At 35.6% G+C, this 105,559-nt stretch overlaps 1 long non-coding RNA gene across 1 annotated transcript; it reads right to left on the bottom strand.

The window, feature by feature from the left end:
• Positions 1–17,777: 17,777 nt before the first annotated feature.
• LOC131381755 (uncharacterized) lies at positions 17,778–81,956 on the bottom strand. Its single transcript, XR_009210674.1, has 3 exons — positions 81,925–81,956; positions 30,314–30,375; positions 17,778–17,842 (listed from the first exon to the last, which is right to left on the bottom strand). It is a non-coding gene; the product is annotated as an uncharacterized LOC131381755 (long non-coding RNA).
• Positions 81,957–105,559: the final 23,603 nt, after the last annotated feature.

The raw sequence follows: 105,559 nt of genomic DNA, 5'->3' as shown, positions 1-105,559 counted from the left end.
CTCCAGAAAACAAAGTCTAGGGAAAAACTGAATGTGATCTCTTTGTGCAGCTTGCTACATTAGATTATGTTTATATATTTTTGATTGAACAAATTAGCATAAGTAGATATCTTCACACAAAACAATTTGATGCACCTGCAATCAAACATTAAACAGGATTCAGCTCCCAAAAGTGCAGATGATTTGAAGTATGCTCTATTATATTCATATTTTATGAGCACTTTATAGATGAACTCAAAGCAGTCATATAGACCACGAATCGCACCTTCACATTTAGAAATGCAAAAGATAGTCACATATTGTTATGTTGAAAATGTCATGAAGCAATTTAGAAACACTCAGTTAATTAACATAATGGATTTTTTTTCAATTTGAATTAATATAACTCTTTAGTTTTTGAATAGCTTTGCTGTTATCATTTATACAATAGTCTGATGAAGTGGATGAGGTGTTATTAACTAGAAATAATGAGAAAATGCAAATTTAAACTTATTAAATTTCTCTTAGCTCAGCATTAAGATGAATGTTTAATGTTCCTAATGCTTAATGTCTTATTCAAGCCATTTTACTACAGTCTCAATTTGTGAATATATTCATAAATGGTGGTTGTACAGAGTTGTACAGTGTTGCTACTAAGTTATGAGATCTGTTCAAAGACAAATAAATATTGATTTCAATGTTTCAGAGCTTTTAAGACTAAAATTTTTTGGAGTTAAACGATATACTTTAACAAGCAAAATTTTTTAATTTTTAATTCAGTTTTCAATTTTTGGTCAATTCCATATTAACAAATATCTCCTACATTAATTCAAAGGATTAAAAATATTTTTCAAGTTCTTTAAAAATAATTTTTGCTTACTTTAACAATTTGGTCTTTGGTCCTGAAACAGTAAATAATTGAGTAAGTGGCTATAGAAAATATAATGGGTAGGTAAAGGAAAAATGATTTACTTCTTGCACTAGAAAAGAAAAAACTTTTATGAAATAGCACATAAGTCTGTCTGGACAGTGACTATTTAAGTCTATCATCAGAATATTTCCAGTGCCATTGATCTAAAAATTAGAGATCTAGCTTTATTTGTGAACTTTGACTTAATTTTTAGCAAATGTGTTATATTTTATTCATAAAGTTTATCTGAGAGTTACATACAGTAAGAAATACAGTAAAATTAGTTTTGTCAAAGTCCACTCTTGGTCTTCCAAAAAGATATCATCTCTGGTTGTCAAGCATCCTCTTATACCTTGTGTTCAACTAAATATTAGTTCAAGCTGACACTAAGGCCAGAGACATATATTGGGCAGAAAAGTAAAAGGGATTTTGTAATAGATTCTTATTAAAAATAAAAGGGATTTTTATAGATTGTGAAAAATAAATATTAGCTCATTACAACTGAGATTTACAGACTTTGGGGATGGTTGATACACTTGAATGGAATAAACTCTGAATATCCAATGCAATTCATGCATCTTCTATGGCATCTGAGATGTATGATGCAGAGAAAATATCTTTGTGCTTTTGTACAGTTACTGATGTTTTAAATTAAAATTAAATTAAAATTTTACTGAAATTTTGGATATTGGACTAAAAGCAAACCCTAGAAATAATTTACAACTGTAGAGATAGTGAGAACTCAAAAGAAAAGTACCAACTCTAGAGTTGTGTATTTACATTTCAAATGGGTAATGAGGCTTAGGACTTTGGAAACATCTATAGGCTGCAAAATTAAAGACATTAGGATTATTGGGCCCTTTGATTTATTTATATTTCAAAAGATGAAAATGAGAATGCAGTATCCTTTTCATCCCATCTCTGAGAAGTAAAGGTTTATCTACTTTTTTTAATAGTAGAAAATTGAAACAGTTGTGTCTTTCTTCTACATAAATAACAAATATCCAGGTTTTTTTTTTTAAACATTTCTTTATGTATAGAGCACTTGACCTAATTTTATAATATCTCCCCAGGGGTAAGAATTGTGATGTGGGGAACCAAATGATTAATAATCGGTTTTAAATGAATAGTGATAATCTGTCTCTGATTCAGAAACCTTGAATATTCATTCATGACAAAATTAACAAATATGAAAATCTAAGTAAAATCTAATCCTAGATAAACATATTTCACATACAGTACAATCCATCAATGTAGACATTTCCTATGAGCAAAACTCTAGCTGGAGTTGAGATCAGAAGGAAAATATTAAACCTCTTATTCCTATAAAAATAGCAAATATATGTAATTTATAATATTACTACTTGGCCAATATTACTTTCTTCTCTGTTGCCACAATGCCCTGTACTATAATATTTATTACATCCTATAGTTACTTGTGTGACATTATAATATTTTGACATTAATTAATATTTATTTTCACTCTGGTCATTCGTTTTGACCATATGGCTCTTCCCCATTAAATTATATTCTGACATCTGTGTCCTCAATGTCAAGTAAGAATGCTGAGTGAAACAAAAATAGGGTTCAATTTTTTAAAAAGTGTTTTGTGTTCAAAAATCTTGGTATTGCATATTAAACTCTAAGGCTCTAAGGATCTAAGACCTTATGATCTTTTAGAGTTTTAGTTGAAAACCATAGACAACAGATTTATAGACTATTTAGGAGGGAGCCACATTTCTGATTCTTTCCTCTCTTTATCCAAATAAACAAAGAAAATTATTTCTGGGACAAAAATGAGAATTGGTAGAGAAAGAAAAACTTACAATTTTCTCTGTCCTTAAAAGAGATTCCCTCAATGGAATGGATTTGGATCAATGAAACTCCAGATAGGTGAAGAGCACTGACAACAGAGAACGCTTGTGCTTTGCTTTCTTGATCATAACTGAGAAGGCACCCAGGCTCACAGGGTTGTGGTGAATGCGTAGTCATGCATAGTGTCCAGGCAGATTCATCAGATAGGTTCACAGAGTCTCTGCTATGGTCTGAATGTGTCCCCCTAAATTCATTTGTTACAGCTTGATGAAACTTGATGAAAGTATTAAGAGATCAGGAGTTTAGGAGGTGATTAAACTGTGAGAGTGGAGCACTCATAGATGAGAGTAGGGCCCTTATAAAGGAGCTTCTGTTCTTCTGCCATATGAAGACTCAGTGTTTGTCCCATTGTTGCTGTTTCATCCCTTCTGCCATGTGAGGACACAGCAACAAGGTGCCATCCTGGAAGCAGAAACATTGGGCCCTCACCAGACACTGAACCTGCCAGTGCCCTGATCTTGGCCTTTCCAGCCTTCAGAAGTGTAAGAAATACATTTCTGTTCTTTAAAAGTTGCCCAGGTAGTGGTATTTCCTTATAGCAGCACAAACAGACTAAGAAAGTCTCCATCCATTCTAGGGAGGTCACAGGAATAGCAGCATGTTGCAGAGAAGGAACAGCATCTCACACAAAGAGCCAATGGGGCCAAGAGTCCTTGATGAGGGTCAAAGTAGATAAAATAGCAATTTGTCTCTACCAATCATCAAGACCACATGGAACAAGATGTCTCACCAAGTGACAAAGTGGACAGATGCCAGTCAAGGACCCCTACATGACACCATGGCACTACATAAATATCTCATCCTCTTGCCACTGATTTAAAAACTATCCAAGGAAAAGACAAGGGAAAACTACACAGGAGATTACCCCGAATCAGCTAAAGTTAACAGAATTGGCTGAGGTTTAATTTCTGCCCCCTAGTATAATGGAGTTCAAGCTAGAAAGTAAACTGAATAACAGATAAACTGATAAAAGCTATTATTATTATTATTATTATTATTATTATTATTGTATGCTGAGCTATTGGCTGAATAACAGACTACTAAATTTACATGATTATACGTATTCCCCATGAGACTACATTCTCGTCCCAAAAAAGAGCAGTCAATGTCTATTATTCTTGCCTTTCCCTCCCCTGAATCTACTCGTTAAATGAATAAGGCAGTGGTGAGGAAAGAGTGAAAACTGATAAATTAACTGGTATGGTAGGTACTATGCATTTATGTATAACATCTCTTTTTTGTCATAATCTATAAGACATAGGTTTGTTTTGTCTTCACATTTCCCAAAATATGTAATATTAACCTGAACCTCTGTCTTGCAATTTTTGCTTAAAATTCTTAATGAAAACAATATCACAAGATGCTTTAGTTTTCTTTTCAGGCAAGTATTTCTAGAGTCAACATTGTTCAGTTCCCTTATTCACTTTGGTAAAAATATAAAAAGAAATTCAGAAAATTGTATTTTCTATGATACTTCCTTACTGTTTCAAGTTTAAGTTAGAAGCAGGGGACTTTTTAAAAGTTCTTTCAGCTACAATGTGCCAATTCTTTAGCCTATTACAGGAGGAGATTTCTCTTGTGCCTCGTTAGTAAGTAGCAAGGACTCTCCAAATGAGAATATCGTGACTGCTCATTAAATGAGGTGTATTTTGTGTGGGCGTGTGGAGAAAAGGGAAGTTCACATACATGCACATAATAAAGATATAGGGTGCATGACAACAGAATTCTTTGAAAAAATACAAGAAAAATAAATGACTTTGAAACAATAAGTCATTTTACAAATACAATATCAATTTCCATATATGGTTGGGCACGGTGACTCACGCCCGTAATCTCAGCACTTTTGGGAGGCCAAGGCAGGTGGATCACCTGCAGTCAGGAGTTTGAGACCAGCCTGGCAAACATGGTGAAACCCTGTCTCTACTAAAAATACAAAAATTAGCCGGGTGTGGTAGCGCATGTCTGTAATCCCAGCTACTCAGGAGGCTGAGGCACGAGAATCACTTGAACCTGGGAGGCGGAGGTTGCAGTGAGCTGAGATCGTGCTACCGCACTCCAGCCTGGGCAACAAGAGTGAAGATCCTTCTAAAAAAAAAAAAAAATTCCATATACAGCACAGTAGAACATGTTGCAATTTTGTTGAATGCATTACTTCCACACTAACAATATTTCTTAATTGACAGAAATTTTCATCAGAACTAAAAATGGAGCTAGAAAAAAACACCATGAAATCAATGTGAAAAATTATTTTGCTGTTTGGAATTAAAATTAGCCATTTCTGACTCATTATAGCTAAAAAGTAAGAGTGTGAATATCAATTGATTGCAAATCAGTAAGGCAAAAATGGTTTATTTAAATCAGTATCATTGAATCAATCAAAGTTAATCACATCTCAACCAATATGAAAGAGCAGCACCAGAAATGGCCCATTGTAAAGAAGGGCAAATTCGGAATCCTCCTAACTCACTCAAGATCAAATCATGTCAAATGGCTTTTATCCCTAATACTGCAATTTTAGGGTCTGATTAAAGGACCAAGTAAAAAAAGCGTTAGTGACGCAGAGAAGTGACACCTAATTCACTGAGTAACTCAACTACAACAAGGCATTATCTCCAGATCATCGGTGCTGCAAGCATTTGCCCTTGGGATAGCACAAAGGTCAAATCTTCTTTTGACAATGTGTACAGCAGAGGATTCCTTAATGAGAAATACTATTTTGCTCTGAGTGAAGAAGAAAGTAATGTATGCTATTAAAAAGACATTTTTAAAATGGACATTTAGATTATATTTTAAAATCTATATTTTATAAATAGTGGATTGCCAATCTAGCCCCAACCTCCTTTCCAGGATTATATACCTAGGCTGATCCTAGTTCTTCCTAAACACACTTTACCTTATTGGTTCATTTTTGTTCCTTTTATCATATCTGGCCTTTTCATACACCACCTAAATATCATGTTTAACACCTGTTCCAGATGTTTGTTGAAGGCCAACTTTCAGCTCCTCAAATGCCAATTCTTCCAGAAAGCCTCCTTAGAAAACGAGTTTAGCTTCAAAAGAACTCTCTTCTTCTGTGACGACCAGTTGGTATCACTTTAACAGTATTTATCATATACATAATGTATAGCAATTGAGGGCTGCATCTTATCTCCCACAATAGATAGTAATCTATTAGAAAACAAGGGTGAACTCTTAATTTCCTTTGTTTAACCTATGATGCCTAGGCAGAGGACGTACATAGTTGAATAGTAATGTTGATGTTACTAATTGATCTGTGAGCATCATTACAATCTAATTCACTTTCAAATTATTGGACCTTTAATTACTCTCTCTAAATTTAGCTGTAGGAGAAATCCAGTTGGGACAGTAAATTGTGAGGCACAAACCTGGAGAATGGTAGGATGGTCCTAAATTTGTTCGGTATATGTCTTAGTTGATTTCTGCTTCTATGACAAAATACTACAGCCTGAGTAGTTTATAAATAAGAGAAATCTATTTCTCACCATCCTGGAGGCTGGGAAGTCCAAGATCATGGCACCGGCAGATCTGATGTTTGGTGAGGGTTTGCATCTACTTGCTGCATCCTCACATGGGCAAAATGAATGATTTCTGTGTCCTCATATGGCAGAGGACATAGAAGGACAAAAGAGACAAACGTGCCCTTGCACCTCTTCCATAAGGTCACTAATCCAGTTTATGAGGCTCTGCCCTTATGAGTTAATCATCTTTAAAGTCCCCACCTCTTCAGACTATCACATTGGTAATTAAGTTGCAACCCAAAAATTGTGAAAGTACACAGACCTTCTAACCACAGCAGAGGTTTAGAGGCTAGTTTGTGCTGTGTCCAAGTAATTGAAATGGCTTCCAGGGGGATCTGGATTGCAATATTGCCTTTGCTGGCAATTAGCTGTATAATAATTGACAAGTTCCATATCACTGACAGTATCCCAAATTTTAATTTTCACATGAAATCACTAATTTATCATTTTCATATACAAGATGCCATACTAGGTCTTTTAAATTAAAAGAATAATAAGGCACTATCCTTCAGCTAAAGCAGCTTGAAGAGTAATAAATGTATAACTATATACATCAATAATCACCATCAAGTAAGTTAAGAGCATTGACATTAGGTCTTAATTAACTAGTGAAAAGTGCATGAGAACAGAGGGAAGAGAGTGATTTGCCTAAAAGGAGGGTTAGTGAAGGTTTTACAGAGATGTTATGTACTAGTTCTGGATTCTTTTCTGACAGAGAAAAATGTGTAGTGGTAACACTGTCTATGCAATGGGAATAGCACCTACAAATCCACAATGGTAGGAAACTGCCTGGGCTAATCAGGGACTGCATGTTGTCTGGAATTGTTTGAACCATAGGTATGAAGGGGAAAGATCAGAAATAGGGCCATAGGAACTCAATGAGTTTCCTGCATCTTGCTGAGAAGTTCAGACACTTTCTTTTAGATCATTAACTTTCAAATGGTACTTCTTGGAGTCTTAATGATCTTCGAAGGATCTCCAGGGCCACTGATAATTCAAGGATGTGAGCCAGGGCAAAAGGAACTTAGAAGTGAAACTGAGAGGGATGTAGGTTTTTACTTAAACCATTTTCACTTTTCTTTTACCTGTCTTTATTTTGGGGTTCTGCATAAAAATTGAATTTGACCACCAATCTTATTTTTAAAAGTATAAAGGATAAAAAAGTTCTGTTATAAAATATAAGGAATAATAGATGGAGCGCACACACGAATGAGATTGGACGTGTCCTACAGAAAGTGGCTCGGAAGGCAGTGATGGATTCTACAGAAACTGAAGTGATTTTAAAACAAAGACGTTGCTGGGCACGGTGGCTCACGCCTGTAATCCCAGCACTTTGGGAGGCTAAGGGCGGATTGCCTGAGGTCAGGGGTTCAAGACCAGTCTGGCCAACATGGTGAAACCCTGTCTCTACTAAAAATACAAAAAAATTAGCCGGGCGTGCTGGCATGCGCTTGTAATCCCAGCTACTCGCGAGGCTGAGGCAAGGGAATTGCTTGAACCAGAGAGGTGGAGGTTGCAGTGAGCTGAGATCGCACCACCGCACTCCTAGAAGAGAACTTTGACTGACATTATCTTGAAACATCAGAGTTCCTAATAATTTCAATCATCTAAAGAGAAAGAGTCATGGGCTTTATCTTATTCTGGGTGACAGAGCGAAACTCCATCTCAGAAAAAAACCAAAAAACCCAAAGGGGTTGGGATGAATACTCACTATTCTCTGACATGGTCTACTCTGTGCTCAGAGACTCAAAGTGATTTTCAGCATTTGTTTTTCCTCTTTTTGGCCATTTTCACATGCCATTAATTCCTCCCCACTGCTGTTAATGTCCTTGTCTCTGCAGTGTGGCTGTCTAATTGTTGCACCTGGAAAGTGCTTCAAAGAGTGGCCGGTACTCCGGCTAATTCTTACCCACCAGCCTACATTGGCTTATTCTCTAGGGGACTCTAGGTCTTGCAACATTGATATGAAAAAGTTGCCAGGATTCTTCCGTATAGAACCCCTTTTTGTACAGGTTTCTGTGGCTCTAAGTGAATCTCCAGCCTGCAGATAGAAAGCAATTGTGTAATTGATCCTGTAGAGAACCCTTTGGGGTCTCAAAATCTCTACTCAATATTTTCTTAGTTCTCACTGTAGGAACATTTGAATGCTCATACATTTGAATGCTAAAAATTTTGGCAGCATATTGAAGGAATACAACTTCACAGGATGAGTCATCAATCATTATTACATAATTACTACTTAACTATAGCAATGTCTTGCAAAAACTCTAAAAGCATCCACAGACTGCCTGGATCTAAACTTAGTCTTCACTATTCACTAGCTGAGTAATTTTGGTCAAGGTCCACGACTTTTTACACTTTCGGCATTCTTTGAAATTTATATGAGATAATCTATGTAACATACTTTGTACGATGCCCAGTACAATTCGATGTTCAATAAAAATTAGCTACTTTATTATCATTTTCAGATTCTCACATCATTATTATTTTCTTAACCCAACAATTCGCATTTTTTTACCGTTTGAATATAATGGTTTTCTGCTCATATTTTCTCCCTTGCATATTCATGAGGAAAAGTCTTTATGAAGTCCGTAACACACAAACTTAATTCTTATTCATTGCCAGCGACCTTGCCTTACACAATGCTTCATGGCCTACACAGCTAGTTTTCTGTTTGATGACATTCCATATGCATGTATGCTTAGTGTGTTAAGACTACCTTTTATATGTCAGCTAAAATTAGGAGGCAAACCAACAAAGTTTTATACAATATCACATATTATGACAGTGGGAGAAGCATACTGGGCTACGCTATAAAAGCTCTGAATAAAAGTAATAGCAAGGGTTGTTGATAAGCATTGCAGTGACATTTAGGAAACTGGAATTCTATCTTAACTTTCAGTTTTCTGATTTGTATAAAGAGTGGGCTTAAGATACTTAACAACTGTAAGTGTTAGTCCAGTCACAGGCCAATGAGAAGAAGAAAACAGAGATCACAACATATGTTGGCATGTACTATGTGCAGGGTACCCTCTGATAGTGAATATTCATTTAATTCTTAGATCAATTCTGTGAGGTATTTCTTATTCCAAGTTTATCCATCTGACAAATAGATCTGAGGCAAAGAGGGAAAATAAAGAGTGAAGACAATTCAGAGTTAAAAATAACTTTCACAGAAAAAGTAATAGAATTAAAATTTAAAAACTCACCCAATAATGAGTTCCAAATTTATATAATCATATTAAATTACATTGTAAATAAACTGGATATCTCATCAATAAAGTTGTATTACTGACTTTTATCTACACATGATAAAAGTAGACAAGCGCCTGGCACAGCATTTACAATATAGTCACTCAGTGAGTGTTGAAAGAATGAATGAACCTATGACTAACTCTATTGAACTTGGTACTTTTTTGTTATTTCATTATTTTAGGTGAACAGATGGATAAAGAAGGAATTGGCAGGAAGGCAAGTTAGAGTCTCAAGATTACTGAAAATCTCAGTAACAAACTAAGGCCAAAGAGGGAGGAAAGGAGAACCATTTTATGCCTAAATCCATGTGTTCTTGATTATTGGAATGCAGCCATGGTTTTGCTTTCCAAGGCAAAAATGTGTGTATGTAAAAGCTGAATCCAACTTGAATAAGGTTTTTAATAATGTGCTAGCATAAGGCATTATCCAGGCTCAGCATTCAGTCATGGCTTCTGACTATTGATTTATCAGATCAAAGTAATTGTTGACACTTATTTCATAGAGCAAAACACCTCCATCATGAACTTGTAGAAGCATGTGAGCTACAAATGATTATAATTTCTGACTTACCAGCATTAGTTAGTATTGAATGCCACTCTTTAGTCCCTAACAAGGTTAGATAAATTTCAGAAAAAGGTTGCTAGAGATCAAGGAACAACAGATATCAATAAACTTTAACAATCAATGTATAAATGTTGCTATGATCTGAATGTTGATGTCCCCTGCCCCAAATTCATAGGTTCAAATCCTAACCTGCAACGTGATATTAGGAGGTGGGGCCTTTAGAAAGTGATTAGATAGGGGGCAAAGCCCTCATGAATAGGATCAGGGTCCTTATAAGAAGCTGGAGAGAGCTTGCTTGCCTCTTCTGTCATGTGAGGTAAGAGGAAGAAGATGGCATTCTATGAGGAAGCGAACTGCTGGTGCTTTGGTCTTGGACTTTCCAGCCTCCTGACCGTGAGAAATAAATTTCTGTTATTTATAAGCCCCCTTGTCTATGACATTTTGCTGTAGCCTCACAAACAGACTAAGACAAATGGTTAAGTTGAAAAAAAAATACCCTACTCTGAGACTCAGACTTAAGAGTGACAAAATAAGAAATAGATGGATTTTTTAGATGGCAGCATGAGGAAATAAATAAATAAACAGATAAATATAAAATCCTGAGTTTAAATTCCAGTTCCATCATTTCCTAGCTGTGTGACATTGAATAAGTCATTTGTTATTAATTTCCCCAACTCCAAGATAGGAATGGTAATACCTACATCAAAATGTCATTGTAGGAATTAAATAAATTAAAATATAGTTAAAGCACTTACAATAAAAGCATGTTACAGAAAATAATGGTTGCTGTTATTTCTATTTTTCTAATTATTATAAAAATTCTGTCCAGTTAGTATTACCCACTGCTTTGTGGATCAAGTATAAGCACTGATTCTGGGAGTAGAGTGTCATGTTGATTTATAATTAAATACAGCTAGTTTTCAACTACCCTGGGATTGAGATACAAGTTCCAGGTTTGGAGGACTTTTTGATTCTCATTCTATTCCAGAAAGCCTCTTTAAAAAGGTTAATTTCTCCTTTATATTCCACAGAAAGGTAGTCAGATAACAGAGATGAAACAGATGTCAAACCAATCCTTTATTAATTAATTACATAATTAATTTTAAAAATAAGCTTATTTTTTGAGCAGTTATATTAATAGGCTCACAGCAAAATTGAGCAGAAAACACAGATTTCCCATATAGCACTTGCCTTTACACATGCATAGCTTCTTCCATTATCAACATCCCATAATAGAGTAGCACATATTTTATAATTGATAAACCTACATTGATATGGCTTTATCACTGAAATCCACCATTTACATTAGAGTTCACTGTTGGTGTTGTACCTTCTATGAGTTTTGACATTAGAGTTCACTCTTTGGTTCTACCTTCTATAAGTTTTTTAGGACAGTGTCCTAAAAACCCTCTGTATTTGGCCTATTCGTCCCTCCTTCTCTCCAGCCCCTGGCAATCACTGATCTTTTTCATTGTCTACACAGTTCTGCCTTTTCCAGAATGTCATGTAGTTGGAATCATGTAGAATAGAGCTTTTTCAGAATAATATCCCATTATCAGCATGTACCACAATTTATTTATCCACTCACCTATTGAAGGGCATACCTGTTGCTTCCAAGTATTGGCAATGAATAAAGCTGCTCTATAAACATCATGTGCAGGTTATTGCATGGACATGTTTTCAACTCCTTTAGATAAGTACCAAGGAGTGTTATTGATTGCTGGATTGCATGGTAAAAGTATATTTAGTTTGGAAACAAATTGCCAAGCTGACTTTCTGTGTTGCTGCACCAGTGTTCATTCCCACCAGCAATGAATGAGAGTTCCTGAAGTTGCTCCATATTCTCATTAGCATTGGTGTTAACCAGTGTTTTGGATATTGGCCATTCTAATCGGTTGTAGTGGTAGTTTATTGCTGTTTAATTATTTACAATTCTCTAATGATACATAGTGTTGAGCATCTTTTCATGTGCTTATTTGACATCTGTGTATCTTCTTTGGTGAAGTGGTTGTTCAGGTCTTTTTCCCATTTTTAAATCATGTTGTTTGTTTTCTTATTGTTGAACTTTAAGAGTTCTTTGTATATTTTGGATAATAGTTCTTTACCAAATGTCTTTTGCAAATGTTTTCTACTAGTCTGTGGCTTGTCTTCTCATTCTCTTAATCTTTTGTTAAATTTTAATAGCTCTAATAGTGTTGGCAGAGGTAAAACACTGGTACTAAGAACTCAGGAGTTTATTAAGCAGAATGAACTTTAATTTGGAGATTGTTTTCACAAATGCATTTAAAATACCAATTTTTTCAGGAATTGCCTCTCTCCCCCCCCCAAAAAAATTCTGCTAAACATTTTGATGAAGAGGAAAATCTAGTCAGCTGCATTCTGGCTCAATTAACTTTATCACCATTCATAAAATACTTATTTTATGAAAGACATTCTATTTAGCCATTTAGGATTTAAATCTTCTTAGTCACATACATGAATAAAACCTGAATGGGTATAGAATTGCTGGATCACAAATTTTTCTTTCAGTACTCTTCAGAGTTTAATACTTTCCTTCTTGAATTTAGCATTAATGAAAATCATGCAATTAACCATATTATTACATCATTTTTATCTGCCTGGATGAAGGGATATTTATCCCTTAAATAACAACACAAGACAAGATGTAGGATGGATTTAGACACTAATCTCTTCCATTGATTTTGCTTTGTGAATGGTAAGAAATTTTGATCAGTAGTCTAGGATATTTTGATTTTAATAGTTGCTACTTTTTCACTTGTTCTGTTTTTTCTCTTCAGGAATGCCCATCATACCTATATCTTTTTTTTCTCCACTCTTATCATAATTCTTATAGTTTTCTTCTTTATTTTTGCCTCAATGTGATATGCATCACTGACTTGGATTTCTAGATGCCATTTTGTTTTTTACCACCACTGCAAGTTTTACTTCTTGATGGATATTTCATTTTATTTCATTATTTTATTTTTCTGTTTAAGTTTTCTCCTCCCATCTCTGTCTGTTCCTCTTTCTTTTAATCTTCTAACTGTTAGTTTGGAGTCCAAGTTTACTTTAAATGTTTTCCAAAATTTTGCTTGTTTTTAAATAATATATACTTTAAAACTATGTCTTTTCTTTTGCATAGTTGAGACCACACTTCCTTAAGATATTGCTAGTCAATTATTTGCAGACCTAAGCAAGATTATGTCCATTTTAAAATTCTTGTCAGAAAGACCTACCTTATCCAATGTTTGGATATAGGGTAAACAGAGTGCTCTAGAGCCCTTCACTATCAATTTAAGTTCAAGCAGAATCCATCTCTCCACACCCACCTTTGAATCTTGGATCTTCATAAACGCCCATTTCTGAGCCAAATCACCAATGCAGACCAGTCTCTCTACTTAGGATCTAAACCATACCAGAAAATTCCATGAAGACTCTTTTTCATCTCTCTACATGTGCAACCTCATAAACCATTTTAGACAAGATTGGGCAGGGCGGTATGCCCGTAGAACTCATAAACCACTTTAAAGTAAATAAAGAATTCTAAATGGCAGTTATAAGATGCTAACTGTTGTTGTTGGATCAGTTATTTAACCTATTGAAATCCCAATTTTCTTCTTTCTAAAATGGGGATAATAATTTTTATGCTAGGGGCTGGTTAAGTGATTTAAGTGAGTTCATATTTGTAAAGCATTTATCCAGAGTCTGGTACAGAATATGCACTCAAAATTCATTCACTATCACACATATTATTTTATAATATTTAGTTTTGCAACTTACAGAAAGATCATGGACTTCAATACATGCTCCCTCTTGAATTTTATGATTATAAAAATATCTACATTATATCTTGTTAAATATAGCTATAATGAACATTCTTGCTGCATCTATTTCACATGATAAGCTACCACTGATGGAAAAATGGATAATGCAAATGATATTGGTACAATAAAATTAGAGAGTACAAAATCAAGTTAAAATACATAAAGTTATTCAGAAGAACTTAAAAACATAATTTAATATATTAGTTTCAGATCATGATTTTACATATAAATTAAGGACAAGAAAAATTGTGCCTGGATCCATATTCAGTGAAAAAGGTCCATTGCATAGATCAAGTCTGATGTAGTGTATTTCACATCCAAGATGACATATAATAGTATTTTGAAGTCCCATTACTTGTTAGGCTGTAAGTCATAGATACATTTACTCTGCAGTGAAAGAAATGTGTTTTTAATGGCATGTTGAATTAATTCATAGTGTTGGTTGATTTAGCGGTATGACTAAATATGTTTGTGTATCATCCCAATTTTATGGGCTAAGTCTGCCCATAAATTTAAACTTCAATGGCTTTCCTAGAGATTTAATATGCTTCTTTGCTAGAGCAGATACTTGGAGAATACATAATAAAAGTCCACGCTCTAGTTTCTCATAACTATGTGAAGAGCACTGTGCTAGAACACTTTTACTACATTCTATGACAAAAAATCATGGGGAAGTAAGGCTTATAATCTATTTTTAATTCAATTTCAGTTGTGATTTCAAGCTACCTGATACATATCAGCAAAAATTGTAGGATGTCTGTCTCTTCAAAAAAAAAAAAAAAAAAAGAAAAAATAGTTAAACTCAACATATGACATAAATAAATGGAGAACTATTTTGATGACCTCCGAGTAGACAACTTCAGAATCCTTTTCTGCTTGCTTCACCCAGAAAGCCCAGAGAGAGCTATGCAGAGGAGTTGAAATACAAATTCGTGTTTCTTAATTGAAAATGGGGCAAAGAAAATCACAGAATGCCATTTCCCACTATGATTCTATGTCTCTGGAGTAATTTCAGCTAACATTTATTCAATATCTATTAAAAAATATAATTTACTTACTCTTTAATAATACAAACTCTTTTATCTTTTTTCTTCTTATTAAAAAAACATAAAAAGATCATATGTCATTGGTAGACATTAAAATATATTAGTCTTATTTATTTCTTTAGGTAGTTTCTAAAGTTTTCCAATTTTACTGGTGGTGATTTGATTTATTCTTTTAAGTCAATTCATGCTAGTTTAATTCATTTAGTAATTCTCACAAATTTTTAACCTATTAAACTTTTGGGCAGGCATTCACTTTTCATTATCAAATTTTCCTGATTCTTTCTAGCACAAAAAACTTAAAAGAAGATTCAATTTACTTATGACCTGATGAATTGCAACTCAGGGCTGAAATATATATGCTGTTTGATACATCAGCTCCAAATCGTACCAATTATGTTATAAACTATATACAAACAGAAATGGCACCTTGGCAGTCTCATTTTTCTGTTGTTTGTTTGTTTGTTACTGGTAATATTGCCTACCTGGAAGGCAGGGAGCCCTCTCTAACCCTTCTCCATAGGATTTGTAGTGCATATTCTCTTTTTGTTTGAGCGTGTAGTGAGCCACTCAAATGTCCTTTGGCATGGCTGCAGGACATGCTTTTAATTCTTTTTTCAAAAGAAAACAGACAAATAAAAAAACAAATAAATGTAGGGTTTAACATAAGTAGAATATCTCAACGAAAAGAATTTCTTACACTAATTGAATGGCAATATACAATTGGGAGATATGATATCCTTTGAGTTTTAGGGTCAATATGAGAAGAGGAATGGAAGAGGACCTCAAACACAATGGTGTGGAGGACAGTGATTCTAAGGTAACCAACAGCGGTGATGGTACCAGTAATGAAGGACGAATAACAACTGTAGCTACCTAGAGGAAACATTTTAAAAAATCACAACAAAAAAAAGAACATGCAATTGTATTCTAAGTAACAAAGCTAGGTGAGAGGTAAGAGTCAAAAAATGAGATTGTCATTCAAATCCTTGACTGTCTTTAAATTTTGAGTATTCTATGATGAAAGATGACTAACATGAGTGTATATTAATACACAATTATACGCATACCAATTTACCATATTCCCCATGAATATAAAGATCCCTAAAAAATCTAAGCAAATATAATTCAGCAATGTATATAAAAAATATATACCATTGGCCGGGCACGTTGGCTCACACCTGTAATCCCAGCAGTTTGGGAGGCCGAGGCGGGTGGATCACCAGAGGTCAGGAGTGCGAGACCAGCCTGGCCAACATAGTGAAACCCCGTCTGTACTAAAAATACAAAAATTAGCCTGGCATAGTCCCAGCTACTCGGGAGGCTGAGGCAGAAGAATGGCGTGAACACCGGAGGCGAAGCTTGTAGTGAGCCAAGATCGTGCCACTGTGCTCCAGCCTGGGTGACAGAGTAAGACTCCGTCTCATTTAAAAAAAAAAAAAAAAATTAGCTGGGCATGATGGCAGGCACCTGTAATCCCAGATACTTGAGAGGCTGAGGCAGGAGAATTGCTTGAACCCAGAAGGCAGAGATTGCAGTGAGTCGAGATCACGCCATTGCACTCCAGCTTGAGTGACAAGAGTAAGACTCTGTCACACACACACACACACTATATATATATTAGTTTATATATATTAGTTAAATATGATTAATATATTTATATTTATTAATATATAATATATATGATTAATATATTTATTAATATATATAATATATTTATTAATATATTTTTTAATATATATATAATATATATGATTAATATATATAATATATTTATTAATATATAATATATGATGATTAATATATTTTTATATATGATTAATATCTAATATATTTATTTATTTATATATATGATTTATATATTTATATTTATTAATATATATAATATATATGATTGATATTTTATATGATTTTATATTTATGTTTATTATTATATATAATATATATGAGTTAATATATATTATATATTAGTTAACATATAATATATTAGTTGATATATATTATTTAATATATTAATATATTAATTATTTAATATATTTATATTAAATAATTATTATATATAATATATTAATATATTTAATATATTAATTACTTTATATATTATATATTAGTCAATATATAATATATATTAGTTTATATATATTATATATTAGTTAATATATAATATATATTAGTTTATGTATATTATATATTAGTTAATATATATAATATATTAGTTAATATATAATATATTAGTATATATTATATATATTAGTTTATATATATTTTATATATATATATATATATTAGCTAAATGGAGTTTATTCCAGGGATGCAAGCCTGGATTAATATTTGAAAATTTATCACTGTAGTTCACTATATTAATGGTTAAGAAGAAAATATTACTACTGATCTGATGCATGATAATTATATATGATCATATCAATGAATGCAGAAAAAAGATCTGAGAAATTTTACCACTCATTCATTTAATTATGACCTGAGGAAAAAAACCTTAATGACAATATCACAATATAATCATAATTATAATACGATTATATTTGCAAAGGACTATTATCCAGAAAATATAAAGAACTTATTCATGTTAACAGTAAAAATTAAATAATACAATTAGAAAATGGAAAGAAGACATGACCAGACAATTTATTGAAGAGGATATACAGATATCAAATAAGCAAACGTAAAGGTGTTTCATATCATTAGAAAAGTGAAAAATCAAACCAGTGAGTTCTCACTATACACATATCAGTTTGACTAAAATAAGAAATAGTGACAGAAGCAAATGGTGGTCAGGATCTGGAGAAACTGGATCACTCATGCATTGCTGGTAGGAATGTAAATGGTACAGCTCCTCTGGAAAACAGTTGGCAATTTCTTAATAAACTAAACATATGACTACCATATGATTTAGCAATTATGCTCTTGCGAATTTATCCCAGAAAAATTAAGACTTATGTTCATGCAAAAACCTGTATGCATATGTTTAGCTTTATGCAACCCAGATGTCCTTGAGCAGGTGAAAGTTTGAAAACACAGTAGTATATCCATATGGAATACTTACTCAGCAGAAAAAGAAAGAAACAAACTATTTGATACAGTCAACAACTTGGATGAGTCTCCAAAGAATTATGCTGAGTGAAAAATGCCAATATCGAAAGGTTACATACTGCACGAGTCAATTTATATAACTTTCTTAAAATGACAATATACAGGAATAAAAACATATTAGTGACTTTCCGGGGTTAATAATGGAAAAGGGGTGTGGGAGGGAAGTGGTTGTGGTTATAAAAAGGTCACTGGAAGAATACTTGTGGTGATGAGACTGTTCTGTATCTTGACTACATTAGTATCAATGTCAGTATCCTGGTTGTGATATTATACTACAGTTTTGCAGGATGCTACCACTGGGAGAATCTAGGCATAGGGTACATAGTATCTCTCTGTATGATTTATTACAACTTCGTGTAAATATGTAATCACTTCCAAATGAAAAGCTTAATTTTAAAAAGCTTACCAGTTACTAGTTGCATGCCAGGAATATATTTTATGCATAATTTATTTCTTTTAAAGATGATTTTGGCATTAACATTTTTATATAGTTTGGAAAACTTTAGAGCCCTTACATAAATTAGAAGCTTTGAAATTGTGCTTGTGAAAATATTCCTCCTCCTTTTTTTTCCACCCACCAAGAAAATGTGATGATAGTTTGAGAATGGAGTACAGACAATATCCCAATTTTGTATCCTTTTGTTTTATGTATAAATATAAAATTAAGGTGTTGCAAACCAACTTAAGAGAGTTTGGCCTTCACAACACTTATGTTATTTTTGGCAGATAATGACAAACCCCCAAAGATGTTTAAGGAAAGATTAGCTTCTTCCCCCAAACCTCATTCCAGGTATAAGAGCAAGGTGCAAGAGCAAATGCATCAATCACTAAGCCATTTAATACACAAAATGCATCAATCACAAAGCCATTTATTACACATTTTATTGGTAAGCAAACATTCAACCTGGTCATTCAACTGTCCTGTGAGTTCAATGAAGTCTTAACATACACGCAATCTCTCTCTCCCTTTCTCTCTCTGTGTTTTCCTTTTTAGGTCTTCTAATGATGGATTATATAGAATTGCTCAACTGGGGCAAACCCAATAACATTCCACAGGCAGGATTTTAAATTCCTTAATTAGTATTCATGCTATTAAAAAGCCTCCTAAACCAATGCTGGTCATAGACCCAATTAAGGTTCAAACCTCCTTAAAAATCCAGATTACAGCCCTCACTGTTTTTAAAAATGATATGTTTATTAAAGGGTTTGTAGTATCTCCATACTATCTTAGTTAATCTACCTATCTTGAATACTTTTAATTTTACTAATGTAATTTTTAATTTCAGTATGTCGATTAGCTAAATGTCAGTTGCAGATCAAGAGACATATAGAAGAATTTATAGTTGCTGCTTCTAAAAGGTCACATATTACAGATATTTTTCCATAGGATACTTATTGATGTCAACAAATATAAAGGAAGGAGAAACGATACTCTTAACATGCAAATATGTACTTATATAAATTCCATATTTTAATGAGGAAAAGGATCTATATGAGATGTTCTGGAAAATATCATTTTATTGATGTCAGTAGAAAATAGCATATTTTATATTCAAATTATGAAATATTAAGAGGAACAAAAGGGGTAGATAAGGGATTGGAATGCATGAAGTCAGAAATCAGTGATTCAGATTTGGTGCTGGGGGAAGGAATCCTTTCAAAACAAAGAGATTCTTAAATACAGTGACAAAGACAAAGAATCCAGAATGTTAGGATTGGGGAAAAACAGGAAACAAAGGTTAAGAATAGTAGATTTAAGGCTGTACAAAGTCACTGCAAACTTTCTAAAGCAAGAGTCCAGAGGGACAGCCACTTGAGGAATGGTGGATGTAGTTACAAAGATAGTCCTTATTTATAGGCGCTGAAAAAAGTTAAATCTAGGACTACAAAAAATACTCAATTTGAGACTTGAAAGGTACAAAATAATGATGTTGGCCTTGTACCAGGCGTTGGAAGCAATAAGCCCTCTTGGAAAAAAAGGCTGTAATTCTGAGAGCCAAATATTAGCAATTTAATGGGTAAATAAGAAAACGAGCCTTCTGGAAGGGTGTATGTAATTAACATCATCTGTACATAATCGGTTTTCTTAAACTTTGCCCATTTCTATTTAGTTCAGTAACTCTCCGAAGTTGCTAACTAATATTCCTTTGAACCAGATGATATTACGTAAGTGAAAAAGTTGACTTGGGGTACTTAGCTTAACAGGTGTGGTTTTGGCAGTGTAATCTCTTCCACTTTTATAATGAAGTGATGACAATAAAAAGTTCACCTTAGACTCACCAGGATGAAACATGACATTTTTGTCTTATAATGTGGCTTCCTGAATGTTGCTTGTATGAAGTATTATGACACTAAATTTTTGAACATGCTTTTGTTGCACTGACAATAGACAGGGAAGATATGCTCTCCTATTGTCTTAGTCGGTGTGTACTTCTATAAAAATACCACAGAATAAGTAATTTATAAATGACAGAAATTTATGTATCTCAGATCTGGAGGCCATGAGTTTAAGATAAAGGCCCTAGTTGGTTGGTGTCTGATGAGGGCCTGGTCTCTGCTTCTAAGATGGTGCCTTATTGCTGCATCCTCTGGAGGGATGGAATGCTGTGTCCTTACATGGCTGAAAAGACAGAAGGGGTGGAAAACGGTGAGCTCCATCCACCAAGCCCTTTTATAAGAGGACCTTATTCATTCATGAGGGCAGACCAATGTCTCTTAATACAGTTGTACTGGGGGTTAAGTTTCAATATGAATTTTGCACAGAACCAATACATTCCAATTACAGCGCCTATTTTTATGAGCATGCTCTCAGTCTACCTGGAGCTTTCAGGCAACCAGCTCTAACTTGACACCCAAAGCATCTGTCCTATTGACTTGAGCAAGAGGAGATCTCTAAATACCCTGGAGTCACTTGGTGTCCAGATAAATATGCCTTCCCTGGACCTGCACTGGAGTTAAGTGCTTGGCCTGCTTCTGCTTTTAATTTTAGTCATGCTGTACAATTCCATCACGAGGAATCTTGGAATCTCATGTTTCCCTAGCCTCCTCTAGCTCAGCCAGCAGCTAGTACAGTTATGGACAGCAGCCATTTGGTATCTATTTATTTGAAGTAGACACAGATATTTCCCCTTAAAAAGCATTCTAGGAAGTTGCACATAGGCCTGCTAGATCTCCTCCCTATGCCAGGCCTGGACAGCTTGCCTAAACATTCAAAGGAAAGATTTGAATGACAGCATTTAAGTAGGCCTCTGTTTAGTCCAGGGGATTTTCCCTTTAGGTTTTTATCTTTTTACACAGGTTTAAGTAGGTTAGAGAAATATCTCCAAAAACTATCAGAAAAAATAATAGCTTTAATAATGTGCTAATAGATGTTATGCAAAAAAGTGTTCCATTGTTGAATAACTGGAAAACTCTAGATAAAACAACTTTACTGAAAGATTGTCAGAAACTGAGATTGTGAACCTCAAAGAGGAGACTATTCTATATGTGCCACCTGTTACATACTTGAATGACTATAAAATATTTTTGGTGGGAGAGGCTCATAGGACTATAGTTCTGAGGAACACATTTTGAGAAAATCAAAGTAAGAATATTGTTGTAATGATGCCATGATATGTGTTGGAGCTTTCTTTTGTGTGGCTACAGATCCTCTAATCTTGGCAAGCAATAATGTTAGGGCATGCCATTGTTAAGAAAAGCAGTTTGATCATCAAACAATCTATCTCAAATAATGTTGAACAAAATTAAATTCCAACATTGTAAGTCATTCTTCCCACCTTCATGAATCACAGATTCTAATAGGAGAAAGATATAAACAAATTATGGTATAAGATGATAGTGATGTGTGAATAATAAGATGGCTAAAAGAATGGAGTAACTATATGTGTCTGGAACAACAATGAAAACATTTTGGAAGGCTGCAAGAGGGAGTGGAGTTTGTGGGATAATAAATATTCAGTTTTGAACATGTTATGCCTGAAGATGCTCATACATCATTCAAGTGGAGATGTAGAGAAGACAGCAGTATTAATGGGTCTGTAGTTCAGAGAAGAATCAGACACAGAATAAATTAGAAAGCACTTATATGGCTTTAAAGCCTTCAGACTGAATGAGATTACCAATAGAGCAAATGCATTCCAAAAAGGGATATGTCCAAGTACTTTAGCTCTTCAGTATTGAGCAGTTAAGAAAATGAGGCAAGAGCAAAGGAGAACATGAAGGAGCAGCTAGTGACATTGCAGTAAAACTGAGACAAGATGGCATGTTAGGATTCAATCAAAGAAGAAATATTTATGATTATTTACCCTGCTGTGCATTCTAATCCAACTATCTTTGGCGATTTCTGCCAATATTGCCCATGTAGGCCATAGGTACCTGTATCTGTTCCTAATCTGGAGGTCAGAATGGAGTTCTTATAATTCTCAATTATCTTCAGAGATAACAGATAAAGCAACACAGGTGCTTTATCTGCTATCTCTGCTGCAATTATTTGTCTGCCACAATCACTTATCTCCTTTTCCAAAATCCTAAAAGTTTTGAAAACCAAAAAGAGATTTGCCATTCATTTGGTAATAACTTCATCTGTCCTTTACTCTTTTGGCAGCAAAGCCTGTTTGAAATGATATGAGACAATTTATAATCTTCATTTCCTGCTTAACGGAGATAGTCATACATTTTGCTTCCAAAAAATATTTCTGGATTTGATTTTGGCATTGCTATCTCAGACCGTTCAGCAGGTACCACGTGTCTTTGATGTATGAACCTTATTATTTTTTTCCAAACCTGAAAATTTTACATTCTGAATGACATCTGATTTCAGGGGTATTAGAAAAGTAATTGCCATTTTCTATAAAATTATTCTAGCTCTGTACACATTTCATATAAAACAATATAGTCTTCCTGGAAATACATTAAGATTGTAAGAGGCTGCTGGGTAATAAAATAATTCCATTTCCCACCCTCACCTGGATTTAATCTACTTTCTCTAGGAAGAATAATTTTATAATTGCGAACCCAGAGAAAAAATTTCTTAACTTACAAGGATATTTCCTGACTTTTCTGGCTCCCAGAAGATCGTTTGGAAAAAAACATCAAACCTTATCCATAATTTGTGTGAAGTCATGTTTGATCAACCTTCTGCATCATTTTTTCAATAGATATTTTGAACCTACTCTATATTAGAACTGGAGGGAAAAAGATTTTCCTGATCCCAATCTGGATGCCTTAATTTACACTTCCTCCTCCATGGGTGTAGGAAAAAATATAGGGCTCCTGAGAGAAAATCCTGACAGACGAGTAAGACTTTTGGAAGCAGGTTCATTGGTGCAACAGTATAGAGCTTAAGGGCACTACGTCTGTGTAAATGTAGGGCATTTCTTGGTCACCAATGACCCAAAGCTGCTCTATAGCCTCCTGTTAAGATGGAGGGTGCCTACGATTTATTACTTAAATGAATGAATAATTTTTTTATTTTAAAAAGTCTATTTGGGGAAGAAATTGCGTTTAAATTATTTAGTATTTTATATATATCAAGACATTTGTCAAGGGTCTTTGCCCATAATGCTGAATGAAAGTATTAAATGATGCATGGTTATGAAAATGCCAGAAAATTAAAGCCAGGAGACTTGTATTCTCATTTCAACCTTGTCACTAGCACTGTGAACTACAGCATTCTCATTCTAAATGTCATCCTTTACAAAACAAGAATAAAACCATTCTTTGCTTCTGCACAAAGTAATTAGAAAATGTACACGATAAGATACAGATAAAAGGAGTGAAAGTATAAAACAATGCAAAAATAAAATCACAAAACAATTTTTATTAGAATTAAGCAAGAAGTTGGATATGTTTGATATATTTCTATATTCTTTTAATGCATGAATTCTAATATAAATAAAAGGCCTTGCTTTATAGAAGGCTAGAGACAAAGCAGAAAAGCTTTTTCCCCCAGATGGATAGCAGAGCAGTAGACCACTGGAGACGACAGTCTAAAGGTCATATCTCTTTTGATGGAGATGGCAGCAGCCTGGGCAATGCATTGACACCACACAGCAAAGCAGGAAAGACAGCAGAGGGGTGACAAGAGCAGTGATCCTGGAGAAAAGGACCGCAGCGCAGCAGGAAGCACCTCTAATTCTATGAAACATTCTCAATGCCCATCTCTGACCCAGCAATTTTAAGAGAGAAAGTGATTTTACCTAGGATCTTCTACTGGGAGAGTTTAAAGTCTCTTCATTTAATTAATTTATCTGAGTATCACTGAGGATTCTCAGGAGTATATGAGATAAAGAATATTAGAAGTTAGGGGGATCTTTTAGTCAAATTGAGTTTTAGATTGTAAATTTATAGAGTTGTACTCAACAATTGGCAGGGTCTGTGACACCCCAGTTATGCTGTAATCCGTAACAAACTGATAAGCAATTTTGGATTCTAATCTTTTATACATGCATTTTCTCCCTTTCTTTTATGAAAATAATGTGTTCTTATGTATTTTTCATTTACATTTCTAACAATTGTAAACTCAATAGCAAGGAACATGGATGTATTTAACTTTCCATCCAAATTGCTCATAATAATGCTGACTCATAATATAACGAAATATTTTTCTGATAGATAAGGCAACGAATTAACTAGTTCTGTATTTGAAATGATGAAAACCAAGTGACTTTAATAAACTCTTTTGTGTGTAAAAAAACACTGACCTAGTTATTACATGGCTGTGATAAACTCTTAGGATTTTGGTTATTTGTTTACTAATTATGTGACCTTTAGCAATTCATTGAACCTCTAGATCATCTTCAATTGTCCATGTAGAGTAAAAAAAACGCAAGCTGGACTAGATATTTTCTAAAATTCTTTTATACCATGAACATTATTTGTTTGTATTTTAAAACCAAATAAGCCTCTGTTAAGATGGATGTGTGTTTGTGTGTGTGTTTATGTGTAGATGTATGATATTGATGTGATAAAATGAAGAGTGCAGGAAAAAATCTCTGACCAAATGCTGGGATGTTAGTCTAATCAAAAACTAAATTTCCTACTAGTGCTGTCTCTCTTTTAAGTCTCTCCTTTTGTTGTTTTCAAGATAGCATTGGGTGTTTTCATGGTGGCAGGAAGAATCCTGGAACCACATTTAAGTCTCTTGTGTGGTTGAATGACTTTGGTCTCTACTGCCAAAGTTGGTCATCCCTCAATTAGCTTCTGAGACTTCCTTGCTTTGACACTGTACTTACTCAACCCATTGGTTTATTGTGTCATTTCTAAATGTATTATTAGGCATATGAGAATGCATTACATCATATGTAGGTTGTAGGGAATCTAGGACACTCTCTCAGCCACTGTGAAGCTAACACAGGATGGACACCAGGGGGACTGTGGCATCATGCTGAGTTAATAAGTTTTCCAAAGGTTTAGCAACTTTCCCAGGATATGGGAAATAAAGCAAGGAGCAAGCCTGGAAGTTTTATTTTTTATTTTTATTTTTTTTCACCTCAAAACACACATGCATTAGTTTTTTACATTAAACCTATTTGGCTATGTCTACTATTCTCTCCCATCAGGTTGACCACCAGGTGAGGTTGACACTAGGGACACCCACATCTGACATTTTGTTCTGCCAATTTTTACTCTTCTTTTCAACAATAGAAGAGCTTTCAATCATGAATTATTGTCGCATAGGATCTTCATTTACATTATCTTCCTTACCCATCCGTATAGTTGAAGTAAATATATAAATTAGTCTTGAAAATGGAATAATATTGCAAGTAAAAAGAAGGGCAAATGCTAAACTGGATGAATGACTGAACAAAATTTTGGCTGAAATCGACGTCCTTGTCATCACACTACCTATGGTGAGATTGTATGATTAAGGTAAACTATGTTTGACTAATATTAAAGAGGAACTTTTAGAGTTTAGAAGACTTCTTTCTTAAGAAAGTATGACTTTCAAAAGTATTGTTTTGCTAGAGACTCTATGAGGTCAGCTTTCAGGCACCACAATAAGCAATGATGACTTCAGTCTGGGCAGGAGCCACTTTTCCCTGAAGCAACACTCACCTTTGGTAGTACTGATTGGGTGCCAGTGGGGGTGATAATTATGAGACTGCCATCATAGAAATATCAGAAGGCCTTCATTTGATACTTTAGAATATTTTTCCTTTACATTCAAAAAGAGTCTAGGGTAAAAGGCAAGATTTAAAAGTAAATTGTATCAATTTTATGGACTGAGAGATTGACCTGTAGTAGATCTTTCTTTTTCTACTTCATTTACTACTTACATTACAACTTTATCATAATCATTTTGAAACTTTAAAAAATGAAAATGATGCATTTAATTGCACATGTACAGCGAGTTAATTGTGCTCTAAGTAACGATGAAACCTTAATACTAGAGGTGGTGTACAAAAATATTTTACTCGTGCAAAATGAGGGGTTCTGTTATTTTAATATTAAAGAAAGTAGATGGCCAAATTGTTAATTGCTAACCCGTGTTATACTCAGAATTCATGTTTTTGAGAAATGTATTACCAAGAAGTTTTATTTTCTTTCTAATATTAGCAGCAAGAACAATCTGGAATGTAGAATTATAGAGAACACAATTATTTTTCAGTTGCATACACGAAAAGCCTCTAGAGCCCCCAGTAGAAGGAAATGCCATAGGTCATTTTAACAATGCTATTTATAGCTATCTAGGTGAGTAAGTTACCAGAGGATGTGACAGGACATTTTAGTTTTCATTACGTAGTTTTCTCATTTATAAGGTTATGTCATTAGTTTCTAGATGTATGTAGACTGTGTAGGAAGAATATAAAAGGGTTGAAATGAATGGACTCTAAATTCTGACGTGTCTAAAATGTACTTTAGGATGGGTGAATGGCAAAGGTAGAGGGAAATGGAGGTCAAATGAATAATTAAATAGGGCTTTGATGGTTAACAGTATCTAGGTTATTACAATTTTGTTAAGCATTTGGAGTTGGGGAGGATTAAAAAACATTAATGGAAAAATCAAAAGGTACAATTAAAAGCAGTTCAAAGCCCAAGATTATTTTTTTAGAGCAAGCAAACTAGACTTTCAAAACGTCAAAATAATTTTAAATTAGGAAAAAAAAAGTGTTAAAGGAAGAGAATAGGAAGCGAGCAGTCATCTGGAAGGTACCCTGACAAGCAAAAGATAGGTATATCCAGCTTCCATTTGGACATCTACCAGAAGGGGTACAAGTTTTGTATGATGAACATGCATTGTTACTCATTTAAACAGGCTAAGGCTAAGAAAACCCAGAGAAACAAAAACGTTCGGGATGGGGATGTGGATTGGGGTGTGTTAAGTTAAAAATTTCAGCCGGGCGCGGTGGCTCACACCTGTAATCCCAGCACTTTGGGAGGCTGAGGTGGGTGGATCAAGGGGTCAGGAGTTCAAGACCAGCCTAGCCAAGATGGTGAAACCCCATCTCTACTAAAAATACAAAAAATTAGCCCAGCGCAGTGGCAGGCGCCTGTAATCCCAGCTACTTGGGAGGCTGAGGCAGGAGAACTGACTCGGAGGGTGGAGGTTGCAGTGAGCTGAGATCACGCCACTGCATTCCAGCCTGGGTGACAGAGACTCCGTCTCAAAAAAAAAAAAAAAAAAAAAAAAAATTCATGAGTTAAAATGGAAGGAAGCTTTGGCAAAATCAAATACAAAATTAGATTCTTAATTGCCAGCTTCCTCTATCAAACTGAGGAAAAGATAGATTATACCATTAACATAAAAAATAGGCACAAGATGCATACACAAAAAATCTCATCCACTTAGAAATGAAGCATTTTGATATAAAGCCCCAGTAGAACTAATTCTTGTCTCCTGTGCAATTATAAAGCCACTTTCTAAAGAAAATTTGAATCATAAAACAAAATTACATTCACTATTAATAAATAAGAAAAAGAAACAATGTTTATTTTTAAGTTTAATAAGACATTTCAAATTTGCACGAAGGCAGGTTCACCCAGACAGTTTCCACATAAATCTGGTGACAAATTTTCAGACCTGATAAAATGTTTATGAACCTTTCTTCATTACTGTGAAATGTACAAGGCTTAACTGTTTTCTTTTTAATCAGCAAAGTTAGAACAAGATATTTATCTACTTCTTCAGCATTTCAGTGTCATCAGAAGGTAATAAAAGACAGAAAATGAAAATAAGAAAATGGAAAATAAAATTTACCATGAAATAGCAACACAGGCAAAATGTATACTTAATTTGGATTGTGTATGCCAAGTGATTTGTGTTTGTAACAGCGCTATGTGACTTGTGAAGACAGATTGTCAATAGTAGAATGGAAAATAACTAAATTCAAATGTTTCCCAAGGAGTTAGAGATAAGATATATGGTACATTAAATTAACTGCTGCATATAAAGAAGAATTGATGCACATAAAGCTGGAAACCAAATGATGCTACTTGACAAGGTCATTGACTAGATCTATGCAGATAGTACTCTGCATAACTTTACAGGATACCACTTAGGCCTCTTTATCCAGGTACTACAAAATAGTAGACTGTTAACTTTTTATTTCATAATTGTATTGGCTGAGCTAAATAGGTTAAATTCAAGATAGCTTAACCCCAAGTTGTCAGCTGGTTATTTAAGTATTCCAGGGCTTTAGTTGAATTCAGGATGAAGTTTCCTCACATTACTTCACTTTTCATCTCTTGCCACAATATCCTAACCTCAGCTTCTGATGTGGCGGATAAGATGACCCCTCCACTCTCTCCAATCACAATTGCCATGCCCCCACCTGGTGTCTGGAGCACATACTCAGTGCATGGGAATCATCCCATTTCCAGCTTTCCACAAATTGAAACTAGTGTTGACTTTAAGGAAACAGAAGGTAGGTAAAATGATATGGGAGAATAGTAAGTTAAGCAAAAACTACTGCCAATTCCAGATCTGTCTTGGGATCTCTTACTGTACCAGTTCTTTGGTTTATATCTATGTCACTTAGGGAAGATCACAGTATCCCTCCCATCCCTTAACATCTGAAACCACTTAGAGTCTGGAAGGTTTCCTTTCTCTTCTCTATCTCCCATTTCCACCAAGACCCATAGAGCAAGTTTACCCTCCAGCTTTTAAAAAAGCTTGCCAACTCAAGGTCTTAGTTGTCTAGGATGAATGACAGCAGGAACATCAAATCTCTTAGGGAACAATATCAGCAACCTAACTTATAAGGATGTGCTCTGGCCCCAGAGCTCCTAAAGAAAATTTTAAAATATTACAACGTAAGCACAGTGTGAAATATATCAGCCTTATTCATAGTCTCTTAATGTAGGTTTATGTGTTTATAATCACCTGTTTGTTTTTTAATCACCATATTTGTTAATGCAAAATTGTACAAAAGAACAGTCACTTTTATTATCTTTGGGTAGATTTGTACCTCTACTCTACTGAGTACATTATGGTGAATAATATTAACTGGAAAAAATAAAAGGCCAGTTGTCCAAGTTAAGTCCCATTAGTTCAGGAGTCTATGAAGACCTAGAGGCTTAAATATCCTATTTCAACGTCATGAAGTTTAGGGAGAAAAATTATGTAGGCACAGGAAATAGAAAATAGAAGAAAACTCAATTTGCTCTTTGGGTACAAAAATCACACATATTTTTTCTATGCTTTATCAATTATCTAGAAGAGATTCACTTTCTAGCTGAAACAACAATTTATGAATCTCCCATCATAAATGTTAATTTCCAAAATAATACCTTCAACACTTGGCACTCACTAAACATCTGTTAAATGCAAATGCAGTATATTTTTAAAGTAATGACTGTTAATGACCACATCTACTAAGTATCTATTTAACTGAAGGAACATAATGTGGGTTGTGGGGAAATATGATTTGATTTATTTCATGATTATAATATGAAATATTACTTTCATGCAAGGATTAAAGAAATATTTCTGAATTTACTATTTTTGTTTTTAGTTTATTCTAATCTCTATCGTTAATGACTTCTTTATATTCACTTTGAGAGCTTGCACCATTAGACAATTAAGTGTCTTCATTGAATAAAGATGGTAGTTGCATACAGGAAAGAGAAGCTTTTGTAGCTCTTTTGTTACCGTATAGGAAAATCTGGCTCCATCCACAAGGCCTGCTTTATGGCTCTTCCGGGTTGTGGCAGCAATTTTTTCATAGCTCTTTATTAGAAATGATTGCATTGAGCTCTTTGTAGTTAAGTACTTACCTTCTTTGTTTTTGTAGCATCCAGGGTGAAGATAATATGTCGATGATGTTCAATGAATGCTTCTAGGAAAGTAAGAATAAGTGAATAAATGGTTGAATGGATAAAACCTTAATGAGGCAAAAAAAGATGCATTCAATTTTCAAGGAACAAGAGGTTAAGGTACAAAATTCTTTAACGTTTAACCTTTTATTCTTCCATTCCCCAGCACCACCAACCTATTTACAATGATTTAAAATTATGTTGTAATATTGTGATGAAACATTAGTTTCATCTTTTATCCTATGAGAAAATGTGTCTATGGAGTAACAAAGGCTTCTGAGGGAATGGACTGAACTGATAGCTTTTACAAGAAAAACATATAGATTTTTTCCTATAGTAGGCATCAAGGACTTGGCAGAACTAATATAAAAAGAAAAAATGAGTTTGAGCTTCTGTTTCTGTTTGTGAAATCCATATTTTATATTACAGTGATTGCCAGGAGAATTCAGAAAGGCTGAGATGTATTAAAAAATAATACATGTAACCTTCAGAAGAGTCCTTCTCTAAGAATCTTTTCTTCCACCCAAAGATATTATTAACTGTAGAGTTAATCTGAAATTGCAGAGATTTCAGTAAGAAAGATCATTGTCAACATTTCCATTGCAGAAATAATGTTTTATTTATCCAGATTTAATCACAACATTTTAAAGCCATATGATACATGAAAAGTAAGGATGGAGATTGGGTGGAGATTTGCTCTTTGAATATAATTTAGAGACCCCATTAGGGTAGATTTTGCCATACATGTCCCCAATCATATATATTGCATACCAGGCCCTTAATGCAATAAAATTCCTGAATGTTAATCATTATTATGTAGGTAACAAGACAATTCTTGTTATAAGTGATATAAATAAGATATATCACTTGATATTGAATGTAAAATTTCTGGAGTGGTTGAAAGAGAAAATCCTGCAAAGTGAAAATGGCCATATGTAAATTGACGTTTAAAGGACTTGTGACCTCATCTGCCAAACCAGGACTTTAGCCCCGTGATGATACTGGGAATGCCCATATGGCAGGGTCTCAATGCATGCTGGGCATCTATGGTTTTCTTCTCACTTTGTTTTCTTGGTAAGGATCTTAGTTTCCTGCTGTTACCGTAACTACCCAGTGATAGAGCCAGCTGCTACTAATAAAAATCCCTCTTCAACCCATTAGGTATATGTTCTCCTAGACCTAAGTTTCCCCAAAGATAGGCTGTGTCTAGTATAAATAAAGAGAATATCTTCTCCTTAAGCTTTTTATTGTTTTAATTTAAAAAATTATTATAGTGGACATACAATAATTATACATATTTGTGGAGTACAGTGTGATATTTTGTTACATGTATACAATATGTAAAATCAAATCAGAGTATTTAGCATATCTATTGGCTCATAGATTTATTTCTTTGTGGTGAGAATATTCAAAATTCTCTCTTCTAGCTATTTTGAAATATACAATATAATATTGTTAACCCTAGTCAACCTACTCTGCAATAGAACACCAAACTTATTTTTCCTATCTGTAATGCTGTACTCATTGACCAATCTCTCCCTATTCTCTCATCTCTCCTGCTCTCCCCAGGTCCCAGTAGCTACTATTCTACTCCCTACTACTATGAGATCAACTTTTAGATACCACATATGAATGAGATCATCCAGTTTTGCTTTTTGTGCCTGGCTTATTTCACCTACCCTAATGTCCTTCAGGTTCACCCATGTTGCCACAAATGACAGGATTTCATTGTTTTCTATGGATGAATAGTATTCCATTGTATGAATATACCACATTTTCTTTATTCATTCATCTATTGATGGATACTTAACTTGATTCCATTTCTTGTCTATTGTGAAGAGTGTGGCAATAAACATGAGAGTGTAGATATCTCTTCAGCATACTGATTGCATTTCCTTTGGATATGAACCCAGTTGTGGGATTGCTAGAATATATGGTAGCTCTATTTATATATTTTGTGGAATCTACATACTGTTTTCCATATGGCTAGACTAATTTATGTTCCCACCTGTGTATAAGTCCCTCTTTCTCCACATTCTTGCCAACATTTGTTATTTTATATGTTTTTGATAATAGCCATTCTATCAGGCTTGGGGTGATTTTTTTCTCTAAAGTTTTGATTTGTATTTTACTACTGATTAATACTGCTGAACATTTCTTAAGTCAGGCGCAGTGGCTCACGCCTGTAATCCCAGCACTTTGGGAGGCTGAGGAGGGTGGATCACGAGGTCAAGAGATGGAGACCATCCTGGCCAACACGGTGAAACCCCGTCTCTACTAAAAATACAAAAATTAACTGGGTGTGGGGACGCGCGCCTGTAGTCCCAGCTACTCAGGACGCTGAGGCAGGAGAATCGCTTGAACCAGGGAGGTGGAAGTTGCAGTGAGCTGAGATGGCGCCACTGCACTCTAGCATGGTGACAGAGCAAGACTCCGTCTCAAATAAATAAATAAATAAATAAATTAAATAAATAAAGCTGGACATTTCTTCATATACCTTATGGCCATTTGTAAGTCTCCTATTGAGAAATGTCTATTCAGGTCTTTTATCCATTTTTAAATTGGATTATTATTATTTTTTTTTTCCTGTTGAGTTTCTTATTATGAAGATTAACCCTTTGTCAGATACATAGTTTATAGTTTTTTTTACCATTTTGTAAGTTGTCTTTTTACTCTATTGGTTATTTCCTTTGCTGTGCAAAAGCTTTTGGGTTTGATATAATTCTATTTCTCTACATTTGCTTTCATCGCTTGTGCTTTTATCTCATCCAAAATTCCTTGCCCAGACCAATAGGATAAAGTGTTTCCTCTATGTTTTCTTCTAATACTTGCATCATTTCAGGTCTTACATTTATATCTTTAATTCATTTTGAGTTGTCTTTTTTTTTTTTTTTTTGAGATGGAATCTTGCTCCATCGCCCAGGCTGGAGTGCAGTGGCGTGATCTTGGCTTCCTGCAGCCTCCACCTCCCAGGTTCCAGTGATTCTCCTGCCTCAGCCTCCTGGGTAGCTGGGATTACAGGCATGCAACAATATGCCTGGCTAATTTTTGTATTTTCAGTAGAGACGGGGTTTCACCATGTTAACCAGGCTGGTCTCAAACACCTGACCTCAGGTGATCTGCCACCTTCAGCCTCCCAAGGTGCTAGGATTACAGGCATGAGCCATGGTGCCTGGTCGAGTTGATTTTTTTAATATGATAAGAGATAAAAATCTAGCTTTATTCTTCTGATTCTTCTGCATGTGGATATCCAGCTTTCCCAACATGATTTATAGAAGAGATTGTCCTTTCTCCATTGTGCATGCTTGGCAACTTTGTCAAAAATCAGTTAGCTATAAGAGCATGGATTTATTTCTGTGTTCTCTATTCTCTTCCTTTGATCTATTTGTCTATTTTTATTGCTACTACCATGCTATTCTGTTTATTATTGCTTTGTAGTATATTTTGAAGTCAGGAAGTGTAATGCATCAAGCTTTGGTCTTTTTGCTCAAGATTGCTTTGGCTATTTGAAGTCTTTTGTGGTTCCATATAAATTTTAGTATTGTACTTTTTTATTTCTGTGGAAGAATATCATTGTTATTTTGATACTGCTTACACCAAATCTGCAGATCAATTTAGACATTTTAACAATATGAATTCTTCCAATCTATGAGCAAAATTGCCCTGTTTGCAGCTGACATGATCATGTGTATAGAAAACCCTAAATATTTCACTAAAAAAACTCTCGGAACTAATAATCAAATTCAGTAAAGTTTTAAGATACAAAATAAACATACAAAAAGCTATAGCATTTCTATACATGAATAGAAAACTATCTGAAAAATAAAAGAGCCTCATTTATAATAGCTACAAAAAATACTTAGAAATAAATTTAATCAAGCAGGTAAAAGATCTCTACACTGAAAACTATACCATTGATGAAAGAAATTGAAGAAGACACAAAGAAATGGAAATATATTCTATATTCAATCTCTCTTAAATTTAGCCTTTGTCACAAAGACATAAAAGTAATGCTGCTTATGACTCACAATTGAACTTTCAGTGAATCACATTTAATGAAAGGAGTTTCTCCATGTTCTTGCTATGGGTGGGTCTCCTTTAGGTCTCAGGCTCAGTTAAGAGGCTTATCAGAGTTCTAACCTCTAAGACATACATTCTGTAGTACTATGTATTTCTCTCCACCTTCTTTCAACCTTATTTTTCTTCCTTACTGTATGGTCAGTCATTCATCAGGGCCTAGAGTTATGCTATGTTAGTTATGCTATGTTTTCCAGTGCCCACAGTAAGGTTTAGGTTTCACTTTGAAACTTTTGCTATTAATATTTACATATTGACCTAGTAAATATGGTCTGGTCTGTTTAATAGGAAACTAACATTTAGGCTGGGATTGGCTGGGAGAAATGAGTATATCAGACCTAGGGTACTATTATGATATAGTTATTTCCTCAAATTTTTGTCCAAAAATATAATTTTCTCTGTTTTCCAGATAGAAGCCTTCTGATTGAATGTACATAGATCTGTATCAGTAAACCCAAGAAATAAAAGTATTATGCTTAATTGTTAATGTGTCAAGTGCTTATTCTTTCATATATTTAATGTGTTTTTCCTAATTTTATTAATAAACTATAGAAGATCTTGTCAAAATAAAAATAAATTTACTAGTCTGTGAAAAGAAAGGCCCAGGCCACATGCTTTGAGTGTTTTCCAGACCTCTCCTAAGGGGTCCTGAGTCCTCTAGTCTCTATTCTATTATGCATTAATTTTGTGGCCATTGTTGATCACACAATTGTTTTGACTCAGTGGCTTCATGTGTAAAACGAAGATACTCATGCAGTATAACCTGACCTGAATGATTATTAGAAATGTCTAAGATCATCACAGATAAACATAAGGTGTTACATAAATCTGAGATTTTGAATACGTCTCATTTTCCTAGGCAAGAAAGGACATTTTAAGACACTTATTGTTGTATATGCTTGTATATATGTAAAATGGGTTAATAGTAAAGAGACCCTAGAGTCATTGAAAGGCTTAGATGAGTTAGAACATAGACAGTGCTGAGAACAGTATTTAGTGCCCAGTACATGGTCAACAAACATTAGCTGTAATTACCAGGCCACATGTTTCACTCTGCGACCCCGCCCCAAGACAAGAGTTGACTGACTGAGATGTGGACATCTGAATAATGTGGACCATTCAAATCTCCATCTCTTTCTGTCTCTCTGTCTTTCCCTCTTTCTTTTGAATGTTCATATGCATATGGATGTGCTCACAAATTTCAACTTAGAGGAAGGGGAAAAGACGATGCTACGAATTGGGAGCTAACTTATGTCAGTAAAGGCCCAGTTGGAAGTTTCAGAAGTTCTGCTGTTGAGGTCTTGGGAGCTCCTATCACAATATCATCACAGTTTAATTTTTTCCTTGGCTTTAATGGTATTCCCCCAGCATGATTCAAATAAATTCTCAGTTTTGGGGATTGTGTGTTAGTTAGCTCGGTGAAACTGCTGTCCTTTGCAATTAAAAGAAACAATGCATACAGATTGTATGTGCTATTTAACTGATTCAGTAATTACTCTTTATAGTTTGGTGTACAAGATATAGTCATAGGGCAGTACTTTTACCTCATGAGCTACTAATTAGTTCCATTTGGAATACTTCAAAATACTTTTGAAATTGTCCAAGTTAGAAACATGTTCTAACAGTCATATTAATGAATATGGGGAAATACTTGTGTTCTAGAAAACCAGGCCAAGTGACATTTGTGAAATGTAGGAAAGAAACAAATAAGGGACCAGATCATAGATTTCTTCACTCATTATAAAGGCAATTTGATTAAATCTTCATAATTAGTAATTATTTTGTAAAATATCAAAATTGATTTCTAAATTGTAAAGTTTGAATTTGGAATTATGTTTTTGCATGGAAATTTAGATTTTTTCCAGGACATAAGTGGCTATTTATAATTTTAACTAAAATTATTCATAAATTATTTTTATGAGTTATTTTGTATATTTTTTGCAGACATTTTCATTTTTGTCAAGTAGGATAATCGTGTCAAGTTGAAGTACTTAAAAATAAAGAAATAAACTCTATTGTGGGTTAAGGAGACATTTTCTTCTCAGTGGCTGCATGTCTAGTTATTCTTTTTATAAAATACTCAAAACAAGGATTATGTGTGATTTCATCTGTGCCAATTCTAAATAGAAATATCATTATAAATCTAATGTCCTTTCATTCTAATCACATTTGAAAGTTTTTAGAACAGCTTCATTTGTTTGTAGAAATACAAGGAAAAAATCCATCCCCCCATTCTTTCAAATGCATAGTATTGACAAATTAAAAAAAAAAAAAAACTTTTGAAAAGGATACAAAATGAAACAAAGGGAATATCAGATGATTTCTCTAAATGAAAGGAAGGATGACTGATTCTGGTAGTCTTTGTCCTCCAAAGATACACTTCTTATTACTTAGTTCAACTATATTTATGAATTGTCTGCCAAAATCCAGGTGCTGGGCTTGGCACTGGAGATTAGGGGAGGAAAGAAAAGGATCAGTGTCTGCTTTTACGGCTTCTAGAAGAGATTTTAGGACAGCAAAGATCATTGTTGACATTGCCAGAAATGTTTGCTGAGAACATCAAGAATTGGTATCTAAGGTTCTATATAAAGGGATAAAACTAAAGAGACAAAATCTCAAATATAAAAGATAAAATATCGCAAGTTGGCACCATTGAAAGTAGGAGGAAATTCTCCTAAATCCCAAACACTTTAAGCAAGACTGCTTTCTGGCTAAATACTATAGTGGCATTCGTAATAATTCCAAGTCATCACTTTTAAAAAATGGCTCTAAGTCATTATCCAGCAACTCTATTTCCTTGGCGAACATTTGTGTAACTAATATGTATCGAGTGACTATCGAATGCCAGAAACTGGTCTAGCAATGAGAATTAGCAATAAACTAGACAGATGAAATCTATGTTCATGGAATAAATGTTCTAATGCTTGTAGAATGTATATAAAGCTTATTTAAGAAGAAAAAAATAGAGTTTAATATAACTGTTATCATGAGAACCTGGAATTTTGTGTTGGTTATTTAAACATTTGCTATTAATTTTCTCCCCCAAATATTGAAAATATGCCCAATTTCTTTTAAGAACATCTTAGCACAGATTGTTAGTGGCTTAAATAACTTAAAATGAATTTTAGAACCAAATTTACACACAATATTTGAAGAGACATGTTTTATGATAGCAATGAAACATTTTGTTTGAAACATTCTTGTAAATATAGGTAAGAAAAAGAAAAGTATTTTGAAGATTTACTCCTTTAACCAATCCAATCTTATTTCTAAAATACTGCCCTCCACAATTGTCTGCATAGATTTATTCTTTGACAAAATTACATATTACTAGTCCTTAAAAATTATGTGCCTTCTAATTATATTAGATTTTCCAATCCCTGGAGTCAAGGCGGTGAGTACTACCAGAAGTGTCTGTCACATTTCTCCCTCCCTCTCAATCACAGTAACAGACTGTGAAGTCCAGTGTAAGTGTTTTGAACTCAAGTAACCAAGAGAGGAGATGTGCTCTTTGATACTACAGACAAGGCAGCAATAGGGCCATGCAAGAAGAGTGTTAAAAGGTGTTTCGTGAATAATGAAATCCCCCTGGAAACAATATCAGATGAACTAAGGGACTATGTAAATCAACTTTCACCTGATGTGCATTGCCTTATTTTTAATTACCTCCTTCTGTAGGATATCATGTGTATGGAATGTTTTCAGAAAGCTAAAGGAAGCAATGTCCTTGTATCTGAGAGTTGTGAAGGTTGTGGGTCCTGTGCAGAGTGGTGGTGAAAATACATCCCAAGTGGCTTTACAGATTTCCAGTTTTCTAACACTTTAATAAGATGTCAGACATCAAACAACTACATGGCCTTCATTCTAGATACCCTGAGAGGTGGAGAGTACAAGACCATGAGACATTTAGCATTCTAGGAGTCCTAGAAGCTTTGCAAGCACATCCAAAGTTACTAGGTATGGAAATCTCTCATTTGTAGTTGGCAGAGTCCATTTGGACAAACATGGCACATGTTCTGTAGGTTACCTACAGCATAACCTACTGCTGCTGTGGGTTATATTTTGGGGAAATTCTTGAAATGAATGATGAATCATTTCTGACTCCTCCCGAAAATAAACTGAAAATTTCTATGAGATCCAGAATAAAAACTTCATGTTTAGTCAGGGTAAATATTCCTGAAATTCTTTATAGTTCAACCCTCAGACACCTCAATTTGGAGTAGTTAAAAGTTACTAAACCACAGCTGTTTAAAAGCTTTCTGTGCATGAGCTTAAGATCTTTCATCATGAGGAAATGTAAAGGACCCTTAAATTCCTGAAAATACATATTTTTAGTAACATATTTAGCCTCTTCCTGAAACTAGGAACACCTAGAAATGGTTCCAGTTCCTTTCATTGTAGGTCTCATCTGATGTGTAATTGGAGACAGTTAAAGAACATATGATTTTAGAAATTTGTGCAGTATTCTTTGGAGAGTTTGCAAAAAGGCTCTTGAAAAAGATCTTAGTTCTTCACCCTCACTGCCCTGTTGCTTACATAAAGTTTGAATCCAGGATTCCTGAACCAACAATTTTGTCTTTTTTTTTCATTAAGATGTCAGAGTTGAAGTTCTACCAGTGTGAAACCCACCGTCTGGGATATGTAGATGAGTTAGCTGCAGAGCAGAATGGCTCATGCAGATCTGGTAAAGTATGGTTTGACTGATGTGGTAGAATATCCCGGTATCATCATCATTATAGGAATAAAGGTAATCAATGAAGTTTTTTCCTGTATCAAATATCTGTAATTTATAACTGTCTCATCTATATAAACCATACAATTGGATCTCAGACCACTCGAGATGGAATTGATTGGTTAATATCAGCCTAGTTCAGTGCCATATACTGAAGCCTGATTCCTTCGGCCAGTTTATTGAATTGTTGCCTGGTTGGAGTTTATTTTACTGGACTACATTGTTTTGTCAACTACTCAAGGGCTATACTTGAGTTTGCTTCAGTGCAGGCATAGGAATTTGGGTTTCCTTAGCCCTTGTTAGCAAATAGATCTCCAACAGTAACAATGATAATAATGCCCAGAATAACAATGCCAACATCCCAAGACAATAATATCTCAAAGATAACTCAGACGAGGACAATGACTTTCAGCAAGACCTGCAACCAGTGCAGCAGCAGTTTGCAGCTGACACATTGAATGAGATGGAAGACAAGTGCAAGAAGATGGAAAGGTGGCGGCTGAGAGTGGAAGTAATACTTCAGCTAATAGGCAGTTATTTTTGTGAACACTAATGAGAAATAAGCAAGACCCAGTTGTCTTCAGTATGGAGTAAAACCAACACCAGTTACTGTTCATTATTCAGAGTGATGATGAAAAAGACAATCTAGAACTTCAAGAAGTCTGGACTCTTAAGAAGGGTGCTTGTCAATTACTCTGAGCTTAAATTACAAATCAGAGAGTCAGTGTAGTCCAGAGAATTGTCAGAGGTTGCCAAAACAAAGTCACACCATGCCATGAAGCCGAAGTAGATGGCAGATAATCCCATTAGTATCAATGATCCTGTGATAAAGGGTGACCATGTGCAGGTATTTGTATTAAAATCCAAAAATCTTGTTGAAATAATTATGACAAACTATGAAGTCACAGATCTAGTGCTGAGAAACTGTTCCAAGATGATGTTCATTCATATTATCAGGCACAAATTACTGAAACATCTAAAAATCGAAAATGCACCAATTGTAAATTAATTTGACTATGTACAATACAAAAAACTAAACATGGATTAGACATTAGACTAGATACTAAGGATGCCTCCTGAAAGAAATCATATCATATACCTATGCCCAATGTAGCAGGTAAACGCACTACCTTTGGAGCAGAAGTTATTCAGTGGTCTCTACCCCTGTCTATCATATCTGTATTATCCATGAATTCAGTAACCCTCCCAATATCTGGAACAAAGAGTGGATTTGCAGCTGAATAGACACAATAGAAAACATCAATCAAGCATTTGTTAAGTATGAACACTTCCATGAAGCCACTTAAAATGAAGATCACTTCCCTTTCAGTGCTCCTGAGTACCCCTGGGGATGAAAAATATATACTTAGAAAGTGCTGTGGTTGGAGCTTCCTGGCTGGGGTCACTATAGCTGCAGAGTCCAACAGCTTTGCCTAATATGAATTTGAAAATAATGAAACGAACACCGTCCACGCTCCTTGAAGGAAACTATCTGTAGATTTTTGTATTAAAATAATAGGAGAAGAAATTCCTAAGACCCAGCCCATGAAAATGGTCATGAGCAAGTGGTGGCAATTTGCATCCAATATTGTGTTAATGCGGAGCCAATTGAAATGACTACATTTGATTGGTTCTTTCTGCTTTCCAGCAATTCTGGCAGAAAGCGCATGCCAGCCAGGGTTATCCAGCAGCCAGAGTACAGTAAATCCTCACTTACTGTCTTGATAAGTTCTTGGAAACTGTAACTTTAATCAAAATGAAGTGCAATGAAGCAAATTTTACCATAGACTAATTGATGTAAACAAGAGTTAAGTTCCTACAGCATATTTCTGGTCACAAAAACATCACCAGCTTCTAAATGAAGAGGAAAACACTTCTAATATTAAATATTAGAGTAAGTGTGTGCTATACAGACATTTAAGACAGAGTAATAAAAACAAGCAAGGTAATTATTGTACCTGCTTACTCCAGTTTATAGTTGCAGGTGGCTGGAGTCTCTCTCTACAGCTCAGGGTACAAAGTGGGAATTTACCCTGGACAAGATGCCATCTTATCACAGGGTGCACTCACACACACACATTCACTCAGACAGGGACCACTGAGACACACTAATCAGTGTAACATGTACAGCTTTGAGATGTAGGAGGAAACTAGAGTACTCAGAGAAAACCCTCCAGACATGGGAAGAATGTGCACACCACACAGACAGTGGCCTCAATGGTAATCGATTTATTTAGGTTTATCATCAATGTTCTAAGGAAGCAACACTCAACAAAACAGTGTTATTTGAGGATCTGCTGTGTTCCACAGGGACTCGAGTCATGCAGCTTGGAGGTCCTGCCTCAGTTTGTTATACAGAAGATGCATAAGGAGCATTGAAATTGTATGCAAAGGTTTATATATAGAGGAAATAAAATGACATTTCCTAAAGGAATAACCTTATACCATATGTTTATACCATTTAATTTAAAAATTGATTTTAATGAAGGCAGATAATTTGAAAGATTGCTCATATTTTCTGACGGTTGATAAAATGCCATTTTTTGAATGAGTCTGCATTTACTCTGTTCTTAATAAGCATTCCATTAAATCTATATATTTTTCTTATAGAGTGAAGCTCAGTAAATCTGATGAAGAGTGAAAGATAAATAAATCATTAAATTTGACAATCCCTATAGACATATAGAGGATTGGATATATTCTTCTTAGCAACTGTTTAGGCTTTTTGATGTTTTCAAAGATGATATAAGTGGAAGGGACAATGCTTGAGACATAGAAGAATATTTCATCATTTTCACCTTACAGCACAGAAGCTATTTGTCAATGACTCTATACTATGTACCCTGAAGCATGACCTCCAGTGACAATCAGTGTCTATTGCCAGAAAGCAGATTTGAAATATGGTTGAAAGCAGAACAGCAGAGATGTTCAGGGTTTAATCTCTTGTGTCCTCTGAATGCAGAAACTTTGTTTTGAATATTCTTTAGCTGTGAGACCTACTTTCCATAGTCTCCTGCCCATATGATTCCAATTGTGCAACCTGCATTTTATAAGCATGCTTCAAAAATATGCGTTAAACATTTGGTTAGATATTCAATATGACTTTTATTTAATTATTAGAAGTATCTACCCATCTTTATGGACTGAATTGCATCTCCCCAAAATTTGTATGGTAAAGTCATAACTCCCATTATCTCTGAATGTGACCGTATCTGGAGATAAGATCTTTAAATAAGTAATGAAATTAAAATGAAGTTACTAGGAATATGACTAATGACCTAATATGACAAATACCCTTATAAGAAGAGGAAATGGGGACACAGCATGTATAGAGGTAAGACTATGAGAAGACACTAGGACAAGATGGCCTTCTATAAGTCAAGGAAAAAGGCCACAGAAGAGAGCAACACTGCCCAAAGCTTATGGACTTCTAGTGCCCAGAATGGTGAAAATAGAAATTTCTATTGTTTAAGCCATTCAGTTAATTATACTTCAGTGTGGCAGCCCTAGCAAACAAATACATCATCTTTATTCTATTTTATCCAGTCTGAGAGTTGGGTTTTTTCCTCTGGTCATGACTGTGATCTCATCTTCTCCTGTCTCCACCTAGAACATTGCTAATCAGTTATACCTTCATTCCTCTGTCTTCACTTTCTCTCTACTTACATGTTCCTCTCAATTTGCTTAACTTTTCTGCCACCATCTTTTGACTCTATCTTTACTTTCTTTATTATCTCCACTCTTCAGAATAGTAATCTGTACTGAGTAAAACCACTCTTATCACCCATCTACCAGTCAACCCGGTGGAGTCAGGATTATACAATAGCCCTCTATTTATAATAATTTATTCTTGTTAAGGTCTCCAATGATCTAATGGATAAATCCAGTGGTTACTTTTTAGTCATTAATTTATTTTATCTTCTTGAATTTTAGCATGATCTCCTTAAAATTCTCCAGTGGTTACCATATTTTCTTTTCACTGTTTAATCAAGTAATCTATTCTCTTCCGGAAGCCCATCACCTTTGAAGTGTTGGTATCATCTGTGTATCTCTCTTTGGCCATCTTCTCTACTTTCTTAATACTGTATTCTTAGGCAGTCTCAGCCATTCTAATGACTTTATTGATGGCCTGATCACCAAGATGTTAATGATCTAGAACCAGAAATACCATTTGACCCAGCAATCCCATTACTGAGTATATACCCAAAGGATTATAAATCATTCTACTACAAAGACACATGCACAAGTATGTTTATTGCAGCACTATTCACAATAGCAAAGACTTGGAACCAACCCAAATGCCCATCAATGACAGACTGGATAAAGAAAATGTGGCACATATACACCATGGAATGCTATGCAGCCACAAAAAATGGATGAGTTCATGTCCTTTGCAGGGACATGGATGGAGCTGGAAACCATCATTCTCAGCAAACTAACACAGGAACAGAAAACCAAACACCACATGTTCTCACTCATGAGTGGGAGTTGAACAAAGAGAACATATGGACACAGGGAGGGGGACATCACACTCCAGGGCCTGTCGGGGGCTGGGGGGCCAGGGGAGGGATAGCATTAGGAGAAATACCTAATGTAGATGATGGGTTGATGGGTGCAGCAAGCCACCATGGCACGTGTATACACATAAACCTGCACATTCTGCACACGTATCCCAATACTTAAAGTATAATAATAATAAAAAAAGAAATTTTAAGAGATCTGAATTTTTTTTGTTTTTGTTTATTTTTTTGCTGACGAGGAATCAGACATTCTGAACATTGTGGATAATAAATGCTTATCTTCTCAATTTCAGAACATGTTAGAAAAAGTAGAGAAGATTAAAAAACATTTTAAATAATTACATGGAGCAAACATGAATTAATGTTTCTAATTTCATTTGTTACTGCTATTACAGTAAGAAAGACCATAGTGTAGCAGTACAACATAATTCTACTAAAAGGTCAAAGTCTTCCCTTTTAAAGTTTGTAGTATGTGTTTGCTCAAATATATATTTGGTATCAGCTTAATATAAATTAAATACTTTTCAGTTTGATCCTATTTGTAGTATATTAACTATATTTCTCTAGCAGTTGGAGGAATTGTTCCTCTTTCTAAGGAAATTCTACAGTTAATAAACCATGAAACTGTGAGTTGTTTAAGTACTAATAAGCTCACTAAACAGGGTTTTATGAACAGCTGTCATCTACGTTGTGCCAGATGATACCAAGTAACTTTCTGAGGAATACATTTTTTTATGTAATGAGGCTTAATATATTAAATTACAATTCAGAATGTACAATTATTATTTTTCCCATCCCCTGGACAGTACCCTACATCACTACATCACTACATAGCCCCCTGAGGTGGCGGGGGGCGGGGGGTGGTATGAGGAAAACATTTACACAGAAGGAAACATTTGAAGACAATTTTTTAATAAACAGAATTACTTGAAGCATGCACATTAGAATTAAGTGGAACAAGGTCCCATAATTATATCTAGAACATACTCACTCTTTCAACTAATGAAAGCCATTCTGATGAGGTTTCAGATGGAAATGAGGAACATATTGAAAACTTAAGGAAAGGTCATTCTTGTTATAAATTGTCAAAGAACTTGGCTGAATTGTGTTTATGTCATAACATTTTATGAAAAGAATAACTTGTGAGAGACAGAATACTTGCCTGAAGAGACTTCTTCTTTTTTTTTTTTTGAGACAGTCTCGCTCTGTCGGCCAGGCTGGAGTGCAGTGGCACGATCTTGGCTCACTGCAACCTGTGCCTCCCAGGCTCAAGCAATACTCCTCCCTCAGCCTCCCAAGTAGCTGGGATTACAGGAGTGTGCCACCACATCCGGCTAGTAGAGACGGGGTTTCACCATGTTGGCCAGGCTGGTCTGGAACTCCTGACCTCAGGTAATCTGCCCGCCTTGGCCTCCCAAAGTGTTGGGATTACAGGCGTGAGCCACCGAGCCTGGCCTGGTTGAAGAAACTTGTTAGCAAACTATTGAAGGTGCAGTTTGGCTTCTCTTGAATGCTAACAGTAAAGTATGAGAAGAGACAAAAACACTTAAAGATGGATTTCTTAATCAAAAGGGAAAGGAGGAAAATATCACCTTTATCAATGAGAAAGGCTATATTGGAGAACATTCCTTCACATCTGTGATAGAAGTGGATTCAACACCACATGTCAGTCTAAGGACAACTTTCCCCTCAGTCTCAGGCAGCATTAAACAATGGATGCCATTTATGTGGAAGCTGGTTGCTATGAAAGTTATGTTGGCTGGACACGGTGGCTTAGGACTTTAATTCTAGCACTTTGGGAGGCCGAGGTGGGTGGATTGCCTGAGCTCAGGAGTTCGACACCAGCCTGGGCAACATGGTGAAACCCTGTTTCTACTAAAATACTAAAAATTAGCCAGGCGCGGTGGCACTCGCCTGTAGTCCCAGCTACTGGGGAGGCTGGGGCAGGAGAACCACTTGAACCCGGGAGGTGGAGGCTGCAGTGAGCCATGAGCCAAGATGGTGCCACTGCACTCTAGCCTGGGCAACAGAGCAAGACCCCGTCTCAAAAAAAGAAAAAAAAAAAGTTATGGAGATCCTGACAACACCACTATGTTCAGAAAAATATAAATTTAAACACTTCATTAAATAAGGTGTTCTACTCTTGATAATAACTCTGATGTTGATCAGTACAAAGAGTAAAACTGGTGAGTTTTGGCCTCTAGAATTTGTCTAGTTTTTCTAAGATTTGTAATGTATTAATGTGAAGTTATCTCACTATTCTTTTATCTTTAAAATCTTTCTTATATCTATATTTGTATCCTCTGGTAAACTTCTAATATGGATGATTTGTGTATTTTTTTCCATCTTCTTTATCAATCTCTTCAAATATTATCTGTTTTATTAATACTTTTTAAGAATTCTATTCTGGTTTATCAATCCTATTTTATCTTTTTTTTGTTTTCATGTATGTTTTTAATTTATTGCCTTTTGCTTCTACTTTCTATGAGTTAATTCTTTTTTGCCTTTCTAATTTCTTTAATTAGATAGTTGTTTCATTGTTTGTAACTTTTCTTCTCTTTCAATGTAAATCTTCAAGACTAAATTCCCTTAAGAGTGCCATAGCCACTTCATCCTCCACGTTTTGCTGTAGTATTTTTATTATAATTTGTTTCTACACATTTTAAATTTCCATTGTGATTTCTTCTTTGATCATAGATATATTTATGTGTGTTATATAATTTTCTAATATATAAGGATTTTAGTTTATCCTTGTGTTTTTTTTTTTCTAACTTAACTGCATTTTGTTTAGAAAATGTTTCATTAGGCACTTTTAAGGTACTTTAAAGCAGTGGTCCCCAACCTTTTTGGAATCAGGGACTGGTTTCATGGAAGACACTGGTTTCATGGAGAAAGACACCTCCACTTTCCATGGACTTGGGAGTAGATAATTTTGGGATGCTTCAAATGCACTGCATTTATTGTGGACTGTATTTCTATTATTATTATATTGTCATAGATAATGAAATAATTATACAACACAACATAACGTAGAATCAGTGTGAGCCCTGAGCTTGATTTCCTGCAACTAGACAGCCCCATTTGAGGGTGATGGGAGACAGTGGCAGATCATCAGGCATTAGATTTTTTTTTTTTTTTTTTTTTTTTGAGATAGAGTTTTGCTCTTGTTGCCCAGGTTGGAGTGCAGTGGTCCAATCTCGCCTCACCACAACCTCCGCCTCCCGGGTTCAAGCGATTCTCCTGCCTCAGCCTCCTGAGTAGCTGGAATTACAGGCATATGCCACCATGCCCAGCTAATTTTGCATTTTTAGTAGACGGGGTTTCTCCATGTTGGTCAGGTTGGCCTTGACCTCCCCATCTCAGGTGATCTGCCTGTCTCACCCTCCCAAACTGTTGGGATTACAGGCATGAGCCATAGCACCCAGCCAGGCATTAGGTTCTCATATGGAGCATGCAACCTAGATCCCTCACATGTGCAGTTCACAACAGGGTTCTTGTTCCTATGAGGGTCTAATGCTGCCATTGATCTGACAGGAGGCAGAATTCAGGTGGTATGTGAGCAATGGGGAGTGGCCATAAATACAGATAAGCTTCACTTCCTCTCCCACCGTTCACCTCCTTCTGTGAGGGTTCCTAATAGGCCACAGACTGGCAATGGTCCATGGCCCAGGGGTTGGGGACCCCTGCTTTAAAGTTTGAGATTCCATTCATAGACTACTATAAGATCACATTTTATAAATCTTGTATATATACACTTGAGAACAATGTGCATTCTTAATCCTTGAGTGCAGGGTTCTACATATGCCTATTAAATCAACCTTGTGAATTGTATTGTTCAAATATAGCATGCCTTAACCAACTTTTTATCTGGTTTCCTACTTAACAAAAATAAAAAGATAAGTTTTGAAATTCCTCATGATAATAGATGTTTTGTCAATTTCTGCTATTAGATTTAACAATTTTGACTTTCTATATTTTAAGGCTATTTTGTTTTGAACATGCAAATTTAAAATTTGCATTTCTTCCTCCTCATTTAATCTATTGATATACAGTACTTTGTTTCCAAAATAATATTTCTTTTGTTTTAAATACTTTTTTTATTTTATTAACATAGTACAGGTACTTTTCTTGTGATGTTTTCAACCTTTCATATCTGTATGGTTTAGGTGCATTTCTTATGAATCAATATAATTGACCTGGTTTTCCATCTAACATTATAATAATACCTAGCTGATAGCTAGTGAATATACCAAACCTACATTTGTTTTGTTATTGCTCCTATATTTGTAACTGATGTCTTCAGTCTTTCCTTGTGCTTTCTACTTGACCTGTTGTCAAATGGAGTCTTCATCTTTTTGGCTATTTGACTTTTCTAAAATAATGTTTTGTTTTATTGTTTGTTTCCTTATTAAACCAGCATTCGGTATTTATTTCTTTTAGTAACCCCCATATTTGTTTTCCATTTTTCTATATAAATAATGTTTGTTATATTTTTTGTTTATTAATTTCTGTATTCATTATTTCTTCTTGCATCCTAAACATTTGCTCTGGGATAATTATTCTTTTAAAATATTATATGTTAGAATCTAGTTGAATTCTAAACTAGAACCTGCAGTCTGCAGGTGACAAAATCAAGTTTTCTGTATGTGAAATATACCTTTTTTCACTCTCATTCTTGAAAGGTAATTGTTGTGAACACGCAATTCTAGACTGACAGTTTTTCCTCCACCTTCCTAGCATTTTGACAATATAATTTCTTTGTCTTTTTTTCCTGTTGTTTCTATGAAGAAGTCTACTGTTGGACTAATTGTAATTTAGCTCTCATCCTCTTACACCTCATTATTGACCAATCGCATTTCTTCTCATTGGTTAAAAAGACTTCAGAGTTTAGAAGTGCATTAAAAGCTTTTTCTCTTTTATCTAGTAACTATATGTCATCAGGGGCCTTTCAAAGTATCTAGTTTTGTCTGTTTTAGAACTATGACATCCTTTAGCTTTTGTTTTTCAAGCAGCAGACTGACTGTGTTCAGAAACCTGAGGCAGTTACTTCAATATCTCTCCACATTAGTTTCCCTGTTTTTGAAAATGAGGGCAATAATTGCAATACCTCAAGAACAATTAGATTGTTTCATAAGTTGAATGAGCTAACAAATCTACAGGAGTTAAAACTGTGACTGGAACACTGTAGACACTCAGTAAGTCAATGGTGGGGTGGTTGTGGTGGTAGTAGTACTTCCTGATGATATAGTAGTAGTTACTAAAGGGACATAAGTCTTCTACTATAGCACTAATGCAACTTTTAATATAATTTTAAATTACTGAAGACAAAATATTATTAATCCTGATACTACTAAATCCTTTGCTTTTCATGATGAAAAAGTGGTATTAGTTTGTCTTCCCAATGAGGGTTAAAACACATTGACAGTAGACTTTGTCTCTTATCTTTTATTTGTATTTTCTCTGTGGCTTACACAGTGCATAGTGAATAGTGGATTCTAATTACAGCTTGTATTAGTTCATTTTCACATTATAAAGAGTTTCCTGAGACTGGATAATTTACAAAGGAAAGAGGTTTAATTGACTCACAGTTACATATAGCTGGAAAGGCCTCAGGAAACTTACACTTATGGTGGAAGGGGAAACAGGTACATCTTACGTGGTGACAAGTGAGACAGAGAGTGAATGTGTGTAGGAGGAACTGTCAAATGCTTATAAAACCATCAGATCTCATGATAACTCACTCACTATCAAGAGAACAGCACAGGGAAAATCACCCCCATCACCCAGTCACCTCCCACCAGGTCCTGCCCTCAATATATAGAGATTATGGGGATTACAATTTAAGATGAGATTTGGGTAGGAACACAAAGCCTAACCACATCACAGCTTTACAAATTTTTCAACACTTTTGATTATCTAGCTTTATGGCAACAAGTACTCTCCTTGTCCTATTTTGAGAATTCATTTCATTCTATATTATCTTTTTTGTTGTCAAACTCATTTCCTTCAATAATGAACTTAATGTTTATCTTGCCTGTTGGGTTTTTAAGAAAATGAAAACTAAATGCTTTCTTTGTCAACACTAGAAATGCTGGTTATAAAGCAAGATTGTGTAAAATTTAAGTGCAGTAAGAGAAATAAGAGATAGAGTAAGAACATCAGGTTAATTTGTTTCTCAAAGCAAAATTTTTAAAATTTCTTTTTGGATGTATCTGTGGAGGTATTTTGTATCCATCAAGCCAACTCTAGTGTGCTGATATTATTTTGTGGTCTTTATTCTGAATGAACTGAAAGCCTGAAAGCCTAGATGGTGAGTGAGATAAATAGAAGGTGATAGAAATTTTCAGAAATAAAGACCTGATTATCCCTTCCCCTATAAACACAGAATTTATTATGTGATTCAATCATCACTTGTTCCCTTTTGAAATGATGACTATTAAATATTTCTTATTCTTCCAATTTTGATGTTTATATTTAGCATTTTAATACAGATATGACACAACACTACTTTTCTGTGACCCATCTAATGGAATGGTGCCTGTGAAGCATACAAAATTCAATTTTTATGGCTCTTTTCCTTCCTATATATGATAAATGGAAGAGTGCAAAGCTACTTGCTATAAGTTAAGTCTAATTTTTTTCTCTCCTGTATATATTATGTCAAAATCTATGCTATTTTGCCAGTGACAGCTAATGTTAGTTACGTCTTCTCTTAGGTTTCCCAAGTTCTGAAAACAGTGCACAACCAGAAAAGCCATTTACTTCCTTCAGCAAAATGGTTGGGAATCTTTCAGTTACTCTATTCTCAACTGTATAAAATTTGTTTCTATCATTTCAGGAAAATCATATTGCTCAACAGTCAGAAATAAGGAACAGTTTTGAGGTAAAAAGAAATGTTTTCATGTTCTGCATTCTTTAAAAATTTTTTCTTTCTGTAAAATAGGAAAAGCACATAGAAATCTTAAATGCTCCCAATGGTCAAATTATTTTTTAACAGCATACTATTTATTTATATTGTCATGGTTGAAATTATAAGAGTAAGGCACAATTTCTATTTCTGGTATAGTTTTCCATTCACTCTACACAGTAACTATTATATTTAAATATAAAGATCTTCCAGAGTTTATGTGGCTCAAGTTTTATTTTATTTAAATGCATTCCTAAACTTGTCAAGATTACTCAGTGTGGTCATGTTGCTATAGAGTATAAGTATTATGTGTAGTCAGTATTTACAAGGTATTTATTTTAGTTATTTCTTGACTAACTTCAGGGTTGGGAATAATAATGAAATATCATTATCTATTCTAAACAAATTAATGCTACTTGAGCTGAACATGACAAATTTTCTAATTCAAGTAAGTTATCCTCTTTCAAAGCCCTGAGCCCAGGTAGCTTTTACTTTAATTTTATGGGTGAATTTGCAGTCTAATTAATTTTCTAGTATCTTTTAAAAGAGGTCTGTGGCCAGGTAATGACAAGGACAGATTTCTCTTCCACTGTGTTCCATGGATACCAGGATATAGATGACTCTATCAACAAATGCAGCTTGGCAATAGAGTATCTTGAATCAATCCTAACAGTGACTCATCCTTCTTGACATCTTCTTCAATGGCAATCCCGCCTGCGAGAAGAAGCTCTTGCTTTTTTCTGAATACTGATACATGTGGTCAGAGTGTTAGAGAAGGAAGGATGGTCTAGAAGCAATAAAACAAAATTCTAGTCTCACTCTTACTGCAATTCCAAAAAAGAAATTGTATTTTAGCAATAGTAAAGCCTGTGAAATCTCTACCACATTATAATTTTTCCCTCACTTTTAGAGCCATATTTTACCTTGCTATGTGACCAAGAGATTTTTTTAACCCTAAGTCTAATCTTTAGATTTATATTTCATTTTCATTTTATTTCTATAACTCATACTTTCAGAGGCAAGGCTCCTTCAGTGTAATTGATATGCCTGTCTTACAAGTGCTTAATGTTAGGGGAATAAGTTTCCCATTCCTTTTCAAACATACCCAGTGATAATAACACTCAAAACTAATGTTCAAATACAGCTTTAAAATGTATCTTAAGCAATAAAAATATTTGTTCATGCAACCAACAAAGATTATTTTCTCCACTAATCTAGTTGAATTTGTATATATTTAATAGGAAACGCAGAACTATCATGTGACCAAAGACTGAGTTAGTTTCTCTCACATAGTTTCTTTCATTTTGGGTTACTTCCTCTATATTTCAGAAAAAAAGTACGAGGCTTTGGGTAGTTAGAGGACGCAAGTTTGTGTTGCTAGAAAATACGGGGCAAAACTGTGAGCCCCAAAATGCTGACTCCATATTTAATGCCATTTTTATTAAGTCCCATTAGCAATAAAAAATAATATTAATGATATTTATGAAGTACTCATTCTGAAATTGTATATGTGCAGGACACTAGAGGTTTATTTCATTTAATCTTAACAACACTATGACATACATATTAGAATTATTCCCACTCTACAGATGAAGAGATTAAAATAAAGGATAAAATAATAAAAATGGCATTGCTTCCTGAGCTAGAATATATTCAAGTGGCGAGCTCCAGAGTGCCCACAGCTAACCACTTAGCTGTACTGTTCCCAAACACTTCACTTGAAAAAGAAAGGAAGTACCATGTAGAACTTCCTCGTATCATAAGTATTTTGCACCCAATTGTACATTACATTCCTCAAATAATTCACAGAATCACTCATCAAAGATAAGTTCTATCTTTCAGGAGCTTCATGTGCACATGTAAATTCAAATCTACCTTTGAATCCACACAATTTTTTTTTTAAAGTAAGAATGCTAGTGTCTTAGTCCATCCAGGATGCACTATGAACTAGGTGGCTTATGAACAACAGAAACTCTTTTCCCAGAGTTCTGAAGCCTGGGAAGTTCAAAGTCAAAGTGCTGGTAGAGGCGATGTCTGGTGAGGACTGTATTCTAGGCTGCAGACTGACAACTTTTCATTGCATTCTCACACGGCAGAAAGATGGTGAGAGACCTCTCTGGGGTTCCTTTTATGAGAGCATGAATCTCACTCATGAGAGCCTCACCCTCATGACTTTATCATCTTTCAAAGGCCCCTACCTCCTAATACCATAATATTGGTGAATGTTTTAATATGTGGATTTCAGAGAGTGGTGGAGAGAAACATTCAGATTGTAGCAGGTAGTAAAGACAATGGGAAGAAGACAGAAGACAGAGATAAATGAAGAACAAGCTCAACCCCTCTTATTCCCAGACCAAACTCAGGGTCCGGCTGCTCTTTCTTGTGGCCCAATAACTGGATGCAGATGAACTGGGGAGGAAGAGAGTTTTTATTTCTGTAACCATTTACAGGGAGAAGGCCTGAAAATTATTGCCAGGCCAACTCAAAATTACAAAGTTTCCCAGAGCTTATATAACCTTCTAAGCTGTATGTCTATGTGTAAGTGTGGATTCACCTAAAGACATATGTGATTAACTTCTTTTAATCTATGGCTAAGGTCTGAGTCCTGAAGACCTTCCTCTGGAGCCTCAGTAAACTTACTTAATCTAAATGGTCCCAGGTGCTGGGGTGATTATCTTGTCTCCTGCTAAATCACTGAGGTTTGGGGAGTTCTTTCAGGCTTCCAACAAACTTGTTTATGGAGGCCTGGGGAGTTTCTTCAGACCCAAAATAAAACTTGTTTAATCCTAAATGGGTCCTGTTAAGAATTCCTTCTTTATTTTGTCATGCTTTAAGGCCCAGGAAAAGCTGAGGCAAAACTCTTGGTGGGCTCTTTGTTACATTCCAGCCTTTGTATAAGGGCACTGGCTTTTAGTATTTAACTTAACCACTCAGTACTGAAACAGTTGTTATGGAGGCCTGTGTTAATGACACCTGGCCTGCCATACTCTCTTTTCTTTCACAGTGAGTTGAACCAAGATGATGACTTAGAAAGCTATGTGGGAAATCCCAACATGCTTATGAACATGCTGTTAAAAATGTTTCCTTTTTGGGATTTGAACTTCAAAATCCTGATTAAACTTTTTAGCTTACTTCCTAAAGGCCAGTGTGCCGCAAGGCTTTGTAGAGGTTGTATTTTAACAAAGTCTAAGATGGGCTAGGGAGATAACCAGGATGAAAGGAAAAATGAAGCTTTGCTCTCTTTCCTTTTTCTTAGTTGGGGACAGTAATTTTGTAAGAAAAGACATGTTTGAAAGATGAATGAGTCGTTTTGCAGCTGATATTGGCAAGAACATTTAGCTTCCTGTGACCACATAGCAATGTTCTTAAAACAGGTTTTGATGTTCAGAGATGAAAGCACCTAACATAGAAAGAGGCATGAATATTCTTGAAAAAAGCTCATATTAACACTAAATATGTTATGAGGATTATTTTACAAATGATCAAGGCTGCAGTTCCCACTTACCATATTTCAGTTCATTCCCTGCCAGCATTCTTTGAATTAATTGATACTATCATATTTTATCAGTTCTAAGACACTTGAGTTTTCCACATATTACCATCTCGAAAATAGAAATGCATTTTATCATGTGATTGTAAATTGGCAGTGTTTTTTTTTTCCTTCCTTTTTCAGGGAAACAAAATAATGAAGTCTCATAATCAGTGCTATCTTCAGATTAATGACATTCTCTATTCAGGAGGTAAAAGGAGACAGTGCTGTTTTTTTTTGTTATTTCTATAAACACAATAACTTATATTGTATGATTCAGAGGGCACTAAACAACTGATTGTAATCTCTGATTATCACACATGGTGCCTGACATTCCAAGACTAGTAACCGATTCTTTAAGTAAATATTGTTTGTTCCTAAAGCTTTAACTCTGAATACTATCTCGTTTGGCAATACTTTGGACTAATCTCTAGGATCCAGAAATCCATGGTTATAATTCACAACTTCATAAACCTAAAATTGTGTGTGTTAACACTTTCGTATGTGCATGTGTATATAGTAGATACTTTTAATTCCCTGCCCATATCCTCTTGGCATTAATTTTCACACACACCTGATTGTTTACATGAAAAACTGCAAATTTTTTGACGGTTTTTTAATATTATGTGTGCACATTTTACTTGCACCTAAAACAAGCCACAAGTGCTTGGGAGATAATGATCATAGAAGCAATTTGAAAATTATGGAAGGGGCATTGGTAGGTAAATATTTCCATTTCTCTGCTCTTGGTTGGGATACCTCTGAGGAATATCGTATACTATCTCCAGATTTCCTCAGTAGGATTGAGTTCTGATTGTCCGCAATGATAGCTGGCTTTATCATGAAATTTTATTGGCTTATTTTCTTTACCTCTCTTATTTCCACACTCCCGTGCCAAATTAACTATTTGCTCTTGAATCCTAATAGTTTATACACATGTTGTGTCTCTGTGTGTCTGTGTGTGTGCATGTATATTTTTTAGAGAAAATGTGCAGTTTAATCAAATATGTTTGACTAAGAACAATTGTCTTATTATGAATTTGTTAGCTCTTTTAAAAATAGGATCTGATTCTGAAAAGAGAACTGTGAAAGAATTAGCACAGCATGCTCCTTGTATGCCTCCATGGAACCTTGGAACCACAATTTACCTTTGACCAACCTCTGGTACTCTGGGCCTCAGAAGACTCTTTATGTTGATGATTGATGATTCTGTTGTATACACCTGGAGAATAGACTATGCCATGTGAGCTTCTCAAGCTTAACATCAAGATTGATGATGTGTACCTAGTTTTATTGTTGGGGTCCTGAGTTGTTGTTACCATGGCTGGTTGTGCAGCAGGATGTGTCTACACGAAGAGCCTACATAAAAGCCTTCTCTTGGTAGATTCTCCTTTTATATGTCCTTGTAGTTCACATCAAAAGAAAAGCACATCCTATACAATGAGGACTAGGAATCCTGTATTTGTCCGCTCTAAACTCTGCCTAATGCATACCTTCCTGTTGTTCTTGCTCTGTACCCTTTTGTTCTAATGAAACTTGGCTATGAGTACAACCTCTGTTGCATCTTGTGAGTCCTAGAGAGTAAACCTACTTGAGAATATTCTTGAGACCTCTGAAACAAGCACCAAGTAAATTTTGATAGGAATACAGAGAGCAGAAATGTTTACTCCTTGGACACTTTCTAGGGAAAGGCATGCCAAATTGACGGTTTCACATTTGGGGTAGATGGAGGAAATCTAGAAGGCTGGTGAGTAATTCTGGGCTATTGAATTCTCTCCAAAGAAAAGCCTGTAGAAGACTGTTATACACAACTTCACTGCCTGCACAAATCCTGCTTAAGATTCACATTTAGAATAAAGAGCAAAGAAAAGTGTCTCTTGTTATTCAATTATAGAAGAGATTGGTTACCTCCTTTGTCATCAACATTTGGAAGACTCGTCACTAGAGAAAGTGTTCATCAATCTGTTTAGCCTCTAAACCTCAACTTTTAATATGGAAGTCAGAAATGGCAGGAATCTCTGCTGTTCTTATTTGGGAAATAGGAAGTTGCAGTAAGTTTGGACAGAATTTAAATAGAGTGATGCAAACTAATAAAAGGACGTACTAAGTCGAGGCCTACCTTGCAGCAGAATTGGCAGACAAGAAAGCCACATGCTCAACAGTATAAAAAGCATGTAATTCAGATGATGTCTTTTAACCTCCTCAGTATTTAAAGGCCCTAATAGAGGACTTTTTGCAGGTCAAATAAACTGGATAAATAATATTAGGCTGGTGCAAAAGTAATTGCAGTTTTTGCTATCACATAATGTCAAGAAACACAATTACTTTTGCACCAATCTAATACAACAACTACATACTAATATATAAGAGCAAGTCTGCTATACTGGGTTTCTACATGAAATCATTTTGAAATAAACTTTATTTTTCTATTTTCCTAGAGCTTACTAAACTTGTGGAGTACAGAATCATGAATTTGGATCCACCATCTTATTTTCAAGTCAGTGTCTGCCACAAGAACAGTAGGAAATACTTGAGCAAGATAACATTTACTTTGTTGAAATCACTAATGGCTCTTCTTCAGACAAAAAAAAAAAAAAAAAAAAAAACCCTTGATGGCAAGTGCTATACATAGTGACAGTTCACCTCATTTTACTACTCCTCTGTTTCCTAAAATATAATTCTCAGAAGATTCAAATTACACTTGTCAGAATTTGTTCACCATATTGACAAAAGTAAAAACAAAAAGAAAATAACAAAAGGATTAATTTACTTTAAAAGAAAAGGCAGATTACAGTAGTCCTCGCTTATCCACAGTTTTGCTTTCTGTGGTTTCAGTTATCCAAGGTCAACCACTGTCTAGAAATATAACACACAATAAAACATTTTGAGAGTGCAAGTGAGAGGGAGAGGGAGGGAGAACATTCGCCTAACTTGTATTGCTGTATATTGTTATAATTGTTCCATTTGTGAATGGAAAATTAATCTTGGGGCCCCCAAATCACTAAGCTAAAGGGAAAAGTCAAGCTGGGAACTGCTTAAGGTGAACCCGTCTCCCATTCTATTCAAAGTCACCCCTTTGCTCACTGAGATAAATGCATATATGATTTCTTTTTTTTTTTTTTCTTTTTGGAGAGGCTAATCAGGAACTCAAAAGAATGCAACCGTTTGTCTTTTATTCACCTATGACCTGGAAACCCCCTCCCCACTTCGAAAGTTGTCCTCCCTTTCCAGACTGAACCAATGTTCATCTTTCATATGTTGATTGATGGCTCATGTCTCCCTAGAAAGTGTAAAACCAAACTGTGCTCTGACCACCTTGGGCACACGTCATCGGGACCTCCTGAGGCTGTGTAACCAACACGCATTCTCAACCTTGGCAAAATAAACTTTCTAAATTAACTGAGACCTTCTCAGATTTTCTGGGTTCATACATTTTATTATTAGTTATCGTTTCTGATCTCTTATGATGCCTAATTTATAAATTAAACTTTTTCATAACTGTGTATGTATAAGAAAAAAACAGTACATACAAGATATTATACTATCTGCAGTTTCAGGCATTTATTGGGGGTCTTGGAATGTATACCCCACCAATAAAGGGGGACTACTCTACTGCAAAGTATGCTGTCACTTTAAAGTTTATTACAATGTGATGTTACTATAACCATCTGTCTAAAAAATGCTTTCCAGGGCTGAATCTCTATACTTATTTGAAGTCATATCTAAACAATTCAAGTTAGAGTATACTATAATATGGTTCTACTTATTAAGAGTTAGATTAAGATTTAAATGCAAATTTGTGTTATGTGTCACAAATTCTATGTTATCTACAGCCACCAGTTAAGTCAAATGTCTTTTAATGTGCATTTAATTATATTCTTATAAATCCAGCAGTTTCTAAGCCCTTGAGACGTTGTGTGTACAATTTAAGTAAATTGCTGCTAGATGGAAGTCTTGCAAATTTGGGGACATGAGACCAGACAGAATATTTCAAAGTTTATTTTTAAATTCATATACTATTGAATTTATTACTAATGAAAATGAACTCATAAACATTTATTATCAAGATATTACATTGTAATTCATAATAATCACCTTACGACTTAATCTTCTCCCACTCCCACCCCAGAAAACTACCACCCAATGTTAAGTCCCTTGAAAAAAGAAGGTATCCTTTATTCATCTCTGTACATTCAATTCCTAGTACATTGTTTGGGTCATGTTGGGTAATCAATGAATGTTTGATAAACCAAATGCAAAAAGTTTTGTTTAAGGTGAGTTTGTTTGATTTGGATAGTTATTTATTTTTAAACTATTTTTTACTTTTGATTTAAAATAATAAATATTTTAACATTATAGAAATGAATAAAAAAGAAAAAACCTCCTAGGATTTTGCCATGTAACTGAAACTTCTGCCTCGTGTCCTATTTTATAGGTATCGTGTGGACTTCACTATACATTTATTAACTTCTTTTGGTAAACTCAATCCCCACTGATAGCAATGAGGATTTAGGAGCCCCATCAAGGCACTGAGTGAGTAAGCGATCCAAGTTTATTTGCAAAATAATCTTACTGGGAAGTAAGAACCTCTGTAACCCTCAGGGTAAGTAATTGTTCTTATGCAGCAATAGTCCCCCAGGAAAAACAGGTTAGACAATATTGATCTATACACTTTAGTCCCTTTTTGCTACCTAAAATCAAGTCATCAAGAGGTACAACAACATTTGAGGGCTTCCCCAGATTGGCAGGCTCAGCATGATTATCTTTATTTGTAACTCAAGACTCTCCCCTTCTGACCTCCTCCCTCTGTATTCACTGTGTAAATTCCTTCCTAACTTATTTGCAGAACTCCCACCAAGGCAGGGCTAGTTATACCATATGTTGCTCCTCCCCGATAATTGTTGACTTCATTTCCTAAGGACTGTTCTCATTAAAATATTGTGAACATGAATATTTCATATAATTATCATGAAAAAGAAACTCTTTTTAAAGGGTGGTATTAATTCAATTTAGACTTTGTTGGGTCATTTATCTACTTGACCATTCCTCAGTTGTATCTTTGCCTTAGCTCGAGCTATTTCAAGTATGAAAATGTAATATCATGCTCCTTCTTTGATTTTCTCTTTTTTTAATTGAGGCAAGAACATTTAACATGAGAACCACTTTACAAATTTTTAAGAGCACAATATAGCACTGTTAACAACAGGCACTGGGTTGTACAGAGATCTCCAGAAGTTATTCATTTTGCACAACTAAAACATTATACTGATTAAACAACTCCTCTCCCCAATGCTCCTGTTAACCACCATTCCTTTTCTGTTTCTATGAATTGATTAATTTTATAGTGCTAAATGCCTACATCAAAAAGTTAGAAAGATTGCAAATTAACAACCTAACATCACACCAAAAGGAACTACAAAAAAAAAAAGCAAACCAACTCCAAAACTAACAGAAGAAAAGAAATAACCAAAATCACAGCTAAACTGAATGAAATTGAGATTTAAAAATTTATACAGGCCGGGTGCAGTGGCTCACGCCTGTAATCCCAGCACTTTGGGAGGCCGAGGCGGGTGGATCACGAGGTCAGGAGATCGAGACCTTCCTGGCTAACACAGTGAAACCCCGTCTCTACTAAAAATACAAAAAATTAGCCAGGCATGGTGGTGTGCACCTGTAGTCCCAGCTACTCAGGAGGCTGGGGCAGGAGAATGGTGTGAGCCCAGGAGGCAGAGTTTGCAGAGTGAGCCAAGATCATGCCACTGCACTCCAGCCTGGGCAACAGAGCGAGACTCTGTCTCAAAAAAAAAAAAAAAAAAAGAAAAGAAAAAAAAATTTATACAAAAGATCAACAAAATCAAAAGTTAGTTAATTGAAATAATAAATCAGATTGATAGACCAGTAGTTAGAATAATAAAGAAAAAAAAGAGAGAAGATCCAAATAAACACAAGCAGAAATGACAAAGGTAACATTACCATTGACCTTACAGAAATACAAAAAAACCCTCAAAGTCTATTATGGAGACCTCTATACACATAAACTAGGAAACCTAGAAGAAATGGATAAATTCCTAGAAACATACAACCTCCCAAGGGTGAGAAAGGAAGAAACTGAATTCCTGAACAGACCAATAACAAGTTGCAAAATTGAATCAGTAATAAAAATTCTACTAACCAGAAAAAACCATAAACCACACAGATTTACAGCTGAATTCTACCAGATATATGAAGAATAGCAGGTACCAATCCTACTGAAACTGTTCCAAGAAACTGAGGAGAGACTCTGCCCTTACTCATTCTATGATGCCAGCATCATCCTGATACCAAAATCTGGCAGAGACACAACAACAAAATAAAGAAAACTCCAAACCAATATCCTCGATGAACATAGCTACAAAAATCCTCAACAAAATACCAGCAAACTGAATCCAGCAGCACATCAAAAAGCTAATCTCTCATTGAGATAAGCTAATCTCTGATTGATGTGCTGCTGGAGCACATCAAAAAGCTAACCATGATTAAGTTTTTTCCTGGGATGCAAGGTTGGTTTAACATAGGCAAATCAATAAATATAATGCATTACATAAACAGGACTAAAGACTAAAACCACATGAGCATCTCAATAAATGAAGAAAAGGCTTTTGACAAAATTCTACATCCCTTCATGTTAAAAACCCTCAACAAACTAGGCATTGAAGATAAATATCTCAAAATAATAAAAGCCATCTTTGTCAAACCCACAGCCAACATCATACTAAGCGGGCAAAAGCTGGAAGCTTTCCCCAGGAGAACCAGAACAAGACAAGGATGCCCACTGTTACCACTCTTATTCGATGTAGTTGAATAACGAAAATAAGTTGAAATAAGTTGAAAAATAGTTGAAATAAGAAAAAGAAGTGAAAGAAAGAAAAGGCATCCAAATAGGAAGAGAGGAAATCAAACTATCTCTCTTGATAGATGATATGATTCTATACCTAGAAAACCCGATAGTCTCTATACAAAGGCTCCTAGAATTCACAAACAATTTCAGTAAAGTTTCAGGATACAAAATCGATGGACAAAAATTAGTACATTTCCATATGCCAATGAAATTTAAATGGAAAGCCAAATCAGAAATGCAATCCCATTAACAAGAATCAAAAAAAAAGAATAAGATACCTAGGAATATAGCTAAACAGAAAGGTGACATCACTACAATAAAAATTACAAAATACTGCTGAAGGAAATCATAAATAACACAAACAAATGCAAAAACATTCCATACTCATGGAGAGAAATAATCAATGTCATTAAAATGGCTGTATTGCCCAAAGCAATTTACAGATTCAATGCTATCAAACTATATATCCTATCAAATTACCAATGCCACTTTTTGCAGAAGTAGAAAAAAACTATTCCAAAATTAATATGAAACAAAAAAAAATGGTTTTGTCTAAGCAAAAGAGCAAAGCTGGAGGCATCACATTACCTGACTTCAAAGTACATATCAAGGCTACAATAAATGAAACAGCATAATACCAGTACAAAAATAGACATATAGACCAATGAAATAGAATAGGAAACCCAGAAATAAAATCATATACCTACAGACATTTGATCTTTGAGAAAGTTAACAAAAATGAGCAATCAGAGAAGGACTGCCTATTTAATAAAAGGTGCTGGGATAACTGGCTAGTCATATGCAGAGGTTTGAAACTGGACCCCTTCCTTTATACCATATGTAAAAATCAACTCAGGATTGATTAAACACAAATGTAAAACAAAAACTCTAAAAACCCTAGAAGAAAACCTAGGAAATACCATCCTGGACATAGGCCTTAGCAAATATGACAAAGACTTAACATTTCATGATAAAAGCAATTGCAACAAAAACAAAAATTGGCAAGTGGGACCTAATTAAACTAAGCTTCTACATAGCAGAAGAAACTGTAAACAGAGTAAAGGGACAACCTACAAAATGGGAGAAAATACTTGCAAACTACGCATATGACAAAGATCTAATATCCAGAATCTATAATGAACTTAAATAAATCAACAAGCAGAAAAAAAAAAAAACACTAATTAAAAATGGGCACGAAGCCAGGCGTGGTGGGTCACGCCTGTAATCCCAGCACTTTGGGAGGCTGAGGCGGGTGGATCACGAGGTCAGGAGATTGAGACCATCCTGGCTAACACAGTGAAACCCCATCCCTACTAAAAAATATACAAAAAAAATTAGCCAGAAGTGGTGGCAGGCGCCTGTAGTCCCAGCAACTAGGGAGGCTGAGGCAGGAGAATGGCGTGAACCCGGGAGGTGGAGCTTGCAGTGAGCCGAGATCGCACCACTGCACTCCAGCCTGGGTGACAAAGTGAGACTTCATCTCAAAAAAAAAGAAAAAAAAGGGCACGACATAAACAGACACTCGTCAAAAGAAGACATATACACACAGCCAATAAGCATATGAAAAAAATGCTCAACATCACTCATCATTAGAAAAATACAAATGAAATTCACAATGAGATACCGTCTCACGCTAGTAAGAATAATTATTTAAATATCACATTTCAATCTTTAATTTTTTTCTGAATTCCGGCAGGAAATGGAATATTATTATTAAATCCCTTCAACCTCAACAACTTTGTTTGCCATGTACTTGAAAACCCTATGAGATTCAATTTTCAGGACCAAATACAACCTGCACAATGCAAAGTTTCTTATATAGGGAAGATAGTTATAGTAAAGTAGGACCACCATATTTTAGTAGTTGAGTATATTTTTTGGCTCTGACTGTGAAGGGTCACTCAGCCTCGGGTGGCTTTGTCTACAGGTAAAGAATTGCTTTAAATAAGCAGATTTTCTTTTTCTTTTTTCAATAGATACGGAGCTTGGCGAATACAGAATATTGAGTCTCTAGCAAATGCAGAATAATCAGTTCTTACCAAACATGAACTTCCAAGACATTAGAAAATGCTGACCTTTTGGAGTCGCAATGTGTGCTAACGTTAGTTTAAGCATATGAGCTATTACAGTTTGACCTCAACTATCCAGTATGTCAAGTGAGGTCCTGGTATGGATTAAATCGTTTTGTAACAGAGGTAGAGAAAATATTTGCCATTTTATAGTGTATCTCAGCTGAGAAGGCATGAATTTAAAAGTTAAAAATGTGCTATGTTTTGTATCAAAGGTCACAATCAATAGAGTGAAAAGACAATGTACAGAATTAGAAAAATATTTGGAGACAAAAATCTGATAAAAAGTTAATATCTGGAATATATTTTAAAAACTCCTACAAGTCAATAACAACAAAAATCAATAACCTGGATTTAAAAAGTCAGCAAAGGACATAAATAGGCATTTTCCCAAATTTGACATATAAATGGCAAACAAGCAAATGAAAAGATGCTCAACATCACTAATTGCTAGAGAAATGCAAATCAACCACCAGGAGATACTATCTCACAACCATCACAATGGCTACTATGAAAAACAAAAACCAAAATAAATATTTGAGAGGATGTAGAGAAACTAGAACCCTGTGCACAGTTAATAGGATTGTGAAATGGTATAAGTGTTATGGGAAACAGGATGTCGATTTCTCAAAAAATTGAAAATAGAATTACAATTTCTGGTTATATATCCAAAGGAATTGAAACCCGGGTCTTGAAGAAATATTTGCACACCCATGTTCATAGCAGAAGTATTTACAATAACCAAGAGATAAAAGGAAACCAAATGTACATCGACAATAAATAATAAAGTGCGGTATATACATACAATGAAACATTATTCAACTTTAAAAAGGAAGAAGTTTTTATCACATGGATGAACCTTGAGGATGTCATACTAGGTGAAATAAGGGGGTCAAAAAAAGACAAATACAGGCATACTTTGGAGATATTGAGGGTTCTGTTCCAGATGACTTCAATAAGCAACTATTGCAATAAAGTGAGTCGCACAATTTTTTTCTGTTTTCCAGTGCACATAAAATTAACATTTACACTATAGTATAGTTTATTAATTATGCAATAGCATTATGTCTAAAAACAATGCACATACCTTAATAAAAATGCTTTATTGCTAAAAATGGCTAACAATCATTTCAGCCTTCAGCAAGTCATAATTCCTTTGTTAGCGGAGAGTCTCACCTTAATGTGGATAGCTGTTCACTGATCAGGACGGTGCTTGTTGAAGTTTGGTAATTTCTTAAAATAAGACAACAATGAAGTTTGCCATATCAAATGACTGTTCCTTTCCTGGAATATTTCTCTACAGCATGTGAAACTTTTTTTTCTTTTTTTTTAATTTTTCCATAGGTTTTTGGAGTACAGATAGTATTTGGTTACATGAGTAAGCTCTGTAGTGGTGATTTGTGAGATTTTGATCCACCTATAACCCAAGCAGTGTACACTACACCCTATTTGTAGTCTTTTATCCCTCATCCCCATCCCACCCTCCCCCACAATCCCCCAAAGTCCATTGTATAATTTTTTTTTTTTTTTTTGAGATGGAGTCTCACTCTGTTGCCAGGCTGGAGTGCAACGGTGTGATCTGGGCTCACTGCAAACTCCGCCTCCCGAGTTCAAGCGATTTTCCTGCCTCAGCCTCCCAAGTAGCTGGGATTACAGGCATGCACCACCACTCCCAGCTAATTTTTGTATTTTTAGTAGAGACAGGGCTTCACCATGTTGGCCATGGTCTTGATATCCTGACCTCGTGATCCTCCCACCCTGGCCTCCCAAAGTGCTGGGATTACAGGTGTGAGCCATCGCGCCCGACCCATTGTATAATTCCCATGCCTTTGCATCTCATAGCTTAGCTCCCACATATCAGTGAGGACATATGATGTTTGGTTTTCCATTCCTGAATTACTTCACTTAGAATAATAGTCTCCCATCTCATCCAGGTCACTCTGAATGCCATTAATTCATTCCATTTTATGGCTGAGTAGTATTCCATAGTATATATATACCACAGTTTCTTTATCTAATCATTGATTGATGGGCATTTGGGTTGGTTCCACGATTTTGCAATTGTGAATTGTGCTGCTATAAACAAGTGTGTGCAGGTATCTTTTTCAAATAATGACTTATTTTCCTCTGAGGTGACACCCAGTAGTGGGATTGCTGGATCAAATGGTGGTTCTACTTTTCGCTCTTTAAGGAATCTCCACACTGTTTTCCACAGTGGCTGTACTAGTTTACATTCCCACAAGCAGTGTGGAAGTGTTCCATGTTTACCACATCCACACCAACATCTATTGTTTTTTGATTTTTTGATTATGGCCATTCTTGCAGGAGTAAGGTGATATTGCATTGTGGTTTTGATTTGCATTTTCCTGATCATTAGTGAAGCTGAGCATTTTTTAATATGTTTGTTGGCCATTTGTATATCTTCTTTTGAGAATTGTCTGTTCATGTCCTTAGCCTACTTTTTGATGAGATTGTTTGTTTGTTTGTTTTTCTTGCTGATTTGCCTGAGTTCGTTGTAGATTCTGGATATTAGTACTTTGTTAGATGTACAGATTGTGAAGATTTTCTCCCACTCTGTGGGTTGTCTGTTGACTCTGCTGACGGTTCCTTTTGCCATGCAAAAACTCTTTAGTTTAATTAGGTCTCAACTATTTATCTTTATTTTTATTGCATTTGCTTTTGGGTTCTTCATCATGAGATCCTCGCCTAAGCCAATGTCTAGAAAGGTTTTTCCAATGTTATATTCTGGAATTTTTGTAGTTTCAGGTCTTAGATTTAAGTCCTTAATCCATCTGGAGTTGATTTTTGTGTAAGGTGAGAGATGAGGATCCAGTTTCATTCTCCTACATGTGGCTAGACAATTATCTCAACACCATTTGTTGAATAGGGTGTCCTTTCTCCACTTTATGTCTTTGTTTTGTCAAAGATCAGTTGGCTGTAAGTATTTGGGTTTACTTCTGGGTCCTCTATTCTCTTCCATTGGTCTATGTGCCTATTTTTATACCAGTACTATGCTGTTTTGGTGACTATGACCTTATAGTATAGTTTGAAATCTGGCAATGTGATGCCTCCAGATTTGCTCTTTTTGCTTAGTCTTGCTTTGGCTATGTGGGCCCTTTTTTGGTTCCATGTGAATTTTAGAATTGTTTTTTCTAATTCTGTGAAGAATTATGATGATATATTCATGGCAATTTGTAGATTGCTTTTGGCAGTATAGTCATTTTCACAATATTGATTTTACCCATCCATGAGCATGGGATGGGTTTCCATTTGTTTGTGTCATCTATGTTTTCTTTCAGTAGTGTTTTGTAGTTTTCCTTGTAGAATTCTTTTGCCTCCTTGGATAGGTGTATTCCTAAGTATTTTACTTTTTTTGCTGCTATTATAAAATGGGTTGAGTTCTTGATTTGATTCTCTGCTTGGTCGCTATTGGTGTATAGGAGAACTACTGCTTTATGTACATTAATCTTGTATCCAGAAACTTTGCTGAAAACTTTTATCAGTTATAGGAGCTTTCTGGAGGAGTCTTTAGGGTTTTCTGGGTAAACAATCATATCATCAGCAAACAGTAACAGTTTGACTTCCTCTTTACCGATTTGGATACCCTTTATTTCTTTCTCTTGTTTGATTGCTCTGGCTAGGACTTCCAGTGCTATGTTGAAGATAAGTGGTGAGTGTGGGCATCTTTTTCTTGTTCCAGTTCTCAGAGGGAATGCCTTCAACTTTTCCCCATTCAGAGTTATATTGGCTGTGGGTTTGTCAAAGATGGCTTTTATTACATTGAGGTGTGTCCCTTTTATGCCAATTTTGCTGAGTTTTAATCATAAAGCAATGCTGGATTTTGTCAAATGCTTTTTCTATGTCTATTGAGATGATCATGCAATTTTTAAAAAATTCTGTTCATGTGGTATATCACATTTATTGACTTGCATATGTTAAACCACCCCTGTATCCCTGTCATAAAACCTATGTAATCATGGTGGGTTATCGTTCTGATATATTGTTGGATTCGGTTAGCTAGTATTTTGTTAAGGATTTTAGCATCTATGTTCATCAGGGATATCAGTCTGTAGTTTTCTTTTTTGGTTATGTCCTTTCCTGATTTTGGTATTAGGATGATGCTGGCTTCATAGAAAGAATTGGGGAGGGTTCCCTCTTTCTCTCTCTTGTGGAATACTGTCAATAGGATTGGTACCAATTCTTCTTTGAATGTCTAGTAGAATTCTGCTGTGAATCCATCTGGCTGTAAAGTTTTTTGGTTGGTAATTTTTAAATTACTATTTCAATCTCTCTGTTTGTTATTGGTCTGTTTAGGGTGTCTATCTCTTCGTGATTTAAGCTAGGAGGGTTGTATTTTCCCAGGAATTTATCCATCTCTTCTAGGTTTTCAACTTTATATGCATAAAAGTGTTTATAGAAGCCTTAAATGATCTTTTGTATTTCTGTGGTGTCAGTTGTCATATCTCTCATTTCATATCTTATTGAGGTTATTTGGATTGTCTCTCTTCTTTTCTTGCTTAATCTTGCTAATGGTCTATCAACTTTGTTTATCTTTTCAAAGAACCAGCTTTTTGTTTCATTTACCTTTTGTATTTTTTTGGTTTTAATTTCATTTAGTTATGCTCTGATCTTGATTATTTCCTTTCTTCTGCTGGGTTTGGGTTTGGTTTGTTCTTGTTTCTCTAGTTTCTTGAGGTGTGACCTCAGAATGTCAGTTTGTGCTCTTTCAGTCTTTTTGATGTAGGCATTTAGGGCTATGAGCTCTTCTCTTGGCATTGCCTTTGCTGTATCCCAGACGTTTTGATAGGTTGTGTCACTACTGTCATTCAGTTTGAATAATTTTTTAATTTCCATTTTGATTTCATTTTTGACCCAATGATCATTCAGGAGCAAATTCTTTAATTTCTACGTATTTGCATGGTTTTGAAGGTTCCTTTTGTAGTTGATTTCCAGTTTTCTTCCACCGTGGTCTGAGAAAATGCTTGATATAGTTTCAATTTTCTTAAATTTATTGATGCTCATTTTGCAGCCTATCATATGGTCCATCTTGGAGATATTTCCAGCACTGTTGAATAGAATGTGTATTCTGCAGTTATTACATGGAATGTTCTGTATATATCTATTAAGTCGATTTCTCCAAGGTATAGTTTAAATCCATTGTTTCTTTGTTGACTTTCTGTCTTGATGACCTGTCTAGTGCTGTCAGTGGAGTATTGAAGTCCCTCACTATTATTGTGTTGCTGTCTATATCATTTCTTAAGTCTATTTGTAATTGTTTTATAAATTTGAGAGCACCAATGTTAAGTACATATATGTTTAGGATTGTGATATATTCCTGTTGGAAAAGGCCCTTTACCACTATGTAATGTCCCTCTTTGTCTTTTTTTTTTATTATACTTTAGGGTTTTAGGGTACATGTGCACAATGTGCAGGTTTGTTACATATGTATCCATGTGCCATGTTGATTTCCTGCACCCATTAACTCGTCATTTAGCATTAGGTGTATCTCCTAATTTTAAACAGCTGTTGCTTTAAAGTTTGTTTTGTCTGATATAAGAATAGATACCCCTGCTCACATTTGGTGTTCATTTGCATGAAATAGCTTTTCCCACCCCTTTCTTTTAAGTTTATATGAGTCTTTATGTGTTAGATGAGTCTACAGAAGGCAGCAGATAGGTGGTTGGCAAATTCTTATCCATTTCGCAGTTCTGTATCTTTTAAATAGAGAATTTAAGCCATTTGCATTCAATGTTAGTATTGAGATGTTAGGTACCATTCCATTCATTGCGCTATTTGTTGCCTGTATACCTTGTTTTTGTTTTTGCTTTTTAAATTGTATTCTGTTTGTTTTTTTTTTATTTTATTATTATACTTTAGGTTTTAGGGTACATGTGCACAATGTGCAGGTTTGTTACATATGTATCCATGTGCCATGTTGGTTTGCTGCACCCATTAACTCGTCATTTAGCATTAGGTATATCTCCTAATGCTGTCCCTCCCCCCTCCCCCCCAACCCACAACAGTCCCCGGAGTGTGATGTTCCCCTTCCTGTGTCCATGAGTTCTCATTGTTCAATTCCCGCCTATGAGTGAGACATGCAGTGTTTGGTTTTTTGTCCTTGCGATAGTTAACTGAGAATGATGTTTTCCAGTTTCATCCATGTCCCTACAAAGGACATGAACTCATCATTTTTTGTGGCTGTATAGTATTCCGTGGTGTATATGTGCCACATTTTCTTAATCCAGTCTATCGTTGTTGGACATTTGGGTTGGCTTGTATTTCGTTTTATAGGTCCTGTGAGATTTATGCTTTAAAGAGGTTCCGTTTTGATGTGTTTCCAGGATTTGTTTCAAGATTTAGAGCTTCTTTTAGTAGTTCTTGTAGTGGCGGTTTGGTAGTGGTGAATTCTCTCAGCATTTGTTTGTCTGAGAAAGACTGTATCTTTCCTTCATATATGATGTTTAATTTTCCTGGGCACAAAATTGTTGGCTGATAATTGTTTTGTTTGAGGAGGCTGAAGATAGGGCCCCAGTCCATTCTAGCTTGTACGGCTTCTGCTGAGAAATCTGCTGTTAATCTGATAGGTTTTCCTTTATAGGTTACCTGGTGCTTTTTTCTCACAGTTCTTAAGATTCTTTCCTTCATCTTAACTTTAGATATCTGATGACAATGTGCTGAGGTGATGATCTTTTTGTGATGAATTTCCCAGGTATTCTTTGTGTTTCTTGTATCTGGATGTCTAATTCTCTAGCAAGGCCAGGGAAGTTTTCCTCAATTATTCCCCCAAATATGTATTCCAAACTTTTAGGTTTCTCTTCTTCCTCAGGAACACCAACGATTCTTAGGTTTGGTTGTTTAACATAATCCCAGACAGACTTCTTGGTGGCTTTGTTCATATTTTATTCTTTTTCCTTTGTCTGTGTTGGATTGGGTTAATTCAAAGACCTTGTCTTGAAGCTCTGAATTTCTTTCTTCTACTTGTTCAATTCTATTGCTGAGACTTTCCCAGAGCATTTTGCATTTCTATAAGTGCATCTAATGTTTTCTGAAGTTTTGATTGTTTTTTTCGTTATGCTATTTATTTCCTTGAATGTTTATCCCTTCACTTCTTGTATCGGTTTTTGGATTTCCTTGCATTGGGCTTTGCCTTTCTCTGATGCCTCCCTGATTAGCTTAATAACTAACCTCCTGAATTCTTTTTCAGGTAAATCAGGGATTTCTTCTTGGTTTGGATCCATTGCTGCGTGAGCTACTGTGATTTTTGGGGGTGTGTTAAAGAGTCTTGTTTTGTCATATTGCCAGAGTTGGTTTTATGGCTTCTTCTCATTTGGGTAGGCACTGTCGGAGGGAAGGTCTAGGACCGAAGGCTGTTGTTCAGATTATTTTGTCCCACGGGGTGTTCACTTGATATAATACTTTCCCCCTTTTCCTATGGATGTGGCTTCCTGAGAGCCGAGCTGTAGAGGTTGTTATCTCTCTTCTGGGTCTAGCCACCCAGTGAGTCTACCAGACTCCAGGCTGGTACTAGGGGTTGTCTGCATAGAGTCCTGTGATGTGAACCATCTATGGCTCTCAGCCATAGATACCAGCACCTGTTCCAGTGGAGGTGGCAGGGGAGTGAAATGGACTCTGTGATGGTTCTTAGCTTTGGTGATTTAATACTCCATTTTTGTGCTGGTTAGCCTCCTGCCGGGAGGTGACACTTTCCAGACAGCATCAGCTGTGGTAGTATGGAGAGGAATTGGTGGTGGTCGGGGCCCTAGAACTCCCAAGAGTATATGCCCTTTGTCCTCAGCTACCAGAGTGTGTAGGGAAGAACCATCAGATGGGGGCAAGGTAAGGTGTGTCTGAGTTCAGACTCTCCTTGGGCAGGTCTTGCTGCAGCTGCTGCAGGGGATGGAGGTGAGGTTCCCAGGTCAATGAAGTTGTGTACCTAGGAGGATTGTGGCTGCCTTTGCTGAGTCATGCAGGTTGTCAGCAAAGTTGGGGAAAGCCAGCAGTCACAAGCCTCACCTAGCTCCCATGCAATCTGAAGGGCTGGTCTCACTCCCTTCATGCCCCGGCTAACAGTAGCAAGTCTGTTTCAAGGCAGTGGGCAAGCAGAGCTGAGACCTTTCCCCAGGCTACCCACCTCCCAGCTGCAAAAGGAAAGGGCTTTAGTTCTTCCCCCACCTGTGGAGTCTGCATGCCAGATTCATGCCATCCTCAGAGTTCTGGCCAAGAGGCTTCTCGACCAGCTCAAATTGTTACAAAGTTCCGCTGGAGACTTCCTTCTCCCTGTGCCATTTTCCCCTGTGCCACTGGCCACCCTCCCAAAGGATCCCTTTGATGCCAGGCAGAAATGGCCTGCTTGGGGACCCAGCAAGCTCCCAGGGCCTGTCCTGCTGCTTCCTCTACCCCTGTATTTTGCTCAGCTCTCTAAATTGATTCAGCTTCAGATAAGGTCGGAATCTTCTCCCACTAACTAGACCTTCAGTCTCCCCAGTGGGGGTGTGTGTTTGGGGGTGGAGGATCTCCCTGCCCCACTTCTGAAGTTTGGACACTCACAGTACATGGGGTGTCTCCTGGGTCCTGCAGGAGCAGTCCGCTTCCTTCAGAGAGTCTGTGGGTCCTCTTGGGATTCCTGATTTATTCCTGCACTCGTTCTGGAGCTAAAATTCACGATGCAAGCCTCTGCACAGTGCTCTGTCTGAGTTGGAGCTGCAGTCTTGTCCTGCCTCCTGTCCGCCACGATGAACCACATGTAATACTGTTTGGCAGCATTTGATCCACAGCACAGTATAACTTTTTTCCAGATTGGAGTCAATACTCTCAAATCCTGTTGCTGCTTTATTACCTAAGTTTATCTAATATTCTAAATCATTTGTTGTCATTTCAACAATGTTCATGGCCTCTTCACAAGGAGTAGATTCCATCTCAAGAAACCACTTTATTTGCTTACCCATGAGAAGCAACTCCTCATTCATTAAGTTTTGTCATGCGAGGGCAGCAATTCAGTCACATCATCAGGTTTCACTTCTAGGTCTCTTGCTATTTCCACCACATATGTGGTTACTTCCTTCACTGAAGCCTTGAATTTCTCAAAGTCATTCATGATGGTTGGAATCAACTTCTTCAAAACTCCTGTTAATGTTGATATTTTGACTTTCTCCCATAAATCATGAGTGTTCTTAATAAAATCTAGAATGATGAATCCTTTCCAGAAGATTTTTAATTTGATCAGAGGAATCACTCTCTGTGACAGGTATAGCCTCATGAAATGTATTTATGAAATAATAAGACTTGAAATTCAAACTTAATTCTTGATCTGACAGCTGCAGAATCAATGTTGTGTTAGCAGGCATGAGAACAACATTAATCTCCTTGCACAACTTCATCAGAGCTCTTGGGGAATTAGATACATAGTCAATAAGCAGGAATATTTGAAAGGAGCTTTTTTTTTTCTGTGCAGTAGGTTTCAAGGGTGGGTTTAAAATATTTAGTAAACTATGCTGTAAACAGATGTGTTGTTATCCTGGCTTTGTTGTTTCATTTATATAGCACAGGTAGAATAAATGTAAGGGTTCTAAAAAGCTGGGCACAATGGTGCATACCTCTAGTCCCAGCTACTCAAGAGGCTGAGATAGGAGGATTGCTTGAGCCCAGGAATTTGAGACCAGCCTGGACAACATAGGAAAACCTACCATTAAAAATAACAAATGAATGAATGAATGCATAAATAAATAAAAGGCCCTAGGATATTAGCAATAGTAAATGAGCACTGGCTTCATCTTGAAGTCTCCAACTGCATTATCCCCTAATAAATATGTCAGCCTTGTTAAACTTTTGAGGGTTTGAGGCCAGGCATTGACTTCTCTGTAGCAATAAAAGTCCTAGACGACATCTTTTGTCAAGAGAATGCTGTTACATCTGCATTGAAAATCTGTTGTTCAGTGCAGCCACCTTCATCCGTGATTTTAAATAGATCTACTAGCTTCAAAGTTGTCTTCTGTGGCTTCCTCACCTCTCTCAGCCTTCATAGAATTGAAGAGAGTTAGGGCTTTGCTCTGGGTTAGGCTTTGGCTTAAGGGAATGTTGTGGCTGGTTTAATCTTCTATCTACACCAATAAACTGTCTCCCTGCCAGCAATAAGGCTGTTGCATTTATTTGTCATTTGTGTATTCAGTGGAGTAGCATTTTTAATTTCCTTCAAGAACTCTTCCTTTGCATTTGCAGCTTGGCTAATTGTTTGGTACGAGAGGCCTAGGTTGCAGCCCATCTCAACTTTCAACATGCCTTCCTCACTCAGCTTAATCATTTCTAGCTTTTGATTTACAGCGAGAGAAGTGGGATTGTTCTCTCCACTTGAAAACTTAGAGGCCAGTGTAGAATTATTAATTAGCCTAATTTTAATATTGTTGTGCCTCAGAAAATAGCGAAGCCCAAGGAGAGGGGGAGAGATGAGAGAATGGCCTGTCAGTGGAGCAGTTAGAACGTACACAATATTTATGGATTTGTTGTCTTACATGGGTGTGGTTCGTGGTGCCTCCCTAAATAATTAAAATAGTATCATCAGAGATCAGTGATAACAGATATGATAATAATGAAAAAGTTTGAAACATCTGAGAATTACCAAAATGTGACACAGAGACATGAAGTGAGCACATGCTGTTGGAAAAAAAAAAAAAAAGGACAGTGATAGACTTGCTTGATGCAGGGTTGTCACAAACCTTCAATTTATAAAAACTGCAATATCTACAAAGCACAATAAAGCAAAGAGCATTGAAATGAGGTATGCCTTTACTGTGTGATTCTACTCATATAAGGTAGTTAAAATAGTCAAAATCATAGAAACCGAAGGTAGGATGTGGAATACCAGGAACAGGAGGGAGGGAGAAAGGGGATTTGCTCTTTAATGGGTATGGAGCTTTAGATTTGCAGGATGGAAAAGTTTTGGAAATCTGTTTTGCAAGAGTATCCATACACTCAACAACACTGCTCAACTGCACATTTAAAATGGTTAAGATGGTAAGTTTTATGACATATGTGTTTTACCACAGTAAAAAAATCTGCTCCATTCCACACAGACTAAGAAGTATTAATATTATAATGGAGGCTCTGGCTATAACCATATTGGTTCTAGGCCAAGATTGGCTGACCATATGCAAATGCTCTCTATAGTTTTGAATTAAATTTGGATAAGAAGGAGGAGTTTATTCTTGGATTTATATACTTAAATATAGCCTCAGGAGTCACCTCTTATTATGTGTTCTTCAATCAATTCTGAATTTTTTAAATTACTTAAACACATTGATTTAGATATCAGAGATCCAACGTTTTGCTTTACTCACAGGAGATGTTGAATTTTATAAATGCATACATAAAAAAGTTGAAAGACGTTTATTTTTTAAATTGACATTTTCTCATGTTGAAGTTGTGAAACAACTCAATAAAATCATTGTAAATCCTTAGGCTAAGGTGGAAACTTAAAATGCCCATGCTTAAAAAAACCTGAGGGAATCTAAGAATCAAGACCGCTCAGAAAAACAAGTAGACATAGAACTGAAAAATGTGCTTCACATTAAACATCTTACTCATAATGTTTTATTTTAAAAGAGAAACTGTGAGTGAATTAAAACAACTAAAGAATGATAAGCTGTTTAAATGGCAGGAAGCAGTTATCTCAGAAGAAAATTGATGAATTAGAGGATAGAAATTTTGGAAATTTAGAGAATGAACTTTAAGAGCCTGGATAGAAAAATAAAAAGGGGAGAAGAGGAAGCCAGGTCCAGATGTTCTTAAAGAACTTAAAAGAAAAGGAGAGAACTCTTCTAAGCATCACTGGATCGAAATGGGCGATGGGGCTCAACAAAGGCAAGGTCTTTAGAGACCTAACATTCACTCTACTAAATGAAATCGGGAACCAGAAAATTCTAAAGCAGTGCTTCACAATATTTTTCAGATTATGGCACATGATATTTTTGTAGCACATTCAGACAAATGGACAAAGCTTCTCATATCAGAGGTGACAAATCTAGGAACTCTAGTTACCTCTAACCTTTCCCATCTACCCCAATAGCTAAAGGGATCAAATCTAGGCTTTGTGCCATCCATTTCACCTTCTGATTGCCACAATTTCATCAGTTGTTTACAGAACATCTGAGTAGATTTATGAGGGAAGATGGGATAATTATCGCAAAACAAAGATTAATTAGTAAGTTCCAACTAGACACAGTTGTAGGTGAAGTACGTATTATAGGCGTGGCTGTGTGTATCACGCTCAGGACACCTATGGATTTAGGATTTTAAAGGAAAGTATAAATAAAATGAGGCATTCTCAAGTGGAGCCAGGGAGAATAATGATTTATAGATTCCAGACAAGGGAATGATGTTGCTGTGTGGACAGTTTTTTGTCTGGGTGGAGGCAAAGACGGGCAAGATTGTCAGAACAATGTTCTACATTTGGCAGGCCCAGAGTCATTGATTTTATATATTTCCCTGTAGGAAATAAAAGCTAGAGGCATATGGTAGGAAACAAAACATCTGAGCCAACAAGCAAAGGGTAAGTAAAAGAAACAAATTTTCAGATTCAACAGCAGCGTCAGCTCTCTCTTTGTTAAATCAAGAGACCAAATTAAGAAACAAACTTAACTATTAGATGCTTATGGGTCTACAGCAGAAAAGGAAGAGGGACACAGTCTAGGTAGAGAAAACATTAAGTATATCCCACAATGGAAAAAAAATCCATTATTTCCATAGAAATAAATCCATTAGGATTGAGAATGGATTTATTGAGAAAAATAACATCTTGAGAAATAAATGTCAAAAATATTGGTCTTAATTAGCCCCTAAGGGCACAGGCTTCTGAAACACCAGTAGAAGTCACAACAGTTGAAGCAGCTGGTGGGAATTTCCAGTTGTCATAGATATGTGTGCTATGAGAATCTTCTCTGAATGTCATGTTTCATAGGCCTATGTGATCCCATCACCACAATAACTGAGGCCAAGAACTCACACAAAGAAATGAATTTTCTACGGGGATAGAAGCCCCCTGAAACAAAGGTTTAAAGCGGGAATGAAAGTTAGGAGGTTTTGGACATTCAATTTTTAAAATGGCACCTTGAGTAAACAAGATGGTGGGATTCAGATCCTGGGATTCTGAAGCCTGGCTTCAGAAAATCCATCCAGCAGCTACCCACAGACAAGAACACCTTTGTAAAAATCCCAAAACCTGGAAATGAGACTAAGACACTGAGAAATGAGACTAAGCATGGACACCGTAGAAACTGAACATAAAAACAAAAACAAACAAGCAAAAAAACACAGATGAATAAAAGGAACAGCCTCACTTCAACTATATTGCCCCTTCTCCAAGTTGGCACTGCACCACACAGTGAGCATTCCCCGTGGTTTCTACACTGGGAAAAGAGAACCCAAGGCAGACATCTAACATTGCCTACATTCAGCGGCACTTCCTAGGATGCCCATTCCTGTCTCACATCAAAATAAATACTGGGGATAACAACAGGAATAGGCTGCCTGAGGTCAGCTAGAAACAAAGAAAAAGGTCAGGGCACAGAGAAACCATCATGCACATCTTTGTGGTAGCTCTAAGTTCCTGCCAGCAGGGGTGCCCTATCAAAAATATCAGTGAATGACATAGCCTAGTCACAAAACTCAGTTGGTTGCTCCAAGAAGCACAGTGAGGTCTACCTGGTTTGATTCTCTATTCAGCCAGCCACCCTGTCTACCCTCAGAAACCACCTCAAAGTTCCACCCAGGCTGGGAGATACCTGCCACTGCACACCACTGTGGAACAAAGGCATTGACCCTGCCCAACCCAGGAGTTCGAACAGTGACTTTATTCAACCTCAGAGCTTCCCTCAAGGCTCTGCCCAGGCAGGGAAGACCCCCACAGCTGTGAACTTCTGAAGAACATAGGCGCTGGCCCTGCCCAGCCCAGGAGTCCAATAAATGACTTGACCCAGCCTCAAGGCTCAGCCCGACACTCTGCCCAGACAGGAAGGCAAGCCTCAACTATGCCATTACTATGGAGCATAGACACCCATCCCAAGTTGCAACCCCACCTGACCTGGGAGTTCAGTCTGCAGTCCTTCCTAACTGAAGATTCGAAGCAACAGTACCATCTGGCCAGGTAATACAGCCTGTGACCCTGCTTGATCCAAGGCAATTCAAGTGCCCAGCCAGCAGCTCTGTCTTACTGCAGAGTTTAGCCATGGTCTCACTGGATAGCAGAGACAAGGAAGCAGCCCCATCTGACCTCAGAACAAAGGAAGTGGCTCAGTCTAACTAGAGAGCCTGACAGCAAGATCTGCCTGCCTGTGGCTTTTACCAAGTGGCTCATCTTTAATGCCAGACTAGACTAAATATGTTAGAATGACAATTATTAAAAAGTCAGGAAACGATAGATGTTGGCAAGGATGTGGAGAAACAGAGACACTTTTTTTTTTTTTTTTCCAAGACAGAGTCTCGCTCTGTCACCCAGGCTGGAGTGCAGTGGTGTGATCTTGGCTCACTGCAACCTCCGCCTCCTGGATTCAAGCAGTTCTCCTACCTCAGCCTGAGTAGTTGGGATTACAGGCATGCGCCACCACACCCAGCTAATGTGTGTGTGTGTGTGTGTGTGTGTGTGTGTGTGTGTATATATATATTTTTTTTTTTTTTTTTGAGGCGGAGTCTCGCTCTGTCACCCAGGCTGGAGTACAGTGGCGTGATCTCAGCTCAGTGCCACATTTTCTTTATCCAGTGTATCATTGATGGGCTTCTGGGTTGGTTCCAAGTGTTTGCTATTGTGAACAGTGCTGCAGTAAACATATGTGTGCATGTATCTTTACGGTAGAATGATTTATAATCCTTTGGGTATATACCCAGTAATGGGACTGCTGGATCAAATGGTATTTCTTGTTCTAGATCCTTGAGGAATCGTCACATTGTCTTCCACAATTTACACTCCCACCAACAGTGTAAGAGCATTCCTATTTCTCCACATCCTCTCCAGCCTCTCTTATTTTCTGACTTTTTAATGATTGCCATTCTAACTGGCATGAGATAGTATCTCATTGTGGTTTTGATTTACAGAATACAGAAACAGAAAACCAAACACAGCATGTTCCCACTCATAAGTGGGAGTTGAACAATGAGAACACATGGACACAGGGAGGAGAACAAGACACACTGGGGCCTGTTGGGGGATGGAGGTAAAGGGAGGGAGAGCGTTAGAACAAATGCCTAATGCATCCAGGGCCTAAAACCTAGATGATGGTGCAGCAAACTACCATGGCAAATGTATAACTATGTAACAAACCTACAAATTCTGCACATGTATCCCAGAACTTATAGTAAAATAAATAAATAAACATTAAATAGTTACCTTTATTCCTTGCCAAAGAACACCTGTGAAGGCTGGCAGAGGTAATCTATTTTCCTCAAATGTGCAGACACTAAGGCAAAGACCAGTGATTATGAAGAATCAGGGAATTATGACACCCCTTAAAGAAAACTAATAAAGCTCTAATCATGGACCTTAAATAAATAGAGACCTATAAAATGACTGATAAAAATTCAGAATAATTCTTTTAAATAAGTTCAGGGAACAACAAGAAAATACAAATAGAAAACAAAATAAAATCTGAAATTCAATGTATAAATAAAATGAGAAGTTTGACAAAGAATTAGAAACAATTGAAAAATATCCTAGAAATGGAAAGTACAGTGACAGAAATTAAAAAATTAATAAAAATCTTCAAAACACACTCAATCAAGAAGAAAGAATCAGTGAGCTCAATGACATTATATTTGAAATTATTCTGTCAGAGCAGCAAAAAGAAAAAAATGAGAAGAATAAAGAAAGCCTACAGGAATTATGGGACACCGTCAAAGAACTAACTTTAGCACAGTAGAAGTTTCAGAAAGGCTAGAGAGAGAAAAAAGACCAGAAAGCCTATTTAAAGAAATAATGGCTGAAATCTTCCCCAATCTGGGGAAAGATACCAACTTCCATGTGCAGGAAGTGCAGAGGTCTCCAAACAAATCAGACCCAAAGTGGAGTTCACCAAAACACATCATAATCAAGCTATCCATAATCAAAGAAAAAGAAAAAATTCTGAAATCAGCAAGTAAGAAGACACATTACATATAAGGGAGTTCTAATATGGCTATCAATATACTTCTCAGCAGAAGTCCAGCAGGCTTGGAGAGAATGAGATAATATATACAAAGTGGCAGAAGAATAAAAACTGTCAACCAATAATACTTTACCCTGATATCTTTGTGCTGCTGTAACAAAATACCTGAGAATGGGTAGTTTATAAAAACAGAAATTAATTTTCTCAAAAGATTAATGAAACAGACAGTTGTTTTAATAATAAAACAAAATTGACAAAACTTTGGCTAGGCTAATTCAGTAAAAATAGAGAAGACTCAAATGAATAAAATCAGAAATAAAAGATGATCTATTATAATTGACAGCACAGAAATACAAAGGATCGTAAGAAAATACTATAAGCAGTTATACACTAAAAAAACTGGATAACCTAGAAGAAATGGATAAATACCTAGAAACATATAACCTACCAAGACTAAATCATGAAGAAATAGACAATCTAAATAGACCAATAACCAGTAAGGAGATCGAGTTAGTAATAAAATGTTTCCTGTCAGAGAAAAGCTCAGGACTGGATGGCTTTTCTGGTTAATTATACCAAACATTTAAAGAAGAAATAATACCAGTTCTTCTCGAACTCTTTCTAAAAATTGAAAAAAAAGCAATACTTCCAAATTCATTTTACAAGTTCAGCACCCTCATACCAAAGTCAAAGCCACCTCAAGAAAAGAAAACTATAGGCCGATATCCCTGATGAATATAGATGCAAAATCCTCAAAATAATACTAGCAAACAAAATCCAAAAGCATATTAAAAAGATCATTTACCATGACCAAGTAGGATTTATCCCTGGGATACTAGGATCGTTTAACATACACAGATCTATAAAACACAAGAGAAACCTTTACAGAATTGGTCTGGGCAATACTTTCTTGGATATAACCTTAAAGACACAGGCAACAAAAGCAAAAATAGTCAAATGGAATCACATCAAACTAAAAATTTTCTACATAGCAAAGAAAATAATAAACAGAGTAAAAAGACAATCCATCGAGTGGGAGAATATATTTACAAACCACGTATTTGATAAGTAGTGAATATTCACATGTATAAAAACTGAGTCAACTCAATAGCAAGAAAACAAATATGTGATTTAAAAATGGGCAAATAACTTGAAAAGAAATTTCTCAAAAAAAGACATAAAAATGGCCAAAGCATTCAGGAAAAAAAGTGTTCAACGTCATTAATTATCAGATAAATGCAAATTAAAAACACAATGAGATATCACCTCACACCTTTTTAAAAAAGAAATAAATTCTGTCATTTGTGACAATATGGATAAACCTGAAGGATAATATCCTATGTGAAATAAGCCAGAAAGACTAATACTGCCTGATATGGCTTGGGGAATGGAGAGGCTGCACATAGTTACTTTCTTCCAAAAAGTAAAATATGGAAAGGGGAAATAGTGAAAAAAAAAAGGCCTGAAAAACATTACCCCAGCTACAAGACCAAGGTTACCATCAACGGTAATAAGTCACAATGATTTCATGTGCTCCTGATATGATGAGTGTAGAATTTTATCTCTGTGATCTTCCTCCACAAAACTCACAGCCCCGGGCTTACCATGAGAAAAACAACACACAAATCCCAATTGAAGGAAATTCTACAAAATATCTGACTGTTACTCCTCAAAACCTCAAAAGGTCATTAAAAACAAGGAAAATCTGAGGAAATGTTATAGCCCAGAGGAGCCTAAGGAGACATCATGACTAAATATGATGTCCTGGATGAAATTCTGGAACAAAAAAAAAGATAATAGGTAAAGGAAATCTGATGAAACTATGGGCTTTAGTTAATGTGTTGATATTGGTTCATAACTTGTGACAAGTGTTCTATAGTAATGTAAGATACTGACAATGGGAACACTGATGTAGGGTATATAGGAACTGTGTAATATCCTCAACTTTTCTGTAAATTTAAAACTATTCTAAAATAAAAACCATATTTTATCAAGTAAATATTCACTCAGTCTCTTTTTGTTGAAGGACAACTTCTAGTTCTAAGTCCTGAAGTAACCACACCTATTTCAGTGGAAGACATGGAGACTGCAACTGCTGCAAAAAGCTCAACTATCCCAAAGCATCAAGAATTTTCTATCATTGAATACTCAAGAATGAGAAATTGAGGATAGTTTTGTTCTATAATTTCACTGGACTTTGAACTCACAAGAATAAGAGTTCATAATGGCTTTGAACTTTCTTAGAACTTGAATTTCACTTAAATTTAGGGAATCTCTAGGCATTGGCATTTCATTGTTATTTTCATTTTTCATAGTCTCATTGCAGAACTGTGATGACTGATGTAGCCTGGGAATAACTTGGAATCAAAAGTACAATAGGGCGTGAATTCTTGGCTTTGATATAGAGTGACGTTGGATTTAGCATAATTAACGTGCAGTCATGCATCACAATAACAGGGATACATTCTGAGAAATGCATCATTAGGTGATTTTGTCATTGTGCAAACATTACAAAGCATACTTACACAAGCCTAGATAGTACAGCCTACTACAGCCTGATAGCTATATGGTATAGACTATTGCTCCTAGGCTTCAATCTGGTACCTCCTGTTACTCTACTGAATACTGTAGGTAACTGTAACACAAGGATAAGTATATTTGTGTCTAAACATAGAAAAGACACAATAAAAATACAATATAAAATATTTATAAATGGTACACCGTATAGGGCACTTACCATGACTGCAGGACTAAAAGTTGTTCCGGTGCGTTGGTGAGTCACGAGTAGAGAAGTTTTTATATTCTATTTTTCTACTGCATTAAAGAAAAGAGAGGTTTAAAAATCAGTTAAGTCACCACTTTTTAAAAAAACTCAATAGATATCTCTTTTCCTTCACCCACATATTTGATCCCCAACGAAGTTTTGCCAGCTTGGCTTGACATAAATAAATTATCTTAAATTGATACAGTTATTTCCAGTATTTCTGCCACTGCCCTAATAAAATTAATTATCATCTTTCCCTTGGAAATTGTATAGTCTCCAAACTGAACGTGTTAGTTTTTCTTGCTATACATGGAGTATTTGTGTGTGCAAAGCAATCTCAAAATCATGTTGAAGAGTTGGGGTCAGGAAGCCTTCCCAGAAAGTGATATTTCACATCAGTTTTGAAGGATCAACAGGATTTGGCCAGTCAGAAAATATATGAAAAATATTTCATGAAGAAAAATGTAAGCAAAGACTCACAGATAACAAGATATAATAAGGCAAGAGTAGCCAGGTAGAATCTCAAGGACTGTGCGGGTGGCGACCCATCTGGGATTATTAGAGAAGCATTGTAGGCAATGAAGAAATTTGATTTAAACTGGAAATACAATATGTTGAAGTCTGAATTATTCTAGCTATTATATTTTTCCCACACTGTTGGGAAATGATAAATAGAAAATTCCAACTTCAGTAAGATTGTGGTTATTTAGAAATGTAAGTTTCTTCACTTAGATTTGCCTCGTATTCTTTTGTTCTCAAATGCACAAACATTTCTCCTTCCTTTAATGAATCGCTAGCCCTTAAAAAGACAGAGGAACTGTATATACTTGAAGAGCAACCAACCTTTGATTCTCTACATATCAGCTTTTGAGAAGGGATAAGCGGATATTTTATCTACATTGGCTTTAACAGACTGTTCTTTGTAGTAAGTCACTTGAGAACAGTAATTTGGTACCACGGTAATGAAGAGGGAAAAGGTGGGGGGTGGGGGTGGAAAGCTTGACATTTCTTAACAGAAAAATGTCTTCCTAAATAACTAAAATATCAAAAGTGCCATAGTCTCTGACTATTGCTGGAATTCTTGGTGCATTTAACAAGTAAGTGCAAAGAGAGAACTAAGAAGTCCTCCTAGATCTGTGGTTTTCAAATGTCATAGATTTTGTTCCCCCACCCCCATCCACCCAGGGAACATTTGACGACATCTGGAGATATTCTCAGTTATCCAGGGGATGCTACTGGCATCTAGTAGGTAAAAGACAGAGATGCTGATAAACATACTGCAAGATAAAAGCAGCCTCTCATCACAAAGGATTATCCAGCACACGATAGTGTTACATTTCAGAATCTCTGTTCCAGATCACAACTTCCGTTTGCAGTTGGTGAATAAGATGCACAGAGACAGTGTGGAGACCAAAGTATCAACAGCAGGAGAGATGTGAGACTCCCTCCCTGCCTCACGTGCTCAACATTTTATGCCCCTAACAAGTCATGCAATCAAACTACTGGATCCAAACAGCAGAAAAGACATGGCTCTTACAAGAATCCTAGTGGTGCAGGAAATCAAGGATATCAATCAACATGATCATTAACTTCCTTTTATGGAGATGGTAAATCTCATTGCTTTTTCTTCATGGAAGAAAAAAAAATACGAAGAAAGAAAGTGTTCTGATTTTAGGAGCAAGATATAGTCAAGGTTTTTCTTAAATTAAGTTTCTCGCAAAAAGCCAAACAACTCTGAGAATATGGAGTTTTCTTCTGAGATATAAATAAAATTCATACGAGCCTTGGAGAATTTGAATCACCCACTCATTGGCACCTAAAATTTCACTTGGCCGAACAGCATCTGTAGTGTGTTTCTTAAAAACGCTAATCAGATCTTATCACTCCCTTACTTAAAACTTGCCAAGTAGCAAGTTATTGGAATCCCAATAAACCCCTGATTCTTTTATCAGTGCCCGCGGTACACTACTGAATCCAGGTCTTCTCGCCATTTTGACCTTATCTCCTTTCTACCTTAGCCTCAGAAGTTTGAACTTATTCTTCCCACTCAAGAAAATGCTATTTCCCCAGAGAATTTCATGTTTGGCTCCTTCTCATCATTCATTGAGACGCTGGCAAAAATGTCACCTCTTCAGAAAAAAGCATTACCATATTTAAGGAAAGCCACTCTTATGATGTATTATTGTACTTGTTTGTTAATTATCTTCATAATGCTAAGAAAATCTATAGTTATTTCATTTATGCATTGTTGACTTATTTTTTTCTCTTACTAGAATATAATTTCCAAGAGGGTAAAACTTCTTCTTGTCAAGTGCTATATTTCATGGCATTTATAACAGCCTGTGAAACTCAGTGGAACTCAACAGGTTTGGGAAGTGTGTGAATAAATTAATTCAATAACTGAGAAAAGGGGAAGAGACTTTAATGTGAGATCTCAGGGAGAAAAAAATTTTTTAAAAAATAAATAAGGGTCAGAATAAGTTGTATTTCCAGGAGCAAGAATAATCACCTGAAGGGTTAAGGATGATCTCATCAAGACAGATGTCCATAAGGAGTCAGTACTGAGACTGCAGTCTGACCCAAGCACTACTTAAATTTGAACAAAAAAACAGTGAAAATAATCTTACTGTTACATCAAGATCTCCTACAGTTCTGTAACTTTGGTTCTGTTACTGTCTGTAACTGACTTGGGTTCCTCCCTTGTGAACTGAAGTAACATAAATGCTTATCACAGGAATCGTTGTTAGGATTAAATTGGATGTCAAACATAAGAGTCTTATTCCAAAGCCAGGCACATAGAGTTCAATAACAGTAGTCATAATTATTAGTTAGTGATATGATTTATTAATGGTTTATTGCTGTCTTTCATTTAATTATTATCAATAACAAAGAAAAAATTGAAGAACCCATAAGGATTTGTTGTGGCTGTTTCAAAAATAGCAGAATAGAGAAAAGTTAGAGTCTGGCACAGTGCTCCAAGCAGAGCCCAAGTGGAATATAACACAGATGGAAGCGTTGATGATGATAGCAGGGAGGAAGCAGACAGGAGAAACCCTGAGGCTGTAGGAGGGAAGAGAGAGGAAGGAACATCATGCACCCCTGGAGGCTTCTTGCCCACAGGGGAGTAAAGAGCCTGGCCTAGAATTGTGAAGGGTGTGGATGAAAAAGGAGAGAAGATACTGAATTTGAGAAACTTTGCAGGGAAAACAATAACCAAAATTTGGATCTAGCTTTATTTTTAAGACCGAAAAAATAAGTGACTAAAAGATGAAGTTAAACACACTGCAAAGGTTTTAAATATAAAAGTATTTTGTTTTTTCTAGTTCTTTCTTGAACTTTTCAATTTATTGATACACTTGTATCTTCAGATCACAAGTGTTTTCTCTATCTCTTCATTGTAGCTTTCCTTCTCTCCTCCCCATAACTTTTCCCTTCATTCCATCCCTTTCTATTTGTAGATTTTTCAGGTTTTGTTTTGTTTTGTTTTGTTGGTTTATTCTTTGTCTCTTTGACATTTTGAATATGTTCTCAGATGGTGATATAGTTTGGTTCTGTGTCCCCACCCAAATCTCATATTTAATTGTAGCTTCCGTAATTCCCACATGTTCTGGAAAGGACCCAGTGGGAGATAATTGAATCACAGGGGAGATTGGTTTTGGTTCTGTTACTGTCTGTAACTGACTTGGGTTCCTCCTTTGTGAACTGTAGAGAGGGGCACTGTTGTAAAGATATCCAAAAATGTGGAAGTGACTTTGGAACTGGGTAACAGGCAGAGGTTGGAATATTTTGAAGGGCTCAGAAGAAGGCAGGAAAATATGGGAGAGTTTGGAACTTCCTAGAGACTTGTTGAATGGCTTTGGTCAAAATGCTGATAATGATATGGACAGTAGAATTCAGGCTTCAGTGGTCTCACATGGAGATGAAGAACTTGTTGGGAACTGGAGTAAAGGTGACTCTTGCTATGTTTTAGCAAAGAGACTCACAGCATTTTGTCCCTGGCCTAGAAATTTGTGGAACTTAAAACTTGAGGAAGATGATTTAGGATATCTGGTAAAAGAAATTTCTAAGCAGCAAAGTATTCCAGAGGTGACTTTGGTGATATTAAAACTATTCAGTTTTAAAAGGGAAACAGAGCATAAAAGTTTGGAAAATTTGCAGCTAAACAAACAAACAAAAAACATTTCTGAGGAGAAATTCAAGCCAGCTGCAGAAATTTGCATAAGTAATGAGAAGCCAAATGTTAGTTGCCAAGACAATGGGGAAAATGTCTCCAGGGCATGTCAGAGACCTTTGAGGCAGGCCCTCTCATCACAGGTCCAGAGGCATAGGAGGGAAAAATGGTTTCATGGGCAGGGCTCAGGGTCCCCCTGCTGTGTGCAGCTTAGGGACTTGGTGTCTTGTGTCCAAGCCACTCTAACTATGACTAAAAAGGGCCAAAGTACAGCTTGGGTTGTGCTCCAGAGGGTACAACCCCCAAGCCTTGGCACTTTCCAAGTGGTATTGAAACTGTGGGTGATAGGAAGTCAAGAATTAATGTTTGGGAACCTATGCCTAGATTTCAGAGGATGTATGGAAACGTCTGGTGCCCAGGCAGAAGTTTGCTAAAGGAAGGGTGACCTCATGGAGAATCCCTGCTAGGGCAGTGCAAAAGGGAAATGTGGGGTTGAAGCCTCCACACAGAGTCCCCACTGGGTCACTGCCTAGTGGAGCTGTGAGAAGAGGGCCACCATCCTTCAGACCCCAGAGTGGTAGATCCACCAACAGCTTGCACCATATACCTGGAAAAGCCACAGACACTCAACACCAGCCCATGAAAGCAGCTGGGAGGGAGGATGTACCCTGAAAAGTCACAGAGGTGGAGCTGTCCAAGACCATGGGAACCCACCTCTTACATCAGTGAACCCTGGAGGTGAAACATGGAGTCAAAGGAGATCATTTTGGAGCTTTAAGATTTGGCTGCCCTGTTGGATTTTGGACTTGCATGGCATCTGTAGCCCCTTTGTTTTGGTAAATTTCTTCCATTTGGAATCGCTGTATTTACCCAATGTCTGTACCCATATTGTATCTAGGAAGTAATCACTTGCTTTTGATTTTACAGGCTCATAGGCAGAAGGGACTTGCCTTGTCTCAGATGAGACTTTGGATTGTGCACTTTTGAGTTAATCCTTAAATGAGTGAAGACTTCGGGGCACTGTTGGGAAGGCATGATTGGTTTTGAAATATGAGGACATGAGATGCGGGAGGTGCCGGGGATGGAATAATATGGTTTGGCCCTGTGTTCCCACCCAAATCTCATCTTAAATTATAGCTCCCATAATTCCCACATGTTGTGGGAGGGACCCAGTGGGAGATAATTGAATCATGGGAGTGGTTTCCCCCATACTGTTCTCATGACAGTGAATGGGTCTCATGAGATCTGATGGTTTTATATTTTTCACTTTCACTTCTCTCTCATTCTCTCTTGTCTGCCGCCATGTAAGGTGTGCTTTTCACCTTCCACCATGATCGTGAGGCCTCCCCAGCTACGTGGAACTGTGAGTCAATTAAACCTCTTTTTCTTTATAAATTACTCAGTCTCTGGTATGTCTTTATCAGCAGTGTGAAAATGAACTAACACAGATGGTCTCCATGGGGAGTTACCAAAGTCAGAGCCACATTCCCATTCTAATGCCTTTCTAACAGCACTTCTTTTAATTTTTCTTTTTTAAAAAATATTTTTCTTCAACTTTTAAGTTCAGTGGTACACGTTCAGGATATGCAGGTTTTTACATGGGTAAATTTGTGCCATGGTGATTTGCTACACAGATCAACCCATCACTTGGTATTATGCCCAACACCATTAGCTATCCTTCCTGATGCTCTCCCTCCACCTACCCCTTTCCCTGACAGGCTCAGTGTGTGTTGTTCCCCTCCCTGTGTCCATGTGTTCTCATTGTTCAGATCCCACTTATAAGTGAGAACATGTAGTGTTTGGTTTTCTGTTCCTGTGTCAGTTTGCTAAGGATAATGGCTTCCAGCTTCCTCCATGTCCATGCAAAGGACATGATCTCATTGCTTTTTATGGCTGCATAATATTCCATGGTGTATATGTAGAACATTTTCTTTATCCAGTCTGTCATTGATGGGAATTTGGGTTGACTCCATGTCTTTACTATTGTGAATGAATAGTGCTGCACTGAATGAAACATGTGCATGTATCTATTTTTTTTTTTTTGAAACAGAATCTCACTCTATTGGCCAGGCCGGTGTGCAGTGGCATGATCTCAGCTCATTGCATCCTCCATCTCCCAGGCTCAAGCAATTCTGCCTCAGCCCCCCGAGTAACTGGGATTACAGGCATGTGCCACCATGCCTGGCTAATTTTTGTATTTCTAGTAAAGATGGGGTTTCATCCATCACCATCCAGGCTGGTCCCGATCTCAGGTAATCCACCTGCCTCAGTTTCCCAAAGTGCTGGGACTACAGGCATGAGCCATGATGCCTGGCCCACGTATCTTTACAATAGAATAATTTATATTCCTTTGGGCATATACCCAGTAATGGGATTGCTTAGTCAAATGGTATTTCTGCCTCCAGATCTTTGAGGAATAGCCACACTCTCTTTCACAATGGTTGAACTAATTTACACTCCCAACAACAGTATAAAAACATTCCTTTTTATCTGAAACCTCACCAGCATCTGTTGTTTTTTGACTTTTTAATAATCACCATTCTGACTGGCATGAGATGGTATCTCATTGTTGTTTTAATTTGCGTTTCTTTAATGATCAGTGATGTTGAACTTCTTTTCATATGTTTGTTGTCAACATGTATGTCTTCTTTCGAGCAGTATCTGCTCATATCCTTTGCCCACTTTTTAATGTTTTTTTTTTTTTCTTGTAAATTTGTTTAAGTTCCTTGTGGACTGGATATTAGACTTTTGTCAGATAAACAGATTGCAAAAAATTTCTCCCACTCTGTAGGTTGTCAGTTTACTCTCAGGATAGTTTCTTTTGCTGTGCAGAAGCTTTTTAGTTTAATTAGATTCCATTTGTCAATTTTTGCTTTTGCTACAATTGCTTTTGGCGTTTTCATCATGAAATCTTTGCCCATGTCCTGAGTGGTTTTGCCTAGAATTCCTTCTAGGATTTTTGTAGTTCTGTGTGTTACATTTAAGTATTTAATCTATCTTGAGTTACTTTTTGTATAAGGTGTAAGGAAGGGGTCAAGTTTCAATTTTCTGCACATGGCTAGCCACTTCTCCTAGCACCATTTATTAAATAGGGACTCCTTTCTCCATTGCTTGTTTTTGTGAAGTTTGTTAAAGATCAGATATCTGGTTGTAGGTCTGTGGTCTTATTTCTGAGTTCTCTATTCTGTTCCATTGTTCTAGGTGTCTGTTTTTGTACCGTACCATGCTGTTTTGGTTACTGTAGCCCTGTAGTATAGTTTGAAGTCAGGAATTATGCCTCCAGCTTTGTTCTTTTTGGTTAGGATTTTCTTGGCTACTCAGGCTCTTTTTTTGCTTCCATATGTGTTTTTAAATAGTTTCTTCTAATTCTGTGAAGAATGTCAATGGTAGTTTAATGGGAATAGCATTGAATCAATAAAGTACTTTGGGCAGTATGGCCATTTTCACAATACTGATTCTTTTTATCCATGAGTATGGAATGTTTTTCCACTTGTTTGTGTGCTCTCTGATTTCCTTGACCAGTGGTTTGTAGTTCTTTTTGAAGAGGTCCTTCACTTCCCTTGTTAGCTGTATTCCTAGATATTTCTTTATTTTTGTAGCAATTGTGAATGGGAATTCGGTCATGATTTGGCTCTCTGCTTGCCTGTTGTTGATGTATAGGAATGCTAGTGATTTTTGCACATTGATTTTGTTTCCTGAGATTTTGCTGAGGTTGCTTATTAGCTTAAGAAGTAAGATACTTCTAACATCAGCTTCACGGATCCTTATGATTAAAATAACTAATCCTCATTTGCTTCAAAATAATCATGAGACTGCAAGTATCTCCCACCAGGTTGTAAATAAGTTGAAAGCAAGAACTTGTGGTGTTTGCTTTCCATCCCCAGTGCTAAGTATCCTGTCTAGCATATTGCCAGTGTCTAATAAATGAATATGTTAATACTACGTAAATAAGTAGTATTTGTTTATTTTCAAAATAATATCTACTAATGAACCCAATACATTGGTAGAAATAAGGGACAGAACAATGATGTTATGGTCTACCTATGTGATATATCCCCTTCCTATGACCTTCTAGCTCTCCAGTGAAGGTTCTGAGCTGATGAAATGCCTAGGCAGATTTTTTTTAGAAGCAAGTGAGAGAGCTAACAAGTGGAGATCCCACTGACATTTCCATTACTGATTTGTGTATGGCAAATAAACAGTGAAACAGCACCCAAACTCCTGAGGAAAATTAATAAATTAATATTTTAAAACTTTTTTACCTTTGGGATGCCAAGGTGGGCGGATCATGAGGTCAGAAGATCAAGACCATGGTGAAACCCCGTCTCTACTAAAAATACAAAAAAAATTAGCCGGGCGTGGTGGTGGGCGCCTGTAGTCCCAGCTACTCGGAGAGGCTGAGGCAGGAGAATGGCGTGAACCCAGGAGGTGGAGCTTGCAGTGAGCCGAGATCGCGCCACTGCACTCCAGCCTGGACGACAGAGCGAGACTCCGTCTCAAAAAAAAAAAACTTTTTTACTCATTGATCTCTAGGGTTAGAATAATAAATACTTTTAAACACTAGTTTTGAAAATGACTGTTGTTAATTTTTTGAAAAATAAGTTGACAAATTATGTATTTAATATGTAAAATTCTTTGACCAGAAAATTCTACTTTTAGAAATCTAACTTAAGCAATTGGGAGGGGAAACCCAATAGTAATAACAAAAGGGGTGGAAGAAAACTTTGGGAAGTGATAGATATGTTTATGGCCTTGATGGTGGTGACACTTTCATGGGTGTATATTTATCCCAGATTTATAGATATGTATACATTAAATATTTACAGCTTTTATATGTCATTCATACCTTAATAAAGTGGTTAGAAATAAGCAATTAAATATAAATTAATTTTTTATTTAAAATGTTAAAAATTGAGTATACCTAAATATTTTACTTTAGAATTATAATTAAATATATGTTCTGCATCATATAACAGGTAGTAATTATAAAAAAATGTGTATAAAAGGCATTTAATAACATAGAAAAATGTATATTACTTAAAAGTAATAAAAAAGAATATACATATAATTATATATTCATTTTGAGCCTTTTACATGTATATAAAATATGTACACGTTTCTCTACTTTCTAAATCATATATAATAAGCAGTAAGAAGAAGAAACAGAGGACAAAATACTTTAAATAGACTCATTTATGGTCTCTATCAATTTAACTAATTATAAAAATGACGGGTGGCCCTGGTATCATAGAGCGCAACTCGCAACCACATCATGGTTTCTAGTATCTTCCCAAGAAGAAATAAGGTTGGCCTACGATTGGATCAGGAAGTGTATAAGATGAGTTTAGAGTATCTTGTAGTGCCACAAAGTAAGAAAGTGCTAAAAATGAAAACACAAACAAAAGACACATTAATGGATATATGTTAAAGTGACACAGAAGTCAATTGAAAGATCCCAATAGCTAAAGCTGAAACAATTTGAGCCATAAAAGAAAATAGTATTGAATTATATGCCAAAGCATAAAATAAATATTAATGAGCCCATAGTCACATAAATAAATGATTGAATAAATAAAAGAACAGGGGATAGGAGTCAGATGTCTCTTATAGAAAAATTTGCATTCTGTAGGTTGTCTGTTTATAACGTGGGAGAAAATATTTGCCAACTATGCATCCAACAAAGGTCTAATATCCAGAATCTATAAGGAACTTAATCAATAAGCAATAATCAAATAACCCCATTAAAAAGGGGCAAAGGATATGAATAGACACTTTTCAGAAGAAGATAGATGAGTGGCCAAAAAAGAAATGAAAAACTTCCCATCATCATTATATCATCAGAGAAATGTAAGTTAAAACCACAATGAGATACTGTCTTACACCGGTCTAAATAGTTATTACTAAAAAGTCAAAAAACAACAGATGCTGATGAGGCTGTGGAGAAAGGGGAATATTTATAAACTCTTGGTGGGAATGTAAATTACTTCAGTGACTGTGGAAAGCAGTTTAGAGATTTCTCAAAAAACTTAAAACAGAGATACGATTTGACCAAGCAATCCCATTAATGAGTATATGCTTAAAAGAAAATAGATCACTATGCCTAAAAGACACATGCACTCATCTGTTCATCACCATACTATTCAAAATAGCAAAGATATGGAATCAACCTAGGAGCCCATCAATGGTGGATTGGATAAAGAGAATGTGGTACATACAGGCCATGGAATATTATGCAGCAATTAAAAAGAATAAAATCATGTCCTTTGCAGCAACTTGATTGGAGCCGAAAACCATAATCATGAGCATATTAACTGCAGTATAACAGAAAACCAAATGCTGCATGTTCTCATTTATCAGTGGAAGCTAAACATTGAGCACACATGACTATAAACAGGAGAACAATGGACACTGCAGCCTGCTGGGGGCAGGAGAGGAAAAGGCTAGAAAAACTACCTATTGGGTACTATGCACTACCTGCGGGCAATATACCTGTGTACCAAACCTGTACATGTACCCCTTGTATCTAAAATAAAAGTTGACAATTTTTAAAAAAAAGAAATCTTCTAAATAATTATGTATCTCAGGCTTCAGGAAGGGTACCATAAATCCCTAGTCCTTAGATGTAGGTCTTTCACTGTAACTTCCTTTCAAAGAGAACAATCTGGTAAAAGGGAAAAAAAGAGCAACTTTCTAGTGAACAAACTTGACAAATGCTCCCTCATTTAAATGATTATGGTCAATATTAATGGAGAAAAATCATGGTAATAGCATGTGCCCTTGATGTAATGTGATAAAAATCATACCTTTATGGCCTTCCTCCCAGAAAACCATAATCCCATTCTAATGAGGAGAAAAGCATAAGACAAATTTTAATAGAGGAACATCCTACAAAATAGCTGAGCAGTACTCCCCAAAACTATCAAGGTCATCAAAACAAAGTAAGTTGGAGACACTGTCATAACCATGAAGTTCCTAAGGAGACAGGATAAGTAAATGTGATTTGATATCTTGGATGGGATCCTGGAACAGAAAAAGACATTAGTTTAAAAACTAAGGAAATGTGAATAAACTACGGACTTTAGATAATAATAATATATCAATATAAAAAATGTACCATCCAAATGTAAGATGGCAATGGACAAAACTGAATATAGAGGGTCTATAGGAACTCTGAATTATCTTCCTCAATATTTCTGTAAGTCTAAAACTGCTCTAAAAATGTCTATTAAAGGCCAGGCGCGGTGGCTCACGCCTGTAATCCCAGCACTTTGGAAGGCCGAGGCAGGCAGATCACAAGGTCGGGAGATTGAGACCATCCTGGCTAACACAGCGAAAACCCCTCTCTACTAAAAATACAAAAAATTAGCCGGGCGTGGTGGTGGGCGCCTGTAGTCCCAGCTACTCGGGAGGCTGAGGCAGGAGAATGGCGTGAACCCAGGAGGCAGAGCTTGCAGTGAGCTGAGATCACACCACTGCACTCCAGCCTGGGCGACAGAGCTAGACTCCATCTCAAAAAAAAAAAAAAAAAAAGTCTGTTAAAAATGAGTGAAAGTTTTATGTGAAAGGTCTTTTTCCAGTTAAACTGTCAAGTGTGATGCATCTCGAAAGAATCACCTTCTACATATCCTTTCTTAGAAAAAAGAATGCTCCGCTGAATAAAGCTTGGCAAAAAAGAAAGAAGCAAAATGGAATTCAAGAAAAAGGATACAACGAAGTGATGGCATAAGAAAAATCCTAAGATAAATTCTGAGTACCCAACATAGACAGCATCCACCCCAGATCTTCTTCCTCACTGCCTACTCCTTCCAAGTCTCATTTGGCAGTACCTCCTCATCAATTTGATGTCTACACTTGATCTGGCTACCCTAACTCACTGCCCTCATGTTCTATCAAGTTCATCTTTGCTAACTCCCCTCTAACCAGAGAATCCCTTCCTCAAGGCCATTACACTTGTTCTTCCTCCTATTTGAAAATACATTTTTCTCATAAAAATAACCACTCCTAACCCCAGCCCTTTCAGTTTTAGTTTTTCCATATCTATTATTATCATCAGACATCATATATATTTACTTTTTTTTATTTTACTGACTGTCTCCCCCTACTAAAATGTAAGCTCCATAAAAATAGAGAGTTGCTATATTTTTCACTGCTGCATCCTCAATGCTTAGAAAAAAATGACTGGCTCAGAGGAGTGACTCAGTATTTCTTTAGTGAAGGAATAAACAAAATTTTAATGATACAATTAACAAGTTAGAATAATATATATTTGGATATATAAAACTATATAATAGAAGATGCATTTCAGTTTCATGTAATCATAGGATTTTTCTTCAAAGTGAACATGTACCAGGATACAGCAGAAAAAGTCTCAAAAATTGTAAAACAAGTATAAAACAAGTCATATTACATAACCACTTACAATAAAATGAATTACAAAAATCTAACTAAAAATAACATTCTTTAAATCATGGGATACACAGAAAATGTAAAGAAAATTTAACTATATTTAGAATTAAATATCTTTGACACACTATATATCAAATTGGTTGAGGTGAAGCTAAAAATCACATTGGAGAAAAAATATTTGTCCTTAAATATTGATTTTGGCAAAGAAGAAATATTGATAAATAAGAAATAAGCATCCAACAAGAAAAATAAAAAATAAGAAAATAAAAGCCAGACAGAGCTATCAGTAAAATACAATAGGAAAAGGCAAAAAGAAGAGATCAACAAACCCCAAAATTTGACACTTTGAGAAGATTAATAAATTAAACAAATTTTGGTGAGATTATCCAGGAAAAAAGAAAGGAAGCACCCACAAAAACACACACAACCACATCAACACACACATCCCCATGCTATTAGAAATAAAAAAGAGAAAATATTCACTGATATACTAAAGACTTCAAAATATCATAAGAAAATACTATATGTGATTTTCTTGCAATAAAATTAAAAATTTAAATAAAATGAAAATGTTCTGGGAAAAATGTGATTTACTAAATCTCAAAAAGTAGAAGAACTGAATAGTCTTATAATCATTAAAGAGAATGAAGAGTAGAATAAAATCTACACATACACACAAATAAAATCCTAGTTGGTAAGTGAGTGGGTAGGGGGATTTAAGTCTAGGTAGTTTTATAAGCAAGTTTTACCAACTTCTAATGTAAAAATAATTGTTATTTTATGCAATTTCCAGGAAGGGGGAAGAAAGAAAAATAAGCAGTGTAATATATATACCAATATTTGACAAAGACAGTACAAGAAATGAACAGACCAATACAACTTCTTAACATACATGCAAAATTTTCAAAGAAAGTCTGAGCAATATTCTTATCCATACAAGCCTTCCATATATGAAGCCTACTGTATTCCGTCTTGTCTGTGACTAAGTCAATATGTCTGCCCAACTCTGAGGTTCGCCATATATGGGCATCCTAGTTTACTCTTACAAACTATGCTCTTTAACTCATCTTTAATAATAAAGGTAATGTTTTGATTGCCACCTTTACTCTTTCAGCTATCAAAGTATCATGAAATGGGGCAGGGAAAAGAAGAGTGTAATTTGCTGAGGTGCTGTTTTGGGTTTTTTAGATGTCAAGAACTCACCTGAAAATTTTATGCCTGCTAACTCATTTAAATTTTCACAAAGTCCCTATGATGTGTGCATTTTTTGTAGCTGTGTATGACAGAGGTTAAACAACTTGCTTAGGATCATACTGCTTAGTAAAGATAGAGGCAGGATTTCAATTCTGATAAAACGAACTAACAAACTGGCCTTACCAATCAGTGGCAAAAGGAAGGTATATCAAGTAAATAGGGCTCTAATTATGCAGAAAATATTCCTTACTTCATATAATACTCCCAAATTGGTTCCAAATGGATTGTAAGTACAATATAAGGCTGGGTGTGGTGGCTCATGCCTGTAATCCCAGCACTTTGCAAGGCTGAGGCAGGCAGGTCACTTGAGGTCAGGAGGTTGAAACCAGCCTTGCCCAACATGGTGAAATTTCGTCTTTACTAAAAATACAAAAATTAGTCAGACGTGGGGGCACACGTCTACAGTTCCAGCTACTCAGGAGGCTGAGGCAGGAGAATTGCTTGAACCTGGGAGGCAGAGGTTGCAGTGAGCTGAGATGGTGCCACTGCACTCCAGCCTAGATGACAGAGCAAGACTTCATAAAAAAAAAAAAAAAAGTACAATATAAGAAATAAAACTCTATTTTTTAAAGAAAATAAGCGTGAAACTATATTTTTATGGTAGAATAAAGGAGGTTTACATACACTTGAAAAGAACTCATAAAAGGTTAATAAATTTTACTACATTTAATCGAAATCCTCTGCAGGACAAACTATATTAGAAACAAAGATGACACATCAAAGACAAGAAGAAGATACTTATATCACGTATAACAAATAAAGAATTGTAATTAGAAAATACAATGGGCAGTTCTAAATAAAAATAAAAACAAAGCAAATCCAATAAAATTAATCCAAAGATGCAAAGAGGCAATTCACAGTTGAGGAAGTCATCATGGACATAAGCATAAATACATTAAATGTTCAACATCATTAGTAAATAGTTAAATGCCAGTGAAAACAACAGTAAGAATCTCTCTCACATCCAACTGACTATCAAAATTACCAACTATGGGAACGTTAGGTATAATGAAAATGTAGCAGGGGCTCATATTATTAGCAGAATATAAAATTTTAGAGTCATTTGTTTAGCAATTTGCTTAAGGTGGGCACATTCCATAACCCAGAGTTTCTCTCCAATTGACTGGCTACCTTGGAGGCAGTGCCACACACATGTTCCAGGATCTATGTAGAAGAATGTTTTCTGCAGCACTATTTATAATACCAAAAACAACCCAGCATAAAAACTTTAAATGCTCCTTAGAAAAAGAAGACAATAATTAAATGTTGTTGATTAGTACAATGCAATACTTAGCAGTTAAAATGAACAGATTATTTCTACATGTGTCAACATGAGTAATCTCAAAATAAAGTTGAATGACCCTCTAAGGTTTTAAAAATATACAGACGAATCTATTTATATAAAATATGAATACACACAAATGAAGGCAGATTTAGCATGTTGCTAGTGAACCTTTAGTTCTGGGAAGTTTCAATTACATATGCCACTTTCCAGGGAGGAAGTTTTTATTCTGAGTATTAACTCCAGGTTGAATATAAAATCTTTAGTTTTAAAATGCTGAAGGGTAGGCCATATAGAGAGAAATTATTGATGATACACACACTGGATTAGTGCAATATTTACATTTATGTCTCTTAACAGGATAAGTAGGAAGTAAGATAAGCATGTGCTACCTTCCTGAGGCAGGACAGTCTCCTTCTGCCTGGGCAGCTGCTCCTGACTCCAGCAATGCTATGACCTCAAACCAGCAATGCAAGAGTTTCTTTCTCCTCAATCCCTGTGTGTGTTGGGCATGCACCTCTATCAACAATATAACAAGAAAGCTCACATATGAAGTAGTAAGGTTAATGCATACAGTTATCAATAATTGAAAACAAATTTAGTTCATCCATGCTAGAGGGAAAACATTTTTTTCTAATCCCACCATAGGAATTAATATTTAAGAATGTCACAGGAAGAGGTAATCAAAGACTATGTGGTCACAAATATACAGAAAAATTGATTATAGAGGTAGGTTGGGAAACTTTAAAATATTAGATTTCGCTTGTATATTTTTGGTGCTTGTGGCATTTATCATCTATTTACATTTTTAAATGTGTTATGATTTCTTACTCTAAACAAGTATTCTTGCATCTAATTTTATTTTTGTAATTGTGTACTTTTTTCTTAAATAAGGGCCCCAGGGCATACATACACAAAACATAGTTATATTATTTTTAAATACGTGACATGACATACACAGGAAAGACATACAATAACTTTAAGATACTGGTTACTGGTGGGGAGGAAAGGAAGCAGAAGGTGGTGGGGATTTAGCTGTATCTGTAACATTTTACTTCCTATTTTTAAAGATAGATTTAATGAACGTATGGCAAAATGTTAACATCTGTTTAATCTCAGTGGCGAGTACACAGATGTCTGTATTTTTAATTCTTCTTCTACATATTTGAAATTACATGAAATCTTACATAATAATTTTTTTTAAAAAATCATGCTATTAGTAGAAAATTACTTATGTGAATATCTCCAGCTACTACGTACAATTAAATAGTGACATATTTGACAAGGCAATCTTATTACAGGTCATTTATCCTAAGGTAAAAATAAAAGGAACATTTTACATGCATAAAATATTTGCCATTTCAATGATTATAATTTTAAACATCTAATATCAACCAGGCAATGTGGTAAGCTCTGAAAGCATTTGCTTATTTTTATATTTCTTTTGCTTCTAAATGTCATGTGCTCATATTTACATTATTGATGTTTTGAAAAAAAAAATCCTTAGAATGTGACAGGTTGAATTTAGGATGCAATGGGTTGCACATCACATCTCTCTATCTAACAAATATCTACTGAGCTTCTATCATGCTCTAATGCTAGTTCTGGGTACAATGACCTGGTCTCAGATTTTACAGAGCTTATAGTTTATGTGGAAGACAGACAACAAGCAAAACAGAATGTGAGCCAATATTGATTATACACTATGATAAATGATAAATATCCTAAAAGGAAGGAGGAGCATGTTGCTGGATTAAGGTAATTCCTGGGGTCAAGAGACAACTTCAGGAACGTCTCTCTTAGGAGATGACATTTTAGCAAACTTAAAGGCTGACAAAGAGCAAGTATTCAATGAAATGATCAACAATGAAAATAATGTATCAACATGATCCTAAAGATTTGAAGCTGAAAGATTTGGGGGTATAAATACCACTTGCCAAACCAAGGAGGTCAATTATAAAAGCTATTGTAAAGGGTCAGGAGAAATTACAAATTTAATTATTAGCATATTGATTTTGAGATGTTACTGGAAAATCAATCCTTGGAAACAACCTCAGGCTTGAAATGGTGTAATCAGCCAATGAAAATCATGCATAAGTTAAAATACATTAAATGGACCTACATACATAAAAATAGAAAAATATTAGGAATATAACACTGATTGAAAGAACTAGTGAAATGTGTGTGATTTATGCAATATGAAACCACGTATGTAAAGTATAAAAATACGAAAAACTACTACATATTGGTATAAGTTCATAAATACGTAGTTATATCATAAAAATACACATGGGACATATATACAAAGCACTGTAAGACTTTGGGTACCTCTGAGGTAGGATAAAAAGGAGTGAGATTGTGGAGGGATTTAGATATATCTGTAATATTTTAGTCAAAAAACAAGATTGGAAACAAATATACAAAAATGTCAACATTTGATCTATTGTGCATTGGATACTCAAAGAAATGTTGTAATACTTTTCATATTCTTTCTATGTACTTGAAATATTTTATAATTTTGAAGAGTAATAAATAAAATGAAAACAAAATGAGTGAAGCAATAGCACGACACTATATTTTACATTTCATTTCTAGCAGCCAGGCAAGGATGTAACTAATTCTATGTCTCAGGTTTGAGAACGATTGTTATCTATCAGGATTCAGTTGCTGATAACAGAAAGAAACCTAGGCATTTTAAGCAGAATAGCATTTAATGAAGAAAATTAAATTCTTACAAAAATCACTGGAAGGCAAGGAAGCTACTAGCCCTCTAGAAATGAGGCTCAAAACAAAACTACAAATCTAGCCTACCAGGAGAGCTGTTACCGCCACTTCCGCAGAGATGAGAAAGTGGGAGCTTACTCCCAGGAACTAGTAGGTCCTCAAATGCCTTGGCTTCCATCCAGGAATCACGAAGTCAACACTTCAGTACCACACTCTACCTCTCAATTTACAAACCTGGACTGTTCACTGAAATTTCTGCTAACTTAGCAGCAGAAAATCTCAGTTTTCTTAACCATGTTTTGCAGCAGTCACAGCAGCAGTTGCAGAAATATGACTCTTGCTTCCTTTAACATTCCAATCTAATTGGGCAAACCACATCATATCAAGAATCCTGAAAGTAAAAGGGTCTTGGAAATGCAGATTTAAGTTTCTAAACCTCAACTGTGTAGTGGCAAGCACAGAAGAAAAAAAGTGGAATGGCACCTTAGTGTCCTCAATGGGAGCCTCCAAGCTCTTCATTTTGCCCTATAGAAACACCAGGGAGATTTTGCCATTTTCTATTAGGGTCAATCCAGAAGCCAGTAGCAGGCTAAACAAGGGGTAATATCTGGAATATTCAGAAAGAAGCATGCATTCCTTCCAAACTCAAATGTCAGCAATAAGACCCAGTGGCTGCAGAATAGAGAGCAGCTGCTGGTCAGTGTTGGTTGGTGGCCAGGCAAATACAAAGTATCTTCGAAATAACAAAACAGATTTGTTGCTATGCTCATTAGGAAATTCCATTTGGAAGTCTAGCAGCTGCCCGTGGTGATAAGTAACCTCAAAATTGTTTTCCTTTAAAATCTATAATAAGCTGAATTTATATAATCAACCTAAAAGATTTTCACTTGCTTCGTTTGGGCACTGAATTTTAATTATCTAGAGGTCTTATTTTCTGGCTCATTTCTTTTGTTGTTTCATTTTCACTTTATGTCCTTGTAACATTCCTGAATGCAAGAGAACATTATTCTATACTTGTCATTAAATAATGTCAGCTAATACTTCAAGTCACTTCATAAAAAGATAGCCAAACAAAAATCACGCCCTTCAAATTCCTGCATGAAAAAAGAAAGAGGAAAACGTAGGTGATAGTTATTTCTGAAAGCAATAATAGAGTCAAGAAATTCTTCTACCATGGTAAATATTAATTAGCATATTAAGTATTACTGGACCCGTGAATCCTATGAGACCATGGACTGTATCATCCACCAGTCCTCTAAAGTAGCTAGAAGAAAACTCTGTGGTGCAACCATTGCAAAATGGCCCTCATTTTTCACCCACCTCTATATCTATTTTCTTCCCCACATTACTTTATAGTGTCCTTTTACTATAACTTTAACTTTGGCCATGTAGCTTGCTTTGGTTAGTAGGAAATCAGCAAACGTGACCAAAATGAGGTTTGAAAGATGCTTTCCCAATTGGGCTTGGCTTCTTTCACATCTATGCCATTGTTGAACGTGCCAAGGCTAGACTGCTAGACAATAAAAGATACATGGAGTTGTGCTGGCTCACTGAAGTCCTTTCTGCCAAGGCCATCATAGATCAGCTAACAACCAGACAATTTTTAATATATATTTGTGTCTGTGAGTCCATATAATAATAGTAAAGCTGTTCAGATGACCTGCAGCTGATGCAGACTCATGAGTGAGTCTGGCCCAAATTAGCTAAACTTTACAGCCACATGAGTTTAAGTGTCACTTCTTATATGCCACCAAGTGGTCTGTTGTATACATTTACATGTCAATAGATAACAAATATAGCAACCAATGAGAATTACATGATGTTGAATTGATGATGATATGTTAACATACAAGATATCTAAATTTTAATTATAAATTATTAAACTGACTTAAGTATACCAAGAAATCGTATCTGAGTTGATCTTACAATGTGCTTTGAACCAAAATCTATACAAAAGCTACAAGATATTTGATTGTTGAATTGTTTCATTTTCTTGGATTTCAAAAAAATTCTATCATTGGATGTAGTCATGGTCACACTTTCCAAAGTTCTGATGTTTGAGAAGAGCAGCTCTATTAACAACTAAATTCTGAACAAATGCTTTGAATTTCTATATCCTTTTAGGCAACTATATATTTACCATCATTCTTCTTAAAATGGAGGTAATACAAAGGTTTTTGTGTGGGGAAAACCCAGGTTGCTTTGCTATTTTTACTTTTGAAGCGGCAGAATAAAATCTAGGCAAATTGTTTGGGTAGAGTTTACTTTCAGTTTTCTTCATTTCACTTCTCTGTACCATGCTTCTTATTTGTTCACCAAGGAACACCAACGAAAACAATTTAGTAGTACCTGGCAAAGAAGACTTCCATTCTCTGTATCTGTCCCCATTTCTTGACCACCATAAAAATTTATTAGTTTTGTGCCTTTATGGTTGTTCTTTGACTTTTAAAGTTTATCTATGTGTAGAATTTTGTTTTGTATTGCTTTGTTTTTATTATACTTTAAGTTCGGGGATACATGTGCAGAACGGGCAGGTTTGTTACATAGGTATACACGTGCCATGGTGGTTTGCTGCACCCATCAACCCGTCATCTACATTAGGTATTTTTCCTAATGCTATCCCTTCCCTAGTTCCCCACCCGCTGACAGGCCCTGGTGTGTGATATTCCCCTCCCTGCGTCCATGTGTTCTCATTGTTCAACTCCCACTTATGAGTGAGAACATGTGGTGTTTGGTCTTCTGTTCCTGTGTTAGTTTGCTGAGAATGGTGGTTTCCAGCTTCATCCACGTCCCTAAAACTCCAAGTATTCTGAAGCATTTTTCATATTAACAAATTGTTTCGTTTAAAAAAATTGAAGATATTTATCAAAAAGCATGAAATGAAAATAACATGATGGTGAAATAATCAGAGGGAAAAGATAATAATAGAAAAATCATGAAATTAATTCAAAGTGTGCTATGCACAGAATGGCAAGCCATTGAGCTATGCTTAATAATTCAAAGTTGGCAAGAAATTTGACTTTAATGGTACCAATTGCCAAAGCAAGAGAGAACTGTGCTTTGTAAGACTAGCATGTCCCTTAAAACAAACAAACAAAATGCTAGTTACTCAGTATAATTAAACTTACTAGAAATGGTCTGAGACAAAAATCTTCTGTGTACCATTATTTAAATAAGTGACCTCAACTATATCCCTACAATAGAAATTACAGTAAGACTTTTTTTTTACATGAATGCCAAAGTAAAAGCAATAATTTATAGAGTGAAAAAATGTAGTCAAATTGTGCAGCTTTCTGGCTATAAGAGTTATCCAGAAACTAACTTGAGATTTCCTAGAGAGATGCATGAATTGTTTATCCTTCAGACAATCCTTTATAAATATAACTTCTCGTAATCTAACTTTTGTTCCACATTGGCTCATAAACATTTTGAGGTTGTATTCTCAGATGCTGAAGTAATTTTCACTGATAAAAAATTGCAATGTCAGTCATCGCACTGAAAAAATGGCACTGTCTATTCCTTAATTTTTAATGAGCTTATGGAAGTAACCTCCTAGCATAGGATAAGACTCACACAATTTGAAATGTTTCTGGAAAGAGGAAAATCTTTTGCCATACATGCAGAGTACATAAAATCTCATGTATTCCATGTTAACTTTAATAACGTTAATCAGGATTAGTTGGTATATTTTCCAGGGCCTTTTGGAGAACTGTTTATTTCTTGACTTTAAGGATTTGTGAGGTTTGTCTTTAATTAAAGGTAAGAAGTTTTTTTAGGGTACATTTTTCTTAATTCGCTATTTATTTTTAGGGTTGTAGGCAAACATTTTCTTAGGGGAAAATCTTTAAAGTCTATGAAATATGACAAACTAGCACTTGACTGAGAATGTAAGGTTAAAAAATATCAGGTCTATATAGAATTATACTTGGCAGTATAATAGAGCTATTCATATTGACTTAGATTGCTGATGTAAGAAAAACATTTCCTGTCTTGAGTCAATGTATATGATGGGTGAGACTATAGAGACTATATTGGAGAAACATTTCTTTAAGATGAGTTATTTCATTTTGACATATTTGCAACAATTTATATACCATATACTTAGCATGTAGTGCATCTATGTAATTACATTCTCTATACTGTATTTAGTTCCAAGTCAGGTATTAAGATTTTCAAATTTTTTTAACTTGAACTCATCTCTAAAACATACTAGCTCTTCAAAACCATTAACTGGATTTATCTCAGGAAAGAGAGGGAGATTTAACATGGAAAAAATTAATCAGTAAAATTCACTACATTTGAAACTTTAAAAATACAACTCATACCACCTTAATAGATACAGAAAGAACATTTGAGAAAATGTAGTATCCACTCCTAATAAAACGTATAGCAAAAAAAGAATAAAAATTTTCTTAACCTGATAAAGGGCATCTATGAAATATCATACTTACAGTAAAAGATTTAATGCTTTCCTTCTTGTATGAGGAACAAAACAAGAATGTTTTCTCCTACCTCTTCTATTTGATACTATGGTAGTGGTTCTAGCAAGCACAATATGACAAGAAAAATAACTGAAAGACATACAGATTTTACAAGAAGAAGAAAAAATTCTTTCATATAAAACATGATCATCTAGGTAAAAATATCAGGGAATTTACAAAAAATATACTAGAACTAATAAATAAATTTTGCTAAGTTACTGGATACAAGGTAAGTATAAAAATGTTATTTTTCTATATAATTTCCAAAATTTAAATTACTTGTGTATAATTACAATAAATACACATAATATACAAGAAAATATAACATAATATATATACAAACAAATGTACCCAAGAAAACTTGGATAAAAAAGACTAATAAGGGGGTGCTTATCTATCACCACAATATACTTTAAAACTATTATATTCAAATCAATGTTACTGACATAAGAATTTAAAAATAGATCTGTCAAAAAGAATAGATAAAATGTAAAAATATGACAAAGGTCTGTAAATTAAAAGGAAATAAGTTATAGTCATCTTTGCCACAAAAAAAAAACATATTCTAGACACGCACTTTCCCACACAGTAACCAGTAGCCATGTATGCGTATTGGTTAACTAAATTACAATAGCCATATGAGGCTATTGAGGAAAAGCAAATTGAGACGTGTTTTCTAAAATGCAAATGAAATTTTAAATGCTCAGTTTGAAAAAAATGATACATACCTAATTTATAATTTTTATAAGGACTGTGTTGGAAACAATAACATTTTGAATATGTTAGGCTTATAAAATATATTATTAAATTTAATTTTATTAGTTTCTTTTTACATTTAAAAAATACATTTGACAAATTTCAAAAAGAGTCCAGGACCTGATGGATTCACAGCTGAATTCTACCAGAGGTACAAGGAGGAACTGGTATCATTCCTTCTGAAACTATTCCAATCAATAGAAAAAGAGGGAATCCTCCCTAACACATTTTATGAAGCCAGCATCATCCTGATACCAAAACCTGGCACAGACATAACCAAAAAAGAGAATTTCAGACCAATATCCTTGATGAACATTGATGCAAAAATCCTCAATAAAATACTGGCAAACCGAATCCAGCAGCACATCAAAAAGCTTATCCACCATGATCAAGTGGGCTTCATCCCTGGGATGCAAGGCTGGTTCAACATATGCAAATCAATAAATGTAATCCAGCATATAAACAGAACCAAAGACAAAAACCACATGATTATCTCAATAGATGCAGAAAAGGCCTTTGACAAAATTCAACAAC

The sequence above is a fragment of the Hylobates moloch genome, unplaced genomic scaffold (genome assembly GCF_009828535.3).
Source record: "Hylobates moloch isolate HMO894 unplaced genomic scaffold, HMol_V3 SCAFFOLD_17, whole genome shotgun sequence".
Classification (NCBI taxonomy): domain Eukaryota; kingdom Metazoa; phylum Chordata; class Mammalia; order Primates; family Hylobatidae; genus Hylobates; species Hylobates moloch.
This window is presented reverse-complemented; position numbering and strand designations above follow the sequence as displayed.